General features: G+C 48.5%; 1 protein-coding gene across 2 annotated transcripts; it reads right to left on the reverse strand.

Annotated features, from left to right (window-relative positions):
* Positions 1–9,463: 9,463 nt before the first annotated feature.
* SPSB4 (splA/ryanodine receptor domain and SOCS box containing 4) lies at positions 9,464–87,908 on the reverse strand. Of its 2 annotated transcripts, XM_046002979.1 has the most exons (4): positions 87,335–87,908; positions 71,077–71,923; positions 69,662–69,738; positions 16,502–16,536 (listed from the first exon to the last, which is right to left on the reverse strand). In XM_046002979.1, the coding sequence occupies exons 2-3, from the start codon at positions 71,768–71,770 to the stop codon at positions 69,668–69,670; spliced, it is 765 nt and encodes a 254-aa protein (XP_045858935.1). In that variant the 5' UTR covers positions 71,771–71,923; positions 87,335–87,908; the 3' UTR covers positions 16,502–16,536; positions 69,662–69,667. The 2 variants fall into 2 exon arrangements, with proteins under 2 accessions (XP_045858934.1, XP_045858935.1); XM_046002978.1 differs by lacking the exons at positions 16,502–16,536; positions 69,662–69,738 and adding an exon at positions 9,464–10,913.
* Positions 87,909–105,296: the final 17,388 nt, after the last annotated feature.

Raw genomic sequence — 105,296 nt, forward strand, 5'->3', positions numbered from 1 at the left:
GTACAGTCCCCTAGCAACCAATAAGATTTAAAACTCTGAAACTTCTAGGAGAAGGAACACATCAACTCAAATGTGTGAGGGTCAATAGTAATTTTTTATTACTCCATTAAAGAAGCATATGGATATTTACTGAGTGTTTACTATAAGCAAATCACTAAGGGGGGTAGTATCCTACGCTCATCTTACCATCTGATCAGAAACTAGGCTCCAGATATGGCTCTATAATTTTCTCCAGGCTTATGATTTTTCTCTGACCTGCAAAAATCATGGGAATGGTCTCTTTCAGGAAAGAGAAGTTTCCCTGGCATCTGTGATCTCTTTGAACTTCTGTTCAAACGTCAATTCATTTGCACCAAATTGTTAAACTCCATTTATTCATTTTATCAGCAGCAGGCTCCTGGCACATTCTCTTCCATACAGAGGATAGAATGGGCTATCTTTCTGAAACATTTCAAAGCATACTTGAATAAAATGGTATTCTTATAGAAATCAGAGAGGGACATGACACACCACAGATGGAAAGAGCTTCAAGATATTCAAAACTTGCAAAGCAACAAACAATAGAAGGGATGAAAGATAGAAATGGGATTTGCTAACAGATGGTCAGTATGAAAATATGCAATCCTAATTCAGATACGCAGATCTGTACCTTTATGAAGAAAACTAGAAATGGTAACTAAAAAGGTAAATATATAAGATTTTTTTTTATTATTTACCTCATTGAAAAGATAATTATCTAAACAACCACAACAACAATAATGACAAAACACAATGGTTTGTGAGGTTTATAATATGTGTATAAATAAAATACATGACAAAAAAGCAGAAAGGCTAGGATGGGTGAAATGAGAGCATATGATTGCAAGGTTCTCATACAATGTAAGTATTGGTAAAATACCACTTGGAGGTACAGCATAAGTTAAAAATGTATAAACCTTAGAGCAACTACTAACATAACAAAACAAAAAGCTATAGTTTATAAGCCAAAAAATGAGATAAAATGAAGCATAAACAATACTCAACTTATACGAAAGAAGGCAGAAAAAAGAAGAAAAAGGGAATAAAGAACAGATGGAACATGAACTCCCTTTCAAAAAAAAAAAAAGCAACACATATTTCTTGTAGGCAGTATAATGTTTAAAGTTGGACTTGCTTTTTTACCCACAAAGAAGAATCCGGGCACAGATGAATTCACTGATAAATTTTATGAAACATTTAAGGAAGAAAGAATATCAATTCTACACAAATTTTTCAAGATAAGTGAAAAGGAGAGAATCATTTCCAACTCATTCTATGAAGTCACCAAAACCAGAGAAAAGACATTACAAGAAAAAAAAAAAGTTACAGAGTATACCCCTCCGAAAATGAATGCAAAAATCTAAAATAAAAATGTTAGTAAATCAAATTCAAAAGTAATTATATATCACTGGTATATATTATATATCACTGATAATATATCACTGGTGAGTTTATCCCAGGAATGTGTGTGTCAACTGATCAGTGCAATTAACCATATTGATAAACTAAAAAAGAAAAACCACATAATCATCTCACTACATGTGGAAAAACATTTGACAAAATCTAACATCCACTCCACATAAAAACTCACAGCAAATAGCAATTATTTCCAAGGGAACTTTTTCAACATGTTAAAGAACATTTATGAAAAACCTATAGCTGACATCTTGGTTAAAGGTGAAAAACTGAATACTTAAGCCCTTAAGATCAGCAACAAAACAAACATTTCTGTTCTCACTGCTTCTATTCAACCTTGTACTGGAGGGCTTAGCCAATGCAATAAGTCAAGAAATAAAAATACAAAGTACCCAGATTAGTAATTAAGAAGTAGAGCTGTCTTTATCTGTGGACAGCATGATCCATTAGGTAGGAAATCAAATGAAATTTACAGAAGACACTGGAACCAGTGTGTGAGTATAGCAATGTTGCAGGATACAAGATCTATATGCAAAAAATCAATTGTATTTCTATACACCAGGTACCAATGATCTGAAGCAGAAATCTTTTTAAACATTACAACACATCAACAAATAAATACTGAAGGGGTGAATCTCATAAAAGATGTGCAAGACTTATCCACTAAAAGTATCACTTTTTTTTAAAGATTTTTTTTATTTATTTGACAGACAAAGATCACAAGTAGGCAGAGAGGCAGGCAGAGAGAGAGAGGAGGAAGCAGGCTCCCCGCTGAGCACAGAGCTGGATGTGGGGCTCCATCCCAGGACCCCAGGACCATGACCTGAGCCGAAGGCAGAGGCTTTAACCCACCAAGCCACCTAGGCGCCCCAAAGTATTAAACACTTTTGAGAAAAATTAAAGAGGACCTAAATAAATGGACAGATATATGTTTTTCATGAGTTGGAAGACTCAATATTGTTAATATGTCATTTATTTCCCAAATGGTCTACAGATTCAATGCAATCTCTATTAGAATCAAGCAAATTTTCTTTTTGGGAGAAATTAACAAGCTGATTCTAAAATTTATGTGGAAATAAGATAGCCAAAATGAACTTCATGAAGAACAAAGTTGGGAGAGTAATAATGATTGCAAGATTTATTATAAAGCTATAGTAGTCAACACAGTGTAGTATTGACATCAAGACAAACAGATCAATGGAACAGAATACAGAGTCCAGAAAAACACCACACATATATGAACAACTACACTTCTACAAAGATGTAAAGGAAATTGGGTGAAGAAAGGATAACGTTTTCAAGAAATGGTGCTAAAACATTTGGATATCTATATGAAACACCATGACTTTGGTCACTGATTTACCCAACATACAAAAATTAACTCAAAGTGGATCAAAACCTAAATGTAAAATCTAAAACTATAAAACTTCCAGAAGAAAACATGGAAGAAAATCTTTGTGAGTGTGGTAAAGCCAAGATTTTTAAATAAGACACCAACAGCACAGTGTGTAAAAGAAAAAACTAATAATTTAGACTGCATTGAAGTTTAAAAATTCTGCTCTTAAAGGACACTGCTAAGGGAATGAAAAGACAAGCTGCACACTGGGAGAAAATAAAGCATATATCTGATAAAGAGGGTGCATCCGGGGCACCTGGGTGGCTCAGTGGGTTAAAGCCTCTGCCTTCGGCTCAGGTCATGATCTCAGGGTCCTGGGATCGAGCCCCCGAATTGGGCTTTCTGCTCAGCAGGGAGCCTGGGTTCCTCCCTCTCTCTCTGCCTGCCTCTCTGCCTACTTGTGATCTCTGTCTGTCAAATAAATAAATAAAATCTTAAAAAAAAAGAGTGTGCATCCAGAATATGTAAAGAACTCTCAAAATTAAATAATAAAAACCAAACAAGTCAATGAAGAATGTGCAAAAAATTGGAACAGATACTTCAGTTTAGAAGATGTATGGGTGGTAAATAAACATATGAAAAGATGCTCAATGTCTTTGGTCATTAGAAATCTGCTAATTAAAACCTTAATGAGGGAGCCTGGGTGGCTCAGTTGGTTAAGCAACGGCCTTCGGCTCAGGTCATGATCCTGGAGTCCCTGGATTGAGTCCCACATCAGGCTCCCTGCTTGGCAGGGAGTCTGCTTCTCCCTCTGACCCTCCCCGCCTCAAGCTTTCTCTCTCTCTCTCCTCCATTCTTTCTCAAATAAATAAATAAAATCTGAAAAAAGCACAAAACCTTAATGAGATAGCGCTTCACACCTAAAGTTAAAAAGGCTGATGATATCAAATGTTAGCAATCACATGAAGGAACTGGAACTCACACACTGGGAATGTAAAATGATCCAACAAACTTAAAAAGCAATTTGGCAATTTCTTAAAAAGTTCAACGTACTTCTACCGTATGGTCTAGCATTCCTCTCCTATGTATTTACCCAAGAGAAATGAGCATATGCCCACAGATGAATATTCATGACAGCTTTATTTGTAATTGCCCCAATCAAGAAGCATCCCAAATGTCCATCAATGGTGAATGAATAAACAAATTGTGGTGTATTCATCCAATGGAATCCAACTCAGCAGGAAAAAGGAATGAACTATTGCTGCACAAAAAACCATGGATGCATCTTTTTAAAAATTTTTTTAAATTAATTTTTTTATTAACATATAATGTATTATTAGCCCCAAGGGTACAGGTCTGTGAATCGCCAGGTTTACCATGGATGCATCTTAAAAAGAATTAGGCTAATGAAAGAATTCAGATTAAAAAAGAGCACATAAAAACAAAATATATCTGCACAATCAAAAAGGAAAGCAATAAGCTCTTCAACCCCAAGCTTAGATTCTAGTTAATGAATGACACATTGATGATAGAAAATTATTAGTGACCTAGAGGGCAAATCAGGAAATTTTATTTTCATTTTCTAAGGTAGATGAGAAATGGCAATCAAATGTTGATTTCAACAGTCAGAATCTCCCTGATTATTAATCTGCGTGATCGGATATAAACGCTCATCCTTCCAAATCAATTCATCCGCAGAGAATCTGTTCTTTTTTATTATTATTGTGGACAATTTCAAACAATAAGAGTAGAATGGACGGTATAATAAACTCTCATGTCCCCATTACTCAACTTTAATAATTTTCAACTCATTGCCTATTTTGTTTCATCCATATATCCCCATCCACTGCCTGGGACTCCAGCCCCACCCTCATGCCATTCCATCTGGAACTCTTTGTTTGTATTTCCACAAAAAAATATTATTTTCAGTTTCCGTTTTAAATTTCTAAGAATTCAGAACCAGTCCTGGCAACTTCATCTGAAAATCTTGGAAGAGTTTGGGAGAAATATAGGACTGCCCACACATTGATAAAGGAGAAGCGATTTACTGGCCAAGACAGTTTTCTCAAGAAAATGCTTGTCTTCTCTTCTCTGTTTAAAAAAAAAAAAGTTGGTTTTTCTGTAACTAGTGGGCAGTACTATCCCATTAGGCTCAATGTGACAGTCCCAGGGGCTGCTGTGTAATATGACCATTATCCAGGAAAGAAATGTGCATTTTTAGATGGAAACGTGAAACCTCTCCCCTGTGTACAGTTGGGCTCGTGAGGGCATCTACACTTGCTTTATAGGAGGCCACTCGGAATGGGAAATCACCAAACAGATGTTGCACTCCTGGGAGTGCTTTTACAACCTCAGCTCTCTGGTAATGTTTTCATGAGACAATGGGTTCTTTGTTCTTCAAAAAACCTTCAAATCTCTCAGTCTTCTTTCCTCCTCTTCCTTCCTTCTCTCCCTCCTCCTTCTTCCTTTTCCTCCTCCTTCCTTCTTCTTCACCTCCCCCTTCTTTCTTCTTCCTCCTGCTCCTCCTTCCTTCTTTCTTCTCCTCCTCCTCCTCCTCCTTCCTTCTTCTTCTCCTTTTTCTTCTTCCTCCTCCTCCTTCTCTGGAACCATCTCCCTTCTCAGATGTCATAACTACTAATTGCGGTCAAGAATAATACCTCATTGAATCCAAAGCATTTCCAGTGAGAAGGAAGTGACTTTTGAAGGAATATGCTCCCTTCTCTCTTTTCTTAAATTTTTTTTTAAAAAATTTTATTTATTTATTTGACACAGAGAGAGAGAGATCACAAGTAGGCAGAGCAGCAGGCAGAGATAGAGGGGGAGGCAGGCTCCCTGCCGAGCAGAGAGCCCGATGTGGGGCTCGATCCCAGGACCCTGAGATCATGACCTGAGCCGAAGGCAGAGGCTTAACCCACTGAGCCACCCAGGTGCCCCTAATTTAATTTTTTAAAGATAGGTTTATATACAAAGTACGTGAACCTTAAGTAAATAGTTTGGTGAGTTTGTACATATGTATATATTCATGTAACCATCACCTAGGTGAAAATGTGGATTTTTTCCAGGACCCTAGCGAGCTCCCTCATGTTTATCCCTGAGATCAGTGGTATGACCCCCTCCCCTCCAAAGTAACACTCTTCTGACTGCTATAATCAGCGATACTTCTGCCCATTCTTGAGCTCACCTACATGGAATTACTCATTCTTTTATGTCTAACTTCCTTCGCTCGTCATTGTCATAAGATCCACTCAGGTCATGTGTAGCAATAGTCCCTTTCTTTTATTAAAAATTGCTATATAGTACTTCACTGTATGAATATGCCACAATTTATTTTTCTCTTCTGAGGATGGACATTGGGGCTGTTTCCACTTTGGGCCTGTTAGGAATAGCTATGATATATTGATTTCTGCGTATTGCAACTAGCTTCTTCCAGCCTGTGCCTTGCCTTTCCACTCTCTTAACCTGTCCTTTGATGAAGAACAGTTAATTTTAATAAAGTGCTATATATTCATCTTTTTATAATGACTTCATTTTGTGTCTTAAGAAAGCCTCACTTACTTTCTCTAGAAAACATATCTTGTTGCTGTTTTACTTTCACATTTAGGCCTCTGATCACTTTCACAGTAATTTTTGTCTGCGGTGTGAGGTGGGGTGATGATTCATGCTTTTTCCATATGGATATCTGTCCAACCCTACACCACTTACTGAAAAGACCATCTTTCCCCCACTGAATTTCAGTGACACAATCATTGACCATGCAAATGGGGGTCTGTTTCTGAACTGTATTCTAGTCACTGATCTCTTTGTTCATCCTTACACCACCAGCAAACCATCTTAATTATTATATGTTTATAGAAACTCTCAGTATCTGGTAACGTAAGTCCTCCTACTTTGCTTTTCTTTTTTAAGACCATTACAGCTATTTTAGGTCCTTTGCATATCTAGATGAATTTAGAACCAACATCAATTCCTACAACAAACTTGGAATTTTTATTGTTGTTGTTTTGGCTCTAGATCATTTTGGGCAGAATAACATACCAACAATATTGCATCTTCTTTTAAAAAACATTTTTTGGGGGGGAGGGACAGAGGGAGAGAGACTCCCAAGCAGGCTCCACACTGAGCGTGGAGCCTGACGCCGGGATTGATCTCATGACACTGAGATCATGACCTGAGTCCAGATCAAGAGTCCAATGCTTTACTGACTGAGGCACCCTGGTGCCCAACAATATTTCATCTTCTAAGTGACATGGTGTATCTCTCTGTTTATTTAGGTCTCCTTCAATGTCTCTTGAAAATGTTCTGTAGTTTTCAGTGTGTTTGGAAGCTGCAGCTAGGAGCGGGGTCCTGGGGAGCAGGCCCAGCTGTCCTGGCACAAATCAACCACCACTGTGTTACTTGTCACCTGCTGCCACATCGTGAGGTTATGAAGTCTTTGTTTCTCAGTGAAAGCTGGCCCCCGAAGAGGCCAGCTGCTAGCATGAGAGTCTGAGGAAAAAACAAAGGAAAGAGGGTGGCTTTTGTTCAGAAAGTGGCAATGGTAGATGGGGAAAAGCGTGAACCAGGGAGCTTAGCAGGGCTCGGCTCTCTGGGAGACTGAGCCCCCATGTGCTCTAGTTTTTGGTGATTAGAACGTGGTTAGTGGGACTGTCTCAGCACGGGCCTCCATCAGAAAGGGGTCATGGAGAGAAAGGCCAAACCTCAGAAAACGTGCAGGGATGAGAGGGGGCTGGGGGCTGGGTTATGACGGGCACCGGCTCTGGGGAGGGGTCATGAGGCTCCCAGCTTGCCTGCCAGGAGGGTCCCGTGGTGGGGTGTGTGTTTGTGTGTGTGCATGTGTGTGTGGGTGCACATGCAGGAGGCATGGGGACATGGGGCCCTGGGACACCAGGAGCCCTGGGACACGGGGCACATGCACAAGTGCATTCAACTGGGGAGCTACAGCCGTTGCTGACCTCAGCCCAGCTTGCTAGCACACGGAAGCTCCCTCCTTGAGAAGGATGGGACAGCAGAAAGGTCCCCTGACCAGAGAACCCCCCTTTCCTGTGTATGGCTCCCTCTCACTTGTTCATAACTCTGAGTCTCTGCCCTGGTTTTCCTTGATCACCATCGGTCCTGGGCGCCTTCCACTCCCTGCTCTCCAGCCCCACCTGGCTTCTTTTCTTCTCTCTGACATTGTTCTGTGTCATTGCTTTGCCTTACTGGTCTCCCCTTAGAACATGAGCTCCAGCAGCATGGGACTGCACTCCTTCCTTCCTGTTCTGGCAGTGAGGGGCGCCCCCCCCCAACACCAGTGCCCCACAATATCTATGGAATGACTATGGGAGTGAAAGGGCCTGAGGTCCCAGAGGCCTCCTGGCTAGGGTCTGGGCTCTAGCAGGAATTCCTCGCCTCCCCCCAGGACTTTCCCTCAGGTTCTACCAACATCCCAGCTACCAGGGGTACCTCACCACACACCTCCACCTCAGTGGTCTTTGCTGAGGCTTTGAGTCTGGTCCAGGGCTGTGTGGAAACAACCATCCCAAGACTCACAGCCCACAGGGGCAGAAGGGGCTCTAGCCCAAGTGTCTGGTTGAGAGGCATAGTCAAGCCTGGGAGGTGAGGAGTGGACTCCCAGAGCAGGCAATGCCAGGGGAGCGGCGTGGGGTTAGGGAAGGGCTTCCTGGAGAAGGGTCAGTCTAAGCTAGTCATGGAGAAGGTAGTCAGGATGGGAGAGCATTGGTGGAGTGAAGGAAATTGCATAAGCAGGGTGTGAACAAGACAGATGCCTTTAAACTGGAGAGCTGGTGCTGAAACTGGGACCCTAGGAGTTGGGGAGAGGGTCCTCAGCCACTGGTCACCTGGTCCAGCCCCTGCAATGTGTAGAGAAGGAAGTCATGTACCCTAGGTCACAACATAAAAGTGACAAAACTAGGACTCAAACCTAAGCCTCCTGACTCCAAACCTGAGCTCAGCCTCCAGTCCTGAGATTAGAGGGAGGGAAGAACGCTGCCCTGGTGGTAGGTTTAGGACATCTGATGCTTTTGGTCTGTCCTTACCAAGGTTGTCTTGCTTAAAAAGCAGAGATGAAGAGTGCCTCCTCCTCCAGGAAGCCTTCCCTCCAGGTCCTATCTTCCCACATCCCTTTCATGATCTCCCTCTCACTTTATTAGTCTCCCTGGAGGGACAGATCTGCCTGAGCCCTGGGTCCTCAGAGGTTGGGACCATGCACATTGGTGACCTGTACTGCTGAGTGAATGTTGTGCCAGTCCTCACCCAGACGTTAGCCTGACTTGCTTGCAGCCCCAAGCCTGCCTAGGCTGCACACTCCCCCTTCAGCAATTGGCACCACTCCTTGATGATGACATGCACTTCCAAAGTCACATCTGGCCCCACTTTGGGGTCCAGTTTGCAATCACCCTATGCCCCCTGCAGACCCACCCTTAGGACACTCCCCAGGCATCAGTTCAACCTGGTTTTCCACCACCATGCCTAGCTGGTATGGACACGGGACCCAGGCACGTTCATTCTCCCATGGCAGGCCTTTGTAAAATGACTTGCATTTGGGCTCAAGTGGGACCAGCAAGACTGAAGAGGCAAGAAGAGCTGGGGAGGGCTTTGCACTGCTGCCTCCTGAGGGTCTGGGGACACTTCAGCCAGGCTGACACAAGGCCCCCGCCCACCCCTCCCCACAGAACATGTACTGAGCAGCTGAAGGACTGAAGGACAAACTTTATTAGAAACGCTCCTCATTCATCGGTCAAATTCACATTTAAGTGGGGGGAGGCAGTGCCGTCTGGGGCTCTGGAATCCCACTGCTGTGACAATTTCCAGTTAAAAATGGGTCTGGGCAGAGGGCTTCAGAAACACATGAGAGATGCCCAATGGTGGAGGTGGAGGCGGAGGCGGCAGCATCGTCTCCAGCAGGGGACAAGACTGGGAGCAGGCGGAGAAGCTGCTGCCCATGGCCACCCTGCCAGCGACAGGGCGTACAGCCCCAAGCTGATAAATAAACAGCACATCACACGCACACTGGAAACAGAAACAAACTCGTATATGTCTCCCAAAGTGAAAAAATAATTCGCACAAATAAAGCTTTGTGGCAGCGAGGCACCTCCGGAATGGGCGGTTGCCTAGAGACCCCCAGCACCCCGGGAAGGCTCCCCAGCCTGAGGACATCATCCATTTGTGCGGCACAATGCCCCAAATTCCCCCATTAGCACCTTTGGACTAAGTACTGCCCTCACCACATTCCTCTTTTAAAATGCAGCGTGACTCAAGATAATAATAACAATAATAATAATAATAAAGATACACTCTGTCCCTGGGGTGAATTAGTCAGACTCAGCTTCCCTGAATAGAGGTGCCTGGGGTAGCCAGAGAACTGTGGGTCCGCAAAGGGGTGGGGCTGGGTGGGGAACAGAAGGCGGTGACGGGGTTAAGTAAACAATGTTCCAAGAGGTAAGCTGGAAGGTGTGGAAACACAGCTCTGTCCTCGTGCCAGTTCTGCAGTTGGACAACCCTGGCTAAGAGTCTTGCAAAGGGGCACAAAGTCCTAAAGTGTCAAGGGGTGGGGGCCCACAGGGACACCCGCATCCAGCTGTTTTCGTCTTTCATTATTCAGAGGCAATTTGCTCCCGGAGCTGGCCAGTTTCCCCGGCCCTGTCTGCACCAGGACACGCAACATAAGTCTCCTGCCCAGATGTTTTATTCATTCTCTTGACTAAGGAGACAGTCTCCCTGGTCAATACCGGTGGCCGATGGTGGGTCTCGGTGGGTGGGCAGGATCTCCACCGCGCGCAGGTTCGGGGCTCTGCACGGCTTCCGAGGAGGTGCCTGACAGAAGGACCGCCTCCAAGGCAGCGAATACTGTTGGCAAGAGATTTCATTTTCCGAGGTGGGAACGCGTCCCCGTCCTTTCAAGGAACTGAGTGTCCTGGCGCTCTGGGGCGAGGAGGAGCACCTCTTCCTGAAGGTACCGCGTGACCAGGAGATGCCAGGCCCTGCTGTGTGTGCGTACCCACTGCTGCTCCGCAGCCTCACTGGTACTGCAGATAGTTTTTGAGAGACTGAGGCAGGGGCAGGGCGCCGATGTCCCGCAGGCGCTGGCGGCCCAGGGCCAGGCGGATGGATCTCCGGCACAGGTCCATCAGCGGCAGGGGCTCGGCTGCAACGAGAGGGGAGTGGGTTAGTATCACTGGTGCCTTGCACACCTGCTCGCCCCCGCCTACCCTCTGCCCACCACTGGCGCACGGGCTCCTCACAGCTGAAGTTCAGGGCCTAGGGCTCCTCCTCCGAGAAGCCGCCTCTGGTTATATTAGCTGAGGGCTTAGAGCAGTGTTTTTCAAACTGTGGGAAACAACCGGTTAGACTAAAGAATGGTGAAATCAGTTCACTGGACGGTGACCAGCAAAGGAAGGAAGGAGTAAAGAAAGAAAGGAAGGAAGGAAAGACAAGAAAAAAGAAAGGAAAAGAAAGAGTAAGTGGACAACAATGACCATACCAAGGGTAAATATCATTCCATGAAAACTTTGTCTCTGATGTGGGCGCTCAGTGTGTCTCAATGGAAAAAAATACCTCTCATTGCAGGTCGTGGTAAAAATGAAAGCCTCTGACCTAGGAGGGGAACTGTAGGGGGCTTCCTCTTTGAAACAGGTTAAGCTTAGGGAGACTGTTTGAAATTCCTCTGAACCCTCAAACTTCTCCTGTAACATCTTTTGATGATCAGCAGAGGGATGAATTTTCTTTTAATACCCAGTTCTGGAAAATTTCATGAATTAAAGACCATAAGCCATAGAACCTGTGGATGTAGGACCAAGTTTAGTTAGTTTTACTGCAGACATGTTTATTAAGCTCTTAGTCTCTTCCATGCCCTCTGATTGGACCCAGGGATGCAGAGATAACAAAGCCCAGGCCAGAGGCAGCCCCGGAAGCAGAGGAAGGCTCATGGTCCCAAATTAAAATGGGTGAATAATCTGAGTAGAGTATAATATATGCAATAATTCTTAAATGTACAGGGGACTGAAACCAGGCAGCTCCTATGCAAGAACTGTTTGAAAGCTTCAAAGGAGAATAACTGAATGAGGTTTTGAAGGGTGAGTAGGAGCTTTACGTAATGTTAGGGAGGAGAGTGCTCTAGGCCAAGAGAATAGGCAAAGGCAGAGAGGCATAAGACAGGATAGGCTGAGAGGTCTAGAGAGAGAGGAATGGTGCTGGTCTGCTGGATTAAGAATGAAGATGGAGGTGGTTCCAGTTATCTCATCTGGCTTGCACAGGCTTGGTTTCCCCCAAGCCTGCAGGAACATGCTAGAGGCCAGAAGCTGCATCTTCCCACTTTTTTTGGTAACAGAATAAGTGATAATTTGAAAGCATTCTATAATATACTAAGATGCAATTGAGCTGTAAGTAGCAAATGACTAACACAAGAGCTGTGAGAGGATAATATCAGGGATGGGAAAGCGGTCAAGAGTGTGTTTATGGAAATTTTCATTTACTAGAGCTGCAGAGTTCATATAGAGAGCCGTTAGAACTAAGGCAGGACTTGGCTGGTTCCCTGGAAGCCTCGCCCCGGAGTGTGTCCGGCTCTCCTTCACTGGAGGCGAGACTGCACTGTCGCGTATCTGCATGGGGTATGGTGGCTTTAAACATTCTCCCCTCAGTGCCCTCTTATCCTCATATAAACCCTTGCCATTGGCCAGGGAGGACCGGGCATCCCGTTTTTCAGGCCCAGAAAGCAGATCACTCAGCCCCAGACACGTGGTCCCATAGTCACCATGCCCAGACCAACGCTTGACACCCCTCTTGACACCCCCCCCAGCCTCCCTCAGCTACACCCCCGTACCCAGCGCTCTTTCTCCCTGCCCCCCACCTGGTTCTCAGCCAAGCTTTGCACTGCTCTCCAGATCATGCCTCTGTGAACACCCCCCTCTCAAACCCAAATCCTCCTGTCTGATTGTAAGTTTTTGTTTATTTATATATTTTGTATTTAAGTATTGCTGACACACAATTTACATTAGTTTCAGGTTGACTGTAGTTACTTTTTATTTTTTTTTTTAATATTTTATTTATTTATTTGACAGAGAGAGAGAGATCATAAGCAGGCAGAGAGACAGGGAGGAAGCAGGCTCCCCACCGAGCAGAAAGCCCAACTCGGGCTTGATCCCAGGATCCTGGGATCATGACCTGAGCTGAAGGCAGAGGCTTTTTTTTTTTTTTTTTAATTTTATTTTATTTTTTTGACAGATAGAGATCACAAGTAGGGAAAGAGGTAGGCAGAGAGAGAGAGAGGAGGAAGCAGGCTCCCCGCCAAGCAGAGAGCCCGACGCGGGGCTCGATCCCAGGACCCTGGGATCATGACCTGAGCGAAAGGCAGAGGCTTAACCAACTGAGCCACCCAGGCGCCCCTGTAGTTACTCTTTATTGAAGACTTTTTATGGGAGCACCTGGGTAGCTCAGTTGGTTAGGTGTCTGGCTTTGGCTCAGGTCATGATCCCAGGGTCCTGGGATGGAGCCCCGGGGTAGGTTCAGTGCCCAGCAGGGAGCCTGCCTGTCCCTACCCCCTGCTTGTGCTCTCTCTCTGTTTCTTTCTCAAATAAATAAATAAAACCTTAAAAAAAAGAAAAGACTTATTATGTGGTCAGGTGGTGTTCTAAACTTATTAGGTGGTTTAGAACACCACCTGACCACATAATAAGTCTTTTCTTTTTTTTTAAATTTGATTTATTTATTTTATAGCTTTATTTGTACCTGCTCATATGCATGTATGTGTCAAACTCATATCACAACGAACCTTTGGGGTAGGATTGTTATTATGACTATTAATCTTATCCCCATTTTAAGGAGGAGGAAACTGAAGTACAAAGAGAGTGACTCACTTGCCCAAGGACACATAGCTGGCCTGAGCTAGGAGCTGGTCCCCACGCGTGGCATGTCAGCAGGACACGGGTAGGGCTGTGCCTAAGGTGTATGGAGCCAAAGTGTGCTCTCCTTCTAGTTGGACAGATGTTGCAAGGATGCTCTGTCCCATTCACTGAACAAGGAATGGGTACAAGGCGACTGTAAGCTTCTTAAAGGATGTGACCTTGACTCGCCTGTCTTGGGATCTACAACCCTCAGTCTGCTCCCATCACAGGTGAATGGCCCAGAAACTGTCTGTTAAATGAACAAGTTGATGTTCTGTTCCTGGGCGTGTCTTCTCCAGATGTTTTAAGCAATTGGAATGAATTACTTTTGCCTGGCAGCATTTCCGTCTTAGCTCCCCACACCCCTATAAATCCCCGAAGAACTAAGCAGGTTTTTTTTTTTTTTAAATTATTTATTTATTTATTTATTTGATAGGAGAGAGAGAGATCACAAGTAGACAGAGAGGCAGGCAGAGAGAGAGAGAGGGAAGCAGGCTCTCCACTGAGCAGAGAGCCCGATGCGGGACTCGATCCCAGGACCCTGAGATCATGACCTGAGCCGAAGGCAGCGGCTCAACCCACTGAGCCACCCAGGTGCCCCCTAAGCAGGTTTTAATTGACAAGAGGCTTGTGGTGAGGAGTCAGTGAGCCAGTGTGACGCCCTTAGCACAGGGCCCAGCATATAGTAGGTATTCACGGTAAGCCCCTTCTAGCTCCCTCCTTCCCATCCAGGCATTTTCGTGGTTGCCCTTGGGGACAATAAGCTTGGGGAGGGCTGGTAATGAGGTAGGCTCTGGCTGGGAGGCCAGCAGTTCCTTCCCCGAATGAGGGGAGATGGGCTTACACTTTGCATCAGGAAAATTTTGAGTTGATCATCACTGCCAGACCTTGAGAGCTTTCTTACATATTTTAAAGCTCTAGGCACACATTAGGTCCTCAGTGTCCAAAATGCTAAGCCTCATCAGCAAACCCAATTCCCTGTGTGTTCCCTGCCTAGTTAGGGGCCGGGAGAAGGGAAGAACTCTATTTATTGTTATTCCTCTGCAGTCACAGAGCTCGATTCCAGAGCCCAACTCTAAAGGAAGTGACAAAGGGTTTGGGGCAGAGCCCAGGGGACATCGTTAGTGCTAAGTGTGATATAAATCATCTCTTCTCATTTCTTGAGGGACCTTTACATGGACAGCCACACAGCAGTGCCCAAGTGCACAGGGCAAGTCCTTGCAGTGGCTGTGAAACGGCCAAAGCTCCGGGGACACCCTGTGGCATCTGGGCCCACCCCCGACTCCTCTTTGCTGACTCCCCTTGGCTTCAGAAGCCTTCTTCGAGCCGCCAAATGCCAAGGCTTAGAAATGATCAAGCAGGTGGCAAGAGAAACCCAGGATCTTTCAGCATAGGAGTCATTTTCAGAAATGTTTTCCAACTAAAACAAAAATTTTTGAAAAAGGAATCCTTGTTCCCCCAAAGTGAATATCCAAATGGCCAATAAGTCCCTGAAAAAAAAAAACAAAAACGCTTGACTTCATGACTCACTGGAGAAGTGCAGATTAGTGCCACGATGTGAGTCTGCTACACGCCAACCTGAACAGCCCAAATGCAGACAAGACTACAGCAAGTGCAGGCAAGGATGCGGTGAAACGGGGACTCTCATAACGCCGAGAACATGTAACCGGGCACAACCACTCCAGGCACCTAAAGCCGTGCCTCTGGCCTGCAGTTAAACTTCATGTACACCAGGGCTCCCAAATGCATGGGCAGGAATGCTCACAGTAACGTTATTTGTAAGAGCACCGATCTGGAAACTACAGTACCGCGGTCTGCCAACAGTTGACCGCACACATAAACTGTGCCTGCATAGAGCAGAACACTAAGCAGCCACGAGAAGGAAAGACCCACGAGGACATGCAAACACACGGATGCATCACAAACATAATCATGAGTGAAAGAGAGGCACATCATGTGTGACTTCATTTATAAGCTTCCAAAGCCAGGATGATGAAGGGAGGGCAGTGCCAGTACTGGGCAGGAGGTGATGAGGGAGGCAGGAGGACACTCCTGGGGGGTAGACACTATCCTGTTGAGTTCTAGTTATACTAGTGTGTTCAGTTGGTGAAAACCATCAAGCTTAGTCCCCCGACTTTCTGTCTATTTATACTTAAAAAACACATGTACGTTAAGAAAAATAAAAAGTCACAGGCTGAGTTGGGGGGAGCGCTCTATCCCCTGCTGGGTGGGTGAGGATCCAACACAAGCCAGGCATCCCCCACCCTGCCCCAAGAGGGTAAAGTGGGGAGAAGAGGCCGGCGTGGAGTCCCTGCTCCTGCTCCCACCACCATTGGGCCACGGCTGGCTCACCTTCTTAGACCCACGTTTTCCTCCTCTGTAAAGAAGGGGAGAGCAACACCTCCATCCGCGTGTTGCAATGATGGTATGACACCGCACACTCTTTGCCTTAAAGGCGCTCTCTCTACAATATGTCTTATTTCAGGCCGTCAGCCCAAGAGGTACCTTTAAAAATAGTAATAGTTTACTTATTGTGGTTCTAAAAATGCCTCAGTACATTGTCCTAATTGACAGCAACACTCGGTTCTTGATGAAGATTTATTGGAGCTGGGCTGAGTGTCTGGTTCCATGCTAAAAATATCCCAAGGCAATCATCTCCAAGGTTCTACAGTGACCTGAATTTTCCATAATTCTCTGCCACAAACCTCCTGTACAACCAACCCCAAGTAAGCCACAGAACTTCTCAGGGACTCTGTTTTGCTGTCAACAAAATGGGGGAAGCCAGAACACTGGCTTAGATAGTCCATGTCTGTGATGGACGTGTAGAGATTTTCCTCAGGGGCTGGTGGCTGAAGCAGCTCTCCTGGGTCCCTTGACAGTCTTCTCTCCCTGCAGCAGAAGATGCCAAGATGTGAGTCACCAGACCCTACTCCCAACCCTATGTTTATATTTTGAAAAAAGAACAACATTTTAAGGTCAGGAGATAAAATTCTTTTGCAACAGTTTTAGACAATGGTCAGCAGATGGCGGAAGGTTTGGGTGACAGCTGTGACATCTGAACTCAAGCAGACCTGGGCACCTTTTGTTTGCAGGAAAAGAAATGAGAAGACACACATGCAGACAAGCGCACACACGCGCACACCCACACACACACACACACACACTCCATGTGCCATACACTGTGCTAATAGCTTATCCATAGACTAAGGTTTTGGTGTCAGAAGCCTCCGAGGATTGCCTGCATGCCCCTGGGACTCCCCTCATGCTGCTTCTCCAGCTGGAAGACCCTCCCCTGCACCGCCCGCCAGAAACTTGCCTCCTCCGTAGGACCCCCACCAAGGGTTACCTCCTCCCCAAAGTCTTGGCCCCCCAACCCTTGGCATCCACATGTCAGGTGTCACTCCACTCGGTTTATTACACCAATGGACAAATACATAATCACCTGCTCACTTCCAAAATACATGGCATCCCTACACCAACGAGCCCTGTCATGGTTGAGAGGGACCTAATCTCCACCGTGAAAGCATTTAGAATCTGGGGTTTCCTCTTTGCAAGCTTCACTGTCTCCCTAGCAAAAAGGGCTGTGACTACAGCTGGGACTAAGCAGTGTTTTCTGATGAACTCTGGGCCAGCAAGCATCCCTGGCACAGATGGGCCCCACATTTTTCCCTGGGACAGAGAGTGAGTGAGTCCCCTTGTGTGCATAGGAGTGCTGCACAGCAGAGTGGTCCTAAATAATGCATGGCCCTCCCTAGCAACACTGCGGAGGGAGGACGTGGGAAACCTCCAAAGGGGAGAACCCAGGACAGAGAGTGCTAGAAAATGCCACCTGAACTGCACGGGACTGTGTTCCAGGGGGCAGTCTGGGCTATGCGCTTATACCCATCCCAGCCCCGTCTCCCCGAAAGGGCAGAAGAAAGGCAGTTAGCAACCGAGATGTTCGGGTAAATTCCAGGAAGACACGGGCAGGTGGGATAGGTTGGTGGGAAATTTAAACAGAGAACTGGTAGTCTTGTATGCCAGGGCTGGACATGGTTCTCACTTGAGGAACCCTGGAGAAGCCCCGAGCTCCAGCAACAGAGGGCAGACTGGACACAGAGCGAACATTGGGGTACTCCTCTGAAGAACTGAGCTTGGCATCGGGGGCAGCTGAAGCCCAGGCCTGCACTCGGGGTCAGGTGGACAGCCCAGGGAAAGCTCCTGCTCAGCACTGTGGTTGAATAGAGAGGCCCCGTGGATCCCAAGCCAGCGGAGGGCACGGGGGTTGGTGAGAGGAGGCTTTCATCTGGATGGAGTCCCTGTGGGTCTGGCCCGCCCTCTGGCTCCCTGGCCCAGGACCCCGTCCAGCAGAACGCACTCCCCCCCAAGACTTCACAGTGCTCCCAGGTGCAGGGGAACTGCCCCACATAGCACACAGGGACGAACTCCAGCAAAATGAAAAAAGAATCCAACAAACAGGATGGTACGAGATTCCAGGACAAGAGAGGAGACAAATAGAACATGGATGTGAAGGAGGCAGAGTGGTGGACATGAAGAGCCATTGGATCCCCTGTCTATGGCCGTCGCTTCTCTCAAGTGCCATCCTCCCCGTCATGCTCCGTGCCCCCTTGCCTCTCACCCCAGCCTTCAGCGAATCTCCCACTGTGTGCTCTGGACTGCAGAAAATTGCACCCTGACTTCTCTGAGACCTCCCCCAACTTCCTGCCTTAAGGGCTTGGAGCCTTGTCCCCCAGACTCCCCTGCCCCTTGGCCACCCCCGTGAGGAGGCTCTCTGTGCCTTCAGGCCCCGGAGGCGGGGCAGGACTTTCTGCTCCTTCTTGCCACATCTGAAGCTCTGTACCCGCCATCTACTTCTGAGAAGTCCCGGCTCCCCCGAGGCTCACAGCACTGGGCTGACCTCTTGTCAGGGTTCTGGCCCGCACATGCACTGGCCCCCCCGACTGACGGAATCCTCCACAGACACAGCCTCTCATTGCTCAGGCTCCTGGTTCTGCACTGCCTCGTGCTTGGGACACTCTCCTCCATCCAGCTGCCCACCCCTGGGCCAGGCCCTGGAGCTCAGCCCATTCCTAAAAGCCCATTCCGGCACCCCAGTCTCTGACCCCTGGATCAGCCACCTGCACTGTGGCTACTCTTTCCTCTCGGAGAAGGCCCTGGGCCCCAGGACACTCTCCTTTTGTGCTCTATTCATCCACATCCCTTCCTTCACTTTCCTCCTCCCCCAGCTGAATGACAAAGGCTATGGAGGCAGGCTGAGGGATGGGTAGCCAGGGAGTGGCTGGGGGCTGAGAACACACTGGAACAGGGATCACCTTGTGACTAGTTCATCTCTGTTCAGTTCCTTTGCAGGCCCTCCTGGCCCTGACCCTGCTGCACAGCAGAGTGTGAAGTGGCTGAACAGCTGGCAGCCGAGGGCCCGGACTGGCCTCGGCCACCAGCTGGCAGAGCGGCTCTCTGCCTTCAGATGGGGGCCCAGGGTCCCCGCCCCTATCAGCGCGGCAAGGGGCTTGGCAGGGGCTTGGCAGGGGCTTGGCAGGAAGGCTCAGGGTCCCTTCCACAGCTGACGCTTGGCAGAACAGAAATCACACTGAATCCTGGTAGTGGAAGGACTAACCGAACCCACTGAGATTAGGCTTAAATGTACCTGAACAAGTGAATGGCTGGGCTGGTGAAGCCTGTAAGATGAATGTTAGATGAGCCTCGGAGACCTAGGGCTGTGGCTCCCAGGCTGCTAGCACAGGCCGGGTGGGCTTCCTGAAGAAGGTGATACCTGGCTGGCCATAACCTGCCATATTATCAAAGGCAGGGCTGGCTGCCCAGAGGCCGCACTCAGGTTTACCAAGTGAGGCTTGTTTTAGCCACAGGCTCACATTAGCACTGTCAAAGGAATGAAGAATCTGGTAACCTGAATCCTTCATCCGAGGGTCTTTCCTCCACAGGTGTCCTCTGCCCTCTTGGCTAAGATCTCAGCAGGGCTGGGGCTGTCTGCTCACTTCACTGGTATGCCCTGGCCCCACTAAAGCCAGTGGAGGGGTGTGAGTTGTGAGGAAGAATGAATGGCTCCGGGCAGGTGCTGGGGACTCGGGCCTCCCTGGGGATCTGTGGCCTCAGCAATTTTTGGGTCCCCTCAGCTTCTAAGCAGATGCAGCCTGCAGAAACCTCTTTGTGTTTAGGCCGGAAAGGACTGGGGAGATGGGAAGGGGTCCCCTCACCTGCCCAGACTCAGAGCCTGGCAGCACTGTGGAGAGCTGTACCGGAGAGAAGTCCTAGCTTGGCTTCTACCCTAGTCCAAGGCCAAGGTCAGGCTCTATTGACAGCAAACTTGAAATCTCCCCAAGCAGTGTAAGACATCTTCACTGGCCCCTTCTGCAGATGGGGAAATCAAAGCATGAGAACATCACTGTTTTAATCAAAGTCTTCTTAAGAAGGGTTTGGAGGGGGGCGCCTGGGTGGCTTAGTCAATTAAGCATCTGCTCTCAGCTCAGGTCATGATCCCAGGGTTCTAGAATCCTGAGATCAAGTCCCACCTCAGGATCCTTGCTCAGCAGGGAGCCTGTTTCTCCCTCTGCCTGCCCCTGCCACTGCTTCTGCTTGTGTTTTCCTTCTCTCTAATTAAAAAAAAAAAAAAAAAAAAAAAGACAGGTTTAGAGGGATACCAGAGTCCCAGTGTCATTTGTGGACTTTAAGGATAAAGTCTTTTTCCTCTGGTGCAACGAGGAGTCACACACACATGCAGTCATCGTACTTCTACTTACAAATGTACTTTGCAAGACCTGAGCAGGGAGCTGGGCACCCAGGGGCTCAGAGGGCTACAGATGGAACAGAGAGACTGGAATAAATGATGGCAGCCCAGACAGGTTTGTGTTTACTAGCAGGAACTATAAGGGGAGTTGGAAGAGCCAAGAAGAGGAGCACCTAACTCAGCCAGGGGGTACCCAGGATGGCTTCCTGGAGGAGGCAGCAGGTAAGAGAAGTTTTAGAAAATTCATGAGTTAGCTAGGTCTACCATGGAGTGAGGATGCTTATTGCCTCCAAAGGCTTATCTCTTAGAAATGTTCAAAGGATCTCGTTTGTATAACAATGGGAAAAGTTCATAGTTTTCTCAAATGATGCTTTGAGGAAACAAAATTCAATTGTGGAAGATCTAGTGTGTTAAAATAGAAAGTGTCCTCACCTCACTGGGAGCAGAGGCTGTACCCTAGATTCTAGCCAAGTGTCCATACAGGTGACCATGCATGTCCCAGGGATGAAAGAGCACTGTGAAATGGCGTGTGCCTCACTCTTCTAATGAAAACATTTCCAAAAAGGCACATGTCCCTTTCCAGTTTCATGTCCCAGAATTCTGACTGGAATGATCCATACGGGTATTCTGGTATTCCTGAAGACTGAGGTACTTTCATTTTGGAGGGGAACTAAAGTGACTACAGACCTCAACTCAGCAGGGACTGGGCATCTGCTGTTACCTGAACCGGGGAGAGTGTCCCACCACCTTACCCCGGCTCCAGTCTGGAACCCCAGTGAGCACCCACGAACCAGCAGCATCAGCTTCCCTCAGGAGCCTGTTGGGAATGGGGGATCTCAAGCCCACCCAGCACAACTCCATCAGAACCAGCAACTCCACAAGGTCCCCAGTGATTCCAATACAGTGGTCATGGGGCGCCTGGGTGGCTCAGTGGGTTAAGCCGCTGCCTTCGGCTCAGGTCATGATCTCGGGGTCCTGGGATCGAGTCCCGCATCGGGCTCTCTGCTCAGCGGGGAGCCTGCTTACCTCTCTCTCTCTCTCTGACTGCCTCTCTGTCTACTTGTGATCTCTCTCTGTCAAATAAAAAAAAAAAAAAAAAAAATCCAATACAGTGGTCAGGCTTGGACCACGGGGTTGCTCCACACACATCCCAATGCCCAGCAGAGAAACCAAACACTTATCCCAGCCCATCCCCCTCACCGCTGTGCTTCTCTGGTGGGATCCCTGCCCTAGAGACCACGTCTTAGGCTCCCAAGCCCTCCTCCGCCCTCCCAATTGGCCCTACCAGCAAGCCCTTCCATGCCTATTTTCTAAACATCTGTGACCCATCCTGACTTTTCTACCTTCACCACCAGCCCGCTGGTCACTTCCTGACTCCACCAGGAAAAGCAGTCTCACGAGGGTCTCCCTGTGTCTGCCCTCTTGCCTTCCAGCATGGCTCCCTCCCTCTGCTGGGTGAGACTCCCTCCTGTCCCCCAAATCGCCCTCCCCAGCAGAGGCCTTTGAGTGGTTCTCATCATTATGGTGACTCACCTGAGGAGTTTATGAGACAACCCCTGTTGGAAATATGCCAGACATGATTGTCTAATTTTCAGATGGGGAAATGCGGTTTCCCTAACCCTCAACTGTGATAAATCCTGGACCACCCTGAATTGCTCTAGAATCATTTCCTGTTGTTGGTGCTGCCTTCACCCCTGTAGACCGTGGGCTCCCACAGGTAGGAACTGGCTCTTGTCCTTGCCACCCAGCCCTCATGGCCCTGCTCTGGATGTCATGGGTGCTTGGTCCGTGGGAATGAGTAGGCTGGCGTCTGGACTAGAGGATGCAGCTGCTCTAAGTCTCATCTTTCAAATGAAATTGCAGCCCAGCTCTTCTGGTACGAGGAACGAATTTAAAAAAGCAGCCCCTTTACACTGCCCTAAGCCAGCTAAAGAACCCTCCAGCGAGGTCCCCACAGGCAGACAGAATTAGCAACACACTGCGCCAGTTTCTGGTCTGGTGGAGGGATGTTCCTGACTCAGCTGAAAAATTTCCCAGAAAATCTGCCTGTTTTCAACTTGGAGCTCGCCCTGGGGAGCAGCGTGATGGCTGGACATCCTGGCTTTGGCTGAGGATAGCCCCTGGGCATGCAGGAAGAGCCTCAGGGAGGTGAGGGGAGCTCTCTGGCCATTATCCACTCTGCACCATGCATCATCCCAATGTCTCCAGAAGTTTTCTCCGCTGCTGCAGTCCTGGGAAAACCTGGAGCCTACGGATACTGGAAAAAACACACCCCACAGCGGACGACCTCAGAAGGGAGCAGAATGGTCCTTCAGAGGAGCTGGGACATGCCCCATTCAGGGCAGTGTTGGGGCCCTCAGGGATGGGCCCCTCTCCTCATGGTGTATCCCCTTCTAAAGAAGAAGGAGTGTGGGAGTGGCAGGACTTGCCGACCAGATAAAAAGACCTACTTAAAGCTGTAGCAATGAATACAGAGTGGTATTGGAACAAAGTAGAAAGCTCAAGAACAACTAAATGAGTCATTCTTTAGCCGTGTAAGCGGAGAAGTCTATAAGGAACAATAAACACAAAATTCAGAGAAGTGAGGGTTGGCAGCGCTGAACCAGGGATGGACACACAGGTATCCAACTGCCCATGTTCCAGTCCTTGGGTTAGGGGTGGATTCATGGTAACATTAAATTATAAAGAAATAATTACCTAAATAAGCAAATTAGAATGAAAGAGGGCTATGCGTGGGACCAAGAACGGTGTATTACAAGGAAGGATTATGCTGAATCCAATTCTGTGTGTCAGAGGTCTTGTCAAAAACAGAGAAGAAGAGTAAAAGTGAGAGAGAGAAGTTATGGACTGGCCCCTCACTGGCCAGAAGACAAATCACAGTTGAATGCTAGCTGATGAGTAATAAAGGGGTCACTCTTGCCTGCCAGGAACTTAGCACTGCTTGGGGGAAGGCACCGCTGGAAGGAGAGGCAGCCCAGGCTGGGAGCTGACCGCTGGCTTTAAATGGCGGGCTGCTTCCTCCGCAGCGTGGGGACAACGCCTGCCGCGGGAAGCGTGGCGGCACAAGATGAGGGCCACGGGCTCTGAACCTGGCGTTGCGGGGCCATTATTCGTGACAACTACTGTTGTTTCAGCTGCTCCTTTAGAACAAAGTGGAGGGGCGCCTGGGTGGCTCGGTGGGTTAAAAGCGTCTGCTTTTGGCTCAGGTCATGATCCCAGGGTCCTGGGTTCGAGCCCAATATCAGGCTCTCTCCTCAGCGGGGAGCCTGCTTCCTCCTCCTCTCTCTCTGCCTGCCTCTCGCCTACTTGTGATCTCTATCTGTGTCAAATAAATAAAATCTTAGAAAAAAAAAAAAAAGAACAAAGTGGAAACAGGCAGCGGGTGTGGAGAGCAGGATGGACACCCCCTGAAGGAGGTCTCTGTGTCAGTAACCAGAGATGATTCCGACCAGAGGTTGGTGGAGGCCAGAGCAGCTTGTGCCCCAGGAAGCCGGGGAGCGAGTCTAGCTCTGTGGAGCCCCACACGCCAGCCCAGCTCACCCGCCCTTCTACTCTGGGGCTCTTCCTGCCATCTTCTCACCAGATGCAGAAGTGTGAGCAAAGTCCTGAGTATGGATCTATTTACTTTCAAAGTCTGTCTTTGAGCCTTCCTGGGCTCTTCGGCAGATTTGAGCAAGGACGCATATAGCGCTTCTTAGGCCGGGGAATGGTCTGATACCATACTTAATCCTCACTGTGACTCAGGGAGGTAACTACTATTATGCATGCCCACTTACCGGCTGAGGGAACTGAGGCACAGAGAGAAGTCAGGCAGCTTGCTTAGAGCCACAGCGAAGTGGTGAAATGGGCCGCAACCGCAACTGGGACAGTGTGGCTGTCCACAGGCTGGGATGTGCTTTCTGTTGGCAGACCCTCCTGGGGAGGTGGGGTGACAGGCACTGGGAAAGGAACCCAGCTCTGCTGATTGTCACCCAGTCTCCATGCCCCCACACCCCACCCCTCAGCCTTGCTCGCTGCGTGTGTGGGGCGGGTAGCTCTATCTTCTTGCATGGAGACATCCAGATGGACTTGGAGGTGAGCCCCTGGCCCAATATAGCCCCTGGCCAGCCGGCAAGTGGTGAGATCGGGCACAGACAAGGGACCCTGCCCAGGAGGGGACAGCTACTAACAGGTCATCCAATCCACCTGGTTCCACCTGGGATTTGGCCTCAACAGTTTGGAAAAAAGGAAGCCAAAGCAGCCTGCACGGGAAGGCTTCTCCCCTCCAGGAGGAATGACCAGCAGTACCACGTCCCTTCCCCAAACAGCCCTGGGCCGTACACCCTGCAACCATTGAGGCTAACTGGCACAGTTAACTCCTGTTTCCTAGCAAACAGCCAAGGTCAGGCAAACTTCCTTCCACTTGGGAAACGTCATCACTCTCTCTCATCACTCTCTCTAGCCTCTCGCTGAACAGCATAACCCCGGGGGTTTAATATGAAGGCCTTCTAATGGATGTATTGTGTTTATTTGACCTTTCCAAGCGTGAGCTCAGAAACAGGCCCCGAGGAGGATGGTGGAAACTTGTTTTTCTTAAGCAAAACTGATGAGTAAACTAAATTCTTGGATGGAGTCTGCCTAGTTTTCTCAGCCTGGCTCCCCACTCCTTTACTCAGAGGATCCAAGTAGCCCAAGAGGAGCCCCGTATTTAGGGGATGGCTTGGGAAGGGGAAAAGTGTCTAGTAAAAAGTGGGAAGTGATGAGGTCTGTAAATAAATATTTTCTTTGTGTAAGGAGCTGTGATACAGCATAATAGCTAACAAATTTGGAAACTACTGTCCTATTTCTGTTTCTCAAGGCCAATGGCTTCTTGCTTTAGGTAACTTTTTAAAAAAAGTTAATGATCAGTGACTGAATGAAAACTACTTCCAGTATGACAGATACGTTTGGATTTTAGATCAAAGGTTGCAAACTCCAAGGCCTAGGGGCCAGGTGGGGTAACCTAAGTGACTGGCAGGAGCAGGTGTTAGCAGGGGGTGTGGGAGAGCTGGTGGGGGTTGGGGAGGAGGCTGTGGACACCAGAGGATAGACACAAGCTCTGGCATGGGCTCCAAGCAGGAAGGTGGGCCTGGTGTCACAGATTTCTTGATCTTTCCAAAAAACCTGAAATTCAGATTTTTATGGGAAATTGGGGGTTATTTTAATTTAGGACAGCCAAACACGACATTTTGAGGCCCAGACACAGACCCCAGCTAGTAGAGTGGCCTCTCCCATGCAGGGATGCTCCTTCACCACCTTGTCAGAATTCATCAGCTGGGGGGCAGCCCGGCCTCACAAGCTGCCGGCAGGTCTGTGCCAGCCCTGGAGGCACAGACTCAACGGGGTCCAGCGGTTGGCTCCCTGTGCTTCTGCAGTGAGGAGGACTCTAGCCGCAAGAGACCCGAACTGCCTGAACACCCATTCTCTCTCTCCGTGGTCACTCAGCATGGATTCTAGTGAGTATCCAGATTGGGAAAGACTGCACTCACTTGGACACCAAACGTATCCACTCTTTCTTCACACCCGATTTTCCTTGTATGGACACCACGTGGGTGAAATGTACAATCTGCTAGGCAGGGTTCTGACACTTGTGAGTCAGGGGGCACTGCAGGGACCAACACAGAATAACAGTAATAAACACTGGCACTACCCCACCTGTGGTGATCACAGCTAACACGGAGCTCGTCCCAAGCACCAGACGCCTGCTCTTTGGTAACTCATTCAGTCCTCACAGCATCCTAGGGAAGCAGGCACCATGTTTACCTTCATTTTAGAGATGACAAACTCAGGCAGAGCGAGGTCATGTGATTCCCAAGGTCACCCAGAAGTCAAGGGCAGAGTCTGTTCCTCACAAGACACTGTTCAATGCCCAGGGCACTGATATATTTGGTGTAAAATGCCCATATCTACTTTCCCATAAATTCAGACACCTTCTTATTTCTTATTTTACTCCAGACAAGGGGTAGCAGATGGTGGAGGTTTATGAACAAAAACACATTAGTAGAGAAAAATGACAGACAAAATTAACTTTTTTTGCTAGCGTGAGCTGGAAAAAGGCAGGAAAATATCTTAGTTCAGGCTGTGGCAAAACCAGCTTCCTGAAGGAACCTAGATGGAGAATCCTCTTGATCAGTCTTTCAAGTGGCCAAGAGAATAGATCTTGAATATTCCCACCACCAAAGAGAACAGGTAATTAGGTGATGATGGAGGCGTCAGCTCACCCTGCAGAGGGAATCCTTTTGCCATATGTAAGTGTATCAGATCTACACGGTTCACCTTGAACTTACACAAAGTTATATGTCAATTATATCTCAATACAGCTGGGCAGGGGGAGGCTTGTTTCCCAATTGAAATAATAATAATAATAATAATAATAATAATAATAATAATAATACCACCACCACCTAAGGTGAGCAACCGCCCTCTGCCGGGCCCCACCTGCATGAGAGGCATCACCTCACTGGGCCAGCAGAGCAAGCCCAGACACAGCACTGTCTTCCTGTGCTGTTTCTCAGGGAGGAAGACAAGCTGTGGGTCTGTCCCCACAGACCCAGCGAGTGGCGGACGGCACTGTTGTGTATTTCAACTACGCCCCAGAGTTCCACGTCTCCTGAGGATCCGCTGTGTGCAAAGCCAGGTGCTGGGGAATCGGAAATGAGTCAGACACACTCAGTGTGGGGAGCACACAGTTTCCTGGGAGTCAGGGGGAATAAAGGGAGCTCTCCAGGGCCAAGCTCAGGGGGAGTGAGTTCCCCCAACAAATACATTCCGCATCAGCACAGTTGCCCTGTTGACTGAAGCCTGTGGATGGCTGCCTTGTAATAAATTTATTTATCAATTTTTTAAGATTTTATTTATTTTTTTGACAGAGAGAGACACAGCAAAAGAGGGAACACAAGCAGGGGGAGTGGGAGAGGGAGCTGGGAGCCTGATGTGGGCCTTGGTCCCAGAACCCTGGGATTATGGCCTGAGCTGAAGGCAGACAGCCAACGACTGAACCCCCCGCAGGTGCCCAGATAAATTTATTTTTTAATTGAAGGGAGGTTTAGATAACATAAAATTAACTGTTTTAACTACAATTCAATGGCATTAATACATTCACAGTGTTGGACGACTGCTGTCTCTCTTAAGTTCTGAACCTTTGTGATCACTCCAAAGGAGATCCTGTACCCATGAAGCAGTTACCCGCCCCTCCCCATGTTCCTCCTTGCTCTAGCCTCTGGCAGCCACTAACTGCCCTACTCCTCTATGAATTTATCTGTTTTGGATATTCCATATAAATGGCATCAGACAGTATATGGCCTCTCATATCTGGCTCCTTTCACTTAGCTACAATGTCCCCAGAACTCCTCCACGCTGCAACACGTGTCAGATCTTCCTTCCTTTTTAGGGCTAAATAATATTCTGTTGTACTCATGCCCCACATTCTGCTTATCCATCTAGTGATGGACATTTCAGGTGATTTGTACATTTTGGCTGTTGTGAGTAGTGTGTCTGTGTATATGGGGGACAAGTATTTGGTTGAATACCTACTTTCATTTCTTGGGTATATGGCGAGGAGTGGAATTGCTGGGTCATATGTTGACTCTATGTTTAACTTTTTGAGGAGACCCCAAACCGTTTTCCATGGCAGCTGCATCATTTTCCATCCCCACCAGCAATTTCCCCATATCCTTGTCGACACTTATTTTAAAAAATGTGCATTTAGTTGGACAAGACCCCTGGAGTGAGAGACAGAAGACCCTGGTGTCAACTCTGCCACAAACTTTCTATGACATAATATGAATAGCAGCCCACATCCCTAGTGCGCATGTGTGGCACCAGGCACCATCTCAAGGCCTTTCTACAAATTAGCTCGATTAATCCTCACAACCATCAGACAAGGAAAGGAAGTCACATGGAGCTCACAACCTGCCCAAGATCTCACAGCTGGTGAGGGGCTGAGGAGGGATTCCAGCAGGGTCACCCAAGCGTCCAAGCACCCAAGAACCCAGGGACTTCAGGTTCCTGATGGAAGTGACAGCTGGGGACCAGCTGTGTCTCTCTGGGCTGGAGCTCTCGGCCTATGTGAAGGGAAAAGACAGGACTCTGGGCCAAAGCAACAGAATTTCCTGTCAGATGAATTTTCAGGTAAAATCCCAGTCTATTCAGTGGGTAGAAGGGAAGATGTTCAGAGTGAAGACTGAGGTCTCGGGTTCTGCCTGAGGACTTCAGAGGAACGGGGTTTTGGAACTCCCTTCCGAGATCCACGATTCTGAGATGTGAATGATAAGACAAAAACTCAGGCTCTTGCCCAATCGTGCCTTATTTGATATATCTCACACTTACAAAGTGAGTTTTTTCTTCTCTGAGGACCTTCAGAAACATTTGCTATCAGGGTGAATCATTCCAAAATCACACTCAAGGATTTATGAAGCCCTAAAGAATGTCTGTTTCCTAGGATAGAATTTTCAGGAACCAGGGAGATCTGATTTCAGTGAAGGGCAAACCGGAGCATTCCACTCTTTTCATGCTTTGGTTTCAGCTCCTGGGGCAATCTCTCCCAAGCAGCCACCTCTTTCCTGTCCTGTCAGTTCGATCTTGGGACCTAGAATAATCACTTGGGACCAATGAATAATCAACCAATTATTTGAGCACTTACTGCACGCTGGGCCTAGCGCTCAGAATTTGTGACACATCATTTCCCGCAATCCTCACTGCAACCCCTGGAGGAAAGTGCTACAGATCCATGGTCCCTTATCCAAAACCCTGGGGCCAGACTATTCCAGAATTGAGAGAGTTCCAGAGTTTAGTAATGAAGTTGCTTATGCCAAGCACTGCATAATATCCCTGTGGTCTGGGGCCGTGCTTGCAATCAAATACATTAATATTTCTATAGTGAAACCTATGAATATTCACACTGAGTGAAAGAAGGAAGGGCTATAAATGGCTCACACCCGTTCAGATTGAGTCTGGATGCCAAATGAGTTTGCCTCAAATTTAGGAATAAAGTTTTGGTTTTCAGATCACAGTACTGCACTAGGATCTTTATTTTACAGAGAAATGAGGCTCTAAGAGGCTACATGACTTGCTACCTGGCGTAACACAGCTAGTGAATACTGGAGATACAATTTGAGCCAGAAGTCTCTCTTTAGCACCCGTGTCTATAACCACTTTGCGACATGGGGAAAGAGCCCAGAATTCTGGGGAAAACAGCGGAGTGTTCAAATCTCTGCTCTGCTACGTAGGAGCTGTGGGCTCTGAGGAAATCACTCACCATTGACCCTGTTTTCAAATATTCCAGCTTTCCCCTTCTAGGCACGGGAACACCTTTCCCCTTCCCTGCTCATTTGAAGGTAGGTGTGGCCATGCACGGACTTCGGCTAATGGCCAGTGCTGTGTATCACCTCCAAGTGGAAGCTCGGGGACCTGGTATGGCATTGCTGCCTTCTCTTTTCCCTTAGTAACGGCTCGAGTTTGTTCCTTTTGCCCTGGACCTGAAGGACACAGACCTTGCAGAATAGAGCCTCTAGCTGACCAGCGATGGGCATGCAGCAAGGGCAAAAACAAACCTCGGTTGTTCAAAGTCAGTGCAATTCGGATTTTGTCTATTACAGCAGCAAGACTTGGCCTACCCTGACTGAAACAGGCTCCTTCTCTCTAGAAAACAAGGTGTGAAGACTGAATGAGGTGGCAGGTTGTGACACTCCAAGACAATGCCTGGCAAGGAATGTTAGCTAATTCCTCTGCCATCCCTAGCCTGAATTCCCCGGCTGTGAGGAATGGGGCCCAGGAGTTCTCCTGCTCTGCTGGAAGGAGTAAAACTGCTTGTTAAAACCATGAGGTTTTAATGGAAAGGCTTCTGTGGATGTGTACTTACGTATTCAGTCATACATGTCCCTCACCCCACTCTGGTTTTGATGGAGAGGCCCGGGGAGGGGTGGGGAGGGGAGGCTGGGGACAGAATCCCAGCCCGAGACAAATGGCCACCCAGGGACTTCAGGTTCCTGATGGAAGTGACAGCTGGGGACCAAATAGCCCCAGAGACGGGATTGCAAAGGGCCCGCTTATGTCAGTCTGCTGGCAGCTGCCGAGCACAGAGAAGGCATGGTTTCCCCCAGGAGGGGCTGCCAGGCGAGCCCTCTTAGGCCGACAGATGGAGGGAGAGAGGCTGCCGGGAAGAGATTCTCCATGATGAAAATGTGCAGTTGCCACGGGCCTTGCATTAAGACCCCATTTAGCAACACCGATTAAGGAGCTATAAATAGCACCTGGGCTCTCTCACAGGCCATAAAACACACTTCCCTGCACTGCTCCCAGCCTGCAGCCTGCCCTGCTTAATTGGAGCTCAAAATAAAATACCTGGAAGGCCACTTTTGATGGAAGGCTCTTGTTGTCATAGTGACCGGTTGCTGGGTTAGGGATGGGCCGGAGGCTGGACACAGCCGCTGAGGCAAAGATGGGGAGGAGAAAGCCGAGCAGGAGGAAGGGGAAGAGAGGGAAAGGAGGAGGGGAGGAAAAGGGGGAGGGGAGGGAAGGCTGACAAAGGTTACTATGGAAGTCAGGAAGCACACATCAAGGGTCCAGTGGCTACATCAGCCCAGTGCCCCAGTGACTATAAAAAATGGCAGGCTCGGGGCGCCTGGGTGGCTCAGTGGGTTAAGCCGCTGCCTTCAGCTCGGGTCATGATCTCAGGGTCCTGGAATCGAGTCCCACATCGGGCTCTCTGCTCAGCGGAGAGCCTGCTTCCCTTCCTCTCTCTCTGCCTGCCTCTCTTGTGATTTCTCTCTGAAAAAAAAAAAAAAAAAAAAAAAAAAAAAAGGCAGGCTCACCCATCACCTTTTCCAACTGATGGTCTGATAATGAGGGCCATCAAAGCAAGGAGGTTGCCTGGCTGGCCTTGGGTACATATGAGAAACAGAAGACTTGAGTTTGAGTCCTGGCTCAGTCACAGAACAGCTGGAAGGTCTTGGGTGGGCTTCCTACTTCTCTGGGCTTCTGGTCTTTGCCACCAGCAACAAGGGACTGGAATGAGAAGGTCTCTAAGCTCTTGATGCCCAGCTGGGGCTCTACAGATGAACCCCCACCACTGTAAAGAAGAACAAAGAAGTCCTCTATGTGCTGAGTCACCTCCAAAATATATGAAGTGGAGGTGCACCTGGGTGGTTCAGTCAGTTAAGTGCCTTCAGCTCAGGTCATGATCTTGGGGTCCTGGGATTTAGCCCCACATCAGGCTCCCTGCCTTGTGGGGAGCCTGGTTCTCTCTTCCCCTTCGATCCACCCCACCCCCACCCCACCAGCAGTGCAGGCTCTCTCTTTCTTGCTTACTCTCTCAAATAAATAAATAGAATCTTAATATATATATATACATATATATATATAGTGAAGAAAGCAAGGTGCATATCAGGGCATGAGGGGAATGCCATTGTTTGTGTATTTGTGAAAAATGTCCTGGAAGAAAATGCAAGAATCCGACAGCCGTGGCTGCCTCTGGGGAGGGTGGCAGGGGAAAATGGTGGGCTGGGGACTTATCATGGTCATATTTTAATTCAACTTTGTAAGTGTATTTAATATAAATAAAATCTAAATAAAAAAAAATACAGAACTTCAGAAGGCCCATGTTTTAATGAACGAATAAATGACCAGCTAGATCCTTGGAGTCATCCTATGTGACTCCTGTCTGCCTCATGTGCTCCTTGAACTTGCAGTATGCTCCTCTTAGCTGTGTGTTTTAATTGGGGACCTTTGCATGTGCTCTACCCACCCCTGAAATGCCTTTCTCAGCCTTTCCACCTAGAAACATCTTTAAATCTCAACCCCGCTATCCCTCCTCTGTGAGCACTTTCTAGACGCCAGGGCTTTCCCAAACACTTGTTACTCTCTCCACTGCACTTCCTAGAGCACTTGATTAATCTGATCTCACAGAATTACCATGATCCGTGTGGCTGCTCCAATAAACAAGGAGGTTTTTGAGGCTGCCCCCATGTCTGATTTCAGAAAGTATCCCAGGCCCTAGCACAGAACGCTGCTCAGTGCAACACTCTGCATCTCTGAGGGATGGAACAGACACAGAGCATCCATTCCAGATGACTGCCCGGGGTTTATCTGCTCAAAGTCAAGTCTCTGCTCTCACACCCCCTGCTCTCTTGGCCTTATTTGAATGTGCTAGGTAAGTTCATTTTTAACAGTATTTTTAAACAAAACACAACTGGGAAGTGTTGCTCCATAGCCAGAAACAATCACATTAGATGCACCCAGCCACAGCGAGGGCCTGCCCCACGCTTCTGCCTGACCGAAGAGAAATGATTTTGTGGAGTATTCAGGCCTTCACCTCGGCTGCCTTCCTGCCAGGTTACTCAGAGATCCCATGGTCATGAGGCAGCCACAGGAAGGGGCTCTCAGGCACAGGGTCTTGGCTCTGCAACTTAACTGGCTGAGTGGCCTTGGCAAGCCCCCGACTCTCGCTGGTCCCCATCCGCAGCATGAGGACCTGCTTATTCGAAATCTCTATCTGGAGTTTTCAACATTGGTCCAGGCAGGACAGCACAGTGAGTGGAACCTACTCCAGACAGACAAATAAAATCTCTGAGTGAACACCAGAGACCAGAGACGGGGATGTGAGGATGTCCCAGTAGTTACAGGATGGTATCTCATGCAAGACACACTCCCATGGGTAAACCCAGAAACCTCAAAAAATGCCTCCCTTTTTCCAGGTCTCTGAATTGAAGTCATCGTTGAAATGTGCCTTCACCCTGCTGCCCCCTGCGGATGGCTGTGTGAGGAGGTCGGGATCCCCTGGTACAGAGTGAAATCTGAGGCAACCAAGTGAGATTATCAGAAGGATAGCTTTGATTACCACCCTGATTTGTTCGAAAGATCATTTATAAATTTTCATTCCATTAATCCTTGTTAGTTACGAATGGATCTTTGGTAGTTTTGCCTCCAGCATCTTTTCTCTCTTCTTCGAATTCCCTTGAGGATCCCGTGTGTTCCCAAGGCTCCATGGGTGGAGACTGTGACGGGGTGGGGGGGCCCTCAGCCAATCAGAGCATTCCAATCCAGTGACCACAGCGATTGGTTCGGGAGTGGGCATGTCACCGGAGCAGGGCAAATTAGAATGCATTCTAGGACGTGCTGGCAAGGCATTTACAAACGTGAGGGCTCCTGCAAGATAAGAAGGGAACCAGACCTTGCAATCATTCTGGGACTTGAGAAGGAAAACCCCAATTATGGGGCCTCTAGAATGCGTGTGTAGAAGGGATGAAGGGTGGTGGTCTGTGGGATGGGAGATCTAGGGATCAAGGAGAATCATTGTCCTTATTTAGATTTTGTCATTTCATGTAGCCTGAGAGTATGAGAACCTAAATCCCCATGAAATACCCCTGAGGTGCCACTAGGCACAAGGGAAGAAGAGCTGAGAAATGGGGAGAGAGAAACTTGATCCTGGCAGTGGTGTTTGAACCCTGGATGTAGGTGACGCTGAAGCCTGATTTACCGAAGTACTAGTCAGTGATAAAAGCATACACATTCCCTTTATTAACACCAGGTACTTTGGGCCAGGTTTGCTGTTCCTTACAAGAGAATACAACTAATAAACCACCCTTCCTGGGTTAGGCCTTCTCTAACCCTGGACTTGAGTTCCAGGACGATGCTCAGAGTTAATTCCTGATGGAGACACCACAGTGGGTTGGAGAGGATCTCTGGCCTAGTGAAGAAAGGCAAGGAGTGAGAATGGACCTTATGAGTCTAGGAGTCAGGGGCACCTGGGTGGTTCAGTGGGTTAAGCCTCTGCCTTTGGCTCAGGTCATGATCTCAGGGTCCTGGGATCGAGCCCTGCATCAGGCTCTCTGCTCAGCAGGCAGCCTGCTTCCCCCTCTATCTCTGCCTGCTGCTCTGCCTACTTGTGACCTCTCTCTCTGTGTCAAATAAATAAATAAAATCTTAAAAAAAAAAAAAAAAAGAGCCCTGGAGTCAGAGAAGATTCCAGAGAGGTATGAAACTCATTGCGGGCCAAGCCACACACTTGGAGGAGGGCTCTGGAAAGTCCTGCTTGCCCAACACCAGTTTTTCCCCTGGTTCCTCAAAATCCACCTGAGCATTCATTTCTCCCTCGAGTTCAATGCAGCCTAAGAGACAAGGAGTCCAGGAATGTACGAGTTAGAAGGGATCTCCAGGGATCCCAGTCCACCAGGTACTGCAAAATCAAGGATCTGCTGCCCAGAGAGCTGCAGTGGCTGCCTCAGTGCCCATATGGTCAGTCTAGGCCAGATCACAGGCCAGGACCTGAGACACGGTGTCCCTCCCACTGACCCATAGCCCATGCCTAGTTCAGTCTTCGCTCTTCTCAAACTCTCTCCCCTGCTATGTGACAGCTCTGCCACCAGGTGGCGATGCGGAGTTACCGCATGCCTTGAGGCCTTGAGGTCGGTGGCCATCATGGATTTGCTTTTAAGAAAATTTATCTTTATGCATCTCAAAAGATAATCAGCATACAAAACTATGATTAATTTGAGCATAACTTCAACGGCAAACCAAAGAATTATAATGAGGGCTACATACATTGTTTCTTCTTCGCTAATTATTTGCCTTTTCTAACCTGGCCAGTGAGGGAGTAGAGAGAAGCCAGGCACTGACTTTAGACTGGCCTGGCTTTCAAATGCAGCTCTGCCATAGAGTAGCTGCCTTTCTCTGGCAAGTCATTTTTCTATGAGCTCAACTTATTCATCTGTAACAATGGGTTCACTGCTACTATAAGTAGTGCTCTTGTAAAGGAGACTTTCATCACCACGTTCTCAGGGGCCTGTATGCAGTAGGTTTTCAATAAGCCTCAGTTGAAGAGAAGGACATGGTGCCTAATGAAGTGCTTGGCATAGGACATCAAGTACCCAATGACACTTATTACTAGAGGCAAAAGGGATGTAGGTCTACCACCGAAATTCTAGGACATGGTCAGTGAGAACGGGGGCTTTGTAGGGGACATAAGAACTCACTGGGAAAGCTAGAAATCAGAGTATATTGGTGGCTGCCCACTCGCTATCTACGTAAGACTGATACTTTCCAACCTCTCTGTATAACATCCCCTCCCACCAGGGAGAAACCCTTCTAGAACCCTTGTGGCCTTGTGGGCAAGTTCTGCAGGAGAACGCCCATCTACCTTGTGACCTCCCTGGCCTCACCTGTGAATAAGGGGCTAAACAGTCCCCAAAAGCCCAATACTAAAGAAGATTCTTGGGGAAACGGCTCTCCTCTTCTAACACCATCTCCCTGGCTGACTTTCCAGGCTTATGGCCGCATTCTCTCTATCTGCAGAACCTGCCGCTGTCTTGGACGGTGCCCACATCCCCTCCAGAGGTGGGATCCTGGGAACACCCCTCCCTCTCAGGCTGACAGGCCTTCCCAGGGGTGCAGAATTCCCCTAACTTCAAACTTCCTCAGCTCTAACGGAGCAAATTATGTGACGCTTTATTTTTCCCAGCTTGAATGGGCAGAGCTAGCACCTCATAAAGTGACAGGGAAAATATTTGGCCTGTTTCGTAAACCAGGACCACAAAGGCTCACTTGTGATGGGCGGCTCTGCCCATCTGGGCAGTGAGGTCCGCAGACACCACTGCCCGCCTGACACCGGCCACCTGTGTGTAGACCACGAGGCCTGGCAGCCTCTCAGCCCCACCAGGCCATCTCCTCCCACGCACTTCCCGACCCTGAGCTGCCAAAAACAACCCAGGCCCTCAGCTCTCTGCAGGGCATTCTCAGGGGCATGCCTGGGAGGCCATCAAAGAAGCTTCTGTGGACTGGTCAGTGGCAGCCGCCGGGAGATGTCTGAAGAGTGTCCGGGTCACAGTCTGGCCCTGGCAGTCTCCCCTCAAGGAACCCACCCACAAACTTCCCTCCTGCAGACTGAGTGCTTTGCAGCCTTCCTGCCTCCACTCCTGCCATTTAGCCTGCCTGGAGCACCTCTCCCGCCCTCTCTCTCCCGGGGGTTCCTACTGTACGCTGGCCAGGCGCATCACTCCGGAACTCTGTGCCCCCGGAGCGATCCCTTTCCACAGGCCGACAACACTCATTGCTTGTGCCCTCATTAGAGAATTAATCACACCCTTCCTGGGGTGTCTTTATTATTTAATGCTGGTGTTATTTCACTGACACCTCATTTATTCAAAACAGGGAAAGAGCTTTTTCAACATCAGTGAATTCTTCTGATAAATTATCCTTTTAAGGACCAACATCCTTTTAGTTTGATCTCTTTGGGTGGGAATTTTTCTAAAATGCATTACGCCTTCATCTTTAAAAACTGTCCAGTTTTACTGAGATATAATGAACACAGGACACTGCATAGGTTTAAGGTGAACCACCGTGACTTAATATACGCATAGCTCATGAGACGACATCCTGCCCCCCAATCTAAAGCCACCCTAAACATAATGGAATCCACTTTTGAGGATTCCGCTGGAAAAGAAAGCGCCCATTTTGGTCCCGTGACTGTGCGTCTGTCGTGCTTGGCTGGGCGGATGGGGGCTGCGTGCCCCAGTGCTGTGCTCACTGAGACCCCGTGCTCCGGTCCTCTCTCCTGAGCGCTGGATACGGAGATGGGGGCCCTGTTATGGGCGGTGGTCCAGGCTGCGGGCCGCGTTCTAGCAGGCGCAGCTGCGCCTGTTCCTGCGCGGGGGGCCTCCAGCCTCACGGGCCTCACCTCCCACTCTCACGGCGGCCCCTTGGGGGGGGAATGGAGCGGGAGCTGACTACCAGGCTGATGTACACGCTACTGAGGTGTTGGGGAACAGAAAATAGTGTCTCAGATCTTTCTCTAAACTCCAAAACAGAAATGGGGTTCCTTTCAAGGCCCTAAGTCTTTCCATTTATTCTCGGGGGTGAGGTTGTGTGGAGCAGAGGACGCTGAACACACGTGTGGTTCCTATGCGGCTGTGTCCTTCGGCTGAGGTGTGGGCTCCGGGGCACCAACTCCGTGTGTGGCCCCGAGTAGCTCGGGACTAAGACCCAGCTGATTTGCTCCAGAGGATGTGTGCCCTGGCTCAGCTCCCTTTAGAATTAATTGCGCCTTGAAAGGGCAGGCGGGCTCAGCCTCGTCATTGCCTCGGAAGGGCCATGGCTGCAGGTGGCTGGGGCTGCTGGCTCCAGGGATGCCCATTTGGGATGCGGGGGACATTTCTAAATCCTCTGGAGCTACTTGTGTCTGGTCTCTGGTTGTTGGAAAACAGAGATGTCAGATAACTTTATGTGGCATGCAGGACAGGCATGGCTGCCTAGGGGCCCTTTCCTTTCTTGTAAGTTACCACAGCAGGTGTAGGTTGCAGAAAATCCTTTTTTTTAGGGCACACGAATGGAGGGGCTGGCTGGAGAGCGGACTGGGCATGGTGGTGGCTACACATGCAGGATTCAGAGACGGTGGGAAGGAAGGATCTGGGAAGCCATTGGAGTCCAGGTAGGAGGTGGAGGCAGACGGGTGGCCTCTTACCCCCAGGCAGATGCCTGGCTGTCCTGAAACTTGGTGACTTCTGCCAAGGGTGTTCTCCTCCCTGGCGATGCTACCCTCAGGCAGCCACTTGGACCAAGAGGCATTTCCAAGGTGCCGCTTGGCCACCTGGACTTGGGCACTGTTCATGAGTTTGTAATCTCATAACACCCCAAATTATCCTCACTAAAAAGTCTTATAGACGCAAAGCTTTAGTTCCTGCTTGCTCCCTTTAACCTTCCCGAGACCCTGCCTCCCCCTCCAGCCTTATTTCCTGCCATACTCCATGCCTGCTTCTTGTCGTCTCGGTTCCTAAATTATACCAAGTTCTTTCTCTCCTCAGGGCCTTTGCATATGTTGCTCCTTCTGCCTGGAATACCTTTTCCCTCACTCGCACCCTGCAATAGACACCTTATTAGTTAATTCCTCCTCTAAACTTAGAGGTCCCTGAGATTGGCCATTTCTGACTCCTAAGACACACCAGAGCCCCCTCACACCATCTCCCAGCACTCTCTGCTTGCCCTGTGTGCCACCCAACACCACAGTAACCCCAGGATAATTTCTGTCATTGGCTGTGACATGTCTCCCTGCTGATTTCCCAGTTCCTGTTCCCTGGCTGTGCTGCCTTAGCACCTAGCACAGGACCTGGCACATAGAACATGGTCAGGAAATATTTAATCAAATCACTACACCCTCCACTCCAACCCTGGCCAAGCCGAGCTGCCCCCAGACCCAGAGCCCTCTCATGACCGCAATTTCTTGCTCTTTCTTCCTGGATACACCTTTTTCGCCTAAGTAATTCCTGCTCTTTGGTGAGGGAAGGAGCAAATCAATGAAAGCATGAACAAACGGACAAACTATTAGGATTTCAGTTAATTTATATGGGAATCATGAGTTCCTCCACTGCACTGTAGAGGCTCTGAACGTGTGGCTGGAGAAGGATTCACGGAGGAAAGAGCCTGAAGTGGAAGTACGGCTTGTAACAAAGCAGAATGAGTTTACAAGCATCCCTGACAATGCTTTCGGGAAATCCTAAAAAGTCTCTGGTGAGCAAGGGCTGGTGAGTGGAAATGAATAGTGCAGAACCTATTATGATTAATTTAAGATGAGCATGCATCTTGATGCCTCTCATGTTTGGCAAACTGTCTTGTTGTTCAGCTTAAGGGAAAGGAAATATTCGTAAGGTGGACAGAACTGAGGTGTCCATCAATCGGGGAGTATTATGCAGGTAATGATAAGAATTCCCTGGCAGTGATCACCCACATGCCAGGGCCGTGCTGGGCAGTGTATACCCATTATATCATTTCATCCTCAGGAGAACCTTGACGGGAGGGAATCTATCTCCATTTTATAGATGAGAAGATGGAGGCTCAGAGAGGTTGAATAGGCTCCAGGCCCACCTCAGGGCTGCTGAGTCCTGGCATCCAGCATGCTCGCTCTCTGGCCTTGCCTGTTGAAGCCATCGTCACGCATCCTTCTGAGCACACAGAGGCCTTTGCTTCATGTCGGTTGAACAGAGGAGCCTTTGCCCTGTGCGTTTGTTTGCTCACTCTGCCAGAACACAGTGCCATGGACCAGGGAGGCTGAAGCCACAGAAATTCATTGTCTCACTGTTCTGGAGCCCACGGGTCCAAGATCAGGGCATCAGCAGGGAGGGTTCCCTCAGGGGCTATGAGGAGAATCTGTTCTCGGCCTCTCACCTAGCTTCTAGTGGTTTGCTGGCGATCTTTGGTGGTTCTTGACTTGTAGATTTGCCCTGATCCCCACCTGCTTGTTCACATGGCCTTCTCCCAGTGTCCGCGTCTCTGTGTCCGAATTTCCCTTTGTATAAGGACACCAGTCATATTAGACTGGTGACCTTAGCTTAACTTACTCTATCTTAGTGCCAAATAAGCTCATATTCTGTGATTCTGGGGGTTAGGGCTTAAACACGAGAATTTTAGGGGAACATGATTAAGCCCATACCGCTGTGTTTACTTTCTGCAAGGACAGCTGAGGGCTACTCAGGAGGAACAAGACCGGCCCAGGGTCTGGCATCTCTGCAGAGCCAGGAAAGAGGGAGACATATGTACAAAGGACAGCACAGAGGGGCAGGGCCCCACAGCTGTTGTGTGGCCCACAGATCTGGGGCTTCTGGGGCCTAGGCAAGACCAGTCAGGACAATACTGGACACATGACCAATGCTAGTGTAGTTTACAATGGTCCCCAGCAGAGGGGATTCTCAGAAGAAGATAAATCAAGGCTCTGCAGCTCAGGCGACCCGCAAGAGCCCAGACTTGGCCTCAGCATGAGCCCATTCTGATGCCACAATCTCTTGTTCTGAACTAAGCCTGAGTTGACTATGAAACGCCTTCCCTACAGGCTGAATAGCCAAGCTTACTTAATATACATCCCCTCTAAGGAAATGGTCCCCTAGTCCTGAGATTCTGCAAGGCACTAGCTAGCATTCGAAACTTTCACATAGACATGCTTAATTAATTAGAGAAACCCTTTCTGGAAAACCCGTTCATACTCCTTGACCTATTATTTTTACTCCTAACGATCTACCATCCTGAGATTCTGCAAGGCACTAGCTAGCATTCGAAACTTTCACATAGACATGCTTAATTAATTAGAGAAACCCTTTCTGGAAAACCCGTTCATACTCCTTGACCTATTATTTTTACTCCTAACGATCTACCATGCTGATATAAATAAAAAGGACAGCAGGTGTTAAACAAACTCAGGGGCACCTGGGTGGGTTAAGGCCTCTGCCTTTGGCTCAGGTCATGATCTCAGGGTTCTGGGATCGAGCCCTGCATTGGGCTCTCTGCTCAGTGGGGAGCCTGCTTCCTGCTTTCTCTCTCTACCTGCCTCTCTGCCTACTTGTGATCTGTCTGTCAAATAAATAAATAAAATCTTAAAAAAAAAAACTAATTCACTGCAATGTTACTTATAAAATAAGAGGGAAAAGTTGGAAACAACTAAATGTATACAATCGAGGGCAGTTAATTAAATTATGATATCATTAAATGGTGATGTACGATTTAGTTATTAAAAATTATGTCATCCTATCAACACCACCACTACTTATCACTGCTCTGGAAGTGCCAGCCAAACAATTAGATAAGAGAAAGATGGCCAAGTTGTCATTTTCTGCAGACGGTTTGTTTGTATACCTATAACACCCAAGAGAACCAAAAGAGAAGCTTTGAGAGAAATAAGAATTCAGTGAGGCAGAAAATTACTGGTCATCAAAAATCAACAGCTTCCCTGTAGACATATAACAAGTTGGGAAATATAATGGAAGGTAGGGTTCCTTTCATAATAACAGCAAAAAAAAAAAATACTTAGGGATAAACACAACAGGAAATGTGTGAGGCTTATGAGGGTGAAAATGTGAATCACACTAAAGGACATAACAGAAAACTTGAATAAATGCGTGGACCACAGTTTTCAATAACTCAAAGATGTTGACTGTCCCCTAAAATAACCTGTAAATGTAGTATGATCTCAATTAAAATACTGATGGGATTTGGGGGGTACTTTACCAAAATGATTAACTAAAGTTTATCTGGAAAAGTAAACACAAAAGAAGAAAGAGAAAAATACTAACATAAAGAATAATGAGATGGGATGCCATCCTACAGGCTGTAAAACAGGTATTTAATCATTGCCTTACGGTAATGATTACCAGTTGGCCCTGGTGAAGGTCTAGGCAGACCGATGGTGAATACCTGCTACCGGGGGAGAAAGTAGGCTGGTGGGGAGACAAGGACAGGGCTCCGATATGCAGACAGGCTTGGGCTGTCCTCCCAGCCTGTGTGGTCTCGGTTGCCTGCGGTATCTGTTCTGAGCCTATGGTTTCATGCAAGTATGGGGAGAATTCAAGTACTGTGAACTCAGAGTAGGGGCTCAGAGGTCAGGAGGACTCACTGAAGGGCCACTATTATTATCAGTAATTTATTCTTTTTTATTTTAAAATGATTTTAATGATTGGGGGCGCCTGGGTGGCTCAGTCAGTTAAGCAGCTGGCTCTTGATTTTTGGCTCAGGTTATGAGCTCAGGGTCCTGGGATCGAGCCCCACATCAGGCTCCACACAGAGGGGAGTCTGAGAGTCTCTCTCTCTGTCCTTCCCCACTGCTTGCATGTTCTCTTTCTCTCTAAAATGAATAAATACATGCTTAAAAATTACTTTAATTATTTTAAGTTACTGAATTTGACTTTTGGATGGACCACTTTGCCACCCAGTAAGAGGCTCGCCGGCCACATCCCAGCACCTCTGGTCCTCCCTTCTGGGTATGACTACCTGCGAGCCCCGGTGCCTACCCCTCCTCCTTTAACAGTCACGAGGCTAGTCTCTCTCTCCCGGGGGATACAAGCAGAAAGTCAAAGTGGAGGCCTTAGGAGATATTCCCAAGAAAATATCAAGACTACAGGAAATGTGAGTCTTTGGAGAGAAATGTGAGCAGCCTCAGAAACAGTCTCTATTGTTGGAAATCTTCTGTTAGGGGCCCAGGATGGTATTATTGAAGACTGCCCCATTCCCAGGCTGAGAGAGACCAGGGGCAATGGTGGACATGGAGGAAGCAGCATGGGGGTCCAAGGGCCAATAAAAGCCCTGGCCTGACTTCAGGAATGGCCAGTGTTAGGGCAGAGGGGACCTTGGGTCACTCTAAGGCTGGGAGTTGGTGATGGAAAGGCCCCATGCAGGCTGAGTGATCTGGCCTGGTTCTAGCTCTAACCCAGACTGTCAAGAAGGGTAGAACAAAAAGAAATGGTATTTCAGGGTGATGAGTCTGGAAACCATGTATTGAAGACACCAGGTTGAGGACAGGGAACTGAGAGATAGGCAGTTCAGCTGGGAGGCTGATGCAGCTGACCTGGGAAGAGGGGGCGGAAGGACAGGCCTATTTCAACCATGCAGCGTTCCAGTCACATGGCTCTCCATTACACATCTCCCCAGATCCTTAAAATATGCTTGAGATGGGGGTAGATTTATTGGTTCGTTTATTGGTAAACTTATTTATTGAAAGAAGGATGCAAAATTAAAGTTAATACATTTAATTAAATATCTACCCTAGAAAAAAGAGCATTGTGTCAGGAAGTCCAGCACAGTACAACACAACTCAACTCACCATAACACCTTCATTATGTTTAGTGAAGGAGGTTGGATATTTTAATGTGTCTGTTGCGATATTACCAAATATGTAAGAAACACAAGCTAGAAATCATAGATGATACCCAGTATGGAATTAGAAATCCAAATGATCTGCACAGTCTAGGAAATTTGGCATAGTGCAATAAGATGGTACCCATCAGGGTTTCCTATCAAGTCCTGCTTTCAAGTCTTGGAAATAAATCCAACTGGCAGGGCAGGGAGAGCTGGCCTGGCAGTATATTCTGTGAAACAGAATCATAAGCTCCCTGAGACTGGACAGTGTGAGCTGGGTGCTTAGTTAGCTGAGACTAATAGAGGCTGCATCAAAAGGAGTATGAGGTCCAGGTGAAAGGAGGTGAGGTCTCACTATAACCTGTGTTGGAGAGGCCCTGACTAGCTACCATACCATCAACCTCCTTTGGACACTAAACTCACTTGCTGTCTTATGAACCCATTCAGCTGCTTCTATGTACAGCCCTGGGGGGTCATCACCTCCCAGGTTTGGCTCCTCTTCCAGAGGCAAGCATGGACGGTGCCTCCACTTCTAACACTTAGGTGTTATTTCTACTTGTATGCCCTTCTTATGGTTTTTCCAAACGAGGTCTAGACTCCCAGCCCAGACTCAGTCACAGGGGTCTCGTGTCTGTCCACCAGTTTGGACCCAGGATCTCTGTCATCTTGGGAGAGAGTCCCTCTGCCCACAGTGCCACCACCCCCCTGGTTAGCCCCCAGCCCAGCCTCCAGAGCAGAAGGCAATGGTGCAGATGACCTGAAACTTTCCAGGGGGAAGGGCACAAAGGATTCCTTGCCATCCCTGTGTTCCAGGCCCCAGCTGCTTGCCAGGAAGTCTGGGTGGACACGGGCCCTCCCCATCGATTCCCCTCATTTACAGAGGAAAGTGGAAATTCCCTCTTTTCCCCTCATGTCTGGGGCCTTGCCGACAACAGAGCCAGATGACACTGGGATTTATATGAGTTTTGACAACACCAAGTCCCAGAGAAGTCTCGGGGGAGCCGGACAGGGAGCAGGTGGGGGAGCGAGGGATGAATAAGTCTGTTCTGAGCCCCAGGACGGCCTCTTCCATCATGCATTTGTATTCATCCCGTAGCCATGGCGCTCCAGGCAGCGGCCCAAACAGTACAGAGCGCACAGCTGTCGAGGAGCTTACAGTCTCAAATTTTCCGCCTCAGAGTAGCCCGGAAATCCTTTCCTGAACATGCCCTCCACAGTCTCGCCCAGAGTGCTCCTCCCCCTCGGGCCCAGCAGCAGGGCCGCAGCCCCTGTGCCCTCGAAGCAGGCCAGAGAAGGGCCAGACATGCCTCCAAGTGGGGACATGACACCAGTTTCGCCCGGGTGGGGAGCGGGCTACGCGGCTGGATAGTCGGGACTTTCCTTAACACCTTTTCTCATCAAGGGCTTCCTGGGTGGCCCCTGAGTTGCTTCTAAATCCCCTGTGTTCTCTGAGGCGGACAGTGCAGCCACAGAGAAAACATGCAGCGTAGGGGACAAGGGGATCACGGGCAGGTGGGCAGGGAAAGGACACTTGGGTGGGCTGTGTTCTTCGGCCAGCTCGCTGTGAAAGATGGGGCGTACGCCAAGGAGCCAGAAGGCACCCTAAGAGTGTTTCTACCTGAGGACAGGGAAGCTGGGGAGTCTCTACACCAACCTCCAGATGGTGATGGAGGGGTGTTCTCAGGAGCAATCAGGTGCCCAGTCAGCTCCACAGCGCCAGGACACCTTCGGTACTGGTGGGGACACTGAGGTTAGGCCATGGGGCGCAGAGGGTACTGGCCAGTCAGCTTAGGCTCTGGGAGTGGTGACGGGTCCCTGACTAGAGTCTCAGTCCTAGCCTGTGACAGCTTCCTCCTCAGGGTGCAGTAGAGTGGTTTCGACTTCGAAGGTTTTCGTTACAGGACTCCTGGGGTTGGCTGAAAGAAAAAGGCCAGGAGCAAATGTAAGATCTGATCAGATCCGTGTTCTCTTCAGGCCAACTCAAAAATTGCAGAAGTGTGTGTGGGAGGAATAGCTGCCCAGCTCAGCTTCCCCTCGAGGTGGGTGTGCAGGAGAGGAGCCGCCCCTAGGGGGACGCTGGCGGACTCGCTCTGAGGATGCCCTGTGGTAGTCAGCACAGATCTGTGTGGAGCCAGAACACAAATTCGACCACTCCCCAAGTTTCCCGGCACCTACTGTGTGCCGTGCCATGGAGGACAGAGGAGGGATGGACGGTGCCTGGTCAGGCAGACACAGTTGAGGCAGGTGAACAGGGGCTGCCGGGGGAGCCATAGGAGGAAGAGGAAGATGGACACGAGCTCCCTGTGCAGAGGGAGACTGCTGTACTCCTGCTGGCCCCAGGCAGCAAGACTGCCGCAAACACTGTTCTGGAAACAGAATGAGCGTGCCCAGCTACTGATCACTAAAGAGAACCAGGCCAGGCCTGGGTGGCATTTGTTAAATGTCGACTGGGCGCTGGGTATGTGGCTGGCTTTTTTATAGACACCACCACACTAAAAACATCCCTGTCATCCCAGAGGGAGATGCTGCGAGCCCCTATTTGCCAGAAGAGGAAACTAAGGCCCAGAAGCTGGCGATGCCTTGTGCGAGGTCGTATAGAATGTTTCTGAGGTGTTAGAGGAGGAGGCTGTTTGGCCAGAGTTCAGGGAGTGGGCACATGGCTCTTCGTACCCAGCTGGTAAGGAAGACCCTTGGCTTCCGGTTTGAGTCCCTTGCAGAAGTTTGAGCTGCTCATAAAAATATATGTGAGTCTGATAAATATGCATGTGGAAGGAGGGAAGGAGGGAAGGAGGGAGCCCAGCCGGGCCCTGGCAGCTGGCACACAGCCCTTCTCCACCAGTGCCTGGTGGTAAGGTGGCTCTGGAGATCCGGAAGCTTCCCCAACTGTGACTAATCCACTGTGGGCCTCACGCCCAGCTTAACCTCTCTGGGCCTCCTCTTTGTCCCTTAAGATCAAACACTCTGATGAATTAAATTATACCTCAGTTGGTATCATAGAAGGAGCATGTTTTTGAAATGAGACAGACTGGGTTTGGATCCTGGCTCTACCACTTATTAGCTGAGCGACCTTGGGCAAATTAAGTGGCCTCTCTGGGTCCCAATTACCTCATCTACAAAGAAGAAAAGAAAATAGCATCTACTTGGCAGATTTGCTGGGAAGATTTACAACGTGAAAAGTGCCTACCACAATATATGGCATTATTATGTATTTTATTATTGTTGTTGTCATTACAGCCAGCTGGCGTTTTTAGGTTCAGGTTCCAAGAAGCCTGGATTTCTCCCTACAGACTCTATTATGAGAAAGAACATTTCATTTCCCTGCATGGCCTCTGCTACTGTTCCCACATCACCAGGGCTGCCCTACCTTGTGCCTCCTCCTCTCTGTTCCAAGTAGGGATTCTGGCATCTTTCATCTCCAGGCAGGTCAGGCTCAGCCCCACCACTGCGCCCTGCCCTGAGCCCATCACTGAAACCCGCCCTGCAGGCTGGCAGCCCCAGTGTGGCCCACAACCCTCTCTGATGGCAAAGGGAGGGAGGCAGAGGAGAAAGAGCAGGAGCCCAAGCATCAGACTGGCCTTAAGACAACTGTGTGGTCATAGGCAAGTTGCTTCACCTCTCTGAGCCTCTTAAAATGGGAAGAGCAGCTGCTCTCTACAGTGGAGCAGGGGTGAAGGAGTCTATAAGTGTACATTGGACACAGGAAGGGGTCCCTCCCAGTGGAAGTGGAGGGAGGCATGGCCCCCTCTCTCTCATCGCCTTGAGACCGTGCCCAGGCTGTGTACCCATCCTTAGTTTCCCTCCCTGCTCTCCCCGTGTCAGGGTGCTGAGGGCTGCAGTCCCACTCTAATGCGATCAGCAAGCTTGAGAGGCCCTTGGAGCCGGAGGCTGAGCTTCCCTGTGGGTCATTCCTCCAGAGGGCCAGCTCATGGGAGGACAGCGGCCAAGCCAGCAGCTGGCTCCCTGCTTCCAGCTCCACTCCTGGGGCCCAGGGGCACACAGAGGTATCGGCCGCGTCATTGATGGAGGCTTTGATTGTAGAGGATTCCAGTCAGTACCTCTTGTTTGATCTCTTGTCGATAGCGGAGAATGGCAGTTGTGGTTAGTGAAGGAGAAGGGCTCTGGTTGAATGTAGGTAGGTTGATTTCCCCCTGAACGTTTTCATTTTGTTGGCTGATAATGTCAATGTTAATAATCATCATCCTATCCTCACCTACTATTTATCAAGCTCTGTTGCATGCCACTCACTCTGCACGTTATTTCTAGTCCCTAAACATGCTGGGAACCAAGGGTGACCCCCCACTCCCCCACCTTACAGAAGAGAGAGCAGAAGCTCAAAGAGGTCAAATAACTTGCACCAGGTCCCCAGCAGGGAATCAAGGAAGTTGAGATCTGAACCCAGCTCAGCTTGACTCAAGGCCAACCCCGGCCTCCCCACAAATCTCCCAGGCTGTGAAGTCTGGGTTCACAGAACTCTCAGTTCGTCGGCTGCTGCGTCGGGCGATGCACTGACTGCTAAGAAAAGCAGCATCAGCCGGCCTGGCTCTGTTTCACGCCGGTTTTGCCGAATAGAGCTAGAATGGGAATGAGCTCTATGGCTTCGGCTGCTTCCTGAGGCATCCTGCCCTGTCACTGTCTCTGTAGGCTCTAGCCTGTGTGCCTGGCCATGGAACATGAACCTGGGCCACTGGTACCACCACAGGGAGTCCTGCCATTGGGGCTGGTCCTGAGGAAATCTGCCATCCACACTCTCACTGGCGAGCAGGACCTGGGCTACTTGATGGAGTCATTTGTCAGCCTTGGTGTCTAGTCATGACGCTGACCAAAGGCGTGGTCCTGGGACCCCTTGCCTTCAGCAGTTGCTCTCATTCTCTGGAGGACTTCACACTGTGTCGTGGCTATAAGAGCCACCTGTATGTTGGACCTGTCCCCTGCACCCCAGAGACACCTGCTACGTAGCACCTTTTCTTGAATGCCCTATGGGCATCCTAACACCCACATGTCCAAGGTCAGGCTCCTGACTGCCACCCCCACCTGGGGCATCCTCATCTCAGTTAATGGCACCTCTACCCTTCTAGTTGCTCGGAGTCAAAACCTGGGGTTGTCCCTGACTCCTTGACCCCCTTCTCTTTCTCTCACCCACTCCAGCAAATGCTTCTGGGATTTTCCCAAAATATATCCAGCATTCAGCTTTTTCTCATCACCTGTTACCTTCCTGATCCAGGCCACCAACCTCTCTCACTTGTATTGTAGTACCCTCTGAAGTGATCTCCACGTGTGTACCCTGCCCACCCTGCAGTCTATTCTCAAGACCACAGTTAAAGCGATTGCACTAACACCTAAGGCAAATCATGTCGCCCCTCTTCCCAGTAGTCTGTAGTGACGTCGCACCTCACTCAGAGAAAAGGCCAAATGTCATACCTGATCTGCCTATTCCTGTGCCTATCCCCTCTCTGGCTTTATACCCTGCTCCTGTACCCTTCACAGCACATGTGCCTCAGGTCATTTGCACTTGCTGTTACTGCTGCCTGGATGACCCTTCCCAGATACACCCACAAGGCTCACTGCTGCTCCTGTTTCAGATTCTTGGCTCACATGTCTCTTCCTCAGCAAGGCCTCCTCCAACACATTCTTGCCCTTTCTCTACCTTATTTTTCTCCATAACACTTATCATTAGCTAACATTTTATTCATTTATTGCCTAATTGTCTATCTCCACCTACTAAAATATGAGCTTCAAGAAGACAGAGTTTTTTGTCCGTTTTGCCTCTGCTGTTGTATCCCAAGTACCTACTAGTGACTGTCACATAGTAGGTGCTCAATTAATATGTGCAGAATGAATGAATTTTTAAAAAATGACTTGTACAGGGTCACATGGTAGTAGAGTTGGGGTTTAAATTCTGGGCTGATCCTAACGTGTATTCCCAATCTGGGGGGCAGGGGAAAAGAGAGAGAGAGAGAGAGAAAGAGAAAACTCTTCTGTTTATCCCTTAGTTCATAAGCAGTCTGGAAGGGGGGCAGGAGCTGAAACAAGGGGTGGGTAGCCAGCATCACCTCAGACAAGTATTCATGAATGTCCCTCGCCTCCCTCCCCAACACATGAACGGCTACACTCAGATTCGGTCAGCTGTGTTTGAAAAAGCAAAAAGGCTCTAAAGTGACTTCCCCAGGGTCACCTAGATGATTAGCAGCAGAGCTGTCAACACTCACAAATTCTGGAATGATTTCTGTGAAATCCCTGAAAATTGGTTTTTCAAAGATAACTGGCTTTTGACAAATTCCCCAAAGAATGAAGGAAGGGCTTCTGTCCAAACGCGTCCATCATCCCCTCTGTTCCTGACCCTAAGGCTGCTGGCAGACACAGGCCTGCTTGTGAAAGTCATGATAAAAGAATACGCTGCAGTCAAGGAAAAGGATAGGCTGAGTCATGAGAAACACCACATCTGCTCCCTGTCCTACCTCCCCCACACCTTCTTTTCTTGCCTCCACACCTTGGCCTGCCTTGCTCCTTCGGGCTCTACTGAGTCTGGTGGACGCCCAGACTTCGGGACTCAGAGGTCCCTTCCTCTGCAGAGCTCTCCTTTATCTGCCATCTGTGCCCCTGGGGTGCCCTTTCTGCGCTGAGGTCTCTGGGAACCTGTGGCTCCCACCACACTGTTCTGCTTCTGCTGGACAAATAGGGAAGACCATGTGGGCCCATCTTTGAAGCTGCAAAGCCCAGCTGGGATCTGGCCTGGGAGAGGTAGAGAAGACGCAGTCAGTGTTTGGACAGTGACTACTGACCTGCCGGATGAGGACAAGGCTGTGTCACACCTCCCCCTCCTTGAGGACCTGTAACCTCTAGCTGGGATTGGTCCCATCCTTGGGGGATGTGGGTGCCCACGAAGAGCAGGATCAAGGCCGCCCGGAAGGGCTGCTAGGTGCATCAGCCAGCACCTGAAATCCCACTGCGGTGTGGCCCTGAGTCACCAAGGAAGCAAGCTGCAGAGTGGTAGGGACCATCTGATCCCAGTTGTGCTTTGTGAGAAAGCAGGTGGGCACGTTCGTGTTTAGATATGGATACAGATGGGCTTGTATCGCCCTAGATCGTGATCTATAAGACATTGGTCAGAGTAGGCTTGGCTTAGTTGGGGAGCCCCTGAGATGAGGCTTTGGGAGCAGACAGGCAATGGGGGGAGATGATCTCTGAAAATGCCGAGGAGAGAGCAGAGCACTCAAGGGACGGGAAGAAGACGAGCGGGGGTATGTTAACGAGCTGACACAGATGGCCACAGGGCTTATCCTCTTAGGAGCCTCTGTGCAATGGCGTAAAACGTACCTCAGAACCGTCCTGGAGGCTGGGGCGCTGGGGGCCTTTATCTACTGCACGTCTCTGCACAATGGTTGAGAGATACCCCCAGGTTGTAGCAGGGGACACCTACAGCTGGGGATGAAACAGCGTGGGCCAAAACAGCTGGCCTGGGGACTGCCTGCACCAGGAGCTCTGGAACAGGGGCACAGGGGATGAGGTGCAGACACCCCAAGAATCTGCTAGGAAGCAGGCATGGATGGGGCGCACCTTTTATATCCTTGTGGACATGTTGGTGTGCAGGGTACATTAAGCACAAAGAAGCAGGAAACTCAGCTCTCCTCTTGCCCACCTAGAAGTAACCTTTGATAACCTGTTTGGAGAAGAATGCTCTAGCATTGTTTTTTATAGTCTGGATTTGCACATATTTATTTAGTACTTGTGCATCTATGTATGTATAATCCTGTGCCCTTTCTGTGTTCTCTGTGTAATAACACTGGCAACACCTTCCCTTGAAGCCGGTGCTAATGGTCCCTGCAGTGCCGGGGAGTGGGTGGCTGGCCACCCCACCCCTTCCAAGTAGGGCTGGCAGGAGCTTTGCTTCCCGATGGATGGAACGAAGAGAGCTAGGAGACCCCAGGAGGCCCGGTCCCCACCTCCCGGCTCAGAGTGGATTTATCGCTCTGATGCTGGGCTCCCAAGCTATTAAACACAGAGCTGCCTAAATGGCCAACAGGGCTTTAAATCTCTGCTCCAGGGTCACTTCCATTTTCCTGCTCACTGAGCACAACCAAACTTTTGCTTCCTAAAGAAAAGTCTATTCCTTAAGGTTGTAAACATAGAAGTTTCCCCGCCCCCACCCCACCTCCACCGCCATGGCAGACCAAGCAGCGGCTCTTCACTTGGCACAGCCCCTTCCCACTCTGCCTTGCCCCCGCCCCGGGGAAGGCCGCCTGGGAGGGGAGCGGGGAGTGCAGGGCCGGGCCCTTAGTACTCGGCTCTGGGTGCAGTCAGCTGTGCCCAGGCTGTGCAACCGCAGGGCAGCCACTTCACCTCCTGAGCCTCCGCTTCCTCATCTGGAAATTGGGTATGTCACACTCACTTCCCAGCACTATGTGAGGATCAAACGAGATCAGGCTATAAAGCAGCCGTCACAGGTCCTGACATGGTTGGGAACCCAGAAACTGGGGCTCCACCAGCATACCCTACACTTTTCCCCTCCTGCCGGGTCTGTCCTTCTGGGGTGCCTCCCCGCGTGGCCTGCCCCTCCTCCACTCTCCTCTCCAATCTTGTCTGCCCGGAGTCCACAGTGCCTGCTACCCCTCCGCATACTGCAAATCCTCCAGAAATGTGGCTTTCTTCATGCTCCTCCAGCTCCTCCTGTTTAGCTAAAGTCTAAATGTAGCTGAGAGGTCCAGGCCTGCCTTAGCCTTGCCCCTTTGCCTTTCATGCCTGTCACCCACCGCAGCCACGCTGCTGTCCACACTGCCCATCGCACGAGGCCGCAAAGGCAGCCCTCCTCTGAGCCAGGCCCAGGGAGCTCGTCCTCCGAGCCAGGGTCAAGGCCCTGTGTGCAAATCTGACTACAACAGCTCCTCTCGGGACCCCTGGTCCTCTGCTGTGTGTCCCCTCAGGGGCAGCTGTCCCTGAAGCTCTGGGCCCTCTCCACCCCCAGCCCTTCCTCACTTAAACCCAGGGCTGCTGCTTTCACCTTCCCAAGCAGAACAATATAGGCTCTAGGTCAGTTCAGCCAGGGAGTCAAATTTCAACTTCGTTTCTCACCAGTCGTGTGACCTTGGGCAAGTCCCTAGATTCACTTGCTCCCTGAATAATGGTAAGAGCAGCCTACTTCTCAAGTGTTTTTAGGCAGAGGAGCTATTGACAGAGGGGGTCACATAGTATCATTAATAACATCTTCCCGGAAGTTCTGACTTGTCAGGTATTGTGTGTGTTGCTTTATAGCTATTCTGTCATAAACCCTCATGCTGCAAGACAGGTCGTGTTACCCTTTCTTTACAAATGAGGAAAGAGCAAAGAGAAGTAATTTACCCAGAATCAAAGCCCAGCCCCCAGCCCATCCCACAGTTGCTGTTCTTCAGAGACAGAACCTCTTTTTTTTTTATAATTTTTTTTTAAGGTTTTATTTATTTATTTTACAGACAGAGATCACAAGGAGGCAGAGAGGCAGGCAGAGAGAGAGAAAGGGAAGCAGGCTCCCTGCCAAGCAGAGAGCCTGATGCGGGGCTTGATCCCAGGACCCTGGGATCATGACCTGAGCCGAAGGCAGAGGCTTCAACCCCCTGAGCCACCCAGGCGCCCCGAGACAGAGCCTCTTATACATATACACCATGTGCTGCACTCTAAGCCCTTTATGTGTATTATCATATGTGGGAGTCTTACAACAGCTTGGCAAGGTGGGTACTTTATTAGCATCCCCATTTCACAAAAGGAAACCAAGGAACAGAGAAGTTAAGTCACATAGGTAAGGCCACCCAGTAACCAGCAGCAGAGCCAGGATTGGAACCCAGGCAGTTGGAGGCCAGAGCTCCTAACTGTTATCCTCTGGGTCTCTTCCCTGCTGTGCCCTCTCTTATTCCATGTGATTCTCCCAACCACCCCTCAAGGTAGGTGGTATTAGCCCCATTCCACAGCTAAAGGGAGTGGGGTTCTGACACTCAGCAGGTGTGAAATTAAACCAGGAGACAAGGCATTTCCAGCTGTGAAAATAAAATGGCTTCAAGCTTCCCTCAGATTCCTTCTGTATTATTACATCCTGGAAGACCTCGCACTGAGGGAGGAGGCTTCAGGGATTTAGCGACATTGTATTTCTTTCTTGTCTTCCTAGTCCGGGCTCTAACTACACAGACCATTCTGCGTAGACTCCAGGCTTGCAGAAGGGCAATGGGCATGTTAAGGGGGCGGGAGGTCAGAAACAAAATCAGACTGTAAAACACCCAGAAAACTTGCCTGGAATTCTGCTGAGCTTTGGGGCTTTGGAGAAGGACTGACCAAATGCCTGGCTCTGTTCGCAGGAACCACACCGAACATCTTGGGGATCCCTGGGGAGAGGACCTTCTGGTAGGAGACCAGCAAGACAAGATCAGGCTGTGTGCTGTTGGCTCCATGCCCACAGCGAAGGGCGGCATTGCTAACTGAGCAGAGTCCTTTCCCACAGAGGCAAGGCAGGGCCGCAGGATCCTTTGCAGAAGAACAGTGTTACAAGCTGCACCTACTGGTAAGAACTACAATTCTCATCTTCCTTGCAGCTAAGAACGGTATAATCACATTTGGCCATTAAGCTATAACACAGAAGCATGGTGTTGTGTTTCTGAGACATCTTTTTAAAGGAGACACTGTGCCCTCCTTTTCTTCTGTCCGACTGCCTGAAGTGTGGGTGCAAAAGCTGGAGCTCTGGCAGCTATTCTGGACCATAAGGTACCTTTGGGAAGGGAAGTCACAAGCTGGGAAGGTAGAATAACAGGAAGAAGGAACCTGGAGCATTGATCACCTCATGGAGCCTCACAACATCCTTGGACTGCCTTGTACCAATACACATCTAGCCTCCAAGAACTCCCCCAGGTGTACTTCCAGCAAGCTCTCGAATTTGTCGGCCCCTGAATCTATCACACTGCTTCATACCCTGTGCCTGCCCCTGCCACGTGCTGGTCTTCCTTTCTCTGAAACACACTCCCTTTTGTTTGGCAAACACCAACTCTTCCTTTAAAACTCAGCTTGAGCTTCCCTGGGAAGCTGTCCTAGATTCCAAGGCATACTATAGTAGAGCCACCTTCAGAGTTCTCCAGGTGCTCTGGGTCATGCTCAACTGTAGCCCCTAATACCTGGTCCTGTAATTACCCCTGACTGTAATTACCCCCGACTGTCCCTGGGTGCTCTAGCAAGGGCAGTGTCCACACTTCCCTGTGGGCCCAGGCAGAGGAAGCATGGTAAATGTCAAAGGAATGAACAATGTATGAAGGAGTGTCTGGGGTTGGGATGAGGGGACCATTCTATACCATCGAATCTGAAGTAGCTGCTGCAGCCAGGGAAGGCTTCCTGAAGGAGGGGTAAACAGTGGCACAGAGTATACCAGCTCTGGCTATTGGGCCAAGCTCCTGGCTGTGGCACAGAAAGTAGTCACCACGAACCCTCTAGAGATCTTTATATGGCTCCATGGAATGTCTTTAAGACAGGTCATGACCCCCAGCTAGAGCTCGGATCACCGATGGGGAGTGATTGACAGGGCAGCTGCAAGGAGCTCCAGGGCCCTGGGTCAGGCAGGGGAGGGGTCAAGCATTGTTGGAAGCTGAGCTTACTCTGTGCTGTCTTTGTATGGCCATCTGGTTTGGGTCAGAGGTCTCCAGGGACAGGTTTGATTTATAGGCCACTGCAGTGGCCTGGGCGGCATGGATAGGAGGGCACAGAGAGGCCAGGGAAGGGGTGTGGGGGAAGAGGAGGGAAGGGCCAGGCAGAAGCCCCCTCCAAGACTGAGCAAGCATGGGGCTTCTGCTCTGGGCCTTGGAAGGCCTCAGGCTGCATTTAACGGAGAAACATTACAAAAGAAAGTACTGAAAAAAACCAAGAAGTCTTCATTGTGTGCCCACTATCTGCCTGGGACTATATCACATGCTGTTATGGTCTGCAAGAAGACACAAATCCACACGAGCTCCATCCAGCGATGCCGGCCTCGGACACTGTGCTAGGCTTTTCACATTGGTGAGCTCCCCGGTTGCTCTCTGCCACCCTCCAGCAGGACATTATTAGCCCATTTTACAGACGACAACAACCGAGCAAAAGTGCAGAGTCCCACAGCCTGGAATGGCCTAGGTAGGATTCATCCTGGGGCTTTCTGCCCAATTCAGAGCCTTTACCCTCTGCCCTAAGGGGCCTCAGGGGTTCTGGAGTTAGTGGAGGAAGAGGTAACAGGGGCCAGAGTCCAGCAAAGAGGAGCCCCGGAGAAAAGCTGTCTGAAGATTAGTCACTAAGAAGGCGGCAGCGCAGGTTACACACCCTTGCAGACTCCCTCTGTCTTCCCACAGGTACCCCAAGAGCACATAATGGGGTGGTTACTGTGGACCGAGATCACCAGAGAGGACCTAAAAAAACGAAACTGGCATCTCTCAGTCTGGAGAAAGGCTAACTTAGGCAGGTGGAGAAGTGGGGCCGGCATCCAGGCAGGGGCGTAACAAAAACAAAGTTGTAGGGCCGAAATGTACCTGGTGAGGTGTGGATGCTGGTCTGAGGACCATGCTGGGGCCTTACTCTGGTGTTGGAAGTTCAAGGGATCCTCCTGAGGGAGGTCACGCCCAGGGCACATCTCCTTGGGCTGCCCTGGAGAAAGGGGCACACCTAAGACCCCCTCTCTGTCTGCTTTCTGGGGCAGAGCCAGCTAGAGCTCCCTCCTGGCATGCCTGGACATGCCTGTCCCATGTCCTCAGCAGAACATGTCCTGAATGAAGAGGGGCAGCACACAGGGTTCTATTTGGGGTATGGGGGTTGGGTAGCAGAGGGACACCAGAGAAGTCACAGAGCACAGTTCCCATGGGCCCTCAAAACCAGCTGGGGGAAGCCACGACCTGTGCTCTACCCCTCTAGCCCCTTGCACATGCATGGTGTCCTCGCTGTCCAGTGAGGACACCTGAGGCTCGGGGTGAGGGTGGGGTCCCTGTGGCTGGCCAAGGTGACGCAGCTCGGCAAAACCTGGCCTTAAACGTGCATCTAGAGACATTCAGATCATCAAGCCGAGGCTAAGCAAGGAAAACAGGGCTGCCATTGGGCATATCAGTTGGTTTAAAGACTCTGCTACAGCTCACTGTGATCAGCAGAAAGATATCAGGAGCAAGAAAGGAGGCCTTTGGGACATCCTGAAAGGGAGACTTCGAACTTGGAGTCAGATAAGGCTCCAATTCCAGCTCTAGCCCTGTGATCTTTTAGGTCTCCCAGCCTCAGTTTTGTCATCTAGGAAATGGGTATTTAACATCACCCACATGGGGCAAAAGGACTGAATGCATATATATATATATACATATAATTACATATATATATATATATATATATATATATGTAAAACACTGTTTGGGGCAGGGAGATGTTTATCAAATGGTTCTCTGATTTATCTTCACTGCCACTCTTGTTGGAAAGCACCCTGGTTCTGTGCTAGGAAAGGTGGCTCGGCCGGGACTCGAGCTTGCCGCTCTGTGTTCTGCATGTCCACAAAGCAAATTTCACGAAAAGCCAGAGCCAGCCTAAGCAATGAAGCTCCCCAGGGCTGGAGTGTAGCAGGCCATCCGTCATCAAAAGCCAGCCAGAAGTGTCACCTCCCAGCTAGGAATGCAGATGAAAAGTTGATTTCTGCGTGGGGAGGGGGCCCCCAAGATGAAACAAGACACCAGGCTCCTTCATCCAAGAGGGCTATGTGAGGTAGGGGCCAAGCCCAGCTCTGGTCTTTGACCTCTGCCCTTGGTTTGTTTACACACCGTGGGGCTGGGGTCAGAGCCTGAGATTCGCGCTGGGTTCGGAAAAGGACAACCAGAGCTGGCCAGATGTGCATACATGTCAGGGACAAGGAAAGTGTTCAACAGCTCTCGAAGCATGACTGTGTGCTGGTGAGAGGCCACTGGTTTGGGAGCAAGGAAGCCAAGCCTTCACGGGCCCCGGGCGTCATGGCCACCGGTGCCCTTGTGTTCAATTGTGTGAAGGGAGAGTGCCAGCATGTGTAGGGGGAGGGGACGCGTGGAGAACGTGCTAGTCCCCTTTTCCGAAAAGCCCACTGTTCAGTTGGAAAGGCAGGACAGATGCCCTGAACTTTAAAATCGCACCTTAAACCAGTCTACGATTACAAGTCAGCAGGGAGAGTCAACAGTGCTCTCCCTGGAAAGCAGTCTCCGACATGATTTGGCCTTAGCATTTACAGTGGGCTTTCGAGAGTCTGGTGTTATTTCATCTCCATAAAACCCTTCTCTTATTTCTCCCCTTTCACCCATGAGGAAGTGGAGGCTCCTGGGCTCAGGAATTGGCCCAAGGACACAGACCTAGCAAGGGGTGCAGCTGCTACCTGATCCTGAACCCAGGGGCAGGGGGCTGGGCTTTAGCCTTAGGCCTTATTGCAGCAGCTGCCCCTCCCCAGATGGGGCTCCTGGCTGCTGCTGTCCTCAGGCCCTCCTCTCTGGCATTCCTGGCATACCTCCTGTTACCGCCCCACCTCCTGGCCCTCTCCACCCAGGACCTGTTCCCTTCTCTAAGGCTTCCTGGGTGTGACAATACTCTGGAGGGGCATCTGTGCTGAATCCTCTTCCCACGCTCACCCTGCTCAAGTCAGACCCAGAGAGCTGACCCCCACTCCCGGCACTGACTCCAGAATTTCCCATGATGGACACAGGGGCCTGCAACCCGCCATTATGTTCCCCAGTCCTCCCCAGGGGCCCCACGGCAGCGCTGACCACTAGAACTTTGGGCAGTGTTGGAAATGCTCTGCATTTGCATGTCCAACGTGGTAGCCACTGGCCGCACGGTGCTAGGGAGCACTTGAATGTGGCTGAATTTTTCATTGAGCTTTAATTCATTTAAACTTAAATGTAAGTAGCCGCATGTGGCTAGCGGCTGCTCTACCGGACAGCACAGCAGTGTGGAATGTTTGTCATCCAAAAAATCTGATCTGCAGAGTCTCTGAGTATTAGCACAGAATAATGGAGATCCTTGGAGGTCATCTTGTCCAATCCCCTCCTTCCTGCAGTGGAGAAATAAAGGCACAGAGACAGGAGATGACTTGCCTAAGGTCACACATGGCCAGTGGCCAAACTGGAATGGGCCGAGCCAGCTTTTCTGGCTCCAAGTCTGGCATTTTTTTTTCCAGGACCTGACCCTTTCTTCCCTCTTTTCCATCCAACACCAGACTCTGGGTTAATCAAGTCAGTCCAGCTTGAGAATGTTTCTTCAACTCTCACATATCTGAACAATCCATTTTGCCACAACATCTTGAAGAGCTGAGAGAAGCCGATGGGGCCAGCCAAAAGGGAAACAGAGTCCCCCACCTGCTGTGTACCTCCTGGATGGCTCACCCAGCCCGAAGTGACAAAAACCCAAGCCAACAGACACCTGTCAGAACCCTGGGGCTCTAACATGTCAAGGGACTGAAGAGAAGGCAGAGTCCACCGGCCAGAACCCACCCACATGTCCCCCTTCCCAGGGTGCAGCCAAGGACATGAAGAAGTCATAGCATAGTGGATAGTGGCTGGCCCAGACCTTGGCCATGGTGGTGGGGTGGGCTCCAAGCCCTGGGTCACCCACCCACCTACCACCCAGAGAGGGAAGACCGTGAAACACAAATCCCCAGCCATGGTTCATTCAACAACATGAAGGAACAAAAGAACCATGCGGGATGGAGACTTTCCCAGGCCCACATGGGTTTCCCTGCACCATAGAGGCCACTTCTCTTGGCTGACCTGCCAGATGGCTCTTAATAGACCCATGGAGTCCTGTCGTGTTCAGACACAGACACACACAGACACACACACACACACACACACACACACACCCCTAGAAACTGCTTCTGGAGCAGTGACAATGTGGAAAAATTATAGATGGGGTTCAAATCAGCTCCCCCACTCACAGTGCGACCCTGGCAAGGTTCCCAAACTTTCTGAGCCTCAATCAACCATCTGTAAAATGGAAATAGCAATACCCACCTCAATCAAAGGCCACCTTCACCAAAGTTTCAACAATGGGTCATTTGGTAGAACCAGGAGGCCTGTCCCAGTGGAAAAGGAACTTTAAATATTGCTTCTTTAGAATAAGGCTGTTTACAACTTTTTAAAAAACAGTGAATCATCTGAGTCTGTAGGAGAGAAGAAAATGCCACAGCCCAGGCCCCCAAGCCCGGCCTTGGCCAACCCCTACATCCCACAGTCCTCACTCCCCCTGCACCGTGCCCAGCCTTGCCCTACCCACCAATTCCATGTTCCCCAGATCTTCCTAGGGCTGTCTCCACCTTACCATATAGGTCTCCAATGCCCTTCCCCAGCAGCAGCCTGGAGACACCCCTCCTTCCCTATCACAGTCTCCTGTTTTGCTCATTTCGTCACATTTCTCTCCATCTAGATTTATCATAGATTTGTTTTCTTGTGTTTCTGTCTCTCCTCCTAAGTTGTCATCACAGTAACCCCCGTGCCTGGTGCATAGGAGATGTTTAAAAAATAGTCATGGACTGATTGGCTGAGTGTTACAAAGCCTCTCTCATTGTGACATTGGCCGTCTGGCGGGCTGTGGCTCCGTGGAGAGTGGAAAGTGGGCCTGCCTTGCTCTCCACCGCAGCCCAGCTCCTGGCCCAGGTCAGCACAGGTCAGGCTCTTCACAAACACCAAGTGGAAGGATAAATCACCTCCTTACACTGCAGGGCAGACCGGCTCACGAAGGACCGTTTGTGGTTGAGGGAAGAGCCACGGCTTATTTATACCAAGATCAAATTAGCCCCAGCTATGGGCAGAGTGCGACTAATTCCAGTTTACTATTCCTGGCTAATTGGGAACTTCTTAGGGTTCTCTTCCCCGAAAGTTCAACAGGAAGCCTGTAAACTCTTCTGTGCAGAGGCTGTAGGAAGAATGTGCTCTTTCTCTGGGCCTTGTTCTCCCCCTGAAGCCGTGGTGTTTTTCACCCTGCCATGTGGGCCTGAGGTATCCAGTCACTCATTCAGTAGATGGTCACTGAGAACCCACCTTGTGCCAGATGCTGGGACACAAGTGCACAGGGGACAGGATGATCTGGCCTCCACCAGCGGGGGGAGAGCAGCAGTGACCCGGGAGGTCACAATGCACTTCGGCCCTCCCACACCCACAGGAACAACTGCCCCTCCCGGGCCCTGGCTGAGAGGCTGACTGCACGGATCAACCCTGATGCCCCTCGGGATACCCCAGGAGGAAACCAGGGGAGTAAAGCAGCCTCTCCAAACTCCAGCCCCCAGTACTGACACTTTGGCTGCATGGACCGACTATCTGTTTCCTCGGTGCTGGAGCCCATACAAATGATCTTCGGGTGCCCCATGCCCGTGCCAGCTAAAACTCGGAGCACATCACCTGCTTTTGGCTTGGACCGTGGTTATCGATAACCAGTTCCTATAAGTCTAGGACATCACTGCTTGCCTCGTGTAGCACATTCTCTCTCTAAGTGACCTGGCACCCTCCCACCACTGCACCCCAGTAGTCTCCTGCCATCCAGGCTTCCCAAGCAGCTGATTTCTAACTAATGCTAGACTGGTGGCATAATCAGGTGGGAGGCTGGTGTCACGCACACACACACACACACACACACACACACACACTTCTGGATCCACTGATGTTACAGAGGAGAGACAGCTGAAATCTGTGTTTTTACGTGACCCCTGAGGGATGCTGATGTCCAGGCAAGCGTGCTAGTGACCAGCTCCAGGACTCTCTGCAGCTAAGGGAACCATGCCGGTAGGACCCCACCCAGCAACAGCCAATCAGGGGGTCGGGGGGCGACCCTCTCCCTACACCTGAAGAGAAGCGCCAGACCAATCAGACCCCCTCAGGATTTTAAAAGAAGACCTGGGAAAACATGGTGCCAGCTAGGGTGAGGCACAGGAGTCGGGTCAGGGTCTGAGTCAGCCTACACCAAGAGGTGCCTGAGTTATGAGGGAACCAGAAAAGACACTGGAGAGGTTGGGAATAGGTGAGTGGGAGGGAGCCTAGGGCAGATGTGCAGTTGAGACAGCAGCAGGGTCCCTGAACCTCTCAGTCCTCACACAGCACCACACTCAGCCCGTTCCTGCATCTTCTGAACCCAACCTGGGTCTTCTGAACTCCAGAGGAGCCAGACTAAACGTCCCGCCCCTACTCGGCACCCAGCCTCCAGGTGAGCCCTGTGAGTGGCCCTCCGCTGTGACGCTGATCCCTCACCCAGAGGTTCCGTGCTTAGGGAGATGAATGGGATTCCCCATGCCCCTCTGAGCCAGGCCCTGATACTGGGCAGAGAGCTGTCCTCCACCTTACTGAACACCAGAAGCAAACCTGCCCTCACTGGGATACCTCGTGAAATGCATTCTGAGGGAGAAACCTCAACAGGGCGAAGCAAGATCCAGAACAAGGCTGGAGCTCCAAACGGATCAACTCAGACACTTCTACTTAAATGTTTCCAAAGCCAAGGCGACAATGTCTTTGGTGGCAGCTCTGGCCCCTTGCGGCTCCCCAGCGCGGTCCCCCTCACCTTGGGGTATCAGGTACCTCACCGGCTGAGGTCCCAGAGGATCATGACAGGGCAGCCGGTGTCCACTGGGGCCCCCGGCAGAAGGGTCACTAGGTGGGGCTCACAGCTCTATTTATAGAAGCGGCCGCCACTGAGGAGGAAGAACTGGGGAGAACCAGCGCGGCAGTATTTTCCAAGCTCGCACTGTCTCGGCTTAATTTCATCCCAAGCAAATAAATCATTAAGGAGGCACCGAGTCTTGGAGGATCTGATGAAGAAGGGCCATTAAACGGCACAGCCTTAACTTGAATTATGGAAGGCTTCAGACAAGCAACCTTATTAGTGTCTGGCTGGGCTGTAAGTCATGCTAACTGCCCCCTTGCCTTAACCAGGGGACACGACTGGGAGGTGCGGCAAACATGGTGCTGCCAGCCGGTGAGGCTGTTCGCCCTCCCAGTTGTTGAAGCCCCATCCTGCAAGTCTGCTGACCCGGTTCCTTGCCAGCCCTGCAGCCCCCACGCCATGGCTGCGCCATTCTCAGGGGCACTGGGGAGGAGGAGCCCAGCCTGGCTGTCCTGCATCTGGGGTATAGAAATGCTGTGGCAGCCGGACTGCTAATGCTGGCTTCAGTAAACCCTCCTGCTAGGGCCCGAGACCACCGGCAAAGCTGAAGGAAAAGCTGGAGGAAGACGCCGTGACCCGATGGGTGATGGGCCCGGAGGTTAGAGGTGGGGATGCCGCTGGCCACCTGGATCCCTGCTGGGAGCGGGCTCTCTGCCCTCCTTGGCCTCAGGCTCCTGGTGTGGGGAGTGGGGGACAGTACCTTGTCCTCATCTGTGGGGATTAAATGAGCTGCTGTGTTTAGGGCACCTTATGAGCATTTGTAAGGGACTGTGGGGGTTTAAATGAGACAATGAGACAGCAGCTCCAAGCAGTGTTTGGCCTTTTGCAGGTGCTCAATCGATGACTGTTAAACAAAGAGCTGTTTCTATTTGCAGTAATCCTTTCCCAAACAAAGTTGGCCGCAAGGAAAAGTCATGGATTTTCTTGTGTGTGCCTTGCTGGCAACTGGGTGAATTTGGGCTCCAGGACAGGGAAACTGAAGCACGTGGTGGCTGGGGAGGATGAGAACAAGAGGAAAGTGGGGCTGGATGGGAAAGGGAGGAATGCACAGCGAGACAGTGGGAGGGTGGGGAGTTAGGGAGAGAAGGTGAAGGAACGGCCCTCAGGTCAGCCAGGCAGGAGAGCTGGTGGGTAGAGCCAGGCCTGGTCACAGCAGGCTTTGTTGGGCGGTGGGGAGGAAACAGGCCATTTCCAACAAAGATGTCAGCACAGAGCAAGGCATGGAGGAGTAAGCAGACTGGCTTGGTTGCAGGATCAGAATGGGGGTTAGAGAGGTGGATGGTGGGAGCAGGGGACTCCCTGCTTTGTGGTCTGAGTAGGGTGGAGACAGGGGCTCTGACATGCAGGAGGCCCGGGGAAGCCATGGAGGGTCTCAACGCTGCCCAAGCTGCCAAGGCTGCTTCCTAGGAAAGCATCATTCTCCTCCTAAACTCCTATTGCCTCTCTCATCTATGTCAGGGGTTTTCAACACAAACTTACAGACTGCATTGACTTCTCCCTGTCTTGTTTCTGGTGAGGTGCATTTCAAGGAGGATTGGAGGCAAGGTTAGGTCTGGTTCTGCTGCTAATTAGCCGGTGACCTTGGGCAAGTCCTCCCAGCTCTCTGGTCCATTCGGCTCCCACCTGTAAAATGAGGGTCTGGCCCCAGCCACCAGACAGCATCTGTTCCCGCTCCACTGCCTGGGGCCTGCCCTCACCCTCCTGGCAGCTCCTCCCGGCCACCTCTTCCCCCTTCCCTTTCCTCCAAGGGTCCAGCAGGGGCTAGCCACAGCCGGGCCTAGTGGCCATCTGTTCAGAGGCAGATGGTGCCCCTCAGGCCCAGGCCCTCAGCAGTTCGTTCCCACTGACGACACACGTGGGCCACAGCTGGCGAGGAGCCCGTTTATTTGGACATCCTTGCTGAACACACGTTCACCAAGCAAGTCACCACCAGAAACTACAAAGCACTTAAACCAGACGCTTAGCTGGAAACCTTTGAAACTGCTTGTGGGGAAGGCTCAACATTCCCAGCTCATTTATGACAAACTCACAGTGGTCTCTGAACCTCAGGTGGCATTTCCATCAAGTATCTGAAAGAGAAAGGAAACAAAAACCTCCCTCAAACCAACATATTCCCTTAGGTGAGATCCCTCAGACCAAAATTAATAACAATAATTATTTCCACATTTAATAACGCTAACAGTAATTTTACCAATCTACGGGAGTTGTGACAGTCATGATTGGCGATTTTTTAAACCTACTTTTTCCAGTATCTTCTGTGGGTCAGGCACACCCACAATCCCGACGCCTGTGGCATAGTGTGTTTCTATTACTATTACAGATAAAGAAACTGAGGCTCCAGCATGAGCCGACTTGCTCAGGGTCATAGCTCATGAGCAGCCCAGTCAGGAGTGAGCCCCAGCTCTTCCCATGAGGCCCTATGGAGGCCCTCTGAGAGGAAGAGGGCAGGTGCAAATTGTTTCCAGTGCCCCTGTGTGTGACTCCGCTGTGGCCCAGTGCAGACACTCTCCAGACTGAGCCCGAGTTTCAAAGAACCCTTCCTGCAGGCAGGACTTCCAAGAGTCAACCTCCTGACTGTTCAAATGTGAACCGCTCCCCCCCCACCCCCCCACCCCCCACTCAGAGCAAAGCCACAAAAACTGCTTTCAGCTGAAAGTCTGTTCCTTTTTGTGGCAAACAAAGGGTAGGGGCCACTTTCTGAATGTCAAGATTCTGAATTGAATGGCCCAGCCCATCGCACAGCCTGGGCCCTGCTCAAGTGTGAGGACAGATGTGCTGTGCTCGACACACAATGAGAGGTGGGACTGGGTCACCCTAGGGTCAGGCTTCAAGGGGGTGGCCTCTCCTAGCCAGCCTCCCTCTGTTCCAGCCAACTGTGACTCGGTCCTGCTTTGGAAGGGAACAGAATAGCTCAGCAGGTGGTGGGAGGCCAGCAGATTCGTAGGCACTTTCTGAGTGCCTACTATGTGCTCAGTTTCAAGGGGTGCCATGGAGGGAGTCCCTGCCTCAAAGAGCTATCAGCCTTGGCCCTGGCAAGAGCAGGGACAGCAGCCCACCCCCATTATAGAGGTGCCCCGCGCAGGTAAGTGGTAAAGGGACTCTGCACGTAAGGACTCACCAGATTCTACAATTCAAATGCTCCTAGTCCAGTGCTGTGTTTGAAGCCTCCATCACGGCAAATTAATGTGGTTCTACTGTGCTTTAAACTAGAAACCAAACCACTCACAAGATTCATCAAGGGACCCAGATGCGCTCAGCATGGGACATGGCGCAGGTGATGCTGGGTAAACACGGTCAGACCCAGAGTGCCCTCAGGCACACACCCCCACTCTGAGCCGCATGCGGGACTGCGCTTCATTTCTGCTTCATTTCTAATCCTCACTGCAACCACGCAAGGCACACATAATTATTCCCACTGCACAGAGGGGAAAACAAAGGCTCGGGGATGTTAATTAGCTAGAAGGGGGCAGAAATGAAATGTAAATTGTTTATTCTCAAAGAGTATGTCAAAAAAATGGAGGTCTGAACAAAATAAATTGTGATACAACCATACCAAGAAAACCCACGCAGCTATTAATAAAGAATGAGACAACTCTATAGTAATCATATTAAATAATCGCCAAAATCTATGAGCGGGGAAGTGAGATGCAGAGCAACATTTACAGCATGATCACATTCATGCAAAATTTCTTTGTCAAAAATTTCTATAAGGACACACGAGAAACTATTAAGGTGGCTGCCAGCAGGGAGGGGAGTGAGGGAGCTAATGGGTGGGAGGGTATTTCATTGTAACATTTAAATTTTTTGCTATGTGCACAGTTTGCCTTTTAAAAGTAAATGTGCACATTTTTAAAAAAGATTTTGTCTATTTGAGAGGCACCAGAATGGCTCAGTTATTAAGCGTCTGACTTTGGCTCAGGTCGTGATCCCACATTGGGCTCCCTGCTTGGTGGGAAGCCTGCTTCTCCCTCTGCCTCTCTCCCTGCTTGTGCTCTCTCTCTGTCAAATAAATAAATAACATCTTAAAAAAATTTTTTTAAAGATTTTATCCATTTGAGAGAGAGAGAGAGATTGCAAGAGAGAGCATGAGCTGGGAGGTAGGGGGGTGGGGTGGGGGGCCTCAGGGTAGAATGACAGGGCAGAGGGGTGAAGGGGAGACCAGGCCTGGGACCGGAGGGCCAAGGAGCTGCTTCTAGACATCAGGGAGGTCAGGAGGACCACGGCACCTGGGAGACACAGGGGAGTCGAGCAAAGCTGGTGAGTTCAGCGCTGACTGGAGGATGACTCTGGCAAGGGGATGGTGTCCTTGTACTCAGCCTGGTCGAAGACTCTCTCCGGCCTTCATCAATACCAGAAGCCTTGGCTGGCTCCTGGCCTCTTCTGCTGAGCCGCTGCGCCAATAAATACTGTTGGCAGGTCAATTAAACCATCTAGGAACGTTTGGAAATACAGCTTCCCTGGCTTGATGCAGGTGGACAAGCCCTCCCTGCCAGTTAGGCCTGAGTTTCCCAGGTTTCCCACTCTCCGTCCCCCCAGAGAAGGAGCCCCTGTGCTGACACCTGCCCTGTGGAACCAGGTCCGACGTGGTGGGCAAAATGGAGTCAGAGGTGGCCTAGGCAGCAGGAGGCCAGGGACAGCGGTGCCGATGGACTGGGGTGAAGCACACCCTTCCTACTCGCTACCTGCTTGGCCTTGAACAAGTTCATAAGTTCTTTACCTCTCCAAGATTCCATTTTTCCATCTACAAAATGGAAATAACAGCAACATCACCTCAAAGCTTATTGTATGGGTTAAGAAAAAAGAGAGAGAGAGAAAAGAACACTTGGTCCAGAGTACAAAACATGGGTGGCATAAAGTGAAGTATAATTGTAATGATCCTGAAAATCACAGCCACGAGGGCTCCCAACCCGCCTGTGTCTGTCTGGGGCCTCTCTCCAGTTCCTGCGTCCCTCACGCACCACTCACCACCCAAGATCTCCAAGACAGAAGACAAAGCTGTTCTGTCAACCCTCCCGGCCTCCACCATGGGGCGGGCAGGTCTGGGGAGCGGAGGAGCGATTCCGGAAGCCAGCCTGGAGCCAATTCCAAAGGCCTGGCCCACCTCACAGTAGTGCGGCCAAACCTCACAGCAGTTGGGACATTTACAGTGACATTTTCCCGTTAGCGACCAAAGCATGCCTAATTCATGGACACTGCTGGGCCTGTCTTGATGCAGCTAGCTTTTCAGAATACCCTGTGGAGCTCTGTGCTGAGCCAAGAGCTTTGAGGGCTGGAAGTGAAGGCGGGAGGGAAGAGAACGGTTGGGACAGCATCTCAGGGTCTCCCCCCGATCTGCCACTGAAGGAAAGGTCCAGTGGGCCATGTGGCCACCCAGCCTAGTGGAGCCGACTCTCCTGTTCCTTCCCTTCCTGCCCCCTCTGCAAACATCTCCACAAGGGGCCCTTTGGGCCAGTGTGCCTCAGTTTGAGTCTCCTGGTTCCCCCACTTACTGTGTGACCTCGAGCAACTGATTCAAGCTGTCTGGGCTGCAATGTCTTCGTTGTAAAAGGAGGTAATACAGGCATTCACTGAAAGAGTAGTTGCAAGGATTAAATGAGTGACAATGTGTGAAGTGCCTAGAATAGAGGCCAGCACAGGCTAAGCACCTCGTGAGAGGTGGTTATGGGTGGTGTGTTATTACCACTGTTATCACTTGGGCTGTGGACCCGGTCATCTGGAGACAGCTTGCTTGCTTGCCCAGTCTCAGTCTCAGGCTTTCAGATGGCAGAGCCCTTGGGCATCCTACAGTTCTTTGCAGTAAACCCTGAGAGGTGAAGCTGCTTCACTCCATGCTGTGGCTGAAGAATGTATTTGCAACCGGAAAACATGCTTCTAGAAGCTCTACCACCAATGAACACAAGCTTCTAGAAGCTCTACCCCCAATGAACATCAGCTTCTAGAAGCTCTACCCCAATGAATACAAACTTCTAGAAGCTCTACCCCCGATGAACACAAGCTTCAAAAGCTCTACCCCCGAACACCAGCTTCTAGAAGCTCTACCCCTGATGAATACAAGCTTCTAGAAGCTCTACCCCCAATGAACACAAGCTAGAGAGCTTCTAGAAGCTCTACGCCCAATGAACATATGCTTCTATAAGCTCTACCCCCAATGAACACAAGTTTCTAGAAGCTCTACCCCCAATGAACACCAGCTTCTAGAAGCTCTACCCCAATGAATACAAGCTTCTAGAAGCTCTACCCCCGATGAACACAAGCTTCTAGAAGCTCTACCTTCAATGAACACAAGCTAATAGAAGATCTGCCTCGAATGAACATATGCTTCTAGAAGCTGTACCCGCCAACAAACACATGCTTCTAGAAGCTCTACCCCTAATAAACACATGCTTCGTCATTAAATGTGGTTAGTCTTTTTTGAGTCTTGCTTTCCTAGTCATAAAAACTCAAACACTGAGAAAAGGATATCCATCAACTTATTTCTGTCACATTAGAGAAGAAGCTTCTCTATTCAGGCCACTTTTGTTGTCCATCGGTGAACCAGGACCTGGCTTGGCTCACCTAGTTAATGGAAGCCATAAGCACCCATTGCTGTGTGTCTGCTCTGTGCCTGCAAGCTTTATCATGCTCATTTTACAGAAAACAACACTGAGGTTCAGAGAGATGAGGTCATCTTTATGCCTAGTCTTCTGGTGAGCACTGGGGCCAGAGTCGAACAGTCTGTGAGGGGCCTTGGGCACCCTTCTCTCCCAAGTGATCTTCTGGGGAAGCAACCCCGGAGAGCAGCCTTTCTGTTCCAGGGTCTGTCTCTGATTGTGCTTCCCCATGTCCCTGTTGGGTCTGAGTGTGGAAGCCTGACATCGTGTGCACAATCAACATTGGCTCAGAATTCTCACATGCAGAACCCCACCTGGGTCATTCCCTGCCCAGGGACTCCCTAGGGCCAAACACTTCCTGGTGCCCAGGGGATGCCCCTGGGAGATATCAGCCCAGGTCACTGGCTACAGGCATCACATAGTCCCCTCCCAATCAGCCCCATCAGACTCCATGGCAGCACGTCCTATGGGTCACTCTGTAGTCAGGGCTTGTCCTAGGCTGACCATGACCTTTCAAAGCCCAGAAAAGCTGAGGTCCCCCTCTCTGCCATCATATCCTGCCCATAATAGAGAACATTTATCCTCGTCTGGAGAACAGACCAGTGCAACAGCAGACAAGCCAGTACTGACACGGAATGACGGATGCTACAGGCTTGCATCACATGACATCTTGGCCTTCTCTTGCCTCCTGATGAGCATTCCAGCTTCAGCCAACCTCAAAAATCACTGCCAGTGGGGAGGAGGATGGAACAGGCCAAGTTTCAGCTGCACCAAGCTTTTCCAGCCACCTGAAGGATCCAAGAGCTCAGAATGCCCCGAGAACAGCTGTCCTTTCCCACCCAGCTCCCCACCAACATTACACCAAGGAGGATACCATGGCTTGACTGCTCCCAATCCTAACATGCATAGGGGAGCCACCGGCTATGGCCTCGTTAGCACCTTAGCTTTGTACCCAAACACCGAGCAAGAGGTAATGGCTGAGTGTGAACCAATACCCAATACCCAAGGGAAAGCCAACCTTGGAGGCCCAACTGTTGGCTCAAGGAACTCCTGCTGGCTATCAATGTCAGCCTGTAATCCCAGCCACCATATAATTGGTACCACCATACCAATCTCACGGCAGCTATGAAAGGGATCTGACACTGTCCCATTTTACTGATAAACAAAATGAGTTGTAAAGCATTAGAATGACTCACCAGAGACACAAAACCATTGAGCACTGGGGAGGCAGTCGGAACTAAGGCACATCAGCCTCCAAAGCCTTGTATGCCAAGTCCAATCTTCTGCTCCCAAGATAAATTCTGGCAAGTAAATTTTCCAGTTCTGCTTGAAAAGAGTGTTTGTTGCTGCTGTTGGTTTTCCTAGTCCAGGGGTTTGCCCAATCCCCATGTCTATGAGGGTTCCAGACATTCTCCACGAGGCACTGGGATGATTAAACTAGCCCTTCTCAGGACACACTCACCTGCTCCTAGATCCAACTGCTTAATCGGAGAAAACAGAACAACACTTCACCATGAATGGCAGAATGGTGGTCTCCGCCTAACAACCAGGAAGATGAAGTCTGAGCAAGAATGTCCTCTGTTACACTGGAGAGCTGAGCACACCAGCCCCTTTCTGTGGGCCTGCCACCCTTGAAAATAGCCAACCTACCCTACACTTGAGGTAAACATAAACTTTGAGTAAAATGTTGCTCTTGACTTCTTTTCTGGGATGTTACTCTCAGTCCCTCAACTGAAGGGAAGGAGCTTGGGAAAAGACTAGGCCTCCGAGGCACACCTAGGCGGGGGCTGGTTCTCTGTAGCTCTGCTCTTCCATTCTCTCTTCTCTGAAATGGGAGCAATTATAGCTCTTGTCTGACGTGAATAAACGGGAATGTTGACTGTAAGCCCCTGCCTCTGTGAGCTTCATCGGGGGTGTGGCAGGAAGTATCCTGTGTGGACGAGGAGAGGATGAGCCCACAAGGCTCCATGGAGCGGGCGACCATGGATGCCTCCCTGCCTTCCTGAACGACTCCCTCCTGAAACCATAACCAATGTTGTTACCATGATTTTGAAGCTGCCTCACAGCATCATGTGCATGTTAAATGAGAAGAGGCCTCAGAGCTGCCAGGGACCACCCCCAGGAGTCTGGGGGCTTGTCTATAGACTGCAAGGGGGTTTCATTTGCCCATGTGGTGTTCTTAGCAGTGGCCTGCTTCAAAAATGGGGCTCTTTCACACAAATCTAGATTTGTGGGTCCTCTTGGAAAAAAATCAAAAGATTCAATGACTTCCGGTTCTCATTCCCAAGAGGCAATAATCAGCTAGAGATGAGGGGCAGGTGGCCCCTTTTAACAGACCGTTCACCTGGGAGAGTTGGAAATTGGGTGTTCAGTCCCTGCCTTCAGTAGGCGGTCAGCAAATGATAGTTGTTATTACCAGCACTTCCTATTTATCAGTAGCTCAGAGTACAGGGCATTCAAGTGCGGCACTATGCCTCCTATTGCCACTCTCCTCCTGCTGTGAGCTTAAGGCCTGGCACACAGAGACATCATTTTCCATGACCCTTATGCAGACAGCAACATTCACCATTAGCATCAAGGTAGGAAGCCCTATTAGGTGCCAGTCATTGGCCTACGCACTTCACCTACATTATGATCTTAGTTGATCCTCACAACAACCCTGACCAAGATTACCATCCTTGTGCCACTTTTGCAGATGGGAAAACTGAGGCACAGCACAAGACCCCCAAGCCAGTGTCCAGGTCCTCTAGGCAGCAGGGTCATCCCAAGAGACAATGGAGGGCGGGGCCTCCCCTGCTCACTGCCACCCTCCCCAAGGCCTCCAGTGACAGGCAGCCTCTGGAACCCCCAGTGTCCCCTGCCCAACTCAGCACTTACGGTCAAGGCCATTGATGTAGCGCATGGTAACTTCGCAGTGGCCCCACACGGCACTCACCACCGGGTACAGCTTCTTGCCCTTGAGGCCGCGGAAAGCCACGCCCAGATACTGGCCATCCACCACGAAGCTGAGGGTGCCCTCATCCATGTCCAGCACCACGAGCAGCGAGTCTGGCAGCGCGAAGGCCTCCTCGGGCCCCAGGAATGCAGGGTAGGCCACTCCGGGCCTGTTCTTCCCATCATGGTAGAGGCGGCTGCGGCCCAGGTCCCAGCCCCATGACTCGGCGTCACTGCCCACCAGTGCCGTGTAGCCCACCGAGTGCAGGGGAGCCCGAGCCGTGGCTACGCCAACTACGGCATGGGTGCCCCGCTGCCGCGCCGGCCAGTGGATCTGCCAGGCATGCAGGCCGCGAGCATGGCCCACCTTGCCGCGGATGCCGTCCGTACTCTGGGCCACTGGGTGCCGGTGGAAGGTGAGCCGGTCGTCATCCTTGACGAAGACATTGAGTGAGCGGTCCTCGGGGTTCCACGCGTGCCGCAGCTGCACTGCAGGCCCCGCGGCAGGCATGTCCAACAGCTGGTCTAGCCGTGCGGGCCGCCCCGGATCAGCCCCCTGCAGCTCCCGCTTGGCTGGCCGCAGGGCCTGCTCCCGCACCTCCACCGACTTGAGGCTCCCCGAGAGCTTCTGGCCCATGGTTCACTGCCGGGAGGGGGCCGCTGAGGGCCACCGCTACCTTGTGGGAGCTTCCGCTCCCCACAACCAGGGATGGGCTGCCGGGCTGGGTACCAGACTTCTGCACCGTATATCTCCACAGCCTCTACCGGGCTGGGGCAGAGGCCCAAGCTCCTGGAAGAAAGCAAAGGGCACCGGTTATGACAACAGCATAAACAGCTGTTTATGCCCAGAGGCTGGGTTCTTTGCATGCATTAATAATACCAATTAAATACTACAACAATATCTGGCATTAATCTAGTACTTTCCATATGCCAGACACTTTCAAACGGTCTACATTATCATTTAATCCTTAAGTCCTCCCGCTGAGACATGTACGTTATTACTCCCATTTTGTAGCTGTGAAAACTAGAGAAGAGAAAGGATAAGGAATTAGCTGAAGCCCCACAGCTAATAATGGGCTGAACTCAGATTTACACTGAGATCATCTGGCTTCAGAGTCTATGTTCTACTCTTCCAGCGATCATAGACAGTTTTATTTTAGAAATAAGGACTGAGCCTGGAGAAGTACAATGATTTACCCAAGACCATAGAGCCTGGAGAAGAACCCAGGTGTGTTTGGTCCCAGGGCACAAGGTCTGTGCCAAGGGGCACAGACAGGGGAGACAGGGCCCAGGACACAGGGATGTAGAAGTACAAGGTGTGGTCCTTTGGTTCCCACCACGGCTTTCCTGGGGAGCTTAAATAGTATCTAAAGTGTAGCCAGCTCAAGAAGGAATATACACAGTGAGGATCCAGCAAATTCACCCAGGGGCATGAGCATGGACACAAGACCACCATCTGAGGACTGGGTGGAGTCTCCATGGCAAGATGAGTGGGAGGCAGGGAAATAAGGAGGCTAGTGTCCAGGCTCTGGAGCCAGATAGACCTGTATCCAAATCCCTGTTTCTATCACTAAGCTATTTGTCCAAAGAAAGGTCTTTTAGCCTCTCTTAGACTCTAGTTTCCTCACCTGTAAAATGGGGATAGGTAGTGCCCTCGGGTAGTGTGGTAATCTGTGAGACAGTAATATAAAGGGCCAAGCCTGAGACTCTGTGGGCAAGGTTTTCCTCTCTGGCTCTGTCCCCGGACATCCCACAAGTACCCCTTCCCTTTGGATGGGTATGCTCTTTCTTTGGGCACACAAACACTGGTTAACAACACTGACCCCAGACAACCTCCTCTGAGGCAGGATACTGGTTTTCAGGGAGGAGGACTTGGCCACCATCTCTAGGAGGCCAGCCAGAACCCAGGGTGCCCGCGCTGCTTGGAAAGCCCTGAATGTGGGGAAAGATGGAGAGGTGAGCCCCACAGCCAGTCCAGAGCAGAGACATGTGCCCTTCCCTCTGGTGGAATAGCTGCTGGGCTCTGAACAACATTCCCCAAGGCAAATCAAGAGGCGAGCCTGTTTCATGCCCTGGCCTGTCTGGCCACCTCCTCGCATCCAAACAGTGGCACACTCCCAGCCACAGTCCAAGTGGAGAAGGAAAGGACACTGCTGCCGCCCGGCACACCAGGGATACCACGGATTCCTTGTTAACTCTCCTAGTTTATTCTCCACTCCCATTTCCTTTCTGTTTGCAGACCCCAGCTCCAGTGCATGCCAACCCTATCCCCAGAGCTCTGGCTAATGTTTAATCTGGTGGAAACCTGAGCACATAAAAATGTGCAACACTAGACAGTTCTAAGATAGCAGAATACAGTTACTCCTTTTCATATCCCAAATCACCTAAAATAAAAGAGAAAGAGCAAGAGAAATGTAAATGTTATCTTCGGCGAAACCAGAACACATTTGTAACCCGAAGCACAACTTCTAGGGAAAGACTGCCAAGAACAGTAAAGGGCTGCCAAAAACGGAGAAGATCCAATGGGGGGCGAGAGAGCACCTGTGGCCACAGATCTGGGATAAAGCTGGCAGAGCCAACCAGGAGTTGGCACTCCCTGATGGAAAAAAACCAACGGTTCCCAAACAGAAGCCCGGGAGCTGCCTCGGGCACCCTGAGGAGAAAGGATGACGGGACTAGCAAAGGAAACCACCAGCCGCTATCAGCCATCAGCCATCAGCCATCAGCCATCATCGCAGGAAGCACTGTGTCCATGAGGCAGAACAAGAGGTGGGGTCTGCACTGGGAGAAGCCAAGGGCTACAGATCTCGGCTGCCTAGGTAGAAGCAAGGCCAAAAGAAATCATGGCCACAGTCCTGGGAATGAAATTATCATGAACCAGGGAGCGATCCTGTTCTCCTAAGATACTTCCTGACATTTTCTCTACAAAAATTCACTGCAAAATGTCGATCTAGAGAAGCTTCTCCTTTTCCAAAGAGGAACAAGCATAGGGTAGAGGCAAAGGTGCTAATAGGAGAAATAAAGGAGGAAAAGGGAAAAACAAACAAACAAACAAAAAACAAAAAACAACACAACTAAGAAAATTCACCAGAAGAAAAGCTGTCACAAAACATAAAAATTGTGATGAAATTTGTAAACTAATTTTGTGATCACTTATTTCAGAAGGGAGATAACTAGCACAGTCTAAAAAAAAAAAAACTAAAATGCATCTTACATAGTTATAACCTCCAGAAGAACTGAAAAAACACAAACCTTCCAGATTGTCAGAAAGAACACAACACAAAATAAAACAGACCACACAGTGAAAGAGTTTGGTGTGAGGAACAAGAGAAACAATAACACAAAGACATAAAATATGATAGTAAAACTAAGCCAGAAAGACCAGCTATGTCAATGAATGGCCATGGTAAACTACAATAATAATAATAATAATAAAATAAATCTAAGATTGGAAATCAACACAAAACTCCAACTGTATGCTACATATAAGAGATATATCCAAAGCAGAGAGACTCAACAGTATTAAAGATCTAACACACCAAGTAACAGCATCAAAATTTACTGCAAAAGCTACAGCAAATACAAGGAGAGATACACAGTAAAGGAAGATAACTTTTTCTAGCTTATGACAGGTCAATGAACCAAATTAAGTAAAGACATAAAAAAATCAAAATTCCATAACTAATAAGACAGATCATGACCTGAGCCAAAGACAGATGCTTAACTGACTGAGCCACCCAGGCATCCCTTCAATATTTTTTAAAACTCTCTTCTAAACAACTAAAAAAACCCAAAAAAAACAAAAAACTATATAGAATTTGCAGAGTATAGAAAGTGTGAGAATAACAAAACATATTCCATATCTTAGAGTCCATGGGAGCTTACTGAAGTAGATCATGGCTGGTGTACTTATACTAATAAATATTAAAAAATGAAAATACATGAATTAAGCATAATAAAATAGAAAAATTTTAGAATAAAAAAGTCTGAGAACTAGTTCTTTGGGGAAAATAATACCACAAAACCAAACCAAACCAATAAAACATAAAAACTCCCAATGCAATCATTTAATCTACTGTATTATCTATTATAATGTTATTAATTATTGTATCATTATCATTTTAGTATGTCATGAAATGACATAATATGATGTAATGAAATAGTACTTTATCTCTAGGGTCTTCTACCCCCAAGCCCATAACCCCAGTCTAATCATAACGAAAACATAGGACAAATTCCAATGGGGGGCATCCAGCAAAAGGCCTGACCAATATGCCTCAACACTGTTAAGGCCATTGAAGACAAGGAACATCGGAGAAACTGTCACAGCCAAGAGAAGCCTACCGACAACTAAATTTAATATGGTGTCCTAGAACAGAGAAACAATGCTAGGTGAAAACTAAAGAAATCTGAATGAAGCCTAGCCTTCGGGTAATCGGGTATCAATACTGGTTCACTAGCTACGATAAATGTACCATACTAATGGAAGATGTTAATAATAGGGAAAACTAGGTGTGAGTATATGGGGACTCTACCTACTTTCTATGTAGTTTTTTTTTTTTTTAAGATTTTATTTATTTATTTGACAGAGAAAGGTCACAAGTAGGCAGAGAGGGAGGAAGAGAGAGAGGGGGGAAGCAGGCTTCCCGCTGAGCAGAGATCCCAATGCGGGCCTCGATCCCAGGACCCCGAGATCATGACCTGAGCTGAAAGCAGAGGCTTTACCCACTGAGCCACTCAGGCGCCCCTATGTAGTTTTTCTATAGATCTAAAACTACTCTAAAAATTAAAGTCTAGGGGCGCCTGGGTGGCTGAGTGGGTTAAGCTTCTGCTTTCAGCTCAGGTCATGATCTCAGGGTCCTGGGATCAAGCCCCGCATTGGGCTCTCTGCTCAGCAGGGAGCCTGCTTCTTCCTCTCTTGCTGTCTGCCTCTCTGCCTACTTGTGATCTCTTTCTGTCAAATAAATAAGTAAAAATCTTTTAAAATTAAAGTCTATTAATTAGAAAACACTAAAACAATTTTTAAATTCTAGAAAATTCAAAAAATGTACAAAACTTAAAAATCACTGCCTGTCTCATTAACCAGATGTTACACACTATTAGCATTTGAATTATTTCATTTTATCTTTTTTTAATCTACCAAAAAAATTTTTCTATAAAATTTTCTTTTTATTTACATGTTGGCTAATTGAATTTAAATTTAAAAATATTTTAAAATGGCATCATGAGCCTTTCTTTATTCAGGTTATTTCACCTAAAATTAAGTAATTAACATTTTCAGATGTTACTAAATATATTTTAAATGTAGGACTTCAATGACTAAAATAAAGAAACCATAAAACATATGAACCCCTTAATCTGATCATTTAAGGGGGAGAAAAGACCCAAACATAAGAAATAAGAAATGAAAATGGGAAGTAACCAAATGGCATGGTAAAAAACACTCATAAAAGAGATTGTACTAGCTTGTTGTTTTAATATGGAGAAATACTTAAGGTACAAATTACAAATATATAACAATCTACTATAAATTGGTAAGAGAAGACCAATCCACATACAGAATGTGAAAGATACTACAAATAGTTCACACAAAAAGAAAAACAAACAGCTCTTTTGAGAAGTTGTTCTACCAAATGCATACCAAAAGAGAAACAAGTTAGAACTACAATGAAATGCTGGTTTTGTCTATCAGATTAGCAAAGCTCAAAAAATTAGATAACACCTTTTTGGAGAAGCAGACAGGCTCATACATTGCTAACCTGAAGGTAAAATGGCGTAACTTCAGTGGAGGATGAATTAACACCATTTCTCAGAATTGCAAATGCACATTCCCTTTGACCTAGCAGTTCCACTTCCGGTATTTATTCAGTATTAAATGTGCAGAGCTAAATACATATGTATAATACATCACACACATATATTATGTATTATATATAAAACAATACATGTGTATATCAAATGTGTGTTTATATATATATATTATATATATATAACACATATACATAGGCAGCATTGTTTGTAATAGCAAAATATTGGAAAAAACCCAAACTAAGGCTAAATAGATTTCAGTAAATCATATGATGGAATACTATGCAGCTGAAGAAAAGAATGTGTTGACATGAGGAGTCAACAGAGAGATGAAGGTGAACAAACAAGGTCCAAAACATTCTGTGTGGTGTGCTGCCATTAATGTGGGGAGTGGGAGCAAGAGGGCGGAGGTGGGGAGTGAGGTGGGGGTGGGGTATTTAACCCAAAGGGCCCGGATGGAAAAGAGGACCAGCTGTGTCTACAAGAAAGCTGGACACTGCCATTCAGTTAACAAGACAACTTGCTTTTTCCTCTGTTCACCTTGGAGCTTCATAGCAACCTTTACCCAGCCCTTGAGCCTCAACCAATTATAAGAAATAAGCAAGACTATCTGTGAGAGGTGCAGGGTATGTATGGGGATTCAATTAACAGAACCAACACTCATCCAGGGTCATCTTGGTAAGTCTGTACAGTCTGCCCCAGTGCATCTGACTGTGAGGGGGTTGGAATCTGCCACTTTTATAATTCAGTTAAAGGCACCTTGTAGTCCCATTCTAATAGACTGGGAAACTGAGGTGGCAAGAGGCAGCAGCCTGAGCAAAGTGAGCTGGCTAAAAGCGGATCTGTTCCCGTCCTGAACCCCAAGTCCACACGCATATGCTCCTCCGTCTTTCTCCATCACTAACTGTAGGTATCTGCACTCACTCTGTGCCAGGTGGCATGACAGCTGCTTCACAGGAACTGGAAGGCATGTGCCTCTTTATCCAAAAGAAACAGGTGCAGAGAGGTTTCTAGCAAGTGGCAGGACTGAGACAGACCCCAGGGCCATGGTAGGCCAAGCCCATGCTCTCCCACCTTCTCTACACTGCTAAGGATGAGGCCTGTGCACAAAGGCAGGAGTAATCAGTGCTGTGTGGCACGGGATGTGTCTAAGGGCAACTGCTTTACCCTTGTACACAACCAGGCCAGCTTTGGAGTTGTTGCCGTTGAAGACACCTTTAATGTGTTTGAAAGCAACAGCCAAGCCACATCCCCAGAGGAGACCCACACTGAGTCACTGGGGACGTCAGGGCCTCTGCCCCATCAGTAGCAGGTGCAGATCCCAAAGGCTGGCCACACTGGGGGTGAGGCAAGGCAGACCTCTAACAGATGGTCCCTTTGCTGCTTGCCCCATGGAAGGGTCTGCCCGGAGTGCTCATGTCCACTAATGGAAAACTTGTGACCATGCAATGGAACAAAGGGCAGGATTTGAATGCCCAGCTGCCCACTGGGCCCTTGGGCCAGAATATGACCTCTCTGAGACTCACCTGAAAAGTGCTGATAACTCTGTGCTAACCTTGCCTGCCTTTGCAAGGGTGTCTGTAAAGTCTGGAATGGTGCAGGGCCCATTCAGGGCCCTGGTCCATTCAGCTCCCTGGTTCAGGAGCTACCCAAAATTGTGAAGTGATCCTTTAAACTGTGTACGTTCTCTGACATGGCCATTTCCTGAATGCATCCTAAAGGAAAGACCCTGGGTGTGCACTAGGATTCTGCTACAGAGCAAAGGGTAAAGTGGTTCAGAGGAGCAAAGAATGGAGGCAGTGCACATCCTCAACAACAGGGGACTAGGTCTTAGCTTCTAGCCTCGCTCCTGGTCTGCAGTGTGGGCTCTATTCTGCCCTTACCTTCCTTGTACCCAAGTGGGACTCCCTGCCCCTGCAGGCCTCACCCTAGGGAAGTCCCAGCTCCTATGGTCCCCTTTAACTGCTCACTGGATAGCAAATGAATAAAAGAGGGGCTAAATAATTTGGATTTAATCCCATGGAAACTGTTAAAGGAAGGCCATGGTCAGGATCAGAATCGAGGGACAGAATGGCCAGCTGACTCCAGGGCAGAGCTGGGAGGAAGGAAATTAGTAATAGAACCCCAGATCCTAAACCTGGCCTACGGGTCCATTTTCAAGTCTTTTTCCAGGTGGGTAGAGTCCCTAGCCTTTCCTTCATGTCCCCAATCCCATCTGACAGCTCCACCTTTTCCAGGAAGCCTGCCCTGATCTACCGGGCCTCAAGGAACCTACTGGCCTGGGCAATCTGGTCTGGCTGATCTGCATTTCTTTCTGCCTTGAGGGATGTTACTCTCAGCACAGAATCTTTCACTGGGGCTTCCCTGCTCCCCCCAGCACAGACAGGCACCATGCTTTAAAGACAGCGTAGAGCATGTGTATGAGTGTGGGGAGGTAGCACTGAGCTACAGAGGTCTCACCTTCTGTTCTTTTTAGAGGATGTAGTCAGGAAATGGGGACACGAGGCCTAGTTCTGTCACTAACACTGTCCTTTCCTCTGAGCAGCTGACTCTTGTCGATCTCGAGTCTGCCCCTTTGCTAGATACTGCCTCAGTCCTTATTTATTCACTCAACAAACACTTAGAGGATAGCCGCCATGTGCTGGTCCTGGGCTGCTGGGAGCCGGGGACAGAGCAGGAGGCCATCAGACTCAGTCCCCTCAGTCCCTGCCTTCTCTCTTCAGCCTTCAGCCAGAAGGAATGGGTCCCTGTCGCATTTCTCTTCTTGTCTCCACCACAGACCCTGGCACCAGGCCAGGCACAGAAGATCTACAACAAAGTCCAAATCCCTGCTAGGAATCGCACCATCTCTCAACCCAGTAAGAAGAGGGCACACTGCACACTGCTTAATGGGGCCTCTGTTGTTCCATTCCCTCCAAAACCACACTTCATCTCTTAGTCTTTGCTTGGATGGGATGCTTAATGTCATTATCCGGCAGGGTCTTCCCCAGGGCTTCAGTGACAGCTGAGCAAGAAAACAAAAATCCAAATTGCCAATTGCCCTTCTGGAGACCCTGGAGGGGTGTTGCAACACAACAGAGAAATGAGGAAACGTGAAATGTTGAGGCTGGCCCGGGAAGAAGCCTCAGCGGTCTGCAAAACGTGACGCTCAAGCTTCAGAGGAGTGGTACTAGAAACCCCATTCTCAGAGGCCCAGCTGGCTGGGCAAACCCAGGCATGGGGTTGGCCGTGGGACGGACGCTGCGGGAATTGGTAATGACTGGGTGAGCTGCCTTCCCCTCAGGGTGGCCTCTGGCTTCAGACTCAGGGGTGGGTATGGATTTCGTTTCTTCTTTTAGCCAACAGTAATGCTGCCTCCCTGGGGATCTGAGGCTACAGGAAGGTCTAAAACCAGATCGCTTCCCTCTAGGGAGAGCTCACACCAAAGAGGTCATACCTAGTGACAGGTCTGAATAATGGCAAGGGCCGTAAAAAACCAGCACAGTCTGATACCATTTGAGTTCCTTTAATAGACTCCCATTGCTTTCAAATACATACTATAGCAGTTATAAAATGCATAGTTAATTGAATCAGACCCCTGCTTACAATCCTTCACAGCAGGATAAAGGGCAGACCCCTAACCCTAACCTCCCCCAGTGCTCCCCTGACCCACCCTCCTCCACAAACCCCTTCACTGCATTCCCACCAACCTGCCAGAACTTTCCAACAGGCACACATAAGCCCACACATCCCTGTCCTACCACGCTGCTGCCTTTGTCCCTCCTCTATCCTTGCACACCCCCGAGTGCACACATCTGGGTAATTCAGCTTGGGGATCAGCACCTCTGGGGAGCCCCCTCCCCAGCTCTCAGAGGACTTGTCTCCTGTGATAAGGCTGCTGGACTTGTCTCCACGAGCCTTATCGCAGGCGGCTGTGAATCTCCTTAACTGCCTCCCTCCTGCCCACTGGAAGACAACTTGAGAGCAGGGTTGGGTCTCCTCACTGCAGCCCCAGGACACCAAACGGTGCCGGTGTAGAGCAAGTGCTAGGCCAACATCTCCACAACACCCAAGCCTAAGCAAATGAGCCAAAGAAGCCTCCACCGAGGCATAAGCTGGAGGTATGGAGAGCCATGAGCCCAGCCAATCCATTTACCATCATCATTCCTTCGTTTTTTTGCCTCCAGACAATGGCGCCAATGATACGTACTGGACCCTGGTTCGACTGGGATGTTTTTAAGATTTTCTTAGCACAAATATTAAGTGGGGGGCTGTTTTATTAAAAGAAGCTCATTCAGCATGAAACCACCAATGACAAATGAACTGAAGAGCCTCCAAGGTGTTGCCCCCAACGCCCATTATCTTTTTCCCTCTCTATGCATGCATGGAGCTCACGCTACAATGGGCTGGGCAAGTAAGTCCTTTCTTCCCCAGAGCTCACAAAGAGAGCCATCTGTCCAGTTCCAGGTGGAAACGTCTCACGCCTGCCTTCCTAGAGTGCAAATCAATGAGGCTTCCCCGAGCCTCTCCTTCTTGTGGGGTTTCCATGGGAATCCTCCCACGCGTGACTGAGCCAGGAGCCCCCAAGGCAGAAGCTCAGGCTGTCAGCCAGCAAGGAGAGCCAAGGATGGGCTGAAGGAGTTTGCTGGGCGGAGACCAGGCCAGCGTGCTCTATCTACAAGGTCATTTGAAAGAGACACACCTCCAAGGCAGCAAGGCCAGAGGCCTGGTCACGCTGTAGCTGCCCCTGTGCCCAGAGGGGGTTCCCAGGCACATGTGGCTTGTTCTAGGGGGCAGGTGGCCTCTGTGAGGCCCAGCGTGGCTCAAGCTAGAGCAGAGCTAGAACACGGGTGGGGGAGGGCACTACACACTGGGGCCCTCCTAGGGACCATTCTATGAGAGAAACACAGTAATCTTCATGTCCAGCCCCTCATTTATCTCCCATTTATTTGATATAACTGGTTGTGGGAAAATTCAGGATGCCCGAAAGAAAAGCAGATTTATTCATGCCTCAGGCTTGATCCAGGAGATCATGATAAGTACCTGCTGGGATTTCTGAGGGTCCCTCTATGAAACCTGAGGTGTCTCTGGGAGCTTTTTTGAGAGACCAGGGAGTGGACAAGAGAGGAGAAGGGGCTGGTGAGGAAGCGGGAGAAACAGGGAGACCTGGGAGAGAGAGAGAGGAGAAGGAGGGCCAGGTGGGAGGGGGCCCCTGGCCCCAGCAACGTGTGGATTAACCTATCTCCTGGTCTGTGGCTGAGAAGGAAGCCATCTCTGTGGCCTGGCTAACTAGAACAACCTCGCCTCCCTCCTGGAGAAGGTGGGCCTCCGGGTTCACCATCAATGGCATTTCCCAGCACTAAGCCAGATGGGTGACTTGGGAGTTGCTCTGGGCCTCTCCCTCTATGCATGCATGGAGGTCCAGAGCTCATGGCAGCTTCCTGTCACCTCCTGGCTCCAGGACATACCTTTACTGCCCCATAAATGGGGCAACCCCTAGGTCGCTCCTCTCATTTCTGGCCTCTACAGATTCTTCCAATCTGGGTCTCTAGCCCTGCCTTCTCTCCTCCACACCAGAACCCTCTTTCTGGAAACCTCTAACCACCATCAGACTGGGTGTTCCTTCAAATAACCTTGTAAAGCCAGCTGGCCTCTTTCTACCACAAGCCTCCCTCCAGGGAGTTGGGAGGGGTGTGCTCACCCCAGATGTCAGAAATCTGAGGACCCACTGGTGCCTCAGAATCTACATGTCCAGAGCTGAACCTCCGCTTCATCCCTTCCTCGCATACCAAGTTCCTCTCTGCACAACCCCAATTCTGCCATGGATCCCCCCATCCCTCTCTCTCACTGAGTGCCTTCAGCTCTCCCTTAGCTCAGCCCTTGCCTGGATTACTGCAATGGTCTCCTAACGGGGCTCCTTGATTCAGTCTGTGTCCCCTAACCATCCCTTCCAAGCTGCCAAGGGGAGAATCTGACCAAACCACCACCCATCTTCCCAGTCACCTCTCCAGGTGGCTTCTCAGGGGGAAGCTGCACCCTATAGCTTGGCAAACAGTTCCCGAGACCTGCTCCTGTTTAGTTCTCCTGTGCTGCCTCCCAGCACGGCCCAGCTCAGAGTGGCCAGGCGAGACTTCCCCAAGCACTACATCTCGTCCATACCTTGCTGTCCTGGGAGCCTTCCCACTTTCCCTTGCCTGGCTGATTTCTCCCTGCAAGCAGGCTGGGCAGCCTCGTGCCAGCCCTCCATCTCCCTGCATCCCCGTCCTTACTGTGTTCTGCACGGTGTGCTGCATTGCTTGTTGGCAGAGCCAGCACCCAACTCTCCCCTACCTCCTGACGGCATCCAGCCAGCACCCGCTACCTCTGGCTAGGTGAGAAACCACCCTTTGGGTTGAAGAAGGGGTATCTACTCCACATCTCCCGTACAGCTTGCATTTTTAACAATGAACATTTTTTTCCTTATAATTAAAGTACACATGCGAAATGGGAATTGAGTTCTAAACTCAATATGTGAAACAAAAACCACATGCAGTCAACACTGCCCAGAAAGGTCCACAAGGCCCACAACATCTGATTTGGGTTCACCATCTTCTTTCCCAACGGGTTCAGTACAGACAAGTGTTTTTCCCACAGCCTCCAGATTTCTTTCTTTCTTTCTTTTTTTAAAGATTTTATTTATTTATTTGACACAGAGAGAGAGAGCACAAGTAGGCAGAGAGACAGGTGTGGGGGGGGGGGGGAGCAGGCTCCCCCCTGAGCAGAGAGCCTGAAGCGGGGTTGGATCCCAGGACCCTGAGATCATGACCTGAGCCAAAGGCAGAGGCTCAACCCACTGAGCCACACAGGCGCCCGGCCTCTGTATTTCTTGAGCTGAGTAGCAGCAGATAAACTAGCTGACTTATTTAAGCACCATGTTTTATTTAAAAATGTGTTGATATTTCATGTATTTTTTGCTGTGGATCTTCTTTACCAAATATCTATGGTTATGGTCACATAAGTTAAGTGCAGATATTTATGTACTTATTTTTTTAAAAGATTCTACTTATTTGAGAGATTTAGATAGTGAGCAGGGGGAGGGGCAGAGAGAGAATCTCAAGCAGACCCCATGCTGAGCACAGAGCCAAATGTGGGGCTCGATCCTATAACCCAGGAGATCATGACCCGAGCCAAAACCAAGAGTCAGAGGCTCAACGGACTAAGCCACCCAGGTGCCCCTATGTACTTATTTTTTTAAAAGACTGTGAAGCAGAAACTTCTGATCGTTTTATTCCAGGTCCTACCACCCCCCAGATTTTCCACATTGAATGGCCTATTCCAGCCAGAGAATTGTCTGAGACCCTTCATTCTTATACCTACAGAGAAGAGACCTTTCATGAGCTTGGCTATGTGACAACAGGCCAGGCAACTCAGGGAGAATTAAGTAGCCCCCATAAGTTGAGTTAACTGGGTGTCTTCACAGAGGGATGAGGAACTCTGTACTGGCCCAGGTCTTGCCCATTTCCTAGGAGAGGAATGAAGGAGCAGGTCTTAAGAAAAGGGAAGAAGGGTGTCTGTGTGGCTCAGTCGGCTAAGAAACTAACTCTTGATTTCTGCTCGGGTCACGATCTCTGGGTTGTGAGATCAAGCCCCCCTCAGCACTTCATCTGCTTGAGAGTCTCTCTCTCTCTCCTCTATCCCTGCCCTGCAACACACACTCACACTCTTTCTCTTAAAAAAGAAAGAAAGAAAGAAAAGAGAAGACAAAAAGCAGGGGAACAGCAAATGAATTCCTTCCAGTGTTGCAGCAAAACCAGGAATGGAAGGCAATGAGATAAGAAAACAATGACAAAGGGAGAAGGGGGCAGTAACCAAACCTGGAAGACCCTGGGGTGTCTAGAGTTTACTGAAGGACAGCCTTGTGGGGGCTCTAAGATAGAGAGGGTTTGATTGTTTGATTGATTAATTTTTTTCAGGTAGGCTGGTGTTGGAGCCCAGCATGGGGCTTGAACTCACAATTCTGAAATCAAGACCTGACCTAATAACAAGACTCAGATGCTTAACCAACTAAGCCACGTAGGTGTCCCAATTCACTTATATTTTTATTTTTTAAATTTTTATTTATATATTTGACAGAGACACAGTGAGAGAGAGAACACTAGCAGGGGGAGTGGGAGAGGGAGAAGCAGGCCTCCTGCTGAGCAGAGAGCCCAATGCGGGTCTCCATCCCAGGACCCCAGTATCATGACCTGAGCTGAAGGCAGACGCTTAATGACTGAGCCACCACGGCATCCCTCACTTATATTTTTAAAAGATGTTTCTGATAAATGTTTATTGCTACTATCTGCTAATCTGATAGGTGGAAAAAAAAAAGATGTATCTTATTGTAGTTTTATCTTGCATTCTTCTTACTGAGGGAGGTAGGGCATCTTGTCATATGTTTAAGTATCATTTTGATTTCATTTTGTGTATGTGGACTGTTAATGGTTTTTGTCCCGTTTTGGTGTTTTGCTTATTGACTAGAGAAACCTTTTATATATTAAAGAGATGAGCCCTTTGTGATAGGAGTGACAATTCTCTCCCCAGTTTGTCCTATGTCTCTTGACTATTTACGGTGATTTCTTTCCCCTGCAGTTTCTTTTTATATAATTGAATTTATTAATCTTTGAAAGAAAACAGAAAAATAAACTGGAGAGATATTTGAATGAGATGGCCAGCCAGTTGAATTTTGTTGTTGCCAAAGGTCGCTTAAATTCCTTTTATTACTACTATTTAAACAAGTTTTAAAAATTGAACAATCAGAGAGTATGTGTTTCAGAGGAATATGCCCCTGTGTAAAGCAAGCTTAGATCATCCTGTTGACACTCTGTCTTTCCACAAACTCCATTAATCTGCAGAGCTTTAGAAATAAATGAAGGTTTTGAGGGATGAGGAGGCGTCCCCCATTAGACTGCCTGACAGAAGCTGCAGGATTCGGTTGGAGGATAGAGGTGAGAAGGTGGGGAAGCAGGGAAAGAGAGACTGAGAGAGATATAGACCGGCGGGGAAGAGGATGGGCAGATCCTGGATTCTCCTTTTAATAGCGTTTCCCTGAGGCTCGGGCATAACATTTCACGTCTTCCGGATTTAGGCTCATCAGATTGCGGGGAGGGGCAGAAGGTGGGTGGAAGATGGGGGCTCAGATTCCTAGAGAGGAGAGAACTCCTATCTTCACACCCCACCCCCGCAACCGCCCCCAGCAGAGGATGCGGCCGAAGAGGAGACTGAACTGGGAGAGATCAGAGTACTGGCCCAAGGTCACACCGAGGGCTGATGGTGGAGGTGGAATTCGAACTCTAGCCTCACTCCAGAGCCCAGAGTTCCCCACCTCTTCGCGGCAGCGGTACAGAAACGCCCTCCTCTCCGTTCTAGTCCTCAATCGTCCATGCTCCGCCCTTAGAGAGGCTGGAGCGGCCACTTCTCAGTTTATCCCACCAGGGAGAGGTCCTGGGCTCAGAGTCCCCTCCTGGCTCGGAGCCCGTGGCTCGTCCTGCGGCGCTACCGGGGCGGACACATTTGCCGCTCTCCAGGCTCTGCCCTCCTCCCTCCTTCCTAGACCCGACCTCCCACCCCTGCCTGTGACTCGCGGAACCCGCGACGCCCTCGCTTCCTGAGCATCACCAAGTTTGTCTCCAAGCAAGGCCACAAACTGCTCCGAGCAGCGCTCGGGCCGGGAGACTAGCCTCACTACCCCAGCGTCTAGAGAAAGCAGGAACACCAGCCACCACTTCATCACTGCCTGCTGCGTGCCAGGCCCTTGATTTCCACCGCTCCAAATCCCCTCCCCCACCCCACCCCGATGAGCACACCCCCAGAATTTATTCAGTTCCCATTGTATAGACGAGGGAGCTGCTACAGCTCCGGAAAGTTGTGAAACGCTTGGGCTCACACACCTAATAATAATGCTAGCTAGCGTTGGACGGAGTACTTCCTATGTGCCAGGCACAGGTCTGCATATGTTACAAGCATCGCCTCATAGATCCTGCCAATACACTTATAAAACAGGTACCATGATCATCCCCATCCTACGGATGAGGAAACTGAGGTTTGGCGCCTTGCCCAAGGTCACCCAGCGAGTGAATGACGGATCTTGCACCCAAACCCAAGCAGGGCGGCTCGGGTGGCAGTCTTTCATGCTGTCTCCATTACACAGAGAAGCAGTAGGCTTCGAACCTTTGGCACCGGGGCCAGCCCCAAATACCCCAAGCCTGCACACAGACCAGCCGGTTGGGACTGCCACAGCTTCCAGAGAGGAATTCCCGGGAACCCCGACAGGACCCATGCCAGGAGCTCCCGTTGTGGTGAGTGCCGGCCCGCACGAGGTCCGCGCTGCCAGATCTCCGCGCCCGGCTCCCGCGCGCCCAAGGACGCCCCTCACTAGAAGCCAGACGATACTCACCATAAAAGAGAGGGCGAGTGCCTGCCGGGAGGAATCGCCGGGCTGGCAGGTCCTGCACTCAGCCAAGAGCTGTCCGTTGCCGCCGCCGCCGCCCACTCAGGGGCGCCCGAGCGACCCCGAAGATGCCGGCTGGCTCCCCAGGGCCAGGGGCGCGTCCTCACCGCTGGTGCCCAGCAGCAGCGCCCCCTCTGCCCGGCAGGGTGGCCTGGAGTTGGAGCGTTCTTGGGGAAGTTGGCGCTCGGGCACGGCGGGAGGGCGCGAGAGGTCGGGTGGGAGTGGGGCAGCGCCTTCCTGCACGGATCCCGGGGGCGCGCCAAGGCCCGCGATCTAGCCGTGCCGAAGATCTGCGCGGGACCGAGAGGGTGGCGAGTCCCGAGCTCAGGGCTCTCGGGCCGCGCCTCGGCCGCTGGCCCCCGGCGCGCCCCGCGTCTTCCCCCGCGCCCTGGGCGCACGCAGTGGTAGCTGGAGCTGCTGTCCGGGTTCGGGCTGCTGTGCGCTCATCGCCCTCCCCAGGGGCTAGGCGCCTTTGTGCGCGGGGCGCGCCGGCCGCCGCGGCCAGCTCTGGATGCTGCAGCCGCCGCCGCCTCCCCCTCCTCCTCCTCCGCCGCCCGCTCTCCGCCTTCCCGGCTGGCCCGGAGGCTGCAGCTGAAAGCCGATCCGGCTGAGCTCATCCCTGAAGGCCACTAATCCAATAGCCGCGGAAGGCGCGGCCGCCGGGAACGCCCCTTCCCCCACCATCCCGCGCCCCGGCCCGTCCCAGCTCGGGCCGCTGCCGGCGCCGCCACCTTCCCTAGGCCACCAGCTGGCGGGAGAGGGAAGTGGAGCCCGCGCCCGCGCCCCTGTGCCGAGTCGGCACGGTCGCCATTCACCCGCCCGCTTGCCCGCGCACTCCCTCACTCCCGCACTCATTCATGTGCACGGGTCCTCCTCCATTCATTCAAGCGCGCGGGGAGCTCCGGGGTGGGTGCCCCTGAGAGGGAGGAGACACCCACGGTCACTCGGCAGCTTTGGTGTTTCTTCCCAACGCACGTGGGAAGTAGCAGCCAGGGAAAGAGGATGGTTTAATATTCTCTCCCTTAGACACGTGTCTACATTTTATTTTTAAAGAGCAGGCTTCAACTCATCTTTTTAAATTCCAATTCATACTGCACCTGCTTCACCGAGCCTTCCCCGCCCACCCGAGGCGCAGGGAGGTGAGCCTCCCTGCTCTGCCCGCTACTATGGAGCTGATGGTGGGCGGCTTCCCAGCCAGCCTGAGATAAGGAAGAGGGCGTGGCCAGAGCGGAGGCCCAGAGGGTGCATCCAAGCATCTGTTCTTCCTTGGGGAAACTGAAAGTTCCTGGTCTGAGTGTCCCCCTCTGTGCTCCCGGGGCTGACTCCCATATCCTTCCACAGTCATTTGGTCTGACCCCAGCCCTCTCTGTGCCAGGCACCAAAGAGCCTACACGCAGAGGGCCCATGTTGTCAAGGACACAGACAGGTGAAGACAATTCAAACCCATGAAGGAAATGTTTTGATGGAGGCTCTGGGACTCCTTTCCCGGACCAGAAAGGGCAGCCTGGGAACGTTTCCTGGTGAAGGTGGTTACAGGAATTAGTTCCTGGAGGCCCGGGGTGGAAGGGAGGGGGAGGCGGGAGGGTCACCTGGCTAGGTGCCTATCCCAGCCCAAAGCCTATAGCATAACTGGAGTGTAGCCAAAGGTGGTAAGATGAAGCTGGCGAGACAGACAGTGGTTAGGCTGCTTGGGGACAGCCCACGCACTTCCACTGTACTGCCAGAGCTGTCTTCATAAAGTCAGTGTCCTGTCAGGTCGTCTCCCTTCCCTCTCCCCTCTTCAGGGTATCCCATGGCCTACAGGATGGTTTCCCACTTCTTAGCTGACTCTGACTCCTGCCCTCTAGACTCCTTGTTCTGCAGCGTTTCTCTGGGCCAGGCCCAGCTGAGACCCTGGGAGCAGCTCCAGCAAATCAAGCCCTCTCTCCCTGGCACAGGCCTTTGTACACTCTGACCTTTGTCCTTGGTACAGCCTGACCCCAGGTAACTCCAATTCACCCTTCAGCTCTCTGCCTGTAAGCCTGTCATCTACTCCAGGGAGTCTTCTTGGCACCCACATTTATTTCTGTGTTTATTCACAATATAATGAACACCCATGATCCCACCATCCAACCCCAGGCAGGTACATCTCCCTATGTGCTCCTCTCCTAGAGCATCTTTTTGCCTCTGCTTCACATAAAACCACTATTCTGATTGTTAAGGTTTATCATTTCCTTGGAAATGATATATACAGACACTTGAAAAAAGTTTTATATATATATATGTATATATATATATATAATATGCATATATAATATATACATGCCTAAACACTATTACTATTTTATTTAGTTTTATGTACTTGTGTTTGAAACTTTATTAATGCTATACTGTACCTTTTTTCTAGGACTTGCTATTTTGACTCAACAAGATTTATCCACACCAATGCATGCAACTGTAGCTCCTTCCTTTTCATGGCTTATAATAATTCACTGGGGAACAAACACGATGTTAAAAAAAATATTCTTGACACTTCTTAAAGACCTTAAGGCTTTGTTCTAGGGGGGCTACTACAATGGGGTTCTGTTGCAGGGGAGAGAGATTAGACTTAGCTCTGAATTCAAGGACAAGTGGGAATTTATAGCCAAGGAGCTGGGGTCAGGGGCCGTGGATAGAGAATTACTAAGAGCACACAGCATGGGTGAGGAGGATTCTTGCTGGACAGACTTGATTTGGTTCTTGCTGAAGGCAGACCAGGGGGAGGGACCAGGGATTTGTTCAGATATTGAGGGTGGTTAGATACTCGAGTGGCAGAATTTCACTAACTGACTTCCCAAGATTCTTTCTTTCTTTCTTTCTTTCTTTTATTTTAAAAATGCAGGTTCTACCTCACTCGTTAAACTGTGTCAACCCAACTGTATATTTAATCATAATTCCTCCGAGTCTGTGAAAAGAGTATCTGTTTAGAAGTTTGGCTTTATACTTGGAAACAGATGGTATTTTTTCTAATCAAATGTATTCTCAGCACCAATAATTTCTACTAGTTTCAAAGCATCTTTTTTTAAAAAAAGTATTTTTATAATAACTGATTTAAGCGACTACATTACATCTACCACATTCCATTAAAACATTTAATTTCTTTTCAGACTCAATAACAAGATTCCTACAGAGTACTATCAAATGTATTTAATGATGAGCCTTTTCAGGAAGTCAGAAATGACCGAAAGTACTATTTTATATTGATTATCAGTGTATGGTGTACTATATGCACAAAAATATAAGTAACTCTTTGTTTTAATTACCAAATATTGAAGTTCATTTAGACAACGTGAAAAGATACATGCTCATACACTGAGAATACAATAGTAGATTTAAAGTTAAAAGTAGTAAAATAGAACATGGGCACTGTCTTTGTTTATACCTATGGCTGGAGATTTACTTGTTTTTTTTCTCTTTTTTACCCTCTTCACCCGTTTCTTCCACCTCCATCCACCACTTCTGACAACCACTAGTCTGTTCTCTCTAGAAGTTTGTTTTATTTTTATTTTTATTTATTTGGTTCCACGTATAAAAAAAGATTATAGAGTATTTGTCTTTCTTTGGTTCGTATCACTTAACATAAGCCCTCTACGTCCAGCCATGTTGTCATAAATGATAAGATTTCATTTTTTATGGCTGAATACTATCCCATTTTATATATATAATACAACGTCTTTATCCATTCATTCATCAGTGGACTCTTGGGTTGTTTCCACGTTTTGACTATCGCAGATAATGCTGCCGTAAACATGGGGTGCAAATATCGTTTTTGAGTTAGTGGTTTCATTTTCTCCAGATAAATACCCAGAATTGGAATTCCTGGATCATGTGGTAGTTCTATTTTTTTTGGAGGAACCTCTATCCTGTTTTCTATTGTGGCTGCACCAATTTATATTCCCATGAACAGCGCACAAGGATTCCCTTTTCTCCACGTCCTTGCCAACACTTACTTATCTCTTACCTTTTTTATAAATTTATTTTTTATTTTATTTTTTATTAATAATAATATAATATATAATATAATTCATATATTAATTTTATATAATATATATTTTATATAAATAATAATATATTATTATATATTATTATATATTATTTTTTATATTTTACATTTTTATATTTTATAAATTTATTTTAAAAAGGTATTTTAGAAATACTTTTTTCAGCTGTTCTGACAGGACTGCATGGACACCTCATTGTGATTTTGATTTGGATTTCCCTGATTATTAGTGATGCTGAACATCTTCTCACATGCCTGTTGGACATCTGTTTGTCTTCTTTGGGAAAATATCTCTCCAGGTCTTCTGGCTATTTTTTATTTCATTTTTTAAAAGATTTTATTTATTTATTTGACACACAGAGAGAGATCACAAGCAGACAGAGAGGCAGGCAGAGAAAGTTGGGGGGAAGCAGGCTCCCTGCTGAGCAGAGAACCTGATGCAGGGCTTGATCCCAGGACCCTGAGATCATGACCTGAGCTGAAAGCAGAGGCTTAACCCACTGAGCCACCCAAGCGACCCCAGATCTTCTGGCTATTTTTTAAAATTTTTTTGAGTTTTTTTTTTTTTTAAACATCTGCCTATCTTTAAATAGGATTGTTTTTGGCTGTTGAGCTGAATGAGTTCTTTATAGATTTTGGATATTAGCCCTTTAGCAAACACAGGATTTGTCAATACTTTCTCCCATTCTATAGATTGCCTTTTCATTTTGTTGATGCTTTCTGTTGCTCTGCATAAGTTTTTTAGTATGATGTAGTCCCACTTACTTATTTTACTTTTGTTGCTTTTACTTTTGATGTCAGATTCAGAAAATCACCATCAAGATCTAAGTCGAGGGTTTTACTCCCACTGTTTTCTTTTAGGAGTTTTATGTTTTATTTTCAAGTCGTTAACCGTTTTGAGTGCTTTTTTTGTGTGTGTATACTGTAAGATAGTGGTCAAGTTTCATTCTTTTACATGTGGCTGTCAGGTTTCCCAGCACCGTTTATTAAAGAGACTGTCCTTTCCCCACTGTGTATTTTTGGCTCCTTTGTTATAAGTTAATTGACCATATATATTTATGGGTTTACTTCTTGGCTCTCTATTTTGTCCCTTTTATCTAGGTGTTTTTATGACAATACCATACTGTTTCAATTATTGTAGCTTTGTAATATAGTTTGAAATCAGGGCGTGTGATACCTCCAGCTTTGTTCTTCTTTCTTAAGATTGTTTTGGCTACTTAGTGTCTTTTGGGGTTCCTTACACATTTTAGGATTTTTGTTTTATTTCTATGAAAAATGCCTTTGGAATTTTGGTAGGGATTGCATTAATTCTTCAGACTGCTTTTACAAATATTGATTTCTTCAGTCCATGAGCACAGAAGATCTTTCCATTTATTTGGGTCTCTTCAATTTCTTTAACTAATGTCTTATAATTTTCAATATACAGGTCTTTTGTTTCTTTGGTTAAATTCACTCCTAGGTAGTTTGGTTTTTTTTTTTAAAGATTTTATTTATTTATTTGACAGACAGATCACAAGTAGGCAGAGAGAGGCAGGCGGAGAGAGAGGAGGAAGCAGGCTCCCTGTTGAGCAGAGAGCCCGATGTGGGGCTCGATCCCAGCACCCTGGGATCATGACCTGAGCTGAAGGCAGAGGCTTTAACCCACTGAGCCACCCAGGCACCCCTATTTTGTTCTTTTTGATGCAAAAAGCTTTTTCTTACTTTCTTACTTACAGAAAGGTTTTTCTTACTTTCTTACTTACAGAAAGGTTTTTCTTACTTTCTTACTTACAGAAAGGTTTTTCTTACTTTCTCTGATAGTTCCTTGTGTATAGAAATGCAGCAGATGTTTGTATACTGCTTTTGCATCCTGCACCTATGCTGGCTTCACTTATTAGTTCTAACAGTTTTTTGTGGAATCTTTAGGGTTTTCTCTATAAAATATCATGTCATCTGCAAATATTGACAGTTTTACTTCTTCCTTTCCAATCTGGATGGTTTTTTTTTTTTTTCTTGCCTATTTGCTGTAGCTAGGACTTCCAATATTATGTTGAATAAAAGTGTCAAGAGTAGGCATCCTTGTCTTTTTTCTGATCTTAGAGGAGAGGCTTTCACTTTTCACCATTGAGTGTGAAGCTGCAGGCTTATCCTATTTGGCCTTTATTATGTTGAGGTACATTCCCTCTATACCCACTCTTGGTTGAAAATTTTTATTGTAATAGATGTTGAGGGGCACCTGGGTGGCTCAGTCAGTTAAGTGTCTGCGTTTGGTTCAGGTCATGATCTCGGTGTCCTGGGATGGGCTGTGTTGGACTCCCTGATCAGCTAGGAGCCTGCTTCTCTCTCTGCCCCTTGTTGCTGCTTGTGCTCTCTCTCTCTTTTAAATAAATAGATAAAATCTTTAAAAAAAAATGTTGAATTTTGCCAAATGAGTTTTCTGCATCTACTGAGATGATCATATGGTTTTCATCCTTCATTTTGTTAAAGTGGTGTATCACAACAACTGATTTACAGATACTGAACCTCCTCCTATCCCTGAAATAAATCCCACTTGATCATGATGTATATAGTCCTTTTAATATATTGTTGAATTCAGTATGCTAATATTTTGTTAAGGATTTTTTTTTAAGTTTTAAAGTTTTTTTTTGTTTTTGTTTTTTTTTTTTTGACAGCGATCACAAGTAGGCAGAGAGGTATAGGCAGAGAGGGAGGGGGAAGCAGGCTCCCTGCTGAGCAGAGAGCCCGATGTGGGGCTCAATCCCAGGACCCTGGGATCATGACCTGAGCCGAAGGCCGAGGCTTTAACCCACTGAGCCACCCCGGCGTCCCATTTTGTTAAGGATTTTTGCATCTATGTTCTTCAGGGATATTGGCCTATAATTCTCTTTTCTTGTGGTGTCATATCTAGTTTTGATATCAGGATAATGCTGGCCTCATAAAATAAGTTTAGAAGATTCCCTCGCCCCCCTTTTTTTTAAAGAGAGAGTGAGTGGGAGGGGGAGGGGCAAAGGAAGAGAGAGAGAAACTTAAGCAGGTTCCACACCAAGTGCAGAGCCCATATGGGGCTCAATCTCATGACCTGAGATCATGACCCAGGCCAAAATCAAGAGTTAGCCACTCAGCCAACTGAGTCACACAGGTACCCCCACTCATATTTTTTGAAAGAGTTTGAGAATGTTCTGGATGTTTGGTAGAATTTCCCAGGGAATCCCTCTGCTGCTGGGTTTTTATTTGTTGGGAGGTTTTTAATAACTGACTCAATTTCCTTATTAGTCATTGGTCTGTTCAAATCTTTTACTTTCATCACTATTCAGTCTCGGTAGGTTGTATGTTTCTAGGAATTTATCCATTTCTTCTAGACTATCCAGTTTGTTGGTGTGTAATTGTTCATGGTCAACCCTTATAATACTTTAGTATTTCTATGATACCGGTTGTAACGTCTTCTTTTTCAAATCTGATTTTGTTTATTTGAGTCATCCCTCTTTTTTTCTTGGTGAGTCTAGCTATAGGCTTATCAATTTTGTTTGTCTTTTCAAACAACCAATTTAGTTTCACTGATCTTTTCTATTGTCTTCTTAGTCTCTATTTTATTTATTTCTGCTCTCGTGTTATTTCCCTTCTACTAACTTTGTACTTCATTTGTTCTTTGTTTCTAGTTCCTTGAGGTACAAAGTTAGGTTATTTAAGACTTTTCTTTATTCTAAGTGGCTTAGTAGGTTGAATGTGCAGCTCTTTGTTTCAGCTTATGACATGGACTCAGGGCCCTGGAGTTGGAGCCTCGCTCCCACTCTGCATTCAGTGGGGGAGTCTGTTTCTCCCTTTCATTCTGCCCATCCCCCACTTGCACGTGTACACAGGTACACTCTCTCAAATAAATAATAATAAAAAAATATTTTTTAAATGACTTCTTTTTTCTTGAGGTAGGCATTTACTACTATGAACTTCCCTCTTAGAACTGCTTTTCCTGCATCCCACAGATTTTGATATATTTCTATTTTTGTTTGTCTTAAGACTAACTCTGTATTTCTCCTTTGTTTTCTTCTCTGACACCATTGGTTGTTCAGTAACTTGTGTTTAAGGTCAACATATTCATGAATTTTCCAGTTTTCTGCATGTAATTATATTCTTGTTTCATACATTGTGGTAAAAAAATTCCTCCTATGATTTCAGTCCTCTTAAATGTATTAAGACTTGTTTTGTGGCCTAACATATGACCTACCTGGGAAAATGTTTCATGAGCACTTAAGAAAATGTGTATTCTCTTGTGTTTGAATGCAGTGTTCTGTATATAATCTGTCAGTACATCTGGTCTTTCATGTCATTTAAGGCTAATGTTTCCTAATTGATTTTTTTTTTACAATACAGTATCCTTTATTATCCCCATTTTAAGAATTTTTTTTACACTAATTGATTTTGTGTCTGAGTGATCTATCCACTGATGTAAGTAGAGTATTAAAATCCCCTACTATTATTGTATTGTTGTCTATTTCTCCTTTCACGTCTGATAATGTTCACTTCATATATTTAGGTGGTCCTATGTTGGGTGCACTAATATTTACAAATGTTGGTTGTAAATATTGCGGTTTGACCCCTTTATCATTATATAACACCCATCTTTGTCTCTTATTACACTTTTGTTTTAAAAGCTATTTTGTCTGATTTAAGTGTAGCTACTCCAACTCCTTTTGGTTTCTATGTCCATGAAATACCTTTTTCCCGTCCCTTTGCTTTCAGCCCATGTGTATCCTTACATCTAAAGTGTATATCTTATGGGTAGCATATAGATGAGGCTTGTTTTTTTATCCATTCAGCCACTCTGTGTCTTTGGTTAGAAAATTTAGTCCATTTACATTTAAAATAATTATTGACAGGTATGTACTCATTGCCATATTGTTAATAGCTTATTAGCTCTTTTTGTAGTTCCTCTCAGCTCCTTTCTTTTCTTGCTCTCTTCCTTTACGGTTTGATGACTTTCTTTAGTGGTGTACTTAGAATCCTTTCTCTTCACCTTTTGTGTATTTTCTATAGGTTTTTGCTTTGTGGTTACCATGAGGCTTATATATAACAGCTTATATCTTTAACAGTCTAAGTTGATAATAACTTAAGTCTGATCCCATTCTAAAGCTCAGCATTTTTACTGCCCCCCTCATTTTATGTTTTTGATGTCACATTTTACATCTTTTTATCTTAATTAATTATTATAGTTACAGTTATTTTTACTACTTTTGTCTTTTAACTTTTGTATTAGCAGTATAAGTGATTAATCTGTTAATCACTTTACAGTGAGATTTATTCTTTCATATGTTTACTTGTGATTGATTAGTCCCCTTTCTTTTCAGTTTAAAAGACTTTAAAAGACTTTTAAAAGACTGTTCACTTTAACATTTTTTATAAGGCCAGTCTAGTGATGATGAACTCCTTATGTTATGTTTTGCTTTTCTGAAAAAACTCTTTCCTTCCTCCAATTCTTTTTTTTTTTAAGATTTTATTTATTTATTTGACAGACAGAGATCACAAGTAGGCAGAGAGGAAGGCAGGTGGGGGGTGGTAGGGGGAAGCAGGCTCACTGCCGAGCAGAGAGCCCTATGCGGGCTCGATCCCACGACTCCGAGATCATGACCTGAGCAGAAGGCAGAGGCTCAACCCACTGAGCCACCTAGGCACCCCCCTTCCTTCAATTCTTAATGATTATTTTGCCAGATATAGTATTCTTGGTTGGAAGTTTTTTCTTTTAGCACTTTGAATATATTGCAGGCCACTCCTTTCTGGCCTGAGTTTCTGGTGAATAATCTGCTGATAGTTTTATGGAGGTTCCCTTGTACATAAAAGTTGTTTTTCTCTTGCTGCTTTCAATATTCTCTCCTTGCTTTTAACTTTCAATGTTTAAATTATAGTGTGTTTTCATGTGGACCTCTTTAAGTTCAGCTTATTTGGAACATTACCAAGAATGATCCTAGGGAAAACTGTGGACTTTGGGTGACACTGATGTGTCAACGTAGGTTTATCAGTTGTAACAAATATACCCCTCAGTGGCGGATGTCAACAATGGGGAAGGCTATGCATGTTCTGCAACAGTGGGTTCCTACAAAATCTGCTCAATTTTGCTGTGCCCCTACAACTGCTCTAAAATGTAAAGTCCATAAAAAACAAAACAAAACAAAACAAAACAAAACTGTTTCAATCTAGCCACAGAGGGTCACATGAACCAAAAATATTTTGCATCATTTACAGGAGAGAAAAATTGACTCAGGGATCCCAAACACCATTTCCTTGGAATAATTTGCATACACATAAATGATTTACATACTGACAGAGCTATAGATCCCAGACCATCCCATGCTCCATCCCATTACCCTTTATTTCTTAGATAATTAGAGCTAGTGGGGCCCTAGAGACTCTAGAATACACCTGAGTTAGTGTAAGAAGAGTTGAGGTGTAGTGACAGAGACACCCAACAAACATTGACCTTGGTGCAGGACAAGATAGTAAGGGCACACAAACACATGCAAGTACATACCTACAACCAGAGGCCTGGAGAGTTCTGTTGTCATATAACACCTTGGTAAACTGAGATAAGGTGGTAGGATAGAAGGTGGATCACGGCAAGGTCACACTGCAGGACTTTGAGCTTCTTAATTGAAGCTCATCTTACATAAAATGGGATGATCGTAACTACCACGGAGAGTTGTGAAGACTAAGGGAGGTGACATCTATAAGGGTTTGGCCAATTTTTGTACATCAAACTGTGATCTTGTACAAGCTACCAAATGTCTGGGAAGCTCGGTTTCCAATCTGTAAAATGGAAGTAATAGGAACGCCTTTCTCGAGTGCTTTTCCATTGGTCACTTTTAAAGTCGAGCAGCAAACTACCTTCCTAAACTTGAGGAACTTCCCTCTACATGAAGGAGAGAAGTTCCTTCCCTATGGATAGGAAGCAGAGTCACTTCTCACCAGGCGACAAAAAAACCAGCACTCAGTCGTGGCTCTCAGATCCCTTGCAAACCCTTCTCACATTTTATTTTTGGTAAAACCAAACAAAACCCCTTCATTTCCTAGCCTCCCTCACCACTGAATATGGATATAATCTTAATTCTGTCAAACAGACACACCAGTCTGATTCAGAAGTGAGTACTTGAGGAAACTGTCTGGGCCGAAGACATTCATTCTGGCTGGTACTTCTGGGGAAGTAGAGGCTGCTCTTTCCTGGGACCGGGGGCAAGCATGGCAGCTTCCTAATCTCAACTGTGGCAGGATTTCCCTTACCAGGCCCTGTGTCATTGCAGGTATTTTCCTGAAAGCTCGGTCCATAGCCTAGTTTTCAACAATCCCAATGATTCTGTGGGCTATTTAATCTGCCTTACTAAGTCCCCAGCTGCATCAAGTTGGTGGCATGGATTCCATAGTTGGCAACTAAGAACCTCTTCTGTTACCTTGTCTTTTCCAGTCTTCTTGACAGCTTGGCCAATCAGAACCTCACTCCTGGGTCTTCAAAGCTGGAACTAGCCATTCAAAGAAGCAGGGATGGTGGAGAATGCATTCTGATGGAAGCTTTGCAGCAGCAACATCCAGCCCCCAGTGATGGCATTAGCCATGGTGTCCACCCCTGTGTCCAGTGACCTGGCAGGGGCAAAAGTGTCCACAACAGATTGTATTTGGGGCATGATTCCAGCTGTCCTTCTGCTCCCCTTTGTTGTTGTTGTTGTTGTTGTTCCTGCCTGTGTTTTTCTGGATCTTCTCCAGTCTTCCCAGTCATTCTGTGACTTACCGATTTCCTTTCTTTTTGAGTCTGGTCATACAGTGAATTACATCAACTGAATTGTGAATGTGTACTAGCTTTGCATTCTGGGGATAAATCCCACTTGGCCATAATGTATTACCCTTTTAAGACATTGCAGGGTCTTATTTACATCTATATTTATGAGGGATACTGGTCTGAGCTTTTTTCCCCCTTGTTATCGCTTGCTGGCTTTGGCATCAAATTCATACTGGCCTTCAAAAGTGAGTTAAGGTCTTCCCTTTTCTTCTATTTCTCCTATTTTCTGGAAGAGTGTATGTAATATTGGTATTATTTCCTCTTTAAATGCTTCATAGAATCCATTGGTGAAGTAATCTGGCCCTGGAGTTTCCTTTGTGAAGAGATTTTTAAATAGAAATTCAATTACTTCAATAGATACAGACCTATTTTCTCTCTTTTTTTAGTGAACTGTGGTTGTTAATATCTTTCAAGAGATTTGTTATTTCATCTAATTGTTTTAAATATTGGCATTAAGTTGTTTATAACATTTCCTTTTTTTTTAAAGATGTTTTTAATTTATTTGAGATTGAGAGAGAGAGAGAGAGAGTGAGAGAGCATGAGAGGGGAAAGGGTCAGACGGACAGGCAGACTACCTGTCAAGCAGGGAGCCCGATGAGGGACTCGATCCCAGGACTCCAGGATTATGACCTGAGTTGAAGACAGTTGCCCAACCTCCTGAGCCACCCAGGTTCCCTGTAATATTACCTTATCATTCTTTTAATATACGTGGACTCCATAGCGGTCGCACCTCTCGTGTTTCTGACAGTGGTAATTTGGGCCTTCTCTTTCCGTTTTTGCCTATTCAGTCTGGCCAGCAGTTTATCAATTTCATCATTCTTCCCAAAGACTCAGCCTTTGGTTTCCTGTATTTTCTTGCTTTGATTCCACTGATTTTTGCTCTGATCTTTAACTTTGTCCTTTCTTCTGCTTAATTTTGCATCCACTTCTTCTCTTTTTCTACTTTCTTAAGGGGAAGGTTAAGCTCACTGATGTGCTACTGCTTGTCTTGTCTGAGGTAGGCCTTTAGTGCTGCGAACACTGAAAGTGCTGGTAGAGCTGCATCTCGGACATTTGGCCCTACAGCATTTCATCTTCAGGCAATTCAAAATATTTTGTTCCCTTAAGATACTTTTTTCTTTTGACTCATAAATTACTTAGAATCATGCTATTTTGTTTCCAAATATTTGGAGACTTCCCAGTCATTATTCCATATCAAATTCTAATTTAATTCCGTTGTAGTGAGAGAACATTCCTTGCCCTCAAATTGACAGTTCTCACCATCCACTTGTCTGAGGGGCCTCGCAGCCCACCATGAACCAGTCGACCCTCCTCCTGCCTTGACCAGAGTCCACTGGGCAATGACAAACCAAGTGGAGGACAGATCTATGCTTAGGATAAAGGAAATGCTAACGGACAGGCACATGCTCAGCCTAATACTCCTAACCAAAGTGTGGCTTTGAACAGAAAGGTACAGGGAGCTTTGCTTACAGGAGAGGATGTTAACAGCAGTTGGCTCAGGTGACGTTACTTCCCCCACCCCGCCGGGTCCCAGAATGAGAAAGCCTGGCGGTCGAGGTGAGTCGAGCACAGCTGAGTCATGACAGACAGCGGTAAGGAGACCAACAGACGAGTAGACACATTAGTTGGAAATGGCTGTTTTTGTAAGTCTCTGAGATGTGGCTGTTTGTTGCACAGCAAAACCGACTAATGCATCAACATCAGCTGAACGCTTGCCCGTAAGGCACCGTCCTGAGCATGTACAGGTCTTCTCCCAGTGGATCCTCACACTAACCGTGCAAGGCCCTGTTTCAGCCAGGGTTTTCCATCGTAAACATCAGAAAGGTACTCTGCGCACAAGAGCAAGTACCAAAGGAAGGCTTCTGCTTCTAGCCAAGATGGAACGACAGAGTCTGGATGTGCCCTCCCACCTGAAAGAAAGCATGGCACCGGGTGGATAATGAATGGCTTTCTCCAGTCTTAAGGGTGCCATTTTGTCTTAGGGGCCCGAGTCTCATTCCTTATCATCAGTGCAGGAAACATGGCTTTCATGATGCATCTGAGAAAATCAACCCGTCTTTGGGGGGATGCTAGTCCCTTTCCTTCTTGGTCCAAGAATCTACCCCTTACCCCAGCTGGAATGGTTCTGCTCTTCAGTGAGCTCTAGCAGCGTTTATTTCAGGGCATTTCACTTGGCAATGAATTGTAGGCTGTCTCATAATACGTCTTCTGTTACATTATTTAACTACTATGTGCTTTGACGATAAAGGAACTTAGATTTCCCATGTGCCTACTCTGTGCACCTACATAGAGTAGCTATCCTAAAGCTGGGGATGACCTCATGATGTAGGGACTGGTGGCTCTGTTTTCCAGGTGAGGAAGTAGAGGTACAAAGAGGTAAAGTGATTATTCAGGGTCAGGGTCACATAGCTAATGAGTGCAGAGCTGGGACTTGAATCCAGGTCTGTCTGCTCTGCCTTGTGCTTATTTTGGGTCCTCAGTGGGATTTTATGGTCCTGGAAAACAGGGACCACGTCTTACCTTTCTTTGTATCATCCACAAAACCCAATACAGAGACTGAGCGCCAGGTAGGTGTTTAAAAACATTAACTTTTCTTTTTAAAGAGAAGAAGGCGACTGAGGGTTCCTGAGTCCTGATAGAAGTATGGGGTGTGGTACGGGAGGACACATGTGTCCTCTGGGCTCTCATTTCGCTAGGGTCTCATCTTCAGAGCTGGCTGCTGGTACACTACACTGGGGCTCCTGGGTGGCTGAGAGGGGATGTGGTGTATAAATCATGCTTTGCTGGGCCACAAAAGTAAATCTATGAAAGTTGCTAAGGGAGAAGGGAACTCTTCCTTACTGAGCATCTGTGTGCTTGGCTTTCATCACTCATGACCTTCTCAAAGGTGTATAATATCTTCCGTGGCCAGGATTTCCGATGTTTAACAGCCCAGCATTATACAGCAATAAACAACAGAGCTGGAAAATGAATACAGGTCTGGCTGCTCCAAAGCCTTGATTGTTGCCACTATCCTTCACTACCGACATGGAGAGCACCCCTTCTGCTGAGCGGAAGCCAGGTCAGTCTACCACTGAGGATGGCTGGCCTTGAGCCGAGAGGGAATTAATAATTTGGAATATATTCCACCCACACAGCTGAAAGATACCTACTCTGCCCCACTTGATCTATATTGCCACTTGAGTTCTTTTTTCTTTCTTTTTTTTTTTTGATCAGCTATTACCTGGGTGGTAGTCAAGCATTTCATCTTTTTCGTTGAATTATCTGATTACGTTCTTGACAGAGTCTCTCATTCCCTCTGAAAATAAAGTGGTTTAAGATGAAAACTGCAATTACAATGACATCTATTAAAAGGATTTTGGGATTCCTGTAGTGTTAAAAGGAATCATGTAATTGCCAATTAAAGAAAAGCATGCTACTGGCCAAAACCGTTGATTAGAAGCATATTTAGAAACATTCTCATTAACATCATGGACAGGCTCACACCCTTTCTCTGAAAGCAAAGTGACCTGTGTGAGGCTCAGGGAGGTTAAGAACTTGTCCAGGGTCACAAAGCTAGTATTCTCTTGACACTGAAGAGTGAACATTTGAAATGCATTATCCAGGGAGCTGGTACAGACTAGAGTATATAAGATTCTAGAAGGCCCCAGCGGATTTCATGGACAACATGCCTCTAGTGGTCTTCCCTGGCTCAGGCCTTTAGCATCTCTTCCCTGGACCTTGGCAGTCCAATCTCCTCTCTGCACCGCATTCCCTTCCCACTGCGTTTACCAGATAGCACCCTGAGTGTCTGCCAGCAATAATTATTGGTTGCCCACCAAAACACCTTCCCCAGCCTTTCTACATGAATAGAACAGTAATTTTCATTCAGTGGCAGTGTACCCAGCCTCTGGGACAAATCTGACAGGTTTCAGCCACTCCTGGCAACTGCATAAGTAAATATAGAAGACTCGTATTTTACTTAATAGATTTGGTTTTCTGTAGTAGCATGAGTATAAGAATTCTGGAACTATTTTCTATGTTTTTAGGTCCAAACAAATAAACTTACGTTGGGAATCAGATCACCCTGCAAGAAAGAAGAGACAACCATGAAATGGACAAACCAGGCAAACCCTACAGAGTTAGCTTGGAATTAGAGACACCAGGGTTTCTAGCTTCATCCATGGAAAGGGCTAGAGACACCAAGGCAGGTGGCAATGAGCACACTCTAGCATGTAATATTTTCGGTTCTTAAAAATCATTCCTTGGGGCGCCTGGGTGGCTCAGTGCGTTAAAGCCTCTGCCTTCAGCTCAGGTCATGATCCCAGGGTCCTGGGATCGAGCCCCATGTCTGGCTCTCTGCTCCTCGGAGAGCCTGCTTCCTCCTCTCTCTGTCTGCCTCCCTGCCTACCTGTGATCTGTCTCTCTCTCTCTCTGTCAAATAAATAAATAAAATCTTTAAAAAAAAAAATCATTCCTTGCTAAAAGGAATCAGAGACCCTTAAGAAAAGGCTGATTCAAGGACAGGGACAGGGAAAGTACAAGATCAGTCTGGAACATCGGACTGTGACTGAATAAGAAATACTAGGAATATATCAAAATTACACAGGAAACACCTGAAGGCACGAAGCATTCAAATAGATGCCAATAATGGGTTATAATCAGTTGAGTATCATGAGAATTGGTAAGTCTGTACAAATGTGTACATCCATACTCAAAGGACAGCTCTTCCTTACTGTAGAATGCCAACATACAGCATAAATGCAGAGGAAAACCACCATCATATAAGGAAGCCAGGCAAGAGTCTTCAAGGATTACAAAAACATGTGGCTGGAAGTCTGTTGAGAAACAAGATATTTACAGTCTCAACAGATCTCTCTAAAAAAAATTATTAATTAGAAAAGGAAGGTAGAAACTTGGTAGACACCATTTTAATAAACCAACCAATGTCAATGTCACCAGTGACAGGACAAATGGAAACCGTTGCCTCCCGATATGTTGTCCTGAGAAGAACGTAACATTACTTCTGTGGCATTCTGGCCAGAAGGACACAATGTAAAGTTGATAATGAGGAAATATGCGACCCAAACTGAGGGACATTCTACAAAGCAACTGGCATGACTGTACTCTCCAACCTGTCAAAGTTAAGAAAGAAAAAGAAGGGATGTCTCAGATTAAAGGAGATGACAGCGCTGAAGGCCTGATAACTTAGTGTAACACAGGACTCTGGACTGGGTCCCAGACCAGAAAAACATTTGTTATAAATTGCTTTATTTGGCTTAAAAAAAATTTTTTTTTTGCTTTATTTGGACCCTCCCTGTTTTGGGAGGGCGGTGGGTGGGCTGGGAAAAGCAGTGGGCCATAGGCCAGGTCGGCGTACCCTGTGGTTGTGTGTGTGTGTGGGGGGGGGGGGGGGGCACATTCTGAGTTGTGGGAAGGCCAAGATGCTGAGGAAGCATCTTTGCTGTGGCTGGCTGGTTGTCCTGTGTGTCTGTCTCCCCTTCCTCACTCAGGCGTCCTCCCTGGCTCTGTCTCAGGGTGCATGACAGCTCTTCTGCCCATGTCTCTGGCCACCTTGGCCAACTCATCTTACCCCTTCTTCTTCCTCCTCTGTAGAGCCATCATGGTCAGCCACCTAGTCTCATTCAGAGTGGTTGCATTTGGTTACATTTCTCCCCTTCTCTGTGTGGGAGAGCTCAAAGTCCTGGCAGGCCAAGCCGAGAACACCCATGCACCAGCTAAAACAAGTAACAGGGCTCCCGGGCTGAGGCTGAATGAGAAGCAGCACTCATATAGAGACCAGCTCCTATTTGCATTTTGAACGATTCGTCCCTACCTAGCCTCTCACTGAAGGCTTAGGGCCACCTATACAGCGGGAGGAGTAGTAGCCTCACTTCACAGGGAAGGAGACTCAGGCTCCCATGGTCTTCCCCACTGCCCTTCAGTGAGCAGGAAAGACAGCCCCTGGCTCACAGGACACTGGAGGTCTCACAGGAGACCGGTGAGTTGGCCTCTGCCACTTGCCAGCTGTGTGACATTAGTCAAATCACTTGCCCTCTCTGAGCTTCCATTTCCAGCGCCCAGTTGTGATAATATTTCCTGCCTCACAGGGGGTCATT

Source organism: Meles meles, chromosome 4 (assembly GCF_922984935.1).
Source record: "Meles meles chromosome 4, mMelMel3.1 paternal haplotype, whole genome shotgun sequence".
Taxonomy (NCBI): Eukaryota; Metazoa; Chordata; class Mammalia; order Carnivora; family Mustelidae; genus Meles; species Meles meles.

Coding starts and splice junctions, on each gene's coding strand:
- SPSB4 (XM_046002978.1), bottom strand. CDS start 71,770: ATGGGCCAGAAGCTCTCGGGGAGCCTCAAGTCGGTGGAGGTGCGGGAG. Junction 10,914..71,076: donor CTACATCAATGGCCTTGACC/GTAAGTGCTGAG, acceptor CTCTCGTTGCAG/CCGAGCCCCTGCCGCTGATG.